The sequence below is a fragment of the Hirsutella rhossiliensis genome (genome assembly GCF_020360975.1).
Source record: "Hirsutella rhossiliensis strain HR02 chromosome Unknown scaffold00019, whole genome shotgun sequence".
NCBI classification, from domain to species: domain Eukaryota; kingdom Fungi; phylum Ascomycota; class Sordariomycetes; order Hypocreales; family Ophiocordycipitaceae; genus Hirsutella; species Hirsutella rhossiliensis.
The window spans coordinates 3,986-147,353 of NW_025408685.1; the positions used below are offsets into that span (position 1 = coordinate 3,986).

At 42.9% G+C, this 143,368-nt stretch overlaps 18 protein-coding genes across 18 annotated transcripts; 10 read left to right on the forward strand and 8 right to left on the reverse strand.

Annotated features, from left to right (window-relative positions):
* Positions 1–65,521: 65,521 nt before the first annotated feature.
* HRG_11129 (uncharacterized protein) lies at positions 65,522–66,041 on the forward strand (the record flags this gene model as incomplete). Its single annotated transcript, XM_044869599.1, has 3 exons — positions 65,522–65,681; positions 65,727–65,815; positions 65,979–66,041. The coding sequence occupies 3 exons, from the start codon at positions 65,522–65,524 to the stop codon at positions 66,039–66,041; spliced, it is 312 nt and encodes a 103-aa protein (XP_044715152.1).
* Positions 66,042–71,449: 5,408 nt separating this feature from the next.
* Positions 71,450–73,355, reverse strand: HRG_11130 (uncharacterized protein; the record flags this gene model as incomplete). The annotated part of the gene is made up of 4 exons (XM_044869600.1): positions 71,450–71,888; positions 71,921–72,360; positions 72,599–73,193; positions 73,219–73,355. The coding sequence occupies 4 exons, from the start codon at positions 73,353–73,355 to the stop codon at positions 71,450–71,452; spliced, it is 1,611 nt and encodes a 536-aa protein (XP_044715153.1).
* A 1,815-nt stretch (positions 73,356–75,170) lies between these two features.
* On the forward strand, positions 75,171–75,746 carry HRG_11131 (uncharacterized protein; the record flags this gene model as incomplete). Its single annotated transcript, XM_044869601.1, has 1 exon — positions 75,171–75,746. One exon carries the CDS (start codon positions 75,171–75,173, stop codon positions 75,744–75,746), a length of 576 nt encoding a protein of 191 aa, XP_044715154.1.
* Positions 75,747–76,751: 1,005 nt separating this feature from the next.
* On the reverse strand, positions 76,752–79,295 carry HRG_11132 (uncharacterized protein; the record flags this gene model as incomplete). Its single annotated transcript, XM_044869602.1, has 5 exons — positions 76,752–76,885; positions 77,570–78,306; positions 78,461–78,728; positions 78,925–79,035; positions 79,124–79,295. 5 exons carry the CDS (start codon positions 79,293–79,295, stop codon positions 76,752–76,754), a joined length of 1,422 nt encoding a protein of 473 aa, XP_044715155.1.
* Positions 79,296–84,004: 4,709 nt separating this feature from the next.
* On the forward strand, positions 84,005–84,385 carry HRG_11133 (uncharacterized protein; the record flags this gene model as incomplete). Its single annotated transcript, XM_044869603.1, has 1 exon — positions 84,005–84,385. One exon carries the CDS (start codon positions 84,005–84,007, stop codon positions 84,383–84,385), a length of 381 nt encoding a protein of 126 aa, XP_044715156.1.
* A 1,602-nt stretch (positions 84,386–85,987) lies between these two features.
* Positions 85,988–88,488, reverse strand: HRG_11134 (fungal zn(2)-Cys(6) binuclear cluster domain-containing protein; the record flags this gene model as incomplete). Its single annotated transcript, XM_044869604.1, has 6 exons — positions 85,988–86,585; positions 86,640–86,990; positions 87,043–87,368; positions 87,429–87,750; positions 87,839–88,278; positions 88,342–88,488. The coding sequence occupies 6 exons, from the start codon at positions 88,486–88,488 to the stop codon at positions 85,988–85,990; spliced, it is 2,184 nt and encodes a 727-aa protein (XP_044715157.1).
* Positions 88,489–90,867: 2,379 nt separating this feature from the next.
* Positions 90,868–93,001, forward strand: HRG_11135 (fungal zn(2)-Cys(6) binuclear cluster domain-containing protein; the record flags this gene model as incomplete). The annotated part of the gene is made up of 5 exons (XM_044869605.1): positions 90,868–91,005; positions 91,065–91,598; positions 91,654–91,853; positions 92,245–92,394; positions 92,449–93,001. 5 exons carry the CDS (start codon positions 90,868–90,870, stop codon positions 92,999–93,001), a joined length of 1,575 nt encoding a protein of 524 aa, XP_044715158.1.
* Positions 93,002–93,789: 788 nt separating this feature from the next.
* Positions 93,790–96,344, reverse strand: HRG_11136 (fungal zn(2)-Cys(6) binuclear cluster domain-containing protein; the record flags this gene model as incomplete). The annotated part of the gene is made up of 4 exons (XM_044869606.1): positions 93,790–94,384; positions 94,465–94,896; positions 94,944–96,097; positions 96,285–96,344. The coding sequence occupies 4 exons, from the start codon at positions 96,342–96,344 to the stop codon at positions 93,790–93,792; spliced, it is 2,241 nt and encodes a 746-aa protein (XP_044715159.1).
* A 567-nt stretch (positions 96,345–96,911) lies between these two features.
* On the forward strand, positions 96,912–98,650 carry HRG_11137 (centromere DNA-binding protein complex CBF3 subunit; the record flags this gene model as incomplete). Its single annotated transcript, XM_044869607.1, has 4 exons — positions 96,912–96,969; positions 97,044–98,139; positions 98,219–98,450; positions 98,609–98,650. 4 exons carry the CDS (start codon positions 96,912–96,914, stop codon positions 98,648–98,650), a joined length of 1,428 nt encoding a protein of 475 aa, XP_044715160.1.
* A 2,932-nt stretch (positions 98,651–101,582) lies between these two features.
* On the forward strand, positions 101,583–102,089 carry HRG_11138 (transposase-like protein; the record flags this gene model as incomplete). The annotated part of the gene is made up of 1 exon (XM_044869608.1): positions 101,583–102,089. One exon carries the CDS (start codon positions 101,583–101,585, stop codon positions 102,087–102,089), a length of 507 nt encoding a protein of 168 aa, XP_044715161.1.
* Positions 102,090–103,193: 1,104 nt separating this feature from the next.
* Positions 103,194–103,796, forward strand: HRG_11139 (uncharacterized protein; the record flags this gene model as incomplete). Its single annotated transcript, XM_044869609.1, has 1 exon — positions 103,194–103,796. The coding sequence occupies one exon, from the start codon at positions 103,194–103,196 to the stop codon at positions 103,794–103,796; it is 603 nt and encodes a 200-aa protein (XP_044715162.1).
* Positions 103,797–109,162: 5,366 nt separating this feature from the next.
* HRG_11140 (alpha/beta hydrolase fold domain-containing protein) lies at positions 109,163–110,055 on the forward strand (the record flags this gene model as incomplete). The annotated part of the gene is made up of 3 exons (XM_044869610.1): positions 109,163–109,287; positions 109,430–109,739; positions 109,828–110,055. The coding sequence occupies 3 exons, from the start codon at positions 109,163–109,165 to the stop codon at positions 110,053–110,055; spliced, it is 663 nt and encodes a 220-aa protein (XP_044715163.1).
* A 6,461-nt stretch (positions 110,056–116,516) lies between these two features.
* On the reverse strand, positions 116,517–116,984 carry HRG_11141 (uncharacterized protein; the record flags this gene model as incomplete). The annotated part of the gene is made up of 2 exons (XM_044869611.1): positions 116,517–116,889; positions 116,944–116,984. 2 exons carry the CDS (start codon positions 116,982–116,984, stop codon positions 116,517–116,519), a joined length of 414 nt encoding a protein of 137 aa, XP_044715164.1.
* A 2,373-nt stretch (positions 116,985–119,357) lies between these two features.
* On the forward strand, positions 119,358–121,038 carry HRG_11142 (transposase-like protein; the record flags this gene model as incomplete). The annotated part of the gene is made up of 2 exons (XM_044869612.1): positions 119,358–120,897; positions 120,980–121,038. 2 exons carry the CDS (start codon positions 119,358–119,360, stop codon positions 121,036–121,038), a joined length of 1,599 nt encoding a protein of 532 aa, XP_044715165.1.
* A 3,391-nt stretch (positions 121,039–124,429) lies between these two features.
* HRG_11143 (plasmid pRiA4b ORF-3-like protein) lies at positions 124,430–125,456 on the reverse strand (the record flags this gene model as incomplete). The annotated part of the gene is made up of 2 exons (XM_044869613.1): positions 124,430–124,830; positions 124,886–125,456. The coding sequence occupies 2 exons, from the start codon at positions 125,454–125,456 to the stop codon at positions 124,430–124,432; spliced, it is 972 nt and encodes a 323-aa protein (XP_044715166.1).
* Positions 125,457–133,849: 8,393 nt separating this feature from the next.
* On the forward strand, positions 133,850–134,455 carry HRG_11144 (uncharacterized protein; the record flags this gene model as incomplete). Its single annotated transcript, XM_044869614.1, has 1 exon — positions 133,850–134,455. One exon carries the CDS (start codon positions 133,850–133,852, stop codon positions 134,453–134,455), a length of 606 nt encoding a protein of 201 aa, XP_044715167.1.
* A 921-nt stretch (positions 134,456–135,376) lies between these two features.
* On the reverse strand, positions 135,377–135,879 carry HRG_11145 (DDE superfamily endonuclease domain-containing protein; the record flags this gene model as incomplete). The annotated part of the gene is made up of 4 exons (XM_044869615.1): positions 135,377–135,403; positions 135,453–135,699; positions 135,776–135,792; positions 135,847–135,879. 4 exons carry the CDS (start codon positions 135,877–135,879, stop codon positions 135,377–135,379), a joined length of 324 nt encoding a protein of 107 aa, XP_044715168.1.
* A 1,549-nt stretch (positions 135,880–137,428) lies between these two features.
* Positions 137,429–138,007, reverse strand: HRG_11146 (reverse transcriptase (RNA-dependent DNA polymerase) domain-containing protein; the record flags this gene model as incomplete). Its single annotated transcript, XM_044869616.1, has 1 exon — positions 137,429–138,007. The coding sequence occupies one exon, from the start codon at positions 138,005–138,007 to the stop codon at positions 137,429–137,431; it is 579 nt and encodes a 192-aa protein (XP_044715169.1).
* Between the last annotated feature and the right edge of the window lie 5,361 nt (positions 138,008–143,368).

The window sequence follows — 143,368 nt, forward strand, 5'->3', positions numbered from 1 at the left end:
ACTTATATGCCTCTTTATAATAAGTTATACGCTAAGATCTTATCTTTAGCTTCTTTATTAACTAGGTCTAGTTAGATAATTAAATAGAACTAGACTACTATATATAATTAAACGTATTATATAGACTAGCTACTATATATTATTACGTATTAAATATAGACTAGCTACTAGTCTTATAAGTTAAAGTAAAGTAGTAATAACTATTTATATTCTTCTCTACCGCTAAGATCTAGTAGGTTCTCTATCTTCTATATATACTATAGCAGCGTAGGACCTTACTTAGGGCTTTAACTAAGTAATATCTTAACCTTATAATTATATAACGGTAGTATAGCGTATTAGTAGTATTTCCTAGTATTTTCCTAGGTAAGTATAGGTATTTCTCTATAATTTCCTACTATATCCTTATAGTAACTTCTTAGAAAATATTAATATAATCCTAAGGAACTATTATTACAAGGTATAGTATATTTCTATATAATATATCCCTAAGGGAAATCTCTATAAAATATCTATATAATCCGCTCGGTTATCGTTTCTAGTTTCTAGGTAATTTCCTGGAGTTTACCTAGTAGCTAGGTTCCTTCTTCTATAAGGAGCCTTAGAAAGGGAGGCCGATATCGTTATAGGTACTTAGATTATCGACTATAGGGTATCCTATAATAAATACCTAGGGCGAAAGAATTAACTAACGTCCTTATTAGTCTCTTATAGTATTTAAGCGGGAGTCAGTTAATGGGAATATAATAAAGTTATATAGATTTCTAAGGTTAATATAGAGAATAACATCTTTTATTTAGAACGTAACCTAGTACGACTAATATTAAGGGCGCAGGCAGCTAAGCTAGGAGTAAAATACTAAAGACTAAGGGTACTAGGTAGCTAAACTAAGGCAATAAATAAGTAGGGCTAGGGTATAGTAGCTAAGCTAGGAAAACTAATTATAACTAAGAGCGCTCTATAGCTAAGCCGGTAATAAAATAAATAAGGCTAGGGATACTATAAGGCTAACTTAGTAACCGACCGTCTTATATTATAGGGGTAAAGGTAAGGTAGGGGATTTCCTTCTTAGCCTCCTCCTTTATTAGTTCCTTAAAGCCTACTAGTATATCGGCTAGGTATCCTATATATTAAAGGCTCTATAAATAGGCACGCTATAGGTATTATTTAAGGCTAGTTTTACTAAGAGTATTATAGCTAGTCTATAAGAGCTAGAATTTAGTTATAGATTACTACTACTAATACCTATATAGTTAGGCCTAGGTTAGAATCCGCTTAAGTATACGTTAGTAAACTTCTAGTTTAATAAGTTAAAATAAGCTATAATATTAGCTATATGGGCGGGCCGTAGCTAGCGTATATAAGGGCTAACGCGGGCGGCTCTTTAATAAGCCGTGCGAGCTTAGGCGAGTTATCTAGGAGGTAGGCGGCGAGCGAACTAATAGATAAAGCTAGCGGGTACTTTAGTAAGGGCGTACTAGCTAAGTAAGAGGTCGGTATCGGCCTCCTTATAAATAGCGGCGAATAGATTTACTTAGATTATAGCTATATCTAGGCTCTATAAACTAGCGCTTCCGACCTAGAGTAGATAATACCTATATAGCCGTCGGTATCGCTTAGGTTATTATAGTATACTATAAAAGGTATAATAGGGAATAGTCTAGGCTTTCCGCGGCTTAGAACCTAGAAGGGGTTAAGCTTCTATCGGACTAGTATCGGGGCCTATTCCTCGGCGAATAGGTTAGCCCGCTTAAAGGGAGTAAAGGGCAAGGCTATAGCGGCGGCGAGTAAGCGTCTAGTAAATAGGTTCCCTAATAGCTTATTAAATATAAGGTCTACTATACTAGATCCTCTAGCCTTAGCTAGGGTACGCTTAAGGGTCTCTTTAAAATTATAAGTTCTTAGTATACTAAAACTGCGCTCTCTATAATAGTGCCCTTAAATATCTTTAAATAGGTAGGGAGGCACTTTATACTAGTAATAGTAGCGACGATATTAGTATCTCGGCGTTTATAGAGGCTACCTATCTAAATAGGAGCTTATTAACGATATTAGCTAAGATAGTAGCGATCTACGCGGTTCTAAGGGCTTTAGTTATCCTCTTAGTTTTATTAAGAAAGATAGCTTTATTTAGGTCGCGTAGCGATAAGGGAAGAAGCTTATCCTTATTAAATAATAAGGTAAACTACCTATAGGCGTTTTAGGGGGTACTAAGGGTTTTCCTTATAATACCTAAAACTAAGGGTAGTAAGTTACTAAATAAATTACTAGAGCTTAATAGCGATAGGGTATAGTTATTAAAGTAAATATATAATAGAGTACTAAGAATAAGGCGATAAAAAGCGCTAACTTACTATAGTTAGATAGTTAACGTCGCGTTTACCTTAGTTTAGGTAGTTATAAGAGTTATAGTAATAATATAATAGGCGGCGATACTACGAAGTATAAAGAATAATAGTTACGTTTATATAGATCGCGGGCTTTAGCTAAGGGAAGAGATAAAAAGGTATAGTATATACCGTTTTCTATTAAGCTTACGTTAAGATTATACCCTTCTCCTATAAAAAGGTCGCGGTAGTTAGTATATATACTATAATTATCTTATTTTTACTTAATAAATATAGCTATATTAAACTTAAGGTTATAAAGGAGCTCTACCTTATTCTATATAATTAGATTACTTAGCGGAATCCCTAAGGCTTAAGCGCGGTAGTCGGCGGTAGATTTAGTTAGAGAAATACTAGTAAAATACTAAGTCCTTACTACGATACTTATAGCCTTAGATAGCGAGACCTTAAATATAAGTATAAGAGGGGCGCGGTTTAATATAGAAAAGGGAGTATAAAAGGATAGGGAAATTAAGTTCTTAAAATAAAAATAAATATAGGTAAATATAGAATTAAGTTACTATTTACTATAAGCGGCCTATTAATACTTATTAGCTAGTTAACCTATCCTTAGACTTTTAAGAGAATAAATAGTAATAGCGTACTATATACTATTATTTCTCCTGCTATAGCGGCTTATACTATTATATAGCGCTGCATGAGCTTCTAAGTATAGGTAATATAACCTTATAATACTCCTTACTATATAGTAAATTCTTCGATAAGGTCTTTAGTAATAATATCCTTAGCGGCTACCTAGGAATTATAGCTACTTAGCTAGCCTTTCTAGCTAACGAGGTATTTTATATAAGCGGTCCCTTAGCTATATCTATAAGTTCTAAAGTTAAGGATTCTTTTAACTTCTTAGTAGTTAGTATTAAGTTCTAGGCTAGGTTAAGCGTTTAGTCGTTTAGCTAGCTATAGCTATATAATAAAAACAATATTATAGATATTTAAGGATCTAGCTAGGTCGAGGTAGTAAGCTAGATAGCTAATCTACTTAAGGACTTTAAACGGTCTTATATAGCGTTCCTTCTTTACTACCTATCTATTAGCTATACTATATCCTTTCCTAGCTAAAGCTATACTTAGTCTCTAGGTTTAAACTCTAGTACTTAGTACTTTATATTATACCGCTTTTTTATTCCTACCTAAGCTAGAGCGATTAAGATCTTAGCTTAGTCCTAAAGTATCTTCCTATCTATCTATAAGGGGCCTTCTTTAAGGTATCGCCTACTATCGTTTATTTATATCTTAGTTAGTAGCTTGCTTAAAGAAGTACCGATTACAAATGAAAGAGTTATTAAAGTAAATTAAAGTAATAGTAATACGTTAACTTATCGATAGGATAAGAAGTTAGTTATAAAAACTAAAGCGCGGTTTTAACTACCTAGTTATATTATTTTAATAAGCTATTAGTCTAGGGATACTAAGCTATAAATACTAGTAACTTAGACCATATACTATCTAGTCCTTTCTAGAATGCTAAAAGGAACTTAGGGTCTTAGTTAAAGATAATCTAAGTAGGAATCCTAATTATAGCGTATTAACTTAGTAAATAGTACCTTAGCTTAGTCTTTTATAGTAAACTAGTTATAGCTTAAGATAAGGCCTTATTTTTAAGAACTTATCGGTTACTATTAATAGTATATTATAGTAGACCTTAATAGGTAGTATTTATAGAGTTCGGTTTATAAGGACGTCTAAGAGTCTTATAATAAAATCTATAGCGATCGTATAAAAAGGTAAGGCTAAGGACGTAATCGGAACTAACTCGCTAAGGGCCTTTAACTAGTCGGTTTAGTTCTTATAGTAAGTATTATACTTATCGATAAAGCCATTAATAAGTTTCTTAAGGCTAGTAATAGTAAATATAAAGGATAACTCCTCTTATATCCTTTACCGTTTAAGGTAAAATTTACGCGCGTAGTTATCGGCGATAATTTCCTTAGCGTAGATAATAGGGATATAAAGCTAATAATAACTTTTAAACTTAACTAAGTAAAGTAACCTATTTTACTAAATAAATAAAAGACTAACCTAGGACTTATTATTTCTAAGCTACTTTAGTATACTAGCCTACCTTAGTTCTTCTATATATACTCCTTAGATCTTTTAGTATAGGTTAAGTTAAATAAAGGATTCTATAACTATATATATATATTTAACTAGCGCTTTATCTTCCTAGACGCGGTCTAATTCCCTAGGTTTATATTTCCTAGGTATTATAAATAGTAGTTAAGATAGTATATTAATAAGGATATTAGTAGTTCTAGGAATATAGTAAACCTTTAAGGGAAACTAGCTAAGGTATTATAAAGCGAGTATAAGCTAATTATTAGTCTTTATACTAGTAGTAAATAGCGATATTTACTTTAGGATTACGTTAATAGTAGTATAGTTAGTTAGTATAACGACCTTTAGTAGTAAGGTAGAAATAATATATAACTAGAGCTTCCGATATACCTAGGAAGATAAGTAACTTTAAGTTTAGTAGGCTAATATCTAGGTTCACCGGTTAGCGTTTACTAAGGTAAAGGATTAGCTAGATACTTATTTAGGCGGGGTCTTTCTTGGTTCTAGTCTACCCTTAGTATAAGGTAGAAGGCTACTACTATAAAGCCTAGCTTATAACTAGCATTAATTTATAGAAATAATAGCTATTATAGGTCGAAATAGTATAGCTATATTAGTTCTATAAAAGTATTTATAATATCTTAGAAGGCTTATTCTTCTACTAAGGAAGGTTAGTATATTACTTTAAAGGTATATTTATTCCTTACTAATCCTTTAAGTAGCGCTTAACTATCCTATACTTTCTTAAGTATCGCTGTTTTTTAAACTTAGAGCGCCTCTACCCTTTAAGAGAAGTAAGCTACTAAGTACTATAGCTAGTTAACTAAGCTAAGCTACTTTTTTAGTACTTATAAGGTATTTAAAAACTCTATATCTTATAATACCTATACTTATTCTTTAGTATTTATTAGGCCGATACTATTAACTTAAAATCTTAATAGTTCTATAAATAAGTAGCTTAAGAATAATTTCGATTTAGCTAAGGCTAGGTTATAGTCATAAAGAGTTAAAGATAGCTTAAAGGTAATAAATATAGTTATCTTTTATATCTAAGTATATTATAATATTATCGATATACTTAAAGGAATATTCTATATATTCTTAAAGGATTTAGTCTATAAATCTTTAGACGTATATAAGTAAGTTCTTATATCTTATTAGGGCTACTATTAGTCGTTCTAAGCCTTTATAGCTAGTAACCGTAAACCTTTCCTAATACTTCTTATAGATAAGAAACTAATAAAAGAAAGACTAAGCGTCTATAGCGGAAATAAAGCGTTTTCCTTATAGCTTTTAAATTATATCTCCTTAGAGCAGTATTAAGTAGCGTCTAAGATAGCTATACTATTAAGAGTATATAGGTTTACTACTATTTAGCCTTTTCGTTACTATATATAGTTCTTTAGACTATAAATATAAGGTAAGCGAACAGGGGTTACCTCTATAGCTATTTTATATACCCCTTTTAGTATAGGTCTTTATAGGTTTAGTCGATTAATACCTTATCCTTCTAGCTAAGCGGGTAAGCCCTAGACGCTAGTTTACGTAGGTATTAATTTTCTATTAGTAGAATATATATATAGTAGTTTAGGTAGACCTTAATAGTACCCTAGTCTTTTTATAGGGTTAGGAAAGAGGCGACTATATATTAGATCTTTTTTATTCTTAAGGTATATAAGTAAAAGCGGAATTTTAGGAAATTAAGGAATTACGTAAAGCTATATAATAAAGGAGAAGAAGGAGTATAAGGTAGGATTTTCAACGGAATTTATTAGTAGTATATTAGTATATAGAAGAGGTATTAAAGTTAATAATTCTCTATCTATCTACTAGTAGATATACTATCTTATATAGATAATTATAGCTAAACGGAAGAACCTTTTAGGACTAGATTTAGGCTACTATATAGCCCTAAGACTAGGAATTCTATAATACCTCAGTAAATCTAAAAGTATCTTAGTTCTACTAATATTCGTGTTTAAAGGAGGTTAGTCGTGCTAGTATTCTTAAGAGGTCTTAGCTAGTATTCTAAGCTAGCTCTATTCCTTCGATTCCTAATTATACAATAACCGGCAACCCGTTTAATATATAATAATATATAAAATAACAGCGATTCTTACTCTATAGAATAAGATTTTGCCTATAATTAATATACTACTTATTAGCTTATATAATCGGAGAGTATATTATAGCTACTTTATCTATAGTAGGAACACCGTTCTTTATATCTATAAATATAGGGTCTTAATTATAGATTTTAACGTCCTTTAAAGTAGTTATTTCTAGGAAGCTATAGTCTTATATAATCTTAATCTTATAGTTCAGTCTATTTATATATCTATAAAGAAGTTCCCTTTTAGCGGACTTAGGGCTCCCTTCCTCTAAGGTTTCTATTAATAGGTTAGTAACTTAGTATAAGTCGCTATACTCTATAGTTTTCTATATAGCTAGCTCTTTAGTCGGAGTTACCCTAGCTAGGGTTTCCTTAGGTAGGTCGATCTATAAAAACTATATTTTATTACTAAGGTCTACTAGTATTCCTAAGTACTATCCTTTCTTAAATCTAACGTGAGTAGTAGTATTAACCGCTATAACTAGAGTTATACCTCGGATTAAGTTATAGGCTAATAATAGGTCTCTTAGAAAGAATACTAAGTTATAATCCCTTAGTATATCCTTAATCTACGCTAGTAGGCATTCTATCTTATATATAGGGACGTCGACGTTAGCTTAGTATATAACCTAACGATAGATCGCGTAGCTTTATTAGGTTAAGCGAGCTATAACTATTAGGTTACCGTATAAGCTAATAAATATTATTCCTAGAATTTAGGATATTAACTTTATTTAGTACTAAGAAATCTTATCTAAGTAATAATCCTATAGATAGGTCTAGACTACCTAGGCGCTAATAGTAAATTATCTAACCTTAAATCCTATTCCTTATTTCCCTAGGATATTTATTATTAAGGTCGCTTAACCCTTAGTTTAGCTTTTCCTTATACTAGATAATAGGACCTACTAGGTTATATTAAGGGTTATATTATTAAAGTAGTTAAGCTAGTCTTCCTTAATTATAAAGCGGGCTATACCGGAGTTTATATATACGTTTAATAGCTAGTCTAGGCCTTTAGTTTTAAAGATAGATATCTAAGCGTATATAAACTAAGATAGCTTTAATAGATCCGATATTTTAGTTTATAGCGCTGCTCTTATAGTTAGCTAGTTCCTTAGTATTCTAGGTAAACGGCTCGGTCTTATAGGTTCTACTTTTATTATATTAGGAATAAATAGGATCTTATCTTTTATTTCTTTAGTTTCTTCTCTTACGTTAATAGTAGTATTACTATCTTTTAGCCCTTTATCCTAGGTAAATAAGATCTAGTTTTATATTTCCTAGGAAAAATAAATCCTACTTTAGTCGTCGGTTAGTACTACTTAAAGCTAATAAGTAAGGTTAATAACGATTAGGTTTTCCTAAGAGCCCTCCTTTAGTTTTAAATCCTAAGGCTATAGTTTAGTTTAAGGATTAGTTAACTAGTTTAGTACTAAGCCTATATCTACCTAGTATAGATTATTCTATCCTAATATAGTTATTATATTTCCTTTCTATTAAAATTATCCTTATTCCTAGGGTTTTTAGCCGGTTAGTTTAGCTATAAATAGGGTAGAGTTTATTATAGTCTCGTTCTTAGTTTCGTAACCGCTTTATATATATTCTTTTACTACGTTACTTATCTTCCCTTATAACCTAACCGTTAGCTTAGTTTCTACCTATAAGATAAGTTACTTATAGTTATTAATCTAAGTATTAAATAATTCTAGACTAATAGGTTAGCGGAATAATTCTTATAGTAATATATTTAGTTATTAATAGACTAGTATTATAAGGTACTCTTTTAAGTATAGTACTACTTTTGCTTTTTAGTAGAGCTTTAATATCTATTTATAGAAGTCGGCTCCGTTTATAATATCTAAGGTAGTAAATCGTTCTATTTATAATAATTTTAAAGCTACTTTTAGCTAGATAGCGAAGCGTTTTTATAGTTTAGTATACTAAGCGGTATATCCCTAGTCTAGGGTATAAAGTATAGCTTAGTTAGATTCGCTAAGATCGCTAAAATACTATTCGATAGTAGTTCCGCGGAGTAAACTAAGGATAAGTATTATTAGTTTATTAGCGTATTTTAGTCCGCGGATAGCTACTTATTTTAGGAATCGATAAATCGATCGATGCTTCTATATATAATTATTTTCTTAGTTTCTTTACGGACGTCGAACGTTAGATTAAAGGGGCTAGTAAGTTAAACTTCCTTATATCTTTTAGTCTAATATATACTAAGGGTACTTAAGGAGGGTTTATAGTAGTATTATCCTTAGTATCTCTTACTATAGCTTTTATTAATAGTTTTATAAGAGCTTCTTTTATAATTAAACTTACTAGCTAGTTTACTAGGGTTATTATCGCGAACGTACTATTAAGGGTAGTATTATTTGAGTTCTTCCTTACTTTATTTATTATAGTTTAGCGAACTTCTAGTAAACTTCTAGGGCTTTATCCTTTTAATAAAGGTAGTTAGGGCGGGGTAGGAGAAGCTATATTATACTAATTTCTATATAGCTCTATTACTATACTTAGGTTCGGCGGTAATAGACGTTATAAGCTAAAGGGTCGATTAATTACCTATAGTTATATTAACTATCGTTAACGCGAAAAGTCTACTTTTAATAGGATCTCTTTATTATAAATACGATAATCTTAATAAGGTAGTTAAGCTTTTATAAGGAAGCTTTATAAAGGCCGCTACTTAATAAAGCTTATTAAAGGCTATAATTATAAATAAATATAATGTATATAAGTAAGACCTACCTATTAATCTTACGCTTATATAAGCTAGAGCTCTTAACGATAGCGCTATAACTATAATAGAAGCTTTAAAGGAAGTTATAGAGCTCGTTAAAGGAGTTAAAGGTTAGCGAAGGTAATAGAGGTAGAATTAGTAGCGACAGGCTCTTAGTAGGCTCTTTAGTAGGCTGTTCGGTAGGCTGTTTAGTAGGCTATTTAGTAGGCTATTTAGTAGGCTCTTTAGTAGGCTCTTTAGTAGGCTTTTAGTAGGCTCTTTAATAGGCTCGTTAAGGATAAATCGTAGGTCTATCGTAAATAGCTTTACTTTACGATATAGGTAGGAAGGGTAGATTTCTCCCTTAGCGGGGCTTTATACTACGCTTAGTATAGCTCCCTCTTTTACTACGTTAGTATAGCTAAATTAAGTAGCGGGGCCTAAGTAGGTAGGGTATATATAGAAAAAGTAAATTGTCTATATAAATAAAGACTTTTATCTATATAAATAGTAATACTCTTAGAATTCTACTTATTTTAGCTTTTATTTACAATTCGAAGCTTTATAGATAGATATAATAAATGCCTTTATATATACTAATATAGATAGTAAAGTATATATTAATCTTCTTATAAGCTATAAAGAATATACTCTTAAAGAATATTATTTAAAATATAGATTAGCTTATAGAGCTAAAGGAATTAAATTAACTAAATTCCTAGACCTATATAAAACCAGTTAAATTAAAGTAAAGCTAAAGAAAGTATTATATAGCCTAAAATAAAGTCCTAAGCTTTAGTATAATTATTTAATAATTATACTAAATAAACTTAGATTTCTTCCTCTTTTAATAGATAAAAAAGTATTTATAAATAAGGACTATAGTATAGCTTTAGTAATTTACGTCGATAACTTTCTTATAGTAAGGCCCTTTAAATCTATAATAAAAGAAAGATTATTTAAAGAATTATCTAAATTCTTAGATTTTACTATCTTAGGAGATATAAAAGACTTCTTAGGTCTAAATATTATAATAAACCGAGAAGATAAAGAGCTATATATATAAGAAAATTATACCTTAAATAAATTAAAGGAATTTAATAAAGAAGGTTTAGGAACTTCTGAATTTACCCGCTATAGTAGGCTTTAAGCTTAAAAGCAAAGGAATTACCTTTTAAGGAAGATATATTATAATTTTAGAAAGAAATAAGATCTTTATTATACTTAGCCTTATTTACTAAGCTAGATATCTTATATTCTATAATTTTCTATACTAGATTCGCGGCTAAGCCTAACTAGATATATTTTTATAGGAATATATAGTTATTAGTTATATATATTAATTATAGCGTACCTATTAAAGCGCGCGTTTTACTTTTACCTATATAGTATAATAGTCTTTATAAAAATTTTAAGGCTTTAAATATAATTTAGAAATATTTAAATAAATTCCCTAGCTTAAAGATTAAATATAATTATAATATCCCTTTTACCTATCTATATATAAAGAGTTTTACTAACTCTAGCTAAGCGTCGGATTTAATAGATAGAAAATCGTTTTCCGGTTATTATTTTTATATATATAATAATATAATAAGCTAGGCTTACTTTAAATAGAAAGCTATTACCTTTTCTACTTATAAAGTAAAGTATATTAGCCTTAAGGAGGTAATAAAAAGCTATTTATTTAAATATACTTTTTAAATATATTACTAAGGATCTATTTATTAAGATTCTTAATACTATACCTTTTATTTTAACGGATAATACTTTTACTATTAAATTAGTAGAAAATCCGGAATTTTATAAAAGGTCTAAGTATATAGGATTAGCCTATTACTATACTAAAACTAGTATAAGAAAATAGGAAATTAAAGTTTTTATATTAAATTAAAAGATAATATAGCTAATATTTTTATAAAGGAATTAAGACCTAGATTACTCTATAAATTTAAAACGGTCTATCTTTAGTATAAGTTCTAAGTAATAAAAGGGGTTTTTAGATATTTCTTATGCTTTCTATATCTTTCCTCTACTAAGGTTTTCCTTTTTAAGTTTCTTAGAGAAATATTTACTAGGTTTTTATCTATTAAGATTTTCCTAGTAATAATAGGTTTTACCTTATATAAGGTTATCCTATAAATAATTATTATAACTATAGATTTTTCCTACTATAGGATTTTCTATTAGTATATACTTAAAGAATTCTTTTTCCTAAGAAAGAATAGGTTTTTATTTATCCTATTAAGGTATAAGTATAGTTTTCCTAAATTAGGTTTTTACCCTATATATATACTACTATAAATAAATTAGTAAAGAGTATATAAATCTACTCTTTAAGGGAGACTATAAGGAACGGTGTTCTACTATAAATAAAGTAGCTATAATATACTCTCTTAATTATATAAGCTAATAAGTAGTATATTAATTATAAATAAAATCCTATATTATAGAGTAAGAATCGCTCGTTATTTTATATATTATTATATATTAAACAGGTTTGCTTATTATTGTATAATTAGGAATCGAAGAAATAAAGCTAGCTTAGAATACTAGCTAAGACCTATTAAGAATACTAGCACGACTAACTACCTTTAAATATAAATATTAGTAGAACTAAGATACTTTCTAATATACTCGAGGTATTATTAAATTCCTTAGTCTTAGGGCTATATAGTAGTATAAATCTAGTCTTAAAAGGTTCTTCTATTTAGCTATAATTATCTATATAAGATAGTATATCCGCTAGTAAATAAAGAGAGAATTATTAACTTTAATACCTCTTTTATATTAGTACTAATATACTACTAATAAATTCTATTATAAATCCTACCTTATACTCCTTCTTCCCCTTTATTATATAGTCTTATAAAATTCCTTAATTTCCTAAAATTCTACTTTTACTTATATACCTTAAGAATAAATAACTTTATACGCTTTAAAAAGATAAAGAAAGAGAAGAGAAGTAAATATATCTATTATAGAAGTTAATATAGTAAATCATGCCTTTTACTATATAGGATAAAGACTTACTAGTTAGAGTTATTATTACTATTATTACTATAGCTATTCTTATAAGTACTTATTAATAAGGTAGCCTATATAGCTAAGAATAAACTAACGCTTTAAGTAAAGTAGAACTTACTTATTACTACTACTACTATAGTTAAAGAAGGAAGAAAAGGAAGGGGAGAAGGGGATACCATTATATAATAAAGGAGGCTACTTAAGGCTAAGGGGATAGGCAACCTAAGGCTTATATAGGTCTAGGGCCGCCGGCCGCCCTAAGGGCATATATAATAAGTCGCGACCTTATTTATACGGCCTACTAGCTAATAAGTATAGAGCTAGGTACCGGCTACCTAAGTTAATAAGCGTAGGGATAATAGGGCTAGTAAGGCTAGTATAATTAACGGAAAAGGGCAAGGTAGAGCTAGCGGTATAAGGAGCCTAAAGCCTAATTATATAGAAGCTATTAATAAGGTAGTTTAACGGGTAAGATCGTACCCCTATAGATATTAGCCCGTTAAAGGGATAAGACCCCTAGCGCCCCCCCCCCCTTCTTACCTACTTCAAGTATACTTAAAGGCTTTATAAAGACCTTAATTATTTAATTAAGTATCTTCCTTAATTATAGTTAATTTAAATTTTTGTTTTTCCTTTTTAAAGTAAAGGCCGCTAGTTACGCGACTCTAGTAAAGATAAAGAGGCATAGAGTAAAGAAATCTCAAGACTTATATCTATAACCTAAGGCCCTTAGAGCTATATATAAGACCGATAATTAGATAATTACGTAGTTAATTACTTTACTAATCCTTAGCTATATATTATACGTACTTTAGGTATATGCCTCGTCCTTATTAAAACTAGTCTCTAAGGCGTAAACTCGTTATTCTATTTTATTTATACGGCGACGAGTAGCTTTATAAAGCCGAGAATACCTAGAGGATAATAGTACTATTTAGAAAAAATAAAATCTAGGGATTTAATAATTAAAGTAGTAACTACCTTAATAGCTAGAGTTAAGGACTTAATAAAGCGATAGACTTACCGGGAAATAAATAATTAGATAATATATTACTAGTAGTAAAGGAAAAGTAATAAGCTAATTATAAGGGAATATATATTACGGTACGATTAGTTAGGTAGTAGAGATAGCTAGAGGTACTACGCTATATATATTATATTCTCCTCGTCGTAAGACTAAAGCTTATAAGAAGAGGGATTTTTCCTCTTTAGTTTAAGTAGCGAGTAGTCTATAATATATAAGCGGGGTAGGCACGATTCCTTACCGATACCCTACTAATATATTAGTACTACGTACCTAAGTGCTTTATTAGCCCGTACCTCCTAGTAGCGCTCTTATAATTATCTCCTCTCTTATATAGACGTCTTAGCTATATCTTTAATATATATTACTTTTACTACGCTATATATATTCGGTTAGGAAGAGAGGTAGTTTCGGTTATATATCGCGCGTATACGCCTATATAAGTATACGTTAGTCTACGCTCTATAACGTTAATAGTTATTATACTAGCGGTTGCCGCCGAGTAACCGTTATAGTATCGCCTATATATTAGCCGCGTAACTATAATATAAAGAGCGTGCGTATATATCTCTTACTTCTTTTATTTTCTTTTTTTCTTTAACTCTTCCGCTTACGATTACTATAGAGTTTTACGCCTTTTTTTATTAATACCTTATATGCTAAAGAAGATAAAGAACTATAACGCCGATTTCCTACGCTATATACGAGTAGGTAGCGGCGGGTTTGCCTCGAAGTATAAGCGATCGGCCTAGAAGTCTTATAGCGATACTAGTTCCCAGCGAAGAAAGCTAAGAAAGGTATAGGGAATCCTAGTCCTAGGAGACTTTTAGTCTAGGACCTAACGATAGCGAGGTTATGCCCCGCCGAGTACCCTAACTCTAACTACTAATAAGCCTACCTCTATAAGCTAGGAAACTTATAAGTCTATTACCCCCGTTAGCGATACTAATACTAGCGAGGAGATCGTGCTTAGGCGCTCTTAAGTAAGTGCTAATAACCCGGCTACTCCGTCTTAATAGGGCGGCTCTAGCTAATAGGAGATTATCGCTGCCGCTTAGAATAAGTAGGCTAATATTAACGACGAGGCCTAGCTAAACGAGGGCTAAGACTATCTTAATATTAAGCTAAATAAGGGCTAAGATAATAATAACGGCAATAACGGAGACGGCGCGATCTAACTCCTTTACCGATAAACCTAAGAACGGCGGCGCCGAGGGGGGCGGCGGCGGCGGTCGCGCTCTATAAAGAAGTATACCCGATCTAAGGCTAAAGCCCGCCCGGTTAGGGCTTATAGGGTTATCCCTTATAAGCTTTAGTATATATATTGTTTTAGGACGGTCGTTAAGGAGTATAGTACGACTAAGCTTAAGCTTATCGAAGTACTCTTAATTAGCTATATTTTCTTAGGGTTTCCTCGACGCGCTATAAGTAGTACTATAAACGTGCGACCTATAACTAAGTAAGTTTCCTTTAACTTTAAATATTACGATTAATAAGCTAATCTTTCTTAAGGCCGCTACTCTTATATTTAGTAACTAGGCTAATATAGTCGCTATCGTTAAGTACTTTAACAGGTAAGATTATACCCTATAGATATTAGCCCGTTAAAGGGATAAGACTAGCACCCCCCTAACTTTCTTTTAAGTATACTTAAAGGCATTATAAAGACCTCGATTATTTAATTAGGCATTATCCTTAATAATAGTTAATTTAAATTTTTGTTTTTCCCCTTTAAAGTAAATGCCGCTAGTTACGCGACTCTAGTAGAAACAAAGAGGCATAGAGTAAAGAAATCTCTAAGACTCGTATTTATAACTTAAAGCCTATAGAGCTATATATAGACTAAGTAATTAGATAATTGCGTAGTTAATTGCTCTACTAATCCTTTACTATATACTATACGTGCTTTAAGTATATACCCTCGTCCCGTTAAAACTAGTCTCTAGGGCGTAAACTTATTATTCCGTTCTATTTATACGGCGACGAGTAGCTTTATAAAGCCGAGAATACCTAGAGGACGACGGTACTATTTAGAAAAAATAAAATCTAGGGATTTAATAATTAAAGCAATAACTACCTTAATAGCTAGAGTTAAGGACCTAATAAGGCGATAGGCTTACCGGAAATAAATAATTAGATAATGCCTTCGCTAGTAGTAAAGGAAAGTAATAAGCTAATACTAAAACCCCGAGCTCCTATTATTAGCCCTATAACCCCTAATACTAGCGACTCGGTTAAGAAACTACGATCCTTATATAATACTTTAAAGATACAAATAACGACGATAGCGTAATCTAGACCGTTCTAAACCCTACGAGACCTCTTACTTATATACGCACTAATAATACTAATATAGGTACTAACGAGGACACCTAATAACCTTAACCTTAGCTCTCTCTACGCGGTAGCTTATAGAACGTCTACCTCCCTCTAATAAATAAGAAAGTAAGTAATAAGATAGTTATAATAAGATATCCTCTAACTCCGAAAACTCTAACTTTAAATTTCGCAACCTCGTAATCTATAGGTATACTATATCTAGAAACACTAGCTATTAAGAAGGATTATCTAATCTTATTACTAGCGATATAAAGAAAATTAAGGTAGATATTAATAAGATTGCTAATAAACTTAAGGATATACTCGCTAAAGCTAAGATAACCTTATAGGAAGACTCCTAACTACGACTCCTACCTATCGGAAAATTTAATAGTAAAACGTAACTAAATTCCTTAAGAAGTTCGAACGGAGATACGCGTTAACCGTATCTACGATAAGGATAAAATAGACTAGCTCGAAGTCTATATCTCTCATATAAGCCCCTACTATTAAAATTCTTATAGACGGACTTACTTAGGAAGAAGCGAAGAAGAGACTCCTTTAATACTACTATATATATAATATTAAATAACTAAAAACTGCTAATAACCGCTTAGACTATTATAATACTAAAAAGCCTAAGACTATTACGGAAGTTATAGAATAGCTTAGTCTCTACTTATACCTATAGCGTAAAGCATAACCTAACGGCTAGGAAGAATCTATAGTCTAGTTATACTTTATCTACTATATAATACTAAAGGAGCTTATTATTAACGTTATAGAGAGAAACGGGAAGATATCTAAAGTTATCTCGAAACTCCTATATAAAAGCCTTGTCTATATAATTAATAATTATTTAGCACCTCGCTAAGACGTTAAGCGACGAGATATAGTATCTAAAGTCTATAATTAGAAGCTTAAGAACCTAAAGAAAGACTAGCTCTTCGGAAATTAACGAAGTAATAGAGGCCGAATCCGACGAGGGCGAAGAAAAACTTAAAGAGCTAAAGAAAATAGATAAGAAACCTAGATAGCCCGTAAAGGAGATCTTAGACCTAATAAAAGCCTTTAAAGATATAAAGATTAACCTTACTTACTAGTAAGAGTAGATATTTAACTAGCTTAATAGGGAATAAAGACGTATTAGTAGTAGAGGCTACTCTTTAAGTCGTAGACGAGGAGGTAGCGTAAATACTATCGGATTTTACTACCTATCTAATTAATATATATAGCTTTAGGTTAATACTTTTAACCGGCCTAGGAGATACTTTTATTATAGTAAAGAAGGATACTACCTTAATAAGTACAAGGTATACTCTTAGGACTATAAGATTAGATTTATAATATATAAAGTAGTAAACGGACTCTTTACCTTAAAAGAAAAGATAACGGAAGCGTAATTCCCCTAGTACTTATTAATAGGTTTTCTTAAATAGGTATATATATTCGAAGGCTTATCGTATACTAGATAGATACGTAGCTAGACTCCTTTATATTACTACTTATAAAATAGGTTAAAGCTACGGTTATACTATCTTACCAGAATTAGGCTACTAGTAAAAGAGAATCCGGTTTCCTAGACTAGTTCTAGAGATATAGAAGCCCGTATAAGCAGAAGCTAAGGAATCTAAAAGCAAGCGATATAAGAAAAGAAGTAAGAAGGACATTAGTTATTATAATTACGGATAATATATAATAAAGCGATATATATAATTAGATAATCTATACGACTACGATAGGGATTAATGCTTATAAGGGGAAAAGATAAAGAGTTAAAGAAGATATAGAGGAAATCGAGATAACGAGAATAGTAAAAACTAGCCTAAAGATTATCCTACTATAGATATAGAGTAGATCTAGATAAAGTTCGATAGACTTACGGATAAAATCGTCGGAGAAATTATATGAAAGAATCCGATCCCTTTAAATTACCTAATCGACTTTATTCCTAATTAAGCGAGAGACTTAGTACGAGATATATAGATATAGCCTAAGGTATAGAAAATACTAAATTCTAGACCCTAGAAAAAGTAAAGAGTAATATAAGACCCTATAGAGCTACGATAATAGTTATAAAAGTAGCCGAAAATAATATAGAGAGTAGTTTACTCCTCCTCGAATATTTATAAGGAAAACTTACGGTAGCTTTAGTATAAGTCGAAGAATAGGACGAAGAATACTAGGTCGAACCGATTAAGCTTACTTACCCTACTTATAAAGAATCGGATTATAAGTGCCTTAAAGTCTAATAAGCACTAAAGGAAGTTAGGTTTATAACTAATACGATTAGCGTAACGTAACTAGCCTAAAGACTATTTAATTAATAAACTCTAGAGGTAATAAGACTAAAGAAAGACGAATTTATTATATAGGAAGCAGCACTCTTAATAAGATACTAGGAGATAACTCTAGAGGACCTTATAGCGATTCCTATAATATATATAAATATAGTCCTTATACCTTTCTACTCGCTTAAGTATATATAAGACCTACCCCGTATTTAAGTACGGCTTAGTAGCTAGAAAGCTAAAGTTCTAAGCGCCCTAATCGATACTAGGTCTAAAGGAAACCTTATTACTAAAAGATATATAAACGTATATAGGCTTAAAATCCTATCGATAAGAGTATTAATAACGGCGTATACCGGGTCCCTTATAGATATAGTTAGGGAGGTAAAGACTAATCTCTATCTAAGAACGGCCTAGATACTAATCTATTTTTATATTGCGCTAGACAGAGTCTTAGTCCCCTTTATCCTAGGCATACTATTTATTAGAGCCGCGCGTATATTATTTAATTATTCCCTAAGGAATAGGGATATATAGGTTAAATATTAGATCGGCACTATCTAGGTAGTTACGCTAGCGGTAGGAGCTATTAGATAGGAGCTTCCGGACGAGGTCGATATAGTAAAATCCTTTTAGGCTATAACCTTAATAGTTAATAAAGACGTATACGAAAGACTAAAGCTTAAGGAGGCTATATAGGAAATAGCTACCTAGCTCCTAAGAATTTTTTTTTAGGCTTCGGTAATAGAAGTTAAAGAAGATAACTTAGGAGCTACCTAATAATTACGGAGAGAAACCCTTACGGACACCTAGACGGCCGAGATTCTCTTACCGGGAGGTAAGATCCTTAGTTATAAAGGGGGTGCTAACTAAGTCCCTAACCTAGCCCACGCTAGCGTAAATAAGCCCTTAATAGCACTAGTACGATAGTAATTAATTATAGATAAAGGAGATAAGGCGATTCTAGCTATTAGATCTAAGATAGTAGAAGAGATTATTAAAGTTATAGTTATAAAGGCTATAGGAGAATTTAAGAAAAACATTATTAAAGCTAGAAAGAAGTTCTAAAAGATCTAGAAAGTTAAAGTTAAGATAGGAAGGAAACGACCTATTAGATTATATAATCTAAGAGTTAATACTCTCTTTAAAAGAAAAGTAAATAAGATTAACCCTATTAACGATGCTCTATTAGACGGCTCGACGCTAGAAGGGGACCCTAACTAAAAGAAGACTAAATAAAACACCGTTAAAGATAAGATATAGCTTAGACCCTACCTAGAACACTTAATAGGAAAATTCTTAAGTATATAGAAAGGAAAGCGGCTAACGTAAGAAAGACTTAAAGCAATCTACGAATAATTTAAGAGCTTTCTTATAGAGGTAGAAATCCGGATCTTCGATAGTATTCTATTTAATAGAGAAGCAGCGTTATCCTAGGACTTTATAGAAAGAGGTAGAGTCGACCTAGCTATAGCCCTACTATAGGTTATTAAGATAATAGAATATAAGGCATAGTAAGCAGCCTTAATCCCGATCTTAAAAGCGATAGAGTAGAAAGTTATCGATATCCTTAAAATTAGACTAGAAATAGGAGTCCTTAAAGAAGGGTATAGGCCCTATAAGAACCCCTTTTTCCTAGTAGTAAAGAAAGATAGAGGACTACGCCTAATTAATTCCGCTATATATATAAATGCCGTTACTATAAGAGATACGAACCTACTACCGAATATAGATAAGTTTAGTAACTACTTCTCGATATATAAGATCCTTTCCCTCCTAGACCTTTTTTTAGGCTATAATTAGATCCTCTTAATATTAAGCTATAACTTAACGATATTCATGATACCTATTAGCTCTTACGTATATATACTCCTTAAAGGGCTACGAACTTAGTTAGCTAATTTATAAGGATAATATAAAGAATCCTATAAGACCTTATACCGAATATCTATAGGAATTTCCTTAATAATATAGGTATTAAGGGGCCCGATATAATATATAATAATAAAGAGGTAGCGCTAAGAGTAAGGAGATTTATCTTCGAATACCTTATTAACCTCGATAAAGTCTTAGTTAACGTTTAGTTATCGGTTATATCTATAGAATAAATAGAAGGTGCCCTATAGAAGCTAAAGTTATTAAAATTAAGGAATAAATAAGATACCTTAATATAACGTATATTAGAGCTCTCCTTAGTATCGTAGGATACTATTAAATCTAGATTAGATAGTTCGCTATCTTAGTAAAACCCCTTATAGACCTACTAAAGAAAGAAGTCTATTAGGAATAGGGAGATAAATAAGTAAAGCGATAGCTGCCAGGAAGCTATTACTAATCTAGTCTTTCTAGTATCCCTCGACGTCGGCTTAGGAAGAGGAGATATTATTCTAATATATAATACTAGTCTGCTTAGCTAGGGGGCAGTCTTAATATAAATCGTCGATAGAAAGAGGCGCCTTATAAGGTTCGAAAGTAGAACGTAGTTACTAGTAGAAACTAAATACGATGCGATAAAGAGGGAGTATAGGGCTATATTAAGTGCGCTTAAGAGACTAAGAATATACTTATATAGCGTATATTTTATCTTAGAAACTAACGTATAGGTCCTAGTTAATTAACTAAAAGGTGCCCTTAAAGACGTCCCTAGAGCTATAGTAACTCGCTAGATAAGCTATATTTCCCTCTTCGACTTTACTATACGATACGTCGAAGGTAAGAAGAATAGCGTAGCCGACGGACTCTTAAAAAGCCAAAGGACCTTCTAACGTATTAGATAGGAAATAGAAGGCGATATTAAAGAATTTATAGACTTTACTTAAACGTAGTATAAGGACTAAGCTATAAAGGGACTACTTAAAGGAATTAAGGATAATTACGAACTTCCTTTAAACGTTAAAACGGCTAGAGGGCCTTTCTAAATAAGACTATAGGAAGCTACGTCTAAAGAGTCTAAGTTTCTACGTTAAAAATTAGAAGCTTTAGCGACTCCCTAGGAAGGAAGAAAAGGGACCTATACTAGTCGTAGACGACCTAAAAGAACGGAAAAGGATTATTATAAAGTACTACGCGTAAATAGGGTATAAAGGATAATAAGTTATATATACGTTCGTAAAAGATAGGTATTAGTAGGCTAGCCTTTAAAACGATATTTACGGCGTAATCTCTTCCTATAAAGAATGCTAATACTTTGCGACTAAGAGACCTTAGGAAGTTATAACCATGACCGCGCCTAGCTACCCTATAAGTAAGATTTACTTCGATAGCTAGTATATACTATTTAATTATAGGTATTTATACCTTATAAAAGCACGAGACGACCTTACTAGATAGGTAGAAGTAACCTTAGTTAAAGAAATTACTGCGGGAGCTATAACTAAATTTATACTCTTTATTATTTATAGGTACGGCGTAATACTATATACTATAATCGATAGAGGGCCCGAAATAAAGAAAGACTTTAAGTATATCCTAAAGGATATAGGCGTTAAAGTTATCTAAACTTTAGTATATAATCTAAAGGCGAACGCGGTAATAAAATAAGGGCACTAAAGGTTAATAATAGCGCTTATAAAAATAGTAGAGAAAAAGGGTAAGTAGATTAGATACCTTAACTAAGCAATCCTTATAGACCGAATAGTAGTTAGAGAGTCTTATAGAATATTAGCTTTCTACCTACTATATAGATAGGAACTAGTACTACCTCTTAAGGTAGAATACCCGACTTAGCGACTAATCGACTAAGACGAAGTAAAGATAAAAGAAGAATTATTTAAAGTATAAGTATAAGTTTTAGAAAGGAAAGAGAAAAACGTAGAAGAAGCTAAGAAAAGAGTAATAAGATATTAAAATCGATTAATAGAGAGGACGGATAAAGCTAATAAGTATACGATAAGGAAAGAAAGCTTATAACTTAGAGACCTTATCTTACTATTTAACGTAAGACGATTAAATAATCTAGGGAGGCAAGCTAAGTATTAGATAAGGTAGAACGGTCCCTTTTAAGTAGTATCGCGCTCGGAATAGTCTAGGGTATATAGGATTAAGACTTTAAATAGAATCGTGCTTAATAAGATAATCCTAGGAGAGTATCTAAAGAAGTTTAAAAAGGATAAAGAAGGTTAGTAGTGCTCTACTAAGGATAACTAGTTGCTCTAGGATAAGATTACTCTCGATAAGAGGAGGAAGGAAGAAATAATAGACGAAATAAATAATTTACTACTCCTACTAAGTAGAAGCCTTAGATTAGATAGTACTATAGTCGTAACGACTCCTAACGAACCTTAAAAGGATTAAAGCTAGGAAGAAGAAAAGAGCGACTACGGATACCTAAGAAAGGCCTAAGGTATATAATCGAGGTTTAGCTGCCGTAACTTAGTAAAGCAAAAAGGATCTCTACGCTAGAGCCTTAAAGACGCTAATTTAGAAAGGAGGAGGTAAAAAGGAGCTAGGAAGGAAAAGGCAGTAAAGATAGAAATCTACGACTATCGTAAGAAGCACGCTAGAACCTAACTAGTAACTAGGACACTGTCTAACTATCTAATTAAAGGACGACTATAGTAGCTAAGATATTTACGAGTGCCTTACCTACTACCTTATCGTTTTAAATTTTCTACCTAAGGCTCCTTAAGTAGATAAAGATAATACTTCCTACCCTTCCCTAATAATAGCCTACCCTCTACTACCTTAAAGAAGGCGAATAGAGATATAATTAAATAATAGAATAAGAAAATAAATATTCTTACTACCTACCTCCCTTAAGAATAGGAGTTTTTACTTTATAGATAGGGACGTCTATTCTTTATTATAGAGGGGGAGACCTACTATAGCGAAAATAGACGCGCCTATAAGATAAATTTTAATATATTTTCGACTTACTAAATTAAACGTATATTACCTTAAGAGAAAAACTTTTACCGCTAAAGATAGCGACTAAATAAGACTACCTACTCCTAGTAAACCTACATAGACTACTATAAAGCGAACTTAAAGACTATTTAATTATTACTTAAGAGAGCTCGTTAAACCTATATAATCTCTTTCTAGGTAAGACGGGCGTAAGGTTAATTTCCTCCCCTTCCTCTAAATCCTTAGTAGGACTAAAGGGATTAAGGATATTGCGAAGAAGATAAAGGGCGGTCTCGTTGCTAATATACTTATCGTAAAATTTATTAGTCTTAAGGTCGGTATAGAAATTATAACTATATATATAGTTAGCGAATCTATTAAGGTCGTAAGTAGCCCTATAGTATCTAAGGAAGTACCGCTATTCGTAAACGGGCGCCTTAGTCGAATCCTAGATATAGTTAGCGTAGAACCGGCAGTGCCTAGAAGAGATATACTTATAAAAAAATATAATATACTTATAAGCGGAAGTTATAGTTATCTAATAAGTTCGAATATACCTTAATAAAGGCAAGGATTATAAGTTCCGTATAAAGCAATTAAGACTACTTAAGAGTATTCTTACCGCCTTAAACTAAGCTAAGAAAAGAAGTATCCGCGCGGATAAGCGATTTCTATAGGGATATAGGTTACTAGCCGACGTCTATAATAAAGGGCATAGAAGACGATTTAATTATACCGACCTAGCGTGCTCTCGAGAAAGTAAGAGAGAGGGGAGCGACCGCGCGCTTTAACCTTAATAATATCGGGAGCTTTTAACGGAACCTATAACCGAAAGGCGATTTCTATATAAATTAGAAACCCTTAGTAACCGATATTATTTCTACTACGGACCTAGGTCTTAAAGTAACTATAGATCTATAAAAGAAGACGGTTAGAACGAGCTAAGTAAGATTAGATAAGTTAGATAGTTATTACTTAAAAGTACTTTATATAAGAGGAAAGACCTTAGTACGATAATTCTAAGTAAGAAGAGTAGTAGTAATAAGGAAGGTCGTAGAAGAGTAGTTAAAGAGAGGTTAACGATATTTAGTAGCTCTTTAGTTTTAAGTTTAGCGGTCTTACGAGATATAATAAGGAAGAAGAGCAATCGTAAAAGGAGAAGATAAAAGGTAGTAGTCGGAAAAATAAAGAAGATAGAGGAGAGAAGAGGAGAGAGGAATAAAGAGAGTAAGAGGAAAGAAAAGAGCGGGGATTAGATAGCTCTTTAATTAATAACTAGTAAAGAAGCTATTTAGGCGTAACCGCTAAATACGCCTAAGACTTTACATTATAGAGGCCGGCTAAAGCAATTAATAACCGCGCGCTTTAATAACTATTTATTCTTCTCGCTATACCCTCCTTCTTCCTTCCTTCTTCTTCCTTCTATACGTATATATATATATATACTCTCCGTATACTTCCCTACTTATAACGATCCCCTCTACTAATATAACTCCTATATATATATATAATACCCTCTTAGCCTCTTAGCGTTATAACTCGAAACTACTTACCCTAACTATCTAATCTTAACTTTTCCTCTCTCTTACTTTACCTTTTCCTAAGATATAGCGGCGAACCTAAATAGTATCCTAGGCCCGGCTATAGACCTCCCTAAGGATACCGCTATCTTCTTTAGCGTACTACTATTTAGGAGTAAGAGCTCTATTTTGCCTCCCGCTATCGGTTTATACCGACTACTAGGGGGAACCTATCGAAGATATAGAAGATAGATATAAGAAGTACTACGAATGCCTAAATAACGGGGAGTATTTAATTAAGTTTACCGCTCCTACCTTTAACCTTAGTTACTTTACGTATAAATAAAGGTATACGACTAGAGTTATTAACTTTTCGGTAGGCATAAACGAAGGGGGACTTTACTAGGGGGCGTTCCTCTAAGACCGTAGAGAAGGAAACCTAGTCGTTTTTAATGCTTAGAAAGAGGGACGATACGCTAGACTCTATACGTTCCTATAAGTATAGCGGCAGTTTCTTTATATCCTCTAAGTTCCTTATAACTTTACCTATACGCTAGTCCCTTATACCGCCTAGTAAGAAGGGTAGGAATATAGCTACTTAGCCTTAATAATAATCTAATACTAGGTTAGAGGCATAGTCGGGCTATACCTTTAAGATAATTAAATAGCGATGCTTAAAAGTTAAAGTAATTCTAGAGTAAAGGTATAAAGCAACGTAAGAAGCCCTATAAATAGACGAGATCTTATACCGAGACTAGTATTTCTTTAAGCTAAACGAGAGGATAAGTATAAAAGGCTACGTCGATAGGCTAATATATAGAATCTAAGCCGTCGCGGTAAATAAGCTTAATTATATATAAGCGATATTATAAGGCGGTAGAGTTTCCTAGCAGTTTAATAGCGGGGTTAGACGACTATAAAGGATACTATTTAATTAAGGTCTAACGACTTTTAGCGGAGTCTTTCTTATAAGGATTCCTAGGAGTAAGCGGATTTACCGATATAACCGTATTATCTTAGGAGACTAGGAAGAATAAGACCTCTAGGAAGTCCTAGAGGTAGTTAACCTCCTAGATAGGCCTACCGGATAGAAACTACCGCTTTAAAGAGATATAGAACTAGCTTATACGGCGAGGAAAGCGAGAAAGGAGCTATCTACGCTAGCTGCCTTTATAGAGCAACCTAACCCGATTACTTAAGCTACGCGCGGTTTCTTTACGAAACTTCTCCCTAAAAAGACCCCTAACTATCTAATTACGCTAACGGGAATCGAGAATAGACCTAGTCCTTCGTTACCTTAAGCGTTAACCGAATCGAGCTCCTTATCTAAACTAAGCAGCCTTTCCCTAAGTAACCTCGAGATAGGATCCCCGCCCTAGAGCCTATAAAGGAGAGAGCTAAGCGCCCTTACTAGTCCCTTTATCTACGTAGAAACGACGCCTTTATTCTCCCCCTTTAATATAGCTAATTAGGCCTACTCCTCGCCTACTACTAACGGCTCCTTTAAACGTACGAAGGAGCGAAAGACTTATAACCGCTCCCCCGCCGATAACCCGATAAGGAGCTAGTAAGGAAGAAAGGTAGATAGCCCGGCTGCTTACTCGCCCTAGGACCCCGAAATTACTAAGCGCTCGGTTAATTACATATTAACGACTATAATTCTATATATTTACGTAGGACTACTAGTAACGCGATAACGATTAGCCTACGAGACTCTATAGCTTATTTAATCTAGCTATACCTAAAGCTATAGACTAGTAAAGACGCTAACTACTTTATTTCCTTAACGCCCCTAAGAATAATAAGCGCGAATACTTAGGAGCGTATACGGGGGGTAGTAGATAATTATTTAAAGAAAGAAGTACGCGAGTAAAGATAGGAAAGAGCTAAACGAGTAGCTTATAGGTAAAGGGAGGAATAAAAGACGCGAAGGGAAAGGATTATAGTAAAGGAGAAAAGTTCCGTCGATAGTTTATTTACTTACTTACGTGCTTAGGAAGAGAACCTTACTTATTATTATCGCGCCCTTTCCGTTAGCATCCTAGGTCGGAAAGTCGCTAGGGAGGAGTTTAACGGGTAAGATCGTACCCCTATAGATATTAGCCTGTTAGGGATAAGACCCTTAGTACTCCCCTTCTAACTTTCTTCTAAGTATACTTAAAGGCGTTATAAAGACCTTAATTATCTAATTAGGCATTATCCTTAATAATAGTTAATTTAAATTTTTATTTTTCCCCTTTAAAGTAGATACCGTTAGTTACGCGACTCTAGTAGAAACGAAGAGGCATAGAGTAAAGAAATCTCTAAGACTCGTATTTATAATCTAAAGCTTATAGAGCTATATATAGACTAAGTAATTAGATAATTACGTAGTTAATTACTTTGCTAATCCTTTGCTACGTGCTACGCGTGCTTTAGGTATATGCCCTCGTCCCCGTTAAAGTACCTACGTAAGCTTAATAAGCTAAAGACCGGTAACGAGGATACTAAGAATAATAGCTTAGACGTAAGCGTGCTTATTTTTAAGGAGGCTAATTAGCGCCGTCTCGCTATTATAGTATAGTATTTAGCTAAGGCTTTCGACGCCGCCGAGACGGCCTATCGTAAGTCCTTTAAGACTATAGGTATATAGAAGTCTACTATCGTAAGTTTTATCCGACCCTTTTATTAGCGACCGCCTAATAATATACTAAGTTAAGTATACCGACTACTATATACTAATTAATAAGTACCGCGAGCTTATTATTCGCCTTAACCCCGCGCCCTTATTTAATATCGCCTATATAAGCCTAGAGTACTAGGCCTAGGAATCCTAGTTAAAACTCCGCCTTATCGATAGCGATATAGGCTATACTTTATAGTAATACGCCTTACTATTTACTAAGGCTAAGGTAAGTGCTATGCTAATAGAGATAGGTCTTAACGCGAAGGATAAAGAAGGAGTAGAGGATAGGGTAGTTCCGGTATTTCTAGAGGTATTCGGTATAGCGGAAGGGGCGCCTCGGTTAGTTCCTACTATACCGGCGAAGAAGAAAGGTAGTCGGAAGTAATAGATAGGTCTTATTTTTCTTTTATTTAGCTATAACTATCCTTCTCTCCTTTATCGTTAGGGCCTTAGTAGAGTTACGGTTTAGTTTTATTTTCCTTAATAATATTTAATAGGTAGTATAGATAGTTTTCCTTATTCTCTTATTTTACTATTTTATATATAGTTATAGGACGTTTAAGCGTACTAATACGTTAATAAGTCGGTAGCGATTTAGTAGGGATTCGTTACCGATTTAGTAGCGTCTCCTTACGCTAATAGGTTTCCCTACCTTACTTAGTCTTACGCCTCTTTTTCCTAGTTAGGTAAGTAGTATATTCTTTAATAAGGTCTTAGCTATTTACTATATCTTTAGCCTCGACCTATTAGTTATACTTAGCTAGCTATCCTTTCTATTTAATAAGGAAAAAGGTATTGCCTTTAGATCTCTTTTAGTCTTTAATCTCTTAGACTTCTTATTTACCTTCGTCGTCCTTTAAGTTTAGTATTAATAGGGTTTCGCTATCTTTACGGGTGCCTTTACGCTCCTTCTATAGCTTTAAGAGACTAATATAGAAAACGTTATAAAGGCGTAAGTACTTTTTAGGGAGTATAAGATAATATACTTACTTTCTAATAGCTTATAGGACCTAAAACGGTCTAATATACTTAGGTAAGAGTTTTCTTTTTTCGTCCTTAAGGCGTAAGTTCTTTATCGATAATACTATAAGGTCTCTTACTTTTAGTATAAGTAGTTAGTGCCTTAAATCGTAGTATTTTACTTACGATTTAATAGCCTTTCCTTAGTATTCCTTAAGCCTCTTTCGTAGCTCCTATAGCCTAATAACTCTTACTCTTACTTTAGGTACCCCCCTCTAAATAATATTATCCTTAGTATTAATATAGAAGTTTAATTAATAACCTATTAATACTTCGTTAAGTAATAACCTAGTTATCGCGTTCTTTATATTATTATATATAAATTAAGTAATATATAGGAGTAACGCTTAGTTAGTTTATTCTAAGTTAGTAAAGTATCTTAAGTAGTGCTATATAGCTTAGTTTATTTATTTTATTTACTTATCGGTTTATAGGTAAAATACTATCGATAGCTTACGTTTTACTTATAAGATAAAATAGAGATTTAACTAGAACTTACTTATAAATAGGGACCCTCTATCTAAGATAATGCCTTTTAGAGGTCTATATACTAATTTAACTTAGTAATAGAATAATTTTATTAGCTTTAGGGCTATTATTATCTTAAAGATAGGAAAGAAGAGGTAATACTTAATATATCGGTCTATAATTACTAAGATCGTATTAACGTCTTATCTATTATACTATACTTTAAGTAGACCTATAGTAAAGTCTATTAATAATTCTTCCTATAGTTATATAGGATATAGTAATAATTATATAGTACTATAGGGGCGATGCCTCTTAGATACTATACCTTAATATACTAGGTATAACTAGACGTATTTATTTATATCTTTTATTATTTTATCTTAATAGAAGTTCCTTACTAGTAGTTCGCTAGTATATTAAGAGCTAAAGTATCCTACTAACGGATCGTTATAAAAGAGCTATATTAGCTCTTACTATAAGGCTGCCTTTAGAGGCACTACGATATAACCCTTCTATAGTAGTAGTCTATCTAGGCGTACTAACTAGAAACCCTTCCCTTTTAAGAAGTCTTTAGTCTCCTTTAGCCTACTAATCGCTACGTTAACCGACTAAGTATATTTTAGTAACTTTAGTAATAGTTCTAGAACTTCTACTATATAAACCTTTATATAGTAGGCTACTTTTTTAGCGGTCTTCCTTAAGAGTAACTATTTATAACTAGCTCTCTCTTTAGCTTAATCGGCTAATCGTTTAGGTCTCGCGCCTAAAGTATTATAGTTTCGCTATAAATAAGCTTATATATTTTCCTTATATAAAGGCACTTTACTATACTTATATTAACTCGAGGTTAAGTATCTCTTTACTTATAAAAACGCCTTATTATTTCTCTATATAAATACGGTATTAATAGTAGCTAGCTTTACTTATAGCTCCGGTAATAGTTTTATAGATAGGGGCTTCTCGCCCTTATATCTAAGCATTCTCGATAGCGCGTCTACTAAGTTAGATTTACCTATATAATACTTAATCGTAAAGTTAAATAGTACTAAATATATATACTATCTTACTTACTTCCTATTTAGGGAGGTCTAGTATATAAATATCTAGAGGTTATAGTAGTCCGATAATACCTCTACTTTATACGTTACCCCTTCGACGTAATATCGCTAGTATTTAAATAACTTAACGATAGCGAAGAGTTCTTAGTCTAAAATACTATAATTAAGTTTAGCTTTAGTAAACTTCCTTAACTAGAATGCGATTAGATAGTAACGCCCTTTATTATTAGGTTAAGAGATAATCCCTACTATCGCGAATTATAATATATTTATTTCGATATAAATACGTCTTTTTAGATTATAATATTAGAGGAGTAAGGCTCCTTAAAAGGCATCCTTAAGAGCTTAAAACGCTGCCCTTTTAGTAAGGTTTAGCTCTATACTCCCTAGCTTCTTCCTATTCTTACTCCCTTTTAGTAATATAGTTAAGGGCGCTATAACTCCTAAGTACCTATATATAAATTATTAGTAAAAATTATAGAACTTAAGGAAAACCTAAATATTATAGTAGGTTATAGGTTTAGGCTATTAAGCTATTACCTCTACCCGTTAAGGGTCTATCGATACCTTATCGATAAATAATATAAACTTAAGGAACTTAACTAACTATTAATAGAAGATATACTTCGATAGTTTTATATAAAGCTCTATAGCCCTTAGCCTTTCTATTACTTATCCTTAGTATTTAGTATATTCTTCTCTCGTTTTAGAGTATATAAGGATATCGTCGAGGTAGACTATATAGATTATATCTATAAGCCCCTTAAGCGCTTAATAAATATAGCTCTAAAATATAGCTAGTACGTTAGTAAGTTTAAAGGGTATTACTAGGTATTTAAAATATTTATAATATATTTAGAAAGCGGTCTTCTATTTATCTTCTTCTTAAATTCGAATATATTAATATATATTCTATATATTAATCTTAGAAAAATACTTAGCTCCTTAATAGCGGTTAATAATCTCTAAAATAAAGGGTAAAGGGTACCGATTCTTTTACGTAACCTAGTTAAGTCCTTAGTAGTCTATATATAGCCGTAAGGTGCTATCCTTTTTTAGAATAAAAAGGATAGGCGCCTTAGCTAAGCTCTTTAACTCTTAGATTATTTTCCTTTTTATCGCGTCTTAGATCTAGTCGCGTAATACTTAGAGTTCCCTTTACGATAAAGGGTAAATCGGTCTATAAGGAGGTTCTATATTAAGGATTAAATTAATTAAGTAATCCGTTCCTTTTCTAGCTAGTAATAAATCGGATTTATTAGCCGAGAAGGTATCTTTAAACCGGTAAAGAGTTAGTAGGATTTTAGCCTATTCTTCTTATAAAATCCCTTTATCTTTATCTTTATTTAGTAGCGGGATTAGCTTAGGATTAAGCGCTATTATATAGACCCTTACTTTATTCCTATATTCTTAAAGGAATCTACGGGGATTCTATAGGGTTTCGCTACCTAGTTAATACTTAAACTACTACTATCGTTTCTATAGGATAATATAGATACGTTTATCCTTTAAGGTAGTAACTAATAAAAGGATTAATACCTAATTATTTAGCGTTAACTTATTAGTACTAATATAGAAATAAGTAATTATCTTTTTAGTACCCTTTATATCTATTATTCGGAGCGGTACTAACTATACTCTATACTCCCTTACCTTACTATTATTAAGCCCTAATAACTTAAGGTATAATAGCGCTACTTATAGCAATCCCTATTATTAAGTAAAGTATACGTTTATAAGGTTAACGGCACTATAAGTATCTAAGTATATAAGGACTTTAATAAGGTTTTGCCCTAATATCGTTATAGGAGTTTTAAGTAACTATCCTATAAGTATTAAGTTTACTAAGAGAGAGGCGTTTACCTTAATATCTTACCTTTTCCTTATTTTACGGTATTAAGTCTAAGAGTCTTCGCTAAGGTTTCTACCTTTAGAGAATTAGTATATTTTATAGATAGGTGTCCTAGCTTATTATATTAGAAATATATAATTCCTAATTAAGTAAAAGATCCTCTTCCTCGATAACGTCCCTTAGTTCGGCCCCTAGTAAGTATATCGCTAGCTTACTAGTTATTAGTCGAATCGGTAGTATTTCCTTAACGATTCGGCCTAGCAGCTTATTAGCCTCTTTAATTCCTTCCCCTATATATACCGCCTTAGGGTATAGTACTACTTCTATTCCTAGTTCCTCTAAGGGTAGAAGTAGTATTAGTACGTTGCCTCTTATTAGTAGTAGTATCTTAATATCGTTAGGCGACTTATATAAGCTCTTCCTATTAGTAGGTATAGATAGGTATTAAATAAAGGTTAATTTAGTCCTAAAGTTATAGCTCTAGCTTAGTAAAAAATATAAAAGCACGCGCTTTTTCTAATAAGCGTTTAAAATACCTTTTTAAGGAGTTAAGGTATAAGCTAAACTCTAAGGGGGACTAGCTTTTTTATTAGCGAGCCTCCTTTAATTACGTCGCTAATAGTATCTCCTTATTTATAGTATCCTTAATTAAGATAAGTATCTATTCCTTAAAGTATACTTAATCTATACTATATTTAGTTTAGTTAATCGGCGTCTATTCTTTAAGGTATCGGCGCTATCTCGCTTTATAGTCGCTATATATATAATCTACCGCGTAAAGGATCTTTATTTCGTCGCGACGAAAGCGTTTAAGCGCTGCCCTAAAAGCGTCTTTTAGATCGTAAGTTTAGTTTAAACGTTTCTATATATTAGTAGGTTAGGATAATTAAGCGATGTTTTTAATCTTAACCTTACTACCGCGACTACTATTTAATTTAAGGGAGTAAGACCGTCGACGCTTCCCTAAATAAATAGCGATAGTACTAGCGCGTTTAGCAATTTCCTCCTTTAATTATATAACGCGATCTTATAGGCGTTTCGTCTCCTCTAGCTCTTTAACGCGCGCTTATAGGGCTATAAGCTTTTCCTTATAAGACGGTTATCTTATGCCTATAGGTAGCGATATCTTTAATATAGTTATAACGCCGTCTATAATAGGGGTCTATTCTAAGGATATATCTTCTTATTCTTTATCTCTTAAGTAGATACTCGATATATATAATAAAGAGGCCTCGACTAGTTAACTACTACGTCGCGCTATAAGAGCGTTATATAGTCTTCTTTAAGTAGCTATCTCTACTAGGTAACTAAAAAGGGAAGCTTTAAAAATTATAAGGGAATATATATTACGGTATAATTAGTTAGGTAGTAGAGATAGCTAGAGGTACTACGCTATATATATTATATTCTCCTCGTTATAAGACTAAAGCTTACGAGAAGAGGGATTTTTCCTCTTTAGTTCGAGTAGCGAGTAGTCTATAATATACGAGCGGGGTAGGCACGATTCCCTACCGATACCCTACTAATATATTAGTACTATATACCTAAGTGCTTTATTAGCCTATACCTCCTAGTAGCGCTCTTATACTAATACTAAAAAACCCTAAGCTCTTATTATCGGCCCTATAACCCTTAATACTAGCGACTTAGTTAAGAAACTACGATCCTTATATAATACTTTAAAAGATATAAATAATAACGATAGTATAATTTAGACCGTTCTAGAACCCTACTAAGACCTCTTACTTATATACGTATTAATAATACTAATATAAGTACTAATAAGGGATACCTTAATAACCTTAACCTTAGCTCTCCTTTATATAGTAGCTTATAAAGAACGCCTACCTCCCGTTAATAGATAAGAAAGTAAGTAATAAGATAGTTATAATAAGATATCCTTTAACTCCGAAAACTCTAACTTTAAATTTCGTAACCTTATAATCTATAGGCATACTATATCTAGAAACGCTAGCCGTTAAGAGGGATTATCTAATCCTACTACTAGCGATATAAAGAAAATTAAGGTAGATATTAATAAGATTGCTAATAGACTTAAAGATATACTTACTAGAAGCTAAGATAACCTTATAGGAAGACTCCGCTAATTATAACTCCTACCTATTAGTAAATTTAATAGTAAAAACGTAACTAAATTCCTTAAGAAGTTTTAACTATATTTACGATAAAGATAAAATAGACTAGCTCGAAGTCTATATCTCCTCTATATAAGCCCCTACTATTAAAATTCTTATAGACGGACTTACTTAAGAAGAAGTAAAGAAGAGACTCCTTTAATACTACTATATATATAATATTAAATAACTAGAAACTACTAACGACCGCTTAGACTATTATAATACTAAAAAGCTTAAGACTATTATAAAAGTTATAGAATAGCTTAGTCTTTACTTATACCTATAGCGTAAGGTATAACCCGATAGCTAGGAAGAATCTATAGTCTAGTTATACTTTATCTACTATATAATACTAAAGGAGCTTATTATTAACGTTATAGAGAGAAATAGGAAGATATCTAAAGTTATCTCGAAACTCCTATATAAAAGCCTTATTTATATAATTAATAACTACTTAGCACCTTACTAGGACGTTAAGCGATAAGATATAGTATCTAAAGTCTATAATTAAAAGCTTAAGAACTTAAAGAAAGACTAGCTCTTTAGGGAAATTAATAAAGTAATAAAGGAAGCCGAATCTAATAAAGGTAAAGAAAAACTTCTTAAAGAGTTAAAGAAAATAAATAAGAAACCTAGATAGCCTATAAAGGAGATCTTAGACTTAATAAAAGCCTTTAAAGATATAAAGATTAACCTTACTCGCTAATAAGAGTAGATATTTAACTAGCTTAATAGGGAATAAAGACGTATTAATAGTAGAGGCTACTCTTTAAGTTATAAATAAGGAGGTAGCGTAAATACTATTAGATTTTACTACCTATCTAATTAATATATATAGTTTTAGGTTAATACTTTTAACCGGCCTAAGAGATACTTCTATTATAGTAAAAAAGGATACTACCTTAATAAGTATAAGGTATACTCTTAAGACTATAAGATTAGATTTATAATATATAAAGTAGTAAATAGGACTCTTTACCTTAAAAGAAAAGATAATAAAAGCGTAATTCCCTTAGTACTTATTAATAGGTTTTCTTAAATAGGTATATATATTTAAAGGCTTATTATATACTAAGTAGATATATAGCTAGACTCCTTTATATTACTACTTATAAAATAGGTTAAAGCTATAGTTATACTATCTTACTTAAATTAAGCTACTAGTAAAAGAGAATCTAGTTTCCTAGACTAGTTTTAAAGATATAGAAGCTTATATAAGTAAAAGCTAAGGAATCTAAAAGTAAGCGATATAAGAAAAGAAGTAAGAAGGATATTAGTTATTATAATTATAAATAATATATAATAAAGCGATATATATAATTAGATAATCTATATAACTATAATAAGGATTAATGCCTATAAAGGGAAAAGATAAAAAGTTAAAAAGGATATAAAAGAAATTAAGATAATAAGAATAGTAAAAACTAGCCTAAAGATTATCCCTATATACTATAGATATAGAGTAGATCTAGATAAGAAGTTCGATAGACTTATAGATAAAATCGTCGGAGAAATTATATATAAAAGAATCCCGATCCCTTTAAATTACCTAATCGACTTTATTCCCTAACTAAGTAAGAGACTTAGTACGAGATATATAGGTATAGCCTAAGGTATAGAAAATACTAAATTCTAGACCCTAGAAAAAGCAGAGAGTAATATAAGACCTTATAGAGCTATAATAATAGTTATAAAAGTAGCCGAAGATAATATAAAGAGTAGTTTACTCTTCCTTAAATATTTATAAGGAAAACTTACGGTAGCTTTAATATAAGTCGAAGAATAAAATAAAGAATACTAGGTCGAACTAATTAAGCTTACTTACCTTACTTATAAAGAATCGGATTATAAGTACCTTAAAGTCTAATAAGTATTAAAAGAAGTTAGGTTTATAACTAATACGATTAGTATAACGTAACTAGCTTAAGGACTATCTAATTAATAAACTTTAAAGGTAATAAGACTAAAGAAAGACGAATTTATTATATAGGAAGTAGTACTCTTAATAAGATACTAAGAGATAACTTTAAAGGACCTTATAGCGATTCCTATAATATATATAAACACGGTCCTTATACCTTTTCGCTTACTTAAGTATATATAAGACCTACCCTATATTTAAGTATAGCTTAGTAGCTAGAAAGCTAAAGTTCTGAGCGCCTTAATCGATATTAAGTCTAAAGGAAACCTTATTACTAAAAGATATATAAACGTATATAGGCTTAAAATCCTATTAATAAGAGTATTAATAACGGCGTATACTAGGTCCCTTATAGATATAGTTAGGGAGGTAGAGACTAATCTCTATCTAGGCACGGCCTAAATACTAATCTATTTTTATATTACGCTAAACGGAGTCTTAGTCCCCTTTATCTTAAGTATACTATTTATTAGAGCCGCGTATATATTATTTAATTATTCCCTAAGGAACGGCGATATATAGTTTAAATATTAGATCGGTACTATTTAGGTAATTATACTAGCGGTAGGAGCTATTAAATAGGAGCTTCTAGATAAGGTTAATATAGTAAAATCCTTTTAAACTATAACCTTAATAGTTAATAAAAACGTATATAAAAGACTAAAGCTTAAGAAGACTATATAGAAAACAGCTACCTAGCTCCTAAGAATTTTTTTTAAGCTTTAGTAATAAAAGTTAAAGAAGATAACCTAGGAGCTACCTAATAATTATAGAGAGAACCCCTTATAGATACCCTAATAGCCGAGATTCTCTTACTAAGAGGTAAGATCCTTAGTTATAGAGGGGGCGCTAACTAAGTCCTTAACCTAGCCTATACTAGCGTAAACGAGCCCTTAATAGTATTAGTATAATAGTAATTAATTATAGATAAAGGAGATAAGGCGATTCTAGCTATTAGATCTAAGATAGTAAAAGAGATTATTAAAGTTATAGTTATAGAGGCTATAGGAGAATTTAAGAAAAATATTATTAGAGCTAGAAAGAAGTTTAGAAAGATCTAGAAGGTTAAAGTTAAGATAGGGAGGAAATAACCTATTAGATTATATAATCTAAGAGTTAATACTCTCTTTAAAAGAAAAGTAGATAAGATTAACCTTATTAATAATACTTTATTAAATAGCTTAATACTAAAAAGGGACCTTAACTAAAAGAAGACTAAATAGAATACTATTAAAGATAAGATATAGCCTAGACCCTACCTAGAATACTTAATAGGAAAATTCTTAAGTATATAAAAAGGAAAGCGGCTAATATAAGAAAGACTTAAAGTAATTTACGAATAATTTAAGGGCTTTCTTATAAAGGTAGAAATCTAGATCTTCGATAGTATTCTATTTAATAAGGAAGTAGCGTTATCCTAGGACTTTATAAAAAGAGGTAAAGTCGACCTAGCTATAGCCCTTCTATAGGTTATTAGGATAATAGAATATAAAGCGTAGTAAGTAGCCTTAATCTTAATCCTAAAAGCGATAAAGTAGAAAGTTATCGATATCCTTAAAATTAAACTAGAAATAGGAGTCTTTAAAGAAAGGTATAGGCCTTATAAGAACCCTTTTTTTCTAGTAGTAAAGAAAGATAGAGGACTATACTTAATTAATTCCGCTATATATATAAATACCGTTATAATAAGAGATATAAACCTACTACCGAATATAGACGAGTTTAGCGACTACTTCTCGATATATAAGATCCTTTCCCTCTTAGACCTTTTTTTAGGCTATAATTAGATCCCTCTTAATATTAAAAGCTATAACTTAACGATATTCGCGATACTTATTAGCCTTTTATATATATATATACTCCCTTAAGGGGCTATAAACTTAGTTAGCTAATGTATAAGGATAATATAAAGAATCCTATAAGACCTTATACTAAATATCTATAGGAATTTCCTTAATAATATAAGATTTAAGGGGCCCGATATAACGTATAATAATAAAGAGGTAGCGCTAAGAGTAAGGAGATTTATCTTTAAATACCTTATTAACCTTAATAAAGTCTTAGTTAACGTTAAACTCTTTAGTTATACGATTATAAGGGCTAAATCGAAATTCTACTAGTAAGTAACTAAAGTTATTAGTTATATCTAAAGAATAAATAAAAGGTACCTTATAAAAGCTAAAGTTATTAAAATTAAGGAATAGATAAGATACCTTAATATAATATATATTAAAGCTTTCCTTAGTATTATAAGATATTATTAAATCTAGATTAGATAGTTCGCTATCTTAGTAAAACCCCTTATAAACCTACTAAAGAAAGAAGTTTATTAAGAATAAGGAGATAAATAAGTAAAAGCGATAGCTACCCTTAAGGAAGCTATTATTAATCTAGTCTTTTTAGTATCCCTTAACGTCGGCCTAGGAAGAGGAGATATTATTTTAATATATAATGCTAGTCTACTTAGCTAGGGGGCAGTCTTAATATAAATCGTCGATAGAAAGAGGCGCCCTATAAGGTTTAAAAGTAAAACGTAGTTACTAGTAAAAGCTAAATATAATACGATAAAGAGGGAGTATAGGGCTATATTAAGTATGCTTAGGAGACTAAGAATATACCTATATAGCGTATATTTTATCCTAGAAACTAACGTATAGGTCCTAGTCGATTAACTAAAAGATGCCCTTAAAAACGTCCTTAGAGCTATAGTAACTTACTAGATAAGCTATATTTTCTTCTTTAACTTTACTATACGATATATTAAAGGTAAGAAGAATAGTATAGCTAATAGACTCTTAAGAAAGCCTAAAGGACCTTTTAACGTATTAAATAGGGAAATAAAAGGTAATATTAAAGAATTTATAGACTTTTACTTAAATATAGTATAAAGGACTAAGCTATAAGGGGACTACTTAAAGGAATTAAGGATAATTACGGACTTCCTTTAAACGTTAAAACGGCCGGAGGGCCTTTCTAAATAAGACTATAGGAAGCTATATCTAAAGAGTCTAAATTTCTACGTTAAAGATTAAAAGCTTTTAGCAACTCCTTAAGAAGGAAGAAAGGGGACCTATACTAGTTATAAACGACCTAAAAGAATAGAAAAGGATTATTATAAAGTACTACGTATAAATAGGATATAAAGGATAATAAGTTATATATACGTTTATAAAGAATAGGTATTAGTAGGCTAGCCTTTAAAATAATATTTATAGCGTAATCTCTTCCTATAAAGAATACTAATACTTTACGACTAAGAGACCCTAGGAAGTTATAACATGACCGCGCCTAGCTAGCCGATAAGTAAGATTTACTTTAATAGCTAGTATATACTATCTAATTATAGGTATTTATACCTTATAGAAGTATAAGACGACCTTACTAGATAGGTAGAAGTAACCTTAGTTAAGGAAATTACTATAAGAGCTATAACTAAATTTATACTCTTTATTATTTATAGGTATAGCGTAATACTATATACTATAATCGATAAAGGGCCTAAAATAAAGAAAGACTTTAAGTATATCCTAGAGGATATAGGCGTTAAAGTTATTTAAACTTCGGTATATAATCTAAAAGTAAACGCGGTAGTAAAATAAGGGTATTAAAGGTTAATAATAGTACTTATAAAAATAGTAGAGAAAAAGGGTAAGTAGATTAAATACCTTAACTAAGTAATCCTTATAGACTAAATAGTAGTGAAAGAGTCTTATAGAATATTAGCTTTCTACTTACTATATAGATAAGAACCGGTACTACCTCTTAAGGTAAAATACCCGACTTAGCGATTAATTAACTAAGACGAAGTAAAGATAAAAGAAGAATTATTTAAAGTATAAGTATAAGTTTTAAAAAGGAAAGAAAAAGATATAAAAGAAGCTAAGAAAAGAGTAATAAGATATCGGAATTAATTAATAAAGAGGATAAATAAAGCTAATAAGTATATAATAAGGAAAGAAAGCCTATAACCTAGAAACCTTATCTTACTATTTAATATAAGACGATTAAATAATTTAAGGAGGTAAGCTAAGTATTAGATAAGGTAGAACGGCCCCTTTTAAGTAGTATTACGCTTAGAGTAGTTTAGGGCATATAAGATTAAGACTCTAAATAGAATTATACTTAATAAGATAATCCTAGGAGAGTATTTAAAGAAGTTTAAAAAGGATAAGGAAGGTTAGTAGTACTCTACTAAGGACGACTAGTTACTCTAAGATAAGATTACTCTTAATAAGAGGAGGAAGGAAGAAATAACGAACGAAGTAGATAATTTACTACTCTTACTAAGTAAAGAAGCCTTAGATTAAATAGTACTATAGTTATAACGACTCCTTAATAAACCTTAGAAGGATTAAAGCTAGGAAGAGGAAGAAGAGCGACTATAGATACTTAAGAAAGGCCTAAGGTATATAATCGAGGTTTAGCTACTATAACTTAGTAAAGTAAAAAAAGATCTCTATATAAGAGCCCTAAGAACGCTAATTTAATAAGAAAAGGAGGAGGTAAAAAAGAGCTAGGGAGGAAAAGGTAGTAAAGATAAAAATCTATAACTATTATAAGAAGCACGCTAAAACCTAACTAGTAACCTAGGCACTATCTAACTATTTAATTAAAGGACGACTATAGTAGCTAAGATATTTATAAGCGCCCTACTTACTACCTTACTATTTTAAATTTTCTACTTAAAGCTCCCTAAGTAAATAAAGATAATATTTCCTACCTTTCCTTAATAATAACCTACCCTTTACTACCTTAAAAAAGATAAATAAAGATATAATTAAATAATAAAGTAAGAAAATAAATATTCTTACTACCTACCTCCCTTAAGAATAGGATTTTTTACTTTATAAATAGGGACGTCTATTCTTTATTATAAAGGGGGAGACCCGCTATAACGAAAATAGACGCGCTTATAAGATAAATTTTAATATATTTTCGACTTACTAAATTAAACGCGTATAACCTTAAGAGAAAAACTTTTACCGCTAAAGATAGCGACTAAATAAAGCTACCTACTCCTAGTAAACTTATTATAGACTACTATAAAGCGAACTTAAAGACTATCTAATTATTACTTAAGAGAGAGCTTATTAAACCTATATAATCTCTTTTTAGGTAAAATAAGTATAAGGTTAATTTCCTCCCCTTCCTTTAAATCCTTAGTAAGACTAAAGGGATTAAGGATATTATAAAGAAGATAAAGGGCAGTCTCGTTATTAATATACTTATTATAAAATTTATTAGTCTTAAGGTTAGTATAGAAATTATAACTATATATATAGTTAGTAAATCTATTAAGGTCGTAAGTAGCCCTATAGTATCTAAGGAAGTACCGCTATTTATAAATAAGCGCCTTAGTTAAATCCTAAATATAGTTAGCGTAAGAACCGCTAGTAGTACTTAGAAGAGAGATATACTTATAAAAAGGAAATATAATATACTTATAAGTAAAAGTTATAGTTATTTAATAAGTTCGAATATACCTTTAATAAAGGTAAGGATTATAAGTTCTATATAAAGTAATTAAAACTACTTAAGAGTATTCTTACTACCTTAAACTAAGCTAAGAAAAGAAGTATCTACGCGGATAAGCGATTTCTATAGGGATATAGGTTACTAGCCGACGTCTATAATAAAGGGCATAGAAGACGATTTAATTATACCGACCTAGCGTGCTCTCGAGAAAGTAAAAGAGAGGAGAGCGACCGCGCGCTTTAATCCTAATAATATTAAGAGCTTTTAATAGAACTTATAACTAAAAAGCAATTTCTATATAAATTAAAAACCCTTAGTAACTAATATTATTTCTACTATAGACCTAGGTCTCGAAGTAACTATAGATCTATAGAAAAAGATAGTTAGAACGAGCTAAGTAAGATTAGATAAGTTAGATAGTTATTACTTAAAAGTACTCTATATAAAGAAGAAAGACCTTAGTATAATAATTCTAAGTAAGAAAAGTAGTAGTAATAAGAGAAGGTCGTAGAAGAGTAGTTAAAGAGAGGTTAACGATATTTAGTAGCTCTTTAGTTTCGAGCTTAGCGGTCTTATAAGATATAATAAGGAAGAAGAAGTAGTCGTAAAAGGAGAAGATAAAAGGTAGCGGTCTAAAGAAATAAAGAAGATAAAAGAGAAGAGAAAGAAGAGGAATAAAAAGAGTAAAGAAGAAAAGAAAAGGGCGGAGATTAAATAGCTTACTAATTAATAACTAGTAAAAGAAGCTATTTAAGCGTAACCCTTAAATACGCCTAAGACCTTACCGCTATAAAGGCTAGCTAAAGTAACTAATAACCGCGCGCTTTAATAACTATTTATTCCTCTTACTATACCTTCTTTCTTCCTTCCTTCTTCTTCCTTTTATATATATATATATATATATACTCTATACGCTTCCCTACTTATAATAATCCCCTTTATTAATATAACTCTTATATATATATATAATACCCTCTTAGCCTCTTAGCGTTATAACTTAAAACTACTTACCTTAACTATCTAATCTTATCTTCTCCCTTTCTTTCGCTTACTTTACCCTTTCCTAAGATATAGCGGCGAACCTAAATAGTATCCTAGGCCTAGTTATAGACCTTCCTAAGAATACTACTATCTTTTTTAGCGTATTACTATTTAGGAGTAGGAGCTTTATTTTACCTACTTACTATAGCGAAGTTAAAGTAAAAGGTAGCAAAGGGCGCTTTTATATTAAAGATAAGGAAAAGTTTATAAACTAAGACTAATAAGACGTTTATAGGTAGAAGTAACCTCCTTAATACGTTTATAGAGATCGTTAGCACTTAATACTAACGGGCCCTATTAAATAGCGGGATATTACCCTTAAAGACGCTCGGATAATATATAAAGGCGTTAAAAAGATAAATGGATTTACTAGGAATAGGGCCTACTAAGAAGAGTATATCGTTAACGTATATAACTTTCTTTATAGAGCTATCGATAAACGATAGGCTATAAGCTTTAGCCTTAGCGCGATAATTAAGATCTTAATAAGAGGTATTAAGAACGTAGTATACCCCTTACCTTACCTACTATTAGTTTATACCGACTACTAAGGGGAACTTATCGAAGATATAGAAGATAAATATATAAAGTACTACGAATACCTAAATAATAGGGAGCATTTAATTAAGTTTACCGCTCCTACCTTTAACCTTAGTCGCTTTATATATAAATAAAGGTATACGACTAGAGTTATTAACTTTTTAGTAGGACTAAACGAAGGGGGACTCTATTAGGGAGCGTTCTTTTAGGACTATAAGGAAGGAAACTTAGTCGTTTTCGATACTTAGAAAAAGGGACGGTACGCTAAACTCTATACGTTCCTATAAGTATAGCGGTAGTTTCTTTATATCTATAACGACCGGTATTATTTCTAAGGGATAAACCTATTAAGGGGTTTATATTAGTAGATATAATAGGGCGTAGTCTAAGTAATAAGAAGTATATTACGTTAGTAATAAGTCGGAGGTCGTAGACCGTAGACTATAACTAGGTAATTAGAATTAGAGATAGAATTATAATAAAGATCTATATTAAAAGCTATCGAGCTATCTATCTAAAGGAGTATTCCGTTCCTTCCTTATATATCTTAAGAGCTTCCCTAGATCGCCGAGAGTACTTAGTGATCCCGTCGCCTAGGAGCGCTAAGGCGCTAGAGCGATCCTATAATCTAGCCGTAGAGCGTTAAAGCGCTAAAGTAACCCGTTGCTTTAAACTTAATTAGCCCGTCGGTCTATTTAATATTCCTTGCTCTTTATATTACGTATCCTCGTAATATATACTAGTCCCCGCGGTTTACTAGACCGTAGTCGTAATAAGATGCCTCCTTTCTTTTTAGTCTTACCCTTAAGACCTACTGCCTTAGCCGCTATATATAAATATACCCTTATCGCGTCGTACGTAAGTATATTATTCCTTATTCCTTTATCCTTTTAGGATATACTACTAATAGTATGTTTAGTCGTATTTAAAAATCCCGTTCTCGTAATTCCGATAAATCGCGTTAACGATCGGAGCTAGTATCCTAGACCGAGATCTACGGTATTAAAATTATACCTTGCTCCTATTATTTTCGGTTAGGCCTAACTTATAAAGTCGGCGAGCGTTTTAATCGGTATTCTAAATATACCTCTATAGGCCGTTCTTATAATAGGTGCAATATAGCGTCCGCCTATTTATTTTATCCCTTTCCTTCCCTATCGTTCTTTTTTGCTAATATTCCTTCTTTTTCTAGTTCGTTATATTATAAATTAATAGTAAAAGATTAATTTAGACGAACGGAAGGTAAAAGAAGCGTTAGAGGAAGCGATAGCTCGCCTAGCTCGGATTAGGAAATAAAAGCGTTTCTTAAAGGACCGAGGTAGTAAGTTATTTTAGCGGGGTATATAAGCTATTAATAAGGAAGATAGTATAACGTATTCTTCTCGAGATAAATTAGTTTATTTATTAAATAAGGAAACTATTACTATTAGCAAGGTTTAATTGTTTAGTGCCTTAGACGTATTAGACTAGGATGCTATTCTTAGTAACCCTATATTTCTAAGTAAGGGTTCGCTTAGTAGAACTATTAAAGTAAAGAACCGTAGTAGGTTAAGTACTTAAGTAGTTCCTAGGTATTTTCCTTTAGTCTATATCCCTTCTACTTAATAAGGTATTCTTATTACTAACCTTATTTTCTTATATTTAGTATTTATTCTACTTTATATTCTTAATTATTATTAACTTTGATTTTTTCCTATAGTTTAGCGTTTCGTAGTACTAGTTTTAATAGTAAGATATAAAATATTAGGTATATCCGTATTATCGTTAGTAACGAAAGTTTATAGTTAACTTTTAAAATAGTTTTCTTAACCTTAAACGGTCTAAGTTTCTTAAAATTTAATTTATTACTTAGTCGTTTTATTTTAATATTTTATTATATAAGGTAGACTATATCTCCCTCTTAAAAGATTAGTCCTTATAATCTTTTCCGATTATAGTAAGTAGATATTCGTTCTCTAATAAATTAAAGTTCTTATTATATTCCTTTATATAATTTTCGTAGCTAATCTACTTATAGTATCGCTCGTTCCGCTTATAGTCCTTATTAAGTAACCTTAAATACTTTTAGGTTATATCTATAATTAACGTATACTAGTAAGAGCTTAGTTATTTCTATAATTAAGCTATTATAAGCTAGTTATGCTATTAGTAGCTATTTAACTTAATCGTTTTATTCGTTGCTAATATAGTATCGTAAATATTATTTAAGCGTTTAGTTAAGTCGTTCTATTTATCTATCTATTTATAGGTAATAAGCTATACTAAGCTTATATTTCGTCCTTAATTATACTATAAGAGCTTACTAAAACTTAGCTATAAATATACTTCCTTTATTAGAGATAATCTTATTTAGTAGTCTATAATTACTAATAATTATTTATAGGAATATATATACTAGCTCTTCTATATTACTTACTTCTTTATATAGTAAAAAATACCTATACTTCGTTAGTCTATTAGTAATAACGAATATACTATTATACTTAATATTAGTTATAGGTTCTTTTAATAGTAGTAGCTTTATAATATAGTCGAAAGCTATCGAATCCTATAGTTTCTTTAGTACTAGTAGCGGTTATAATTCTCTATATAGCTTATATCGTTTAGCTTTACTTTATATATAAAGTTTATATTCTTTAATAACTTATTATACTGCTTCTTTAAGCTATAAGAAGTTATATTATCGTTTAATCCGTTTTATTATTCTTTAGATTCCTTAGTATCTATATATTAAATGTTTATATATATCTTATATAACTTTATCTTATAATTCTAATAGTATCTAGATTTTATTTTTATATATTAAGACTTCTAAATATCCTATATCGTATCTATTTAGTACTTTATATTCTTTTATCTATTTTAGGATCTTTTAGTAAGTTAAGTCGTTAGGTTATACTTTAAATATTATATTTAGCTATTATTGCTAGTAGTTCCCGTTTTCGTTGATTTCTAGGAGCTATCCTTTTGCTATAGGTGCCCCTATATCGTAGTTACTTTATCGACTAAGGGTATTAGCTCGACCGTTTTCTATTCCTTTTCTATAGATTATTTTATAGTCGAATTCTAATAAGTATTTAGCCTATTAGATCTATCGTCCGTTTAACTATTATATCGTTATAAAATATAAGATATTCTTATAGTATATATAGACCTTAACTTTATATTTACTTTTAAGAAGGTAGTATTAAAATTCCTTAAAAGCTTAAATAATTATAAGGAATTCTTTATTATAAATAGGGTAATTAAGTTCTATGCTATATAGCTTCTTTAAGTAGAATATAATTAGTTATAGTCTTCCTTTATTATCTTTTTATCCGATTTATACTCTTAAAGTAAAGTCTAATATATCGGTTTTAAGTTCGATTTATTATTCTAGATTAAAGGTAGTTAAGACTAGTTCTTACGTAATTATAGTCTTAATATATTCGAAAGCTTCGTTAGCTTTATCGTCCTATATAAATCCTTTTTCCTTTTTCGTTAAGTTATATAGTACTACTATAATCTTTCTAAAATCTTTAATAAATCGTCGGTAGTAATTTATAAATCCTAGGAAACTTTATATATCCTTAACGTTCTTTAGCGTTAGCTATTCTTTAACTAAGTTAATCTTATCTTATTATATTTATATCTCTCTTAGTAAGATCGTATATCTAAGGAAGTCTACTTCCTATATATAAAACTTACTTTTCTTTAGTTTAACTAGTAACTTTATATTCTAAAGTACGCGGAGTACCTTATAAACGTATTCTTTATATTCTTCTAGGGTATCTAAGAAGATTAAGATATTATCTAGGTATACTACTATAAAGATATCTAAGTATTTATATAGGATATTATTAATTATCTATTAGAAGGTAGCTAGTATATTTATAAGTCTAAATAGTATTACTAGATATTTAAATAGTCTAAATTTCGTTCTAAAGGCTATTATCTATTTATATCCCCTTTTTATACGTATTAAGTTATAGGCGCCTTTAAGATTAAGGGCTATAAACTATTTTTTACTATATAGTTAATCTTATAGTTCTAATATAAGCGGTAATAGTATTCGGTCCTTTATTATAATATCGTTTAAGCGTCTATAGTCGATAACTAGTCGTAGCTTACTATTTTTCTTTAAAATAAATATAACTAGATAGCCTACTTTAAATATTAATATTTATATATATCCCTTTTATAGATTCTCGTTAAGGTAGTCGCGTAGCGTTTATAGTTACTTTTCGTTTAGGTTATAGATTTTATAGAACGTCGGCGTTATTCTATCCTTAAGATAAATTTCATAGTCCTATTAGCTATATTTAAGTAACCCTATCTTAAGTTCTTCCTTAAAGAGTTTATTATATTTCCGGTATTCCTAGGGGATATTCTTTATTCTATCTTATAGGCTTTATTCTTTCTCTTAAAAGCTAGTTTCTCTTAACTTAAGCTCTTTATTAATTTATTTGAGGTCTTTCCTTAAAGTAGTAATAACTCTTTAGATCTTTATATTATATTATTTATTCTATTTATATCGGATGCTAGGTTATATAGCCGTGTTAGTTAGTATATAGGTCTTATTAGTTAATTTTATTATATCCGCCGGTTTAGTTACTATTTTTATTTATATCGCTAAAGCCTATAATAATTTACTTAAATAGTTATCTCTTTTATCCTATTTAATAGCTAAATTATCGTAAAATTTTACTTTCTTTTAAATTTATTAGTCCTAGAAACTTATATTTTCGTTCTAATATAGCTAGCTAGTTTTCTAGTTAATTAGTAGGTTGCTTTCCTATAGCTATAGAAGCCCTAATATAAGGTCGTATTCTTTAATATCTATAATATTAAAGTTAACTTATTTATTATAGCCCTAGATATTAATATCGAGGTAATTAATCTCTATATTAATAATTCTATTATTATAGTTAAAGGCCTCTCCTTTAATATTCGTAAGTTTATATAGATCTATCTTATATCTCTATATAGGTTAGTAATAATTAACGACTTTAGGTAAAACGTAATTACCTATCGCGCTATAATCTAAAAGTATATATATATAATATCCCGCGATTTAGATATCTAATACTATTTAGTCGCTATAGCTTACTATTACTATATATAAGGTCCTTAGATCTTATTATATTATGCTAGTCTATAGCCCTTTTATAGATAGCGTACCTTATTTTTTGCTTAGTCCTTATTTATTTTATTTAGGTATTCTTCTTTAATTTATTATTAATATCGTTTCTTTATATTTTTATCGCGTAGTATTATATTAGGGCTTAAGAGACTAATTTCTTATAGCTAATCGAAGATTTCTTATTTCTTAACGCTATATCGTTTATATTATACTACTTTATAGTTAATTACATACTATACTTTATAATTCTATTTATTTTTATACTAAAGGTTAAGTTTTCGTTTAGCGTCTTTTTATTTTTTATATAGTATTTCTATATCGATTCTTCTTTAGTCGAATATAGCTTATAGCTTTTATACGTATTATTAGTAATCTTTTAGTATACCGTTATATCGTTTATACTATACTTATACTTTTTCGTATTTATAAATTTTATAGTTTAGGTATATATATTCGTTATAATCTTCTTTATTATATTTAACTTATTATATAAGTCTTTAAAAGATTAAGGGTTTAGATATCTTAAAGCAAGTAGCGTTATACTATTCTTTTATTTTAGCGTATTTATAGATTTTATATATCTCTAAAAGATATCTCGTTAATAAACCGTAATTATCGCGGTATTTAAGTAGCGTACCGTAATTAGGTTTTAATAATATAACTTAGTCGTTTAGGTAGCGTTAATCGATTTTCTAGTAGTCTAGTTCTATACTTAAGTAGGGTTTTAAAAGTACTTATCCTTCGAACCTAACTAAGAAGGCGTCGTATCGTGCCTTTATTTAAAAGTATATTATATAATCTAAGTAAACGTATAATATCTATAAAATATACTTATAGTACTTATAAGTAAGTAGTATTTATAGATCGTCTTTAAATTCTCTTTATAGTTACTATTCTCGTTATAGAGCTATAAAGGTATCGACTACGGCGATAGCTATAGCGTAGTCTCCTCCGTATAGTGCTAGTTAATATCGAATTAATATAGCTTATTAGTTTTCTATAAGAATTTAAAGCGTTTATTAGGTTCTAATTTTAAGTATTTCTTTAAATTCTTCGAAGTATAGAGCGTGTTCTCTAGTTATAGCATTCTCCTTTAGTAGCGAGGGTAGTAGTACGAGTTTATTCTTATCTTCTATTTCTCTAGGTATTTCTTATTCTTTAGAGCTTATATCGTCGACACTTCGTTATTCCTCCTTAGGTTATTATCTAAGTTTTATAAGTATAAGGGTTACGTCTATATCTTCTTTATTATATTATTTATAGACTACCTATCGTTATTATTAATTTTTATTTTATATATCTTCCTAAAATCGTTTGCTATTCTTCTTAATCTAGTCTTAGGAGACTCCTTTAAGATAAGGGTATTCTAGTTCTATAAATTTAACTTATTTCTATATTTTAGGATCCCTTTATTATATTATTATAAGGGTTTTCTTTAATAGCTATAGGAACTATTTAGTACTATTCTTATCGCTTAAGTATACTATATATTTATCGTCGTAGTATATAGTCTAACTAAGGAGTTTATACTTTAGTTCTTATCTATTAATAGCGTTTAGGTATTTCTTACTTTCTAGGGCTAGTACTTAGTAGGTTTTCTTCTCCTTACGAGGTTATCTATATTCTTTAGAGTAATATCTAAGTTTCCTATAGTTAAAATACTTTCCTTTACTTTTCTATATTATATCTAGATCTATCCTACCTAGGTTAGTTATATAGGCGTAGGCAATAGGAGTTTCGCGCTTCTTCTTATAATTAGCGCGTTAGTTAAAGTTATTTCTATAAGAAGGGTTCTAGTTTCCTCTTCATTATTTCTTTTCTTAGTATCGCGTATACTATCTATCGTCGATTTATACTACTATAGTAATATAGTCCGAGAGGTTATTAGGTCGATTTTCCTTATAAAGCTTATCCTTAACTTCTTTTTTAAGCCTATTATAGAATCGTAATATAAGGGGTTCGTCGTCTTAATTAAGCTTTAAGGTAACTTAATAGAACTTCGTAGTATAATCTAATACTAAGATCCTTTATCGGAGTTCTCGAAGTTTTTATTTAGCTTCTTATTCCTCGTTAGTTATTCTAAATACCTTTATAATAGCTTCTTCGAATCCTTAGAAACTAGTAAAGACTTTATCTATTTTATTATCGTATCGCGCTAGTTAGTTATCGAGAAAGTCCCTTATAATAAGTCTAAATTAGGTAAGTACTATTCTAGATAAATAATTTCCTACGTAGAGTACCTTTTCGACTAGGTCTAAGAGTTTAGTAGGGTAAAACTAGTAGTAGGCTTTAAGTTAGGTAATAAAGTCTTAAAGCGTGCTATAAGTACTATCGAATAGTCCTAGCTATTTTAGTTTAACTACTTCTCTAAGGTCCTTAACTTATCTATTACCTCCTTCGTTCTTAAGTAACTATACCTTATATCGAAGGGTAATAATCTCGCGTATTATATCCTAAGGCGATATAGTAGCTCTAGAGTTAGTTAATCTAGCTTACTATATAGGTATATTAATAGTTACGATATTACTTAAAGTAACGCGGTATTATACTAAATAAGAGCTTTTAACGTATAACGACCGGTATTATTCCTAAGGGATAAACCTATCGAGGGGTTTATATTAGTAAATATAATAGGGCGTGATCTAAGTAATAAGAAGTATATTACGTTAGTAATAAGTTAGAGGTTATAGACCGTAGACTATAACTAGGTAATTAGAATTAAAGATAGAATTATAATAAAGATCTATATTAAAAGCTATCGAGCTATCTATTTAAAGGAGTATTCCGTTCCTTCCTTATATATCTCGAGAGCTTCCCTAGATCGCTAAGAGTACTTAGTAATCCCGTTACCTAGGAGCGCTAGGGCGCTAGAGCGATCCTACGATCTAGCCGTAGAGTATTAAAGCGCTAGAGTAACCCGTCGCTCTAAACTTAATTAGCCCGTTAGTCCGTTTAATATTCCTTGCTCCTTATATTATATATCCTCGTAATATATACTAGTCCCCGCGGTTCGCTAGACCGTGGTCGTAATAATATCCTCTAAGTCCCTTATAACTTTACCTATATACTAGTCCCTTATACCGCTTAGTAGGAAGGGTAGGAATATAGCTACTTAGCCTTAATAATAATTTAATACTAGGTTAAAGGTATAGTCGGGCTATGCCTTAAGATAATTAAGTAGTAATACTTAAAGGTTAAAGTAATTCTAAAGTAAAGGTATAAGGTAATATAAGAAGCCCTATAAATAGATAAAATCTTATACTAAGACTAGTATTTCTTTAAGCTAGATAAGAGGATAAGTATAAAAGGCTATATTAATAGGCTAATATATAGAATCTAAGCTATCGCGGTAAATAAACTTAATTATATATAAGCGATATTATAGGGTAGCGGAGTTTCCTAGTAGTTTAATAGTAAGGTTAAACGACTATAAAGGATACTATTTAATTAGGGTTTAATAACTTTTAGCGGAGTCTTTCCTATAAGGATTCCTAGGTATAAACGGATTTACTAATATAACTATATTATTCTAAGAGATTAAGAAGAATAAGACCTCTAAAAGGTCCTAGAGGTAGTTAACCTTTAAGTTAGGCCTAGCGGATAGAAACTACCGCTTTAAAAAGACATAGAACTAGCTTATATAGTAAGGAGGGCGAGAAAAGAGCTAACTATGCTAGCTACCCTTATAAAGTAACCTAACCTAATTACTTAAGCTATACGCGGTTTCTTTATAAGACTCCTCCCTAAAAAGACCCCTAACTATCTAATCGCGCTAATAGGGATTAAGAATAAGCCTAGACCTTCGTTACCTTAAGCGTTAACTAAATTAAGCTCCTTATCTAAACTAAGTAGCCTTTCCTTAAGTAACCTTAAGATAGGATCCCTACCTTAGAATCTATAAAGGAGAGAGCTAAGCGCCCTTACTAGTCCCTTTATCTATATAGAAACAACGCCTTTATTTTCCCCCTTAGATATATAGCTAATTAGGCCTACTCCTCGCCCGCTACTAACGATCCTTTTAAATATATAAAGGAGTAAAAGACTTATAACCGTACCCCCGCCGATAGCCCGATAAGAAGCTAGTAGGGAAGAAAGGTAGATAGCGCGGCTACTAACTCGCCCTAGGACTCCGAAATTACTAAGCGCTTAGTTAATTACCTTAAGGCCGAAGACTCTAGTAACGCCTACGGCGCGCCCTATTACTCCCTAGAAATAAAGTATAGTAATAGCCTCTCTAGCTATAGTCCCTATAAGGTTTATACTAGGCTTTAAACCCTCCTAGGTTAAAGGAGTTAAAAACCTAGGAATATATTAAAACTACCGCTAAGATATTAACGACTATAATTCTATATATTTATATAGGACTACTAGTAACGCGATAACGACTAGTCTACGAGACTCTATAGCTTATTTAATCTAGCTATACTTAAAGCTATAGACTAGTAAATATACTAATTACTTTATTTCCTTAACGCCCTTAGGAATAATAAGCGCGAATACTTAAGAGCGTATATAAGGGGTAGTAGATAATTATCTAAAAAAGGAAGTACGCGAGTAAAAATAGGAAAGAGTTAAATAAGTAGCTTATAAGTAAAAGGAGGAATAAATAACGTAAAGGGAAGGGATTATAGTAAAGGAGAAAAGTTCCGTGTATAGTTTATTTACTTACTTACGTACTTAGGAAGAGAGCCTTACCTATTATTATCGCGCTTTTTCCGTTAGTATCTTAGGTCGGAAAGTCGCTAGGGAGGAGTTTAATAGGTAAGATCGTACCCCTATAGATATTAGCCCGTTAAAGGGATAAGACCCTTAGCGCCCCCCCCCCCTTCTTACCTACTTCGAAGTATACTTAAAGGCTTTATAAAGACCTTAATTATTTAATTAGGTATCTTCCTTAATTATAGTTAATTTAAATTTTTATTTTTCCCCTTTAAAGTAAAGGCCGCTAGTTACGCGACTTTAGTAGAGATAAAGAAGCATAGAGTAAAGAAATCTCTAAGACTTATATCTATAACCTAAGGCCCTTAGAGCTATATATAGGACCGATAATTAGATAATTGCATAGTTAATTACTTTGCTAATCCTTAGCTATATACTACGCGTGCTTTAGGTATATACCCTCGTCCCTATTAAAGTAGCACCGTGCTATACTAAAGGAAGGGTATTATATAATAGTCTTTAACTATTATAGGTTATAGGCTTAGGCTATAGCCTAAGCTATATAGTTATATATAAAGGGCTAGATCCTATATATATATATATAAGCTAGCTATATATAAAAGAGCTTTATATAGCTTATTAATACTATTTTATAGATAGTACCTATTATAAGAGCGCTATTAAGAGGTATAAGCTAATAAAGTACTTAGGTATATAGTACTAATATATTAGTAGGGTATTAGTAAGGAATTATACCTACCCTACTTATATATTATAAACTACTTACTATTTTAATAAAAGAAGAAAAACCCCTCTTCTTATAAGCTTTAGTCTTATAATAAGGAGAATATAATATATATAGCGTAGTACCTCTAGCTATCTCTACTACCTAACTAATTATACTATAATATATATTCCTTTATAATTTCTAAAGCTTCCCTTTTTAGTTACTTAGTAAAGATAATATAAGAATATACCCTTATATTCCTATTTTACTATTATAAAGAAATAATAGGTATAAGGAGGCTCTATAAAATAAGCTAGTAAAAGGAGGCTCTATAATATAGTCTAAGGGAATAACCCTTAAAGATAAAGACCTTTACTAGATATCTATACCTTCCTTTAGGAAAGGCGGGTTAAGATAAGCCTATCCTAATAATATAAAATATATATAAAATGCATAAGTTAATTACGAGTAGACCGGATACCCTATTACCTATTTTAGCCTAGCGGTTCTAAAGATATCCGCGATATAAGAATAGGTAGGGCAAAGAATATTCTAGTTAAATCTACTACTTATACTAAAACCTATAGTCTTACGTTAACTATTACGTTATAATTAAATTACCTACTAAGTTAGGAAGATATACTATAGATAGAGCTTTTTAAGCACTATAGAATATACTAGAAAGCTAACTAATTAGTCTACTAGTAAGCGAGTAATAGTCTATAAAAGATAAAGGATTTCCCTAGGAATAGTAAATAGAATAAGTAAGTTTATAAGTATCCTTTATAACGCTATTCTTTTAATATATTATTTAGCTTTTTATATTCTCGTTATAAATTCTAAACGAAATCCTACCTTATACTCCTTTAATAGATCTTTCCGCTTACGTTATCGATTACTTAATTCTATACTTATTACTTATACCTTCTTATAGATAGCTACTTAGAGAAGACTATATAATACTCCTATAGCGTAATATAGTAGTTAACTAGTTAAGGCCTCTTTATTATATATATTAAGTATCTACTTAAGAGATAAAGAATAAAAAGATATATCCTTAAAATAGACCCTTACTATAGATAGCGTTATAACTATATTAAAGATATTGCTACCTATAAGCGTAAGATAACCGTTTTATAAGGAAAAGCTTATAGCTCTATAAGCGTAGGTTAAGGAGCTAGAAGAGACGAAACGCCTATAAGATCGCGTTATATAATTAAAGGAGGAAATTGCTAAATGCGCTAGTACTATTACTATTTATTTAAGAAAGCATTAATAGTCCTACTCCCTTAAATTAAACGGTAGTTATATAGGTAAGGTTAAGATTAAAAATATCGCTTAATTATCTTAACCTATTAATATATAGAAACGTTTAAACTAAACTTACGATTTAAAGGACGCTTTTAAGGTAGCGCTTAAATATTTTTATCGCGATAAAATAAAGATCCTTTATATAGTAGATTATATATATAGCGACTATAAAGCGAGATAGCGCTAATACCTTAAAGAATAAACGCTAATTAACTAAACTAAATATAGTATAGATTAAGTATACTTTAAAGAATAAATACTTATCTTAATTAAGGATACTATAAATAAGGAGATATTATTAGTAATATAATTAAAGGAGGCTTACTAATAAGAAGGCTAGTCCTCCTTAAAGTTTAGCTTATACCTTAACTCCTTAAAGAGGTATTTTAAACGCTTATTAAAAAAAGCGCGTACTCTTATATTTTTTACTAAGTTAGAGCTATAACTTTAAAACTAAATTAACCTCTACTTAATACTTATTTATACCTATTAATAAGAAGAGCTTATATAAGTCGCTTAAAGATATTAAGATACTACTACTAATAAAAGGCGATATACTAATACTACTTTTACCTTTAAAGGAACTAAGAATAGAAATAGTACTATACCTTAAGGTAGTATATATAAGGAAAGAAATTAAAGAGGCCGATAAGCTAGGCTAAATTATTAAGGAAATACTATTAATTTAACTAATAACTAATAAGCTAGTAATATACTTACTAAGGGCTAAACTAAGGGACGTTATTAAGAAAGAGGATCTTTTACTTAATTAGGAATTATATATTTCTAATATAATAAGCTAGGATACCTATCTATAAAATATACTAACTCTTTAAAGGTAGAAACCTTAGTAAAAACTCTTAAACTTAATACTATAAAATAAGGAAAAGGTAAGATATTAAGGTAAACGCCTTTTTTTTAGTAAACTTAATACTTATAAGATAGTTACTTAAAACTCCTATAATAATATTAAGGCGAAACCCTATTAAAGTCCCTATATACTTAGATACTTATAGTACTATTAACCTTATAGATATATATTTTACTTAATAGTAAGGATTACTATAAGTAGCGCTATTATACCTTAAGTTATTAAGGCTTAATAATAATAAGGTAAAGGAGTATTAAGTATAGTTAGTACCGCTTTAAATAATAGATATAAGAGGTACTAAAAAGATAATTACTTATTTCTATATTAGTACTAATAAGTTAACGCTAAACGATTAAGTATTAATCTTTTTATTAGTTACTACTTTAAAGGATAAACGTATTTATATTATCTTATAAAAATAATAGTAATAGTTTAAGTATTAACTAAGTAGTAAAACCTTATAGAACCTTTATAGATTCCTTTAAAAATATAAGAATAAAGTAAAGGTATATATAATAGCGCTTAACCTTAAGCTAATCTTACTACTAAATAAAGATAAAGATAAAGGGTTTCTATAAGAAAAATAAGCTAAAATCCTATTAACTTTTTACTAGTTTAAAGATACTTTCTTAGCTAATAAATCTAACTTACTATTAGCTAAAAAAGAAATAGATTACTTAATTAATTTAATCCTTAATATAGAACCCCCTTATAGACCGATTTACCCTTTATTATAAAGGGAACTCTAAGTATTACGTAACTAGATTTAAAATACGATAAAAAGGAAAATAATCTAGGAGTTAAAGAGCTTAGCTAAGGCGCTTATCCTTTTTATTTTAAAAAAGGATAGTACCTTATAGCTATATATAGACTACTAAAGACTTAACTAAGTTATATAAAAGAATCGGTACCCTTTACCCTTTATTTTAGAGATTATTAACCGCTATTAAGGAGCTAAGTATTTTTCTAAGATTAATATATAGAATATATATTAACGTATTTAAATTTAAAAAGGAGATAAATAAAAGACCGCTTTCTAAACGTATTATAAATATTTTAAATACTTAGTAATACCCTTTAAACTTACTAACGTATTAACTATATTTTAAAGCTATATTTATTAAGCGCTTAAGGAGCTTATAAATATAATCTATATAGTCTACCTTAATAATATCCTTATATACTTTAAGATAAAAGAAGAATATACTAAATACTTAAGATAAGTAATAAAAAAGCTAAGGGCTATATAGCTTTATATAAAACTATTAAAGTATACTTTTTATTAATAGTTAATTAAGTTCCTTAAGTTTATTTTATCTATTAATAAGGTATTAATAGACCCTTAATAAGTAGAGGTAATAACTTAATAGTCTAAACCTATAACTTACTATAATATTTAGGTTTTCCTTAAGTTTTATAATTTTTACTAACGATTTATATATAGGTATTCTAGAGTTATAGCGCTTTTAATTATACTATTAAAGGGGAGTAAGAATAAGAAGAAGCTAAGGAGTATAGAGCTAAACCTTATTAAATAAGTAGCGTTTTAAGCTCTTAAGGATGCTTTTTAAGGAGCCTTACTCCTTTAATATTATAATTTAAAAAGAGATATTTATATCGAAATAAATATATTATAATTTATAATAATAAGAATTATCTCTTAACTTAATAATAAAGGGCGTTACTATCTAATTATATTTCAGTTAAGGAAGTTTACTAGAGCCGAACTTAATTATAGTATTTTAGACTAAGAACTATTTACTATTATTAATTTATTTAAATACTAATAATATTATATTAAAAGGGTAGTATATAAAGTAAAGGTATTATTAAACTACTATAACCTTTAAACGTTTATATACTAAACCTTCTTAAATATAAGGTAAGTAAGATAGTATATATATTTAATACTATTTAGCTTTATAATTAAGTATTATATAAGTAAATTAAACCTAGTAAACGCGCTATTAAAAATACTTAAATATAAAGGTAAGAAGCCCTTATTTATAAAACTATTACTAAAGCTATAAATAAAGCTAGCTACTATTAATACTATATCTATATAGAGGAATAATAAGGCGTTTTTATAGGTAAAGAGATATTTAACCTTAAGTTAATATAAGTATAGTAAAGCGCCTTTATATAAGGAAAATATATAAGCTTATTTATAATAAAACTATAATAATTTAAGCGTAAGACTTAAACGATTAGCTAATTAAGCTAAAGAGAGAGCTAGTTATAAATAGTTACTCTTAAGGAAAACCGCTAAAGAAGTAGCTTACTATATAAAGGTTTATATAGTAAAAGTTCTAGAACCGTTACTAGAGTTACTAAAATATACTTAGTTAGTTAATATAGCGATTAATAAGCTAAAAGAAACTAAAGACTTTTTAAAAGGAAAGGGTTTTTAGTTAGTATACTTAGATAAACTACTACTATAAAAGGGTTATATTATAGTACTTTTAAAGGTAGCTTTATAGTAAGAGCTAATATAGCTCTTTTATAATAATTTATTAGTAAGATACTTTAGCTCTTAATATACTAGTAAACTATTAGTAAGGAACTTTTATTAAGATAAAATAATAAAAGATATAAATAAATATATTTAGTTATACTTAATATATTAAAGTATAGTATTTAAGAGGTATCGCCCTTATTATATTATATAATCGTTACTATATCTTATATAACTATAGGAAGAATTATTAATAGACTTTATTATAGGTCTACTTAAAGTATAGTATAATAAATAAGACGCTAATATAATCTTAGTAATCGTAGACTAATATACTAAGTATTGCCTTTTCTTTCCTATCTCTAAGATAATAATAGCTCTAAAGCTAGTAGAATTATTCTATTACTAAATTAAATTAATATATAAATCTTTAAAAGGTATTATCTTAGATAAAGGGTCCTTATTTATAAGTAAGTTTTAGTTAAATCTTTATTTTATCTTATAAGTAAAATATAGGCTATTAATAGTATTTTACCTATAAACTAATAAGTAAATAAAATAAATAAACTAAGCTATATAATACTACTTAAGATACTTTACTAACTTAAAATAAACTAACTAAGTATTACTCTTATATATTACTTAATTTATATATAATAATATAAAGAATATAATAACTAGGTTATTACTTAATAAAGCGTTAATAGGTTATTAACTAAACTTTTATATTAATACTAAGGATAATATTATTTAAAGGGGGGTACTTAAAGTAAGAGTAAGAGTTACTAAGCTATAAGAGCTATAAAAGAGGCTTAAGGAATACTAAGGAAAAGCTATTAAATCGTAAGTAAAATACTATAATTTAAGGTACTAACCGCTTATACTAAAAGTAAGAGACCTTATAGTACTATCGATAAAGAACTTATACTTTAAGGATAAAAAATAAAAACTCTTACTTAAGTATATTAAACTATTTTAAGTCTTATAAGCTATTAGAAAGTAAGTATATTATCTTATACTCCTTAAAAAGTACTTACGCTTCTATAACGTTTTCTATATTAATCTCTTAGAGCTATAGAAGGAGAGAAAAGGCACCTATAAAGATAGCGAAATCCTATTAATACTAAACTTAAAGGATAATAAAGGTAAATAAAAAGTCTAAGAGATTAAAGACTAAAAAAGATCTAAGGGCGATACCTTTTTCCTTATTAAATAAAAAAGATAGCTAGCTAAGTATAATTAATAAGTTAATACTAAAGATATAGTAAATAGCTAAGACCTTATTAAAGAATATACTACTTACTTAACTAAGAAAAAGAGGTATAAAACTAAGTAAGGTAAGGAAACTTATTAGTATAGGGAGACGCTACTAAATTAATAATAAATCCCTATTAAATCGCTATTAACTTATTAATATATTAATATATTAATATACCTAAATATTTTATAACTATATATAAAATAATAAAATAATAAAATAAAGAAAAACTATTTATACTACTTATTAAATATTATTAAGGAAAATAAAACTAAACTATAACTTTATTAAGACGTTAATAATAAAGGAAAGAAAGATAGTTATAACTAAATTAAAAAAAGATAAGACCTATCTATTACTTTTAACTACCCTTTTTTTTTACTAGTATAGTAAGAACTAATTAAGGCGCCCCCTCCGCTATACTAAATACTTTTAGAAATACTAGAACTACCTTATCCTTTACTTCTTTCTTATCCTTTATATCGAAACCTATCTTTATTAATATAGTACTTACCTTAGCCTTAGTAAATAGTAAGGCGTATTATTATAAAGTATAGCTTATATCGCCGTTAATAAAGTAGAGTTTTAACTAAGATTCCTAGGCTTAGTACTCTAAGCTTATATAAGCGATATTAAATAAAGGCGCGGGGTTAAAGTAAATAATAAGCTTATAGCGCTTATTAATTAATATACGGTAGTTAGTATACTTAACTTAGTATATTATTAAGCGGTCGCTAATAAAAAGGTTAGATAAAACTTATAATAATAGACTTTTATATACCTATAGTCTTAAAAGACTTATAATAAGCTATCTTAGCGGTATTAAAAGCCTTAGTTAAATACTATACTATAATAGTAAGATAGCGCTAATTAGCCTCTTCGAAAATAAGCACGCTTACGTTTAAGCTATCGTCCTTAGTATCCTTATTATTAGTCTTTAGCTTATTAAGCTTATATAGGTACTTAATAATAGCGACTATATCGGCCTAGTTATTAAATATAAAAGTAGCGGCCTTAAGAAAGATTAGCTTATTAATTATAATATTTAAAGTTAAAGGGAAACTTACTTAGTTATAGGTCGCGGTATATCTATAGTATTATTTATAGCGCGTTAAGGAAACCCCTAAGAAAATATAGCTAATTAAGAGCACCTTAATAAGCTTAGGCTTAGTTATACTATACTCTTTAACGACTATCTTAAAATAATATATACTAAAGCTTATAAAGGATAACCCCTTAGGCCTTAACTAAGTAAGCTTTAGCTTTAGATTAAGTACGCTTCTTTATAAGAGCGTGACTACTTTATACCGCTACCTAGGTACCTTTATTTTTAGCGCCGCCGTTCTTAGGCTTATCGGTAAAAGGAGTTAGATCGCGGCTGTCTCTATTATTACTATTATCGTTATCTTAGCTCTCGTTTAGCTAAGTATTAAGATAGTCTTAGCCCTTATTTAGCTAGGCCTTATTATTAATATTAGCTTATTTATTTTAAGGAGTAGCTTAAGTAATAATCTCTTATTAACTAAAGCCGCCTTATTAAGATAAAGTAGCTAGGTTATTAGTACTTACCTAAAAGCGCCTAAGTATAATCTCTTTACTTATATTAGTATCGCTAATAGGGGTAATAAACTTATAAGTTTCTTAGCCTATAGAGGTAAGCTTATTAATAGTTAAAGTTAAGGTATTTAGCGGGGTAATAAGGGTATAACCCTCGCTAATATTAGGTCTTAGACTAAAAGTCTCTTAAGACTAGGATTCCCTTATACCTTTCTTAGCTTTCTTCGCTAAGGGGGAACTAGCGTCGCTATAAGACTTTTAGGCCGATCGCTTACGCTTTAAGGGCGAACCTACTATTACTTACTCCTATATATAGTATAGGAAATTAACGTTATAGTTCTTTATCTTTTTTAGCGTAAAAGGTATTATTATTAATAAATTATTAATAAAAAGTAATAAAAAAGGTATATAAGATTAATAAAAAAAGGTATAAAACTCTATAGTAATTATAAGTAGAAGAGTTAAAGAAAAAAAGAAAATAAAAGAAGTAAGAAATATATATATATACTTTTTATATTATAGTTACGCGGCTAATATATAAGCGATACTATAATAGTTACTTAGTAGTAACCGCTAGTATAATAACTATTAACGTTATAGAGTATAAACTAATATATACTTATATAGGCGTATATATATAATATATAACTAAAACTACCTCTCTTTTTAACTAAATATATATAGTATAGCGAAAGTAATATATATTTAAGATATAGCTAAGATATTTATATAAGAAGGGAGATAATTATAAAAGCGCTACTAAGAAGTATAGGCTAATAAAGTACTTAGGTATATAGTACTAATATATTAGTAGGGTATTAGTAGGGAATCGTACTTACCTTACTTATATATTATAAACTACTTATTATTTTAATAAAAGAGGAAAAATCCTTTTTCTTATAAGCTTTAATCTTATAATAAGGAGAATATAATATATATAATATAGTACCTTTAGCTATCTCTACTACCTAACTAATCGTACTATAATATATATTCCCTTATACCTATATATATACCTTTACTTACTTTATAATACTAAGCCTTTATTAGCCTTACTATAGCTTTAAAAGCTATATAAAAGTAATAAAATAAAATAAAATAACTATTTATAATTAAGCTTATACCTATATATATTAATAAGTATACCTTTTATCCTTAAAAGTAAGAATAATACTATTATTATATTTAAAGGTATTAAATATAATAATTAACTTAAGGGATATTAAGGACGTTACTTAATAGATTTAAGTAATTATAAGCTATTAAATTAATAAGGAAACCTATTCCCTTTTATACTTTATATATATATATATATATAGTTATACTTATAAACTCTATTTTTTAAAGTTAAATAGTGTAATTATACCTTTTTTTTTAATATAAAAACTTAATAACTAATAATAATTAGTTTATAGCTTACTAAGACCTTTATTAAGTTATAGTAGTTTTAATATAAAACCTCTTCTTAAGCTTATAACTATTATATTATTATATTAAATACTACTTAGCTAAAATAAAGGCACCCTTAAGTAAAAGTAATATTAATACTTATTATATCTCTTATTAGTCTTATAATATACTTCTTAAGTTTCTTACTATTATAGCGGAAAGCTATATTTATATATTATAAGTAATACCTTTAATAAAAAAATACTAACTTAGTTATTATAGGGTTTTAAATAAGAGATTATATATATATATATATATTATAGGAATTATAGTAACCTATTATACTTATTTAGCTAGCTTATATAGGCTATTACGTATATAGCTAAGGATAGCTAAGGCTATATAGCTAGCTTTATAGCTTCTTCCTTTCTTAGAAGATTATAAACGATTATAATATACTAGTTACCTTTATTATCTATATATATATATATTAAGACCTACTAATACTAATTAGTAATTAATTAAGTTAATTATAAATAAGTAAGGTAAAAGAAGTAAATTACGATCGTCGAAAGTATTACTAGATCTTTATATCCTATAGGCTTTATTTTATTCTAAATACCTAGAGAGGATTATCTATACTAAGAATAAGGAATCTCTACGTTTAGGCTACTAAGAGATTTCTTTTAAACTATTAACTAATATAGCCCTCGCTTTTAAAGACTAAAGAAGTAGCGTTAATTAATAGTACGTCTATAATATATTACTTAATAAGAATATATATAAAGCTAATTACGATATTAAATATAAGACCGACTACCGATTCTATTACCGCGGAAGATATAGACGACTAGCTTAATTAGCTTAAAGACCTAATAAGGGATATAGCTATCCCTAAGACCCTATATAGATAAATTAACGTTAATATTTAAGAATAAGATATTATGCTAAACGACGATAAGGAGGCTATTATAATATATATTATAAGGTTTCTATTAAAAGGAGAATTTAATATATATCTTTAAGGATATAAGATCCTAAGTTACTTCTAAGAATATTTTAATAGGTAAATAGAAGAAATATAAGAGAATGCTAATAAGACTTATAGGAGAATACTACGATAGCTCTTAAAGCGACGAGGGATATATACTAAAAGGAGTAACGGCTCGATTATAAAGTAGTTTATTTCCTTATAGACTATTAAAGACCTACTTAACTAGCCTACTAAAGATTTTAAAGAGATAATATTCGATAAGGGTACTAGCGTATATAAAAGGTAAAAGATATTAGTATAAAGATCTCCTACCCTATATAGAACTACTACTACTACTATTATATTAATAGCCTTACTATAACCTTTTATAGCTACTTCGATTACCGCTATAGTACTTAAACCGAAGGATATAAAAGACCCCCTTTTAATATAAGCTCCCCTTTTAACTTTACTCCTAATAGTTAACCTTGACCCCTAGGCGCGCTTAATAGCTTACCTAATAATCTACTAGTTTAACTACCTAGAGATCGTCTAAGTAGTTACTATACCCGCGTAGCCTACTAAACTAAGGTTGTTAATAGCCCTAACGAACCCTATAACGACCCCCTTAAAGGCGTATATAAGAATCCCGCTAGATAAAGTTATAAATAGGATCGTTAATGCCGAGCTATAATAGAAATTTACTAAGCTTTAAGTTAGAGATAAGAACTATATAGGAGAACTATACGACCTTCTTAATAATAAAGTCCGGATCTTTATAAGTATATACTATACTCTTTAAGCTACGCCTAATAAATTCTATGCTTTCTTTCCTAGGATCCTTATAAGAAGAGCCTAAATATACTATATTAAGTAGATTAAATAGACCTTAACGTTTCGAAAGGCATATAATAGTATTAAATAATACTTTAATATAAAAGTTAACTATATTTACTCTAATAAACTATGAGACGGCGGATTTACCACCCGTTTGGACGGTCTCTGCCACCAAAGGTGGCGGCCAATTTGCCAGGAATCCAGAGCGAGAACGGACAAATGTATCGCCGGGCTCATCCCTCCAAGTATCTCCGATGTACTTGGCATGTCACCCATCATGCTCAGCCCGCAGAGCCACGTCGGGACGCCTCCGCGGCCCGTTTAAGCTGTGTGCCTTTCCGACACCTCTTTCTAGCCTCAAAAGAAGGAGCCACAAAGCGCTCAGAACGGTGGCGTCGCATAGGTCATACTTAAGAAGCTCTTACTCCGCCTCAAATTTTGGTAGCATCGTAATTACCTATTACACAACCAAGCATTACTGTGGAAACTCTTTCCTCTTGCCAGCTCACGGAAAGCCGCATCCCGCTGACTTATACGATCCATTGTCAACCATGACGCGCCGAGCACGCCATTCCGCCATCTCTTACGACTCGGACGCGTCTTACTCCCCCCAGAACGAATTTGACGATGGTGGTCTCTTTGACAAAGTTGAGCCCTTCACTCGGATACGTGTGCGGAGGCAACGGATGTAGAGGACTTGAACTTCAATGACGCAGACGGATTCGTCGACGCTGACGTTGAAGACCAAGTCCAGCTCTTCGGTGGCAACGTTCATCCACCTGAGTACTACCGGGAAGCCGTTGAGAAATTCAACGAGACCGCCTACGAAGCTCAAGACTATAGCGACGGTAGTCTACTGCTCCTCGATGCCTGCGACGCACAATGGCGCCAGTACGTCACCAACGACATCATGTCCCTTATGACTCCCAGCCTCTAACATATAATGTTCCTATCCTCAGGTACTGCGAGGTGCTGGGTTGTGACCCCCAAAAATGTTTGGAGTCTGTCTCCGAGTCCAGCTCCCTGCGGCTTTTGTATAACTTTTTTGACTGGTCCCTCAACCAGAAGGTCGGTAAGGATGGCAGGAAAAGGCGAGGAACGAGGAAGAGCAGCTCTTTGAGCACATACTGGAAAGTCTTCCGACTCGTCTTCGAGAGAGCCACTGGAGACAAACTCGACCCGAAACTAAATCGGCGTATGCACAAGGTACAGCCCGATCCTCCGAATAATAGGTCAAAGGTAACCCTGCAGGTTCTCCGAGACCTCTCAAAAACATGACTTGAGCGACCAGAGGCGAGCGAATCGATGCATGACGATCGAAGATCTCAAGGAGCAAATCGAAACGACAATTAGCACGACAAAAAAATCGTTCAGGCTTGGGGAACTTCGGATCCTTGCTGTTCTCTTTCTCCTTCTTCTTGCACCCGCTGGAGCTCGCCCCACATCCATCCTGCGTCTCCGGTTTGGAGACATCCGGCTCGCACTGGTGAAAGACCCAGAAGGTGGACCGCATAATATTTTGATTCGCTTCACCTTAGCCTTCACGAAAACGTACCTCGGTGTCAAAGATGCGTAAGGACGCCAGAAACGCCGTGCTTCATCTGCTCGTAGGATATGGCGCTGACGCGAATCTAGGAAAACATTTCCTCTTCCAGAGACCTTGGCCGACCCTTCCTTGCTACTCAATCCTCACATCTTCCTGCTAGGCATTCTTTTCCGCCATCGCGCGTTCCGAGCAACAAGTCTCAATTCACCCGCACAGCTTGCCAATCTTGATATCCACCCTGAGGAGCGGAGCTACCTCTGCCGCTCAAGGACGATCTAAAAGACACATATATATTCCGACGGGCTATGAAAACCTTTACCGGCTATGAGCTATCCCAGGACAAGCCTCTTTCTTACCAGATGATTGCACAATGGATCAGAAGGGTTGGCGAAATATTGGGGTTGGAATACCCCACCATCCCCTACAACTTGCGTTATAATGCGGCCAATGAGTTCGATCGAAGTGGTTCGTCAAGTCCTCCAATCACGATAGCCTTGTTGCTTACTCCAGCTTCAGCCGATATCAGCGAGTCGCTGCGAAATCTTGCTCTAGATCACGCCAATTCGAATCCCTTTCAGAAGCACTACCTGGGACGGGAGGTTTGCGCGGATACTTGGGGTATTCTCCGGCGACAAAAACCACAGCAGGCGCTCATAAGGCAGGCCTGCAGCGTCGGCCACTCTATCAGCAAGCGGAGACCCACGGATCTCACAGCTGAACAAATAGCATCCGTGTCTACTGATCCTATCATCAAGCGACTAGAGCAAGACCTTCGGCATCATCGCCCAGGTTCAAAGAAGCACATGGAACTCCGCCGTCGACTGAGGAACGAGAAGCAAAGATTGAAGAGGGTGCTTAAGCAGAAGATTCGAGATGAATGGACTGTCAGACAGGCGGTGGACGACATTCAGGGGCAATTGCAAGGTATTGGGTTTGTCAAACAAGCGACTGTGAACACTCCCATTTGTCCTCAGCGACCGGCTCAAAAGCGATTGGTTGAGGCCCTCGCCGCTCCACTTGGCAACACGCTCGAAGGTCAATATCGACGGAGAGACAATGCTATCGCCGCCATCGTAGCTTATTGTATGGTCGAGGAAGGGCAGACGATCCGCGGCGCTCGAGCGTCGGTCGACTCAACTAGGCCTACTCTCATGAACGAACCGCCTATCAACAGCCCTCAACACACGGCTCTGATGTCCACCTTCATTAAGACAGTCACGGACAGGCCTCGAAGATGCTTCATCTGTGTCGGCAAGGCCCTTGATTTGACATCAGATGATGGGGCCGTGGAGGTTCTCATTCGCGAGTTTTACACTCCTGGAGACCTGTCCAAGCACTTCCGACGCAAGCACTTGTCGAATTTACGCGAGGGCGATGAGATTAGATGTTCGATCTGCGATTTGCCACTGGACCATATGGAGCATCTGCGGAACCATGCTCTACGAATACACGGAACAGTGTCCTAAGCTATGCCTTTGACCAATCGAAGTTGTTGGTCTGCAAGGTAGCAAATCGAATGTATCGCTTGGTATCTCCACGGTCAACCTGCATCGCGCGAAATCTATGTGTGTGGCTAAAGCAGTCACCTTGTTCTCAACCAGACTTCCCTAATCAGGAGAATATCCTTTCTTTTAGTATGAGACAAGGAGAACTTACGTTCCTCGAGCTTCAGCCTTCTAGTTGACGTCCATTTTCGCGCGGTGGTGATAGAGGAACTTTTGCGGTGGAAGTGTTCCAATCGTTCTTACGAGGAATGTCGGAGTGTTAGGCTATTAGGTGTTATCAAGGACCACCTGAAAGATCATTATAAGGCCATGTATCAGGACCTATAGTGACCTCACGTGTATGGCTAATTTGGTGCCCATGGAAGTTACCCAACGGCATAAATAGGACCGTTGGGCCGCACCTTTCTAGATCTTCATAACAACTTGTGTACTTGGCTCCTACCTCTTCCAATGTGTATTGGCGTAATCGTCGTTAAACATTAATTCTGTCTTTCGCTTGAACGGCCGTCGGGCCACCTAAAAATCCACACCTAGATAAAAGGCGTGCATGATCGAGCGTCCAGCGTCCTTTGCAACAAACCAATTGTCAAGGACAACCACGTGGGCGGCATCGTATCGGCTCTCAGTCGCGGGAAGTGCATCGATCGTCAATGTGACTAGAACACAACGTAACTAAGGAACGAGCATTCTTGAAAAACGTCAATTTGCTCCTCGAATGTTTGCCTGCTCATTACTTCTTACGGCATGATGGAGGTCAATTGGGCTATCGTGGTGCCTTTAACAGTTACCTAGGGAGGCACGCAGCTATCTTACTTTTCCCAGTAAGCTAGCGAGCAACCAGTCTGCCATGAAGGGCTGGCCGCGAGAATCCTCCCGAAGCTTCAGGATACACGCTCCTCAGATCTATTCCAGCCGCGCGACAAAGCAATCATGGTCTACCCTTGAAAGTTCACACTCTATTGTATTTCCATTAGCACCACCTGATCCACCTTGAGTAAGTACGTGCCGAACCTGAGCAGGGACTGAGCTACCCTGAGCAGGGGCTGAGCTACCCTGATCTGCCCTGAGCTGCCTGAGCCGCCTGAGCCTGTCCTGAGCTGCCCTGAGCTGCCCTGGGTTGCCCGCTCCGGCGTGTGGAGCATCGAATAAGCCACTGCCAAGCGGTTGAACGAACATTGTACAGCCGCTGCATTTTTCGCTGCCGCAATACTTGTGATATCCTGGCTTACACGCGTCGCCAAGTTGTAGCGTATTTAGGAATCTGGTGTACCAGTCTACGCTTCACAGTCTTCGATGCTGCGCGAAATACATATCGTGTAATTTTTCCGGCCCTTCCATAATCTGCAGATACTCCTCTCATGCTCTTTGAACTCTTCAAATAACAAAAATTCGAGATGCGAAATTACAGTATCACGCATCGAGGAGAAAATTAACTTACCAGTTGGCAGTTGCTTGCCGTAGGTACATCTCAAGGCTTTGACCGTACCGTAATTGCGTTCTGGCGAAAGGTTTCTACCGCCCTGTCAAGATCAAGACGCTCATTCACGGTGCTGCCTAAAAGGCAGCAAGCAGTTCGTAATGCCATATTAGTGATGGATTCGAACCTTCTAGGTGACATCGTCATCTATGCTGTGTGATGGGTTCTAATAGTGTAAATTACAGCTATGTTGATGCATTTTGCATATGAATGAGATGAAGTGGGATGGTTGTCTCTCCAACTAAGCTATGACTGCTTCATCCTTATGTAGGAGGCAGCCAGGTCGGACTATCTAGGTGATCCGGCCGGTTTACAAGGCAGCCACATACCGATGCCTGCTCACACGGCTGCCTGTTTCACACGGCTGCCTGTTCACACGGCTGCCTGTTCACATGGCTGCGCGTGCGGCAGCCGGTGTCCTTGATGCTTGGTGCCGTGCCCAACGCCCCAGTGTGCGTAGGGACACGCAAAAACGCATCATATGTAGTCCTCGTGCGTTTTACATTCGAGCTGAGGAAAGAAGAAGGAAAGGAAAATAGAAGGACAGAAATCCTCCAACAAAATAGACTAAGCCGTTACTGGAGCAACAGTGCTTAGACCGACAAGGCACTGCCTTGTCCAGCAGGGCCTAGCCCGTTACATGCTGCCTAGGTGGCGACATCGCCACTCAGCCCAAAATTCCAAGTATAAAAGCCAACTTTTCACCATCACTTAGATAGAGAATCAAGAGTCTTTCGTTGCCCGATACACAGGGGATCTTCTTCCCGATCGTTGTTCAGTCATCCACACCAACCGTGCCCCTTGTTGTGTGACCCCTGTCTCTTACGATCTGTGACTGACTGACTCACTCTGTTCCGTCCCGCAGGTCCTAGGTAACGGCCATCAGGTGCACAGCCTCTGATGCAGCTTGGCGTCACTTGACCAATCATACGCGCAGCCCAGAGTTATTGATGTTCTAAGCTCCAGTTCTCATTGGTCAAAATCGCTTCTACTAAGAGGACAAGATGACGCCACGCCATCCAGACGTGCGCCGTCTCTCGAAACATGCATGAAGTTTGTGCAAAAGCCCCTCCCTGCCCGGCTGAATTCTGCCTCCTCCTGGTAAAATACCAGCTCAAACGGAAATAATACTGTAGTGTACACTATGTTACATAGTAAGCCAGTCAGGACAATAAAGGAGCACTTCGGCGCTCATTAGCTCCACAGGAGTATGAACTACTCGCGCATGTCCACGACCGTTGCCCACCAGACTTACCTGAGCCTGCTTTTGCCCAATCTAGACGCTATATTCTTGGCTCGGCGGGCGGAGAGCCGGAAAAGCCTATGTCGCAGAAGAATCGAAAAATGTCTTAACCTTCTTCTGGGCGTAGTTCACAAGCACGTTTCAGATCAACAGACAGTGTTGGAGCCGCCAAAAGCGGCAATTCTGGAGGTTGGGGTAGGTAACAGCCCTTGCCGCACCTCGAACGTCATCATCGCGGTTTGTGTCCATGTACCTGGAAGTAGTGTCGCTGAAATGCGCCCAAAAAGGACGCGGTTTGGTGACGCAAGTTGTGGCCCCTGACCATTCTCTCGCATACGTCTCCGAGACCCCACATCTCCCACCTCGCCTTCACTCTTCTCTCTAGCTCTACTTTAAAGTACTTCTGCACTATCCCGCTTCATCGCGCTCCAACCGAGCTGCTGCCACGAGACCCTCCACTACGCCCACCTTCGGGTTTCTCCATATGCCTCTAAACGCAGCCATCTCAAGAAGAGGGCGTAGTGCCTGGTACAACGCAAAAATCTGGCAGAAAAAGTGCTAAGAGGTGGAAGCACACTGTGGCTGCGGCATAGCAGCTCGTAGAACGAAGACGTCAGGTCATTGCTGTGTACATATTGCAACCATCTCGAGAATGTCGGGTGAAGCAGAAGCGCGATTCGGCCGGCAGTGCAATTTCATGGTTAACTAATCCTTTCTGGGCGTGGCGGCAGCCATCCGAGAACAGGTGGTAGGATTGATGACCTGCAGCAAAAGATGCAGGACGCTGCTGACCAACGATCTCCATGTGCAGGGCACCCTTCTTGAACGAATCATCACCTATGCATGGCCCTAAACCAGGACCCCCTTAATCGTTCTATGCGTGATATTTATCTTCCATGTGTCTAGCCGTATTAGGCAAGGGCGCCTCACACCTAGCGGTAACTTAGCTATGCGCGTTTCCCCTGGAAATGGCGCTGTCGTAAGTCACGATTGGTGAGGCGCACTTACACTATCGACAAACATGTCTGACATAACATAGAGGTGTCGCGAAGCCAGATACTTAGTGTCATCTGAATCATTAGACAGTAGCTCCAACTTTTCGTAACATAAGGCAAAGGCAATTGGCATCCAGAAAGTGAGGTTATCGCGAGATTTAATTACTATAACTAGTAACTTAGTAGTATTGATTACCGTTTGGGACATCTCCAAAAAAGCAAAAAGACGTGCTAGGCTAGAGAAGACTAGATACATAAAGTAGGGGGTGATTATCGATCCACCACTTTCTACTAAAAAGGGGGTGATTATCGATCCACCACTTTCTACTAAAAATCCACCATAGTGGGTCAATCTGTGGCTGGTTCGCGCCAGAGCCCGGGCCCTGCCAATTGTGCGCGATCCCGACCACCAACTTGGAGGCGCGAGCAACGCAATTGATGCCGTAATTGATGCCGCAATTGATGCCGCAAAGTGATGCCGGCCGTGGTGCATCAATACGTGTGTAGGAAGGAAGGTCATTTTTAGAGTCATAGGAGGCGCAATTCTGCCAATTCAAAGGCAAAGGCGAAGGCAGTAGTAACTACAGCTCGTCATCGGCCAATTCTGCTGCAAACGCTCCTCTGCATCTATCTCCTTTTCCATTATATTAAAATCGGCCAAACGGTCATCTTCGTCCTCGGTATCTTCCCTCTTCCTCTTGACGGCAAGGGAACCCCCTGCAAGGTCCACTGTGTGGCCGGCTGCGTGGCCTGATAACAGAGGATTGTGTCCTGGGTCTCGCCAGCAAGCTCATATTGAGAGTCGTCAGCGGCAGCAGCGGCGCGCTGATACGCCCGTGGCATCTCTGTACCCGGCTCGTAGGAATCCCCGTGTGTTTGAAGGTATTCCAACCCCTGCTTCGTCATATTAGCAGCGGCAGCAGTGGCCGCCTTCGGCGCCTTGGCCCTCCCCTTGGCTCTTCTCTCAACCTTGCCGTCAGCCTTGCGCTTTCTTGTGCCTGTGCCAGTGAGTGCTACCGGCGCTGTTGACGGCGGTGGCCTGGTGGCCTCGTCACGCTCGGCTCTCTCAGTGATCTCGAATGCCGAGGAATTGCGGCGTGTGCTTTCTCGAGGTTCAATGAGCCCTTGGGTCGGCCTTTGCCGCGCACAGGCAGTGGCTCGAGGGGAACGTCGTTAGAGTTCGTGGCCTGAGGGTTTTCGCGATGCCAGAATTCGTCCACGTGACTCATTTCGAAGGGAACAGCGCCGGCGGCGCCAACGCCGGCGACAGCGGCATCTTTAAGTCGATTGAAGATATCGTGCCGGCAGGGAAGGCCGAGTGTGGCCTTAATGCTGCAGTGGTGCTGAAGATCACAGCGGCCGGGCGGTGGCTTTGACTTGTCAGTGACTTCCCTAGGCACAGCGCGGAATTCCTTTCCTATCGTCTTGAGCGCCCAAGACGAGAGATTTGGCCTGATTTGACGAAAATCGGGCTAATAGTAGACGTAGATGTCTTATGTATGCCAATCTGCTGCGAATTGAGTATCTCGTCCGACTGGTGCCTCCAGAAGGCCTTAAAACGCTGGAAAACAGAGGTCAAATCGCCCGTCGAGGTCCACAGGAACCGCTTCATCGAGGCATGCATGCCCTCAACGATAGAGGTTGTTGTATGGCCTAGGTGCCGCACCCGGTTAACGAAGCACAGCACGATCTTCTCCTTCCAGCGGTCTAGCCACGTATTCACAGCGTATGCTATAGCGGCCTCTGGGTGACGGCCGGGTTCCTTGAACGTCTGTAGCCGTTGCTCGTAAGCGGCTTCATCAGGGGCGTTGACGAGAGAATGCCATTCTTTCAGGAAGGTGGTGAACTTAGGGTCGCGAATAACCCGATTTTTATCGTCCCTCTTCGCCTTAGGGAAGTACGCCTTGCAATTCGCAAGAACGTTCTTGTTGACGTGCCAGCGGCAGAGCAGGCAGATTACTAGCCGAAGCGCTGGGAAGGAAACGATGGCTTTCATTAAGGCAAGCTCGATCCGTGACGATGACCCGTGGCATCGGAATCCCCTCTTCTTCGGCTAGCTCTAGCAGGCACTGTAGTGACCACCTGTAATGTGGCTCTGCCTCGCCGCTTAGGAAGACAGCGGCTATAGAGAAGGTCATCTTCTCTGCCGTAGAGCCACACACGTTCAAAAGAGGCATCCTGACCCGGTTGGTCTTGTACGTACAGTCCAAAAGGAGGACATTCGGATAACGCTTCCAAAGCTCGATGCCGGTGCGCGGTGCGATGAAAAGGCCGGTCAGCCGGCCTTCCTGGTCACGTGTATCCCGGAAGAAGAAGCCGAGAGACGGGTCTTTGAGCTGATCATAAAGAAACTGCAGAGGCGTGCGGCCCGCGAGTTCTTGGGTGCGATATAGGGCGATGGCGTTGCGAATGTGCTGTGCAAGGAGGAATTTGAGATCCGGGTCATGCTCTGGGTTCTGGCAGAGCCCACGGAGCTGGCAGGTTATCAGGGCCGGCTTAAGGCCACCGTTGTACAAGTGGATGATGTGATCGAGGTTATCCGCAATAAGCTGGGCGCGATATTTGCTGTGGGTGATGGCCGGCGTCATGGGGTGGTGATGTGGCTTGGAAGATTGGGTTGGAGACGCCTCCAGCTTTCGCCGCCGTAGGAAGGCTGGAGGCGAATCTTGAAGTGGCAGTCGGTCTTTGCGTGCTCGTATTAGGCCGAGCCCTCGATTCGTGGGCGGAAGGATCGTGCTTATCGCGATACTCGCCAGCCTTCGAGCATATCAGCATCTGATACGTGATGACGCCGGCTTTCCCACCTCTCCGCGTGGTCTTCTTGATCGCAAGGGAGAAACCTTCGTCTTCGGCAGCAGCATCACAGGCGGCTTTGATAGCCTCGTGAGAGTCGAATTGGCTTGCGAAAACGGCATCCATTGCGGTGGCGGTGTTGTAGAGATATCACGAGAAGCTTCACTTTGGTACTACTGTGTTATGCGGTGTGTTGCGCAGTGTGTTGTGCGTTGTGTTGTGCAGTCAAGCTTGCGAAAATCCGATTGTACGATGTGTACTTCGTAGTAGGATTTATTTCGCCCGGAGGGAGGTCCCTATAAGGCCTTTACACTGTCTAGAGTACAGTTCAACACGTTTGTTCCTTGACTCCCCAAGCCCCACAGATCATCTTACGCTGCGCCAACCGTACCACTGTTTTCGCTTCATGACAGACCTGCTTGAAGGTCAATTTCTCCAAGTGTTCAGCATCCTATTCCCAGCAACTGAAGCGCGATGTGTCGAAGTTGAAGCGTGGTTGTGTTAGTCATTGATGGTGGTTGGTACGCCGATTGTGTTTTCTCATGACGCTGTTCCCTGTTGACGGGCGGGAACCCGGGTGTGCCCTGTTCGCCCAGGGGTGCCTCCAGCCGGCTTCGAACCGACCCCTCTGCGACGCAGAGGCTCCAGACGTGTCACCACTACGCCATGGAGGCTGTGTACTTCGTAGGGAAGGTACGGAGTACACATAAATAAATTTTGCGGGGGCCGGTCCTCGCCACAGCCGTAGCCACAGATTGACCCACTATGGTGGATTTTTAGTAGAAAGTGGTCAACTCTCCCCTGTAAAAATTCTTCTCTTCTGCGGGCTGTTAGCAGCCTGTTAGTGGATAATTATTTTCAGGTCACCCGACCATGCTTCTGCCTCTCTAGCCCTAACGGGGCTCTAGCAAGCACCAAAAGGCAGACTTTGGAGAGTTCGTCTCCTCTTGGGAAGCTGGTCTCAAATAACAGCATGCCTTGCGCTGCCTCGCCTTCTGCCGCCTTGCGGCATCGCCTTCTTCTGCCGCCTTTGCTGGCTGGCCTCGACTTCTGCCGCCTCGCGGCCCCGACCTTTTCTGCCGCCTCGCGGCCCGACTTCTTCTCGCCCTTCCTGGCACGCCTCGCGCTGCCTCGCACCCTCTGCCGCCTTTACCGGCTGGCCTCGCCTTCTGCCGCCTTGCGGCCCTGACTCCTTCTGCCGTCTCGCGGCCCCGACCTTTGCTGCCTTGCGGCCCTGCTGCCGCCCAGCGGCCACGACTTCCTCTGGACTGGTGGGCCGCGGGGCCCTGAGGAGCTACAAGAGCCCAGAGCTCAAGGCCTCACCCGGTGCCCCCGGAGCTGCACACCAATCGACAACACCTCCACCACCTGCTTGCTACGAGGAGTAGGCACGGGGACTTCGCCGACTGTCATGACCACGAAGTGGCCCGGATCGAACGCTCCTGCGGGAGAAGACATCGCCATCGGGGCGAACCCCGACTAACATTGCTACACTCTCTGCTCCTTTTTCTTTTCTTTTCTTTCTGCCCCGTAGGCCCTCCTCGAGGGGCTTGCGGCCGGCCCATGACTTCGTGGGCTTTCTCAGTCACCCGGCCTCGGCCAAAGACTGACTACTATTACGGCTTCACTGCCGTGCCTGGAACCCGCTGACGGGGAAGGGCCCTGAATTTCCGACCGGCCTCAGAGCCTCAGAATTGCTAGATGGAGTGGTTAGGTGCTACACACGGTCCTTAGTCCAGGTACTCGGGATATTCTATGTATCTAGTCTTCTCTAGCCTAGCACGTCTTTTGCCCTTATAGGGATGTCCCAGACGGTAATCAATACTACTACTACTACTTAGTAGAAAGTGGTGGATCGATAATCACCCCCAAAACGAAACAAGGGCCGTGTATGAGGCCAAGACCCGAGCCAGAACCCCCATTAAACAGACCAGTGTCGCTATGCCGACTTTCAGCATCACCCGTCCTGCCAACGTGGACATGGATCGGACCAGCCCGAGAACAAGCTATGGCGGCGGTGAGCCTGGCCAGTCGCGGCGAATCGATCCGCGAGCGGACAGACGGGCGCCGCGTCAATTGCTCAACGAGAACAAGCTGAGCTCGGCTCAGCTTCGTCAGAGGCTCCACGTCATAGAACGCACCAGCGCCTTAGCGCGTCGCGAGCTAGCCAGAGCTGAGGCGGCCCAGGATCGCGCCGACCGCCTTGCTCTAACCCGAGAACGTGCTTTCTTCGCCGCGGCTAACAATGCTGCTGCGATAGCGGCTCCCGCTTCAGCCATCAACGGACGGACGCTTCTTCACGAGTCAGAGGATACGCAGCACGTCAACAAGGTCTGGGCTCGCAAGGAGTCGTTTCGCATGAAAGCCTATGCCGAGGACGCCAAGATGCACGACGGCGTCAAGTATGGGCGGAAGTCGACCGGGCCATTTACGGGAAAGTTCGTGTCGGCGGGCACTATCGTTCATATTGACGGCGAGGACTATGTTGAGTATCGTGTTCTGACCAAGCCATTCTGACGGTGTGGCTAACAGACAGACCGACCGGCCGGAGCAGTCGGTCGGTTTGAGTGGTCTGAGATTATCTGACTGGACTGGTGTTCCTGTGATGCCATTGGTCCGTTCCACCTTTAAGGTAGTACCTAAGTCCTGCCTACGCTGGCCCCGAAAGCTCGCTACGACTTGACCAGAGTCAAGGCAGGGTCTGCGGACCTCATGAGAGTGCCGTGCCGGCCGAGATTGACGATGAGAAACACCCCTGGCTCTTTCACATCCGGACGGCGAACCGCTTAGAACCGTCGAGCAGGAGATCACAGGCGAGACGATTCCTGCCAAAGACCTAGCGAAGATGTGCATCCATTGGCCTAGAGCCGATGATGATGCGGAGGAGATCCCGGCAGACAAACTGTGGCGAAGGCGTGCAGTCCCTATGCGTGTCGGCGTTGTCGGCCATCGATTCATGGTACGGGTCAGTCCCGAAGCTTATGGCCTCGCTGTCGACAATAAAATCGCCACCCTCCTTGTATCTTAAATGGCGACGCTTGTTTGAGGTGATTTGGAAGATGCAATCGACGCCGGGCGCCATCCTAGAATACGTTATCGGTGATGAGAAGAAGGGGGGAGAAGGGGGGCCAAGGCGAAGGGCAATAATGGCTCCGCGACAGAGCGTAAAGGCAAGTAACCTCGCAGCTCTCCCTATCAGCCCTAGAGCTTGAAAAGCTTTGAGAGATCGCCTGTCCGGACCCACGTTATTTCCGGGTTTATGGGAGGCAGCCCCGCATGCGTCTGGGGTAGAACGGTAAGGGACGAGTGGGTGGAAGGGTGCTTCTAACTGTCCCTAGCCGGCACTAAGGACAAAAGTAGCGATGTCACGTGATTGCGCGCGTGACACCCTCTACCTCAGCGAGCTCAGACCAGATTACCAACTGACTGTAGTAGAGACGAGTTGTGGGGAACGGGTTGGGCGAGGAAACACGGGGTGTCGCTTCTAGACCCTTCCGCTGCTGCCTGGTGGGGACAGCAATGCTACTCGGCGCGCAGTGAAGATAGCTCCTTGGCAAGGTCCAGATCGATCAGCATGCCCATGTGGCCAGTCGTTTTGCGGTCGGTTATGATGATGTTGTTCTCGGAAATGTCCCGGTGCAGGATGTTGCCTTTGACTGACGCCACGCAGCACCAACAGCGCCATACCTCGACTTGCAGGGCTAGCATCGCGAGGGCAATCACAGCGACACCATCGAGGGGACTCGTGCGGCGAGATGCAGGACGTCGTCTTGGGTCAGATCTATTGCGTGAGCGAGGAGCACGGCCACCGATTACAATTGCTCGGCCAGGTAAGCCAGACCCTCTCCTGCCTTGAGATCGGGAGACAGAATATATATATATATATAGTATATATATGCATCTAAATATATATGAGCATGGGTATGGGAAATGGATGACGATGATGAAGGGGGAAAGGGATGTGCGATCGAGCCTCCGTGGAATGGGGCAATCATGTTAAAGTCTTGGGCGGAGATCGTAGCCGACGCACAGACTACCCGCCAACCCCCGGCCCCGACGGAGAAACCGGTCCCTGCTCCATTCGACGGGGAATTGGTAGTCCGCGGCAGCGGCAGCACCCAAGATCTCAAGACAACGTCGCCCCCCGGAGATAGTTCAGGCTGTCAATCGCGCTTTCGGCGCTACGGTTGCGATCGCTGGCGAAGTGAGATAACTTTTTTGTGGAAGTTGCTACAATTTGACTACGATACACTTCTCTACTGAGTCGGTGGTCGAGTTCAAGCCCTGGTGTTTCTTACTGTCCGTATCAGCCGATGCCTCCAGTAACTGTATCAACATACGGATTCTTTCGGCAGAGCCAGCCAGGACATCTCGGGCCACGATAGCGCGGGCATGTGCGCGGCGCTTGCCCATTCCCCTCTTCTTCGCCTTTGCCTCTCGCGCCTCGACGCCTCTCAAGGCTGCTTTGGCAAAACTGTCCGTGTATTCCGCCATTTCGCAATTCCATAACAGCTGCATCGCGTGTTCAACCACCAGAGACAGCTTCGCGTTGTCCTCCAACCCGACCGTATTGGCAGGCAACGAAATGTAGCAGTGCTCCAGCATGGGTATGCTCAAGCTGCCCATGGCATGGCCTTCTGGATCCACATTTGCAGGATTCTTGTGCCGGGAAGGCAGCAGCAAATGGAACAGCTCCTTGATGATGGTGACATATGATTCGGGCAGCAGTGGATTCTCCCGTTGTGATAGAAACAGAGCGAACATCTGCAAAGGGAGCAGCTTGATGCCTGCCGCAAAGTCTTCGTGGAGCCGGTTAAGGTCCAACCGCCAGGGAAGCACCGAGGTGGCAGCAGAGAGAAGCCTGAAGAACCTCAGTCGGAGACGTATTGATTCGATTAGACCGGGATTCGAACAGCCAAACGAGACGACGCTGCTCGCGCCGCGGCGCTTTTCCGGCGTTGGCGGCTCAGAAATACTGGATGATATCGAATCAGAGTCAAAGTAGTCGCCGAGCTTGTCGCTTTCCAGGTCGAGGGCTTGCTCCCATTTCCGTTTTCTCGACGCCTTCTTAGGCCCCCTTGGCTCCTTTCGAAGACCTCCAAGAAGGCAGATGAGGATTGGCCTCCCCGTCGGCAAAGAGCGCTTTCATAATTCGCTTGTGTCCCGTCTGACGACCGTCCTCCTGATTCATATACATGTAAATCATGGATTCACTGCGCCACGTAACGGACTCGTGTCCGCGCCTGCCACTGGTTTCGTGGGCCTCCTGATCAAGTCTCTCCCTCTCGGCCCAGTCGGCATCGAGGACGTCGAGCATGAGCCCGAGCCACACTTTCCAGTAGCGCCACCGGTGAGGATGCACTGTCGCCGTGTTGAACGCCCAGCCCACCGTGGACCACAAGTCCTGGCCTCGACTCCAAACACTCGCCTCATTTGCCATTCTACCCCGCAAGTGATCCAGGTCGCCGTTCCGAGTCGCCGTCAGACATGTCGCTATCGCTGGCAGAGCCAGCACGATCGGATTGGCGGGCCCATCTCGGTGTAGAGTGGAACTGGAAGGCGACGCGGAATTCGGCGTTGATGGGTCCAGCGATGGTCAGGACGTTGCGCAAGTAATTAAGCGCGAGGGAGGAAACGATCAGGTGGTCCGGCTTGTCTGCACGAGTCGTATGCAACGGATGAACAACCAGCGTACCCAAAAGCGCGAGATGGCTCGGGGGCGGCACCGGCACGCTCTTGCGCGTTGGCATTTGCCGGGACATGCCGGAGCCCAGCGTGCTATTGAGCAAATTGATGGCACAAGTATCTAAAGCCTCAATCAGTCCCATCTCCCTCGAAAATAAAAGAACGCGCGAATAGAAAGACGGATAAAATCGAGGAAAGGGGGCCTGTACAAATCTGTTCTTCGAGAAAAATCTGGCAATGGTCCTTAAGCTCGCGAGGCAGCTGTCGCGCCTCGATGTACGGACAGGGAGTGTCAGGACTGCTGGCTGTCGCCGACCGTTGCGTCTCCGAGTCGGCGTAAAAGGAAGCCGGCGACGAGCTCCGGGTGGACTTGGTCACCATGGCCAAGCAGAGAGGGGCTAGGGCTGAAGGGGGGCTCCAAGGTCGTGAACCTTTCGACATCGCGATGGCTTTAAAGCACAGTGGATGTAAATGGATGCAAGTCCAGCAATGTCGAGAAAAAAATGCGGGACCCGGAGGAAAATGCGTACTTGGCTCCCCCGCTCCGGCCAATCGCGCGACCCTGGGTGAGCCGGGTGAGCCCCGCTGGCGTGCAGGTGAGCCAGGCATCTCTGCAGCGAAGGAAGGAGGGGGCGGTGGAAATTCTGTTGATGTTCCTGTTCTCATTGGCCAGGTCGTGTTATCGTGCCTGTCCAATGAGCAACGGCATCACCCAACCATATTTCAGCCGTAGGCTGACTTTACATTAATCGAATAAGTTTTCCCAAATATGAGGGTTTGGTGCAGCAGGGATCAGTTATTCAGCCGTAGGCTGACTTTACATTATTCAGCCGTAGGCTGACTTTACATTAATCGAATAAGTTTTCCCAAATATGAGGGTTTGGTGCAGCAGGGATCAGTTAAGTTTTCTGATATCTGATTGGTTGTATGGTTTCTAAAACGTAACTCAACTGGATGATGGCCTTCTAAAAGTGGGTCCAATTTGCACTTGCCCTGAATGTCACAGAGCTACTCTGAGCATCGCGGGTCGCCAACAAACCCATCGTACGCAGCTGCTTTCAACCGCAGTGAACCCTATGCCTCATCGAGGGTCTCAAGGTGGCGTGGTTTCCATCGTATGCATTCGCTGTGGCGAGGAGAAACCAGCGCAAGACTTCCTCGGCAGAAGAAAGTCGGCTGGGCACACCAAGAGCTGCCTGGGCTGCCGCAATAAGCGCGCCTATCATGTTGGCTTTATCTCGCGCTCCACAAGATGTTCAATGCTGATCAATTGAAGTACTCCAGGTCCAGACGCATAACCCAGACTTTGAGGGAGGTCGCGGTCCGTCCTTCCTCCGCTGACGGGCCTGCTGCGAAAAGAACAGACCGAGATGCTCGCTTACAACCCGAGCAAAAGATACCTGAAGCCCAGCCTACATCATCTGAAAGTTTCCAGGAACGTCATACAGTGAGGTTTTCTTCCGAGGACTCGATGAGCCAACCGCGTGTAGTGCTGGGGACACCACTGCCGCCGACCCAACAAAGTTCAGGGAAAGGTTTAGGAGTTGGCAGGTTCTCACCAGAATCCGTATAAGAACGGTTAGGGCTACGTAACTCCACTTGATGCTACCAAGACGTAGATGACGCAATGAATGCATGACTGTAGATTCTTGAATTTTCAGGCCTGCCTTACCGTTGACAGCAGACTTGCAGCCTTCGGCTGATTGTACGCCTTGCACCACTGCTCTAAAGTGCAAGGCGTGACGAAGTATTTTATTAAGCTACGTGCGGGCAGGAAATCGAAGCCTGCCACACTGCGGTTTCCCATGGAGTTTGGCAGGCAAATTGCTGCAGATGCGGGACAATGAAGCCGTCGAAGATGGCGGACGCTCGTGTGACACAAAGGATGGACCAGTAAAAAAACAAGAATTTTGATGATGTAGCAGAGGGCAAATGGAAGGTCATGGAATTCCGTGGAAATCCAGGGAACCGAGCTGTCTGACTCACTGGCGGACGTAATCTACCCCCACTCGGACAGAAATTCTCCACCGACCGCACCGTACTGCATGCAACAACTCTCGCGAAGAGAGCAGGGCAAGGGGCATTGTTGGATCCACCTGTGCACTAGGCACCGATCGCGCACGTATAACTAATCGACCGCGCTAGTCACGTGCGAGTAAGAGGTGAGACACAGGGAGGAAGGTCTTTGCACACAGTTTGTATGGGACACGTTTCCCTAGTTACACAAGATATAACCAATTGAACCAGTTCGAATAACCTCACTGCAGTGAAGAGCCTGTCCACAGGCATAATGTTTTTAGGGTGCATGTGTTCTCCGCCTTTCTTCTCCCTGTCTGCTGTACCATTCTCCCATTTATGCCTCTTGCTCTCCCTTCTTCAGTCTTCCATCTCCTTCCTTGCTGACTTACTAATGCATAGGCACCCTCTCTCCGCGTCAGCTTGCCACGTCATCCCACTTTCATCCTGTCTCGTCCCTACACCTTCAGCTAGCTATCAGGCTTCAGGACCAAGTCTTAGACCCTTCTTCTCGACAACAACACAATGTTTGCGTCACAACAACGCAAAGAACGGCTCCTCCGCGTCGTCAGGGCTTATCAACAGACTCAATTCGAAACTATCCGAAAGGACGCAATCGCGCATTTTACGACGTCCTTCCATCAACAATATATGATCGACTGCGCGGTGTATTACCCTGGCACGACATGCAGATGAATAGCGAAGGCATCGAAGGAGACGTCTCTTGTACAGTAGATCTTGTCATGGGTGAGTGAGGGATGCTGCCGACGGTAGCTTACACTCGCCGGACGACCAATCTATCCTTTTAGAGCGAGGTAAGATCCTGTCGGCGAGAACTGGGTGCGAATTTCGTTGGCCATCACGACTAAATCAAGGCGCAGCACTCTCGCCGACGACCACCAACGTGCCAAATGCGAGGACCCGCAAAAGATCCAACAATGGTACGATCGACTCGCGGCGATGAAACAAAAGTGGGGGATTCTTGACGAGGATGTCTATAACTTGGAAGAGACCCGTGTTCAAATGGTTGCCATTGCAACGGCAACAGCCCCTTCCAGGTCTGACTGGCAAGGTTTATCTCAACCCACGCATTCTGGAAATTGCGAATGGGTTACTATACTCGAGTCTGCTAGTTGCTAAGACGGAACGGGCTTTACCAGCTGTCACACATAGGATACAGCCTCCAACAGTCTGACCCCCTATTCGCACAGTCCGTTTCCACATTTCCCCACAGAAACTTCTAGGAGGCATCATCAACGCATCAGTGGCTTCCAGATGATCTGATCAGATGCTTCCATTCACTACCATTCCCTTCCATTCTCATATTCAGGCAGTCTATAAAGATCTCGCCTCTTTCCCACCTTAGATAGCAGAATCAAGAGTCTTCCAGTCCCTGATCTTTATGCCCACTTGCTCATCCTCCGTGCGATAGACTTCCCGCCTACGGCCGCGGCCGATTCTCTTCCACCTAGCGCATAGTATTTCCTCTACTACTTGGTGGGCCTCCCCGTCTACTTGGATGGATGGGGGTTAAGCGTCTGTGCGCTGCTGACCAGGCATTGGGTCCGTGATTCGCGGCACGCTTCGTGTCACACAACAAGGGGCACGGTTGGTGTGGATGACTGAACAACGATCGGGAAGAAGATCCCCTGTGTATCGGGCAACGAAAGACTCTTGATTCTCTATCTAAGTGATGGTGAAAAGTTGGCTTCTTATACTTGGGATTTTGGGCTGAGTGGCGATGTCGCCACCTAGGCAGCATAGATGACGATGTCACCTAGAAGGTTCGAATCCATCACCAATATGGCATTACGAACTGCTTGCTGCCTTTTAGGCAGCACCGTGAATGAGCGTCTTGATCTTGACACTTCGACCTCGAGCTGATTCAATACGACGCGGTCAACGCGTTCGCCAATGCTAAACTCGATGACCAGGTGTTCATGAAAATGCCACCGGGACATAAGAAGCGCGGCATCGTCCTGCAGCTACAGAAAGCTCTCTATGGGTTAAGAAAGTCTCCTCTGCTGTGGCACCGCGAGTTAACAAGCACACTCACGAAACTTGGCTTCAAGCGGGTCCCACACGACTTCGTTCAATGTGTCACGAACGTAGGAGGGTGTCGCCCCACTAGCCACAAGTGATGCACTGGATCAACCCTTTTAAATTGCAATCTCCTTCGGTAATTGCCCTCTTATGCTACCTGACCCTCGGCAATGCCGGACTTCGTAGAAGGTCCCCGTTCGAATAGGAGATCCTCCGGACCCCTGAGTGGTCTAGGAAGAAGAAATAACAGTCTGCAGACTTCCCTTCTTATCCGTACCTGGTTTCAAGCTGTATTACCTATCCCCCACAATGTGATAAGGCGGCAGGCGGTCACTCGCCCCACACTGACTTCGGTAAGAGAGTACACGCCAAAATGCGTGTATAGTGGGAATCTTCGGTACTTCTATCCTAGCGTTATTTCTCAGACCGCTAATGTATCGCCAGAATTAGGGCTTCTAATTGGCTATGATCCTTGCGAGTGACCGTATTGCCGCCTTATCACATTGGGGGGGATAGAGACCTAGAGACCTCAACTCGTTCGGACCTTCTGCTCAACAGAAATATGATCAGAACTTAAGAATAAAAACATGAAATTTCTCTGCCCCGTTGCCCTTTGTCCCCTCAGTTCCGCCAGCAGGAATCTAAAATACGTTCCTCCTCGGCTTCTTCTCGGCATCATCAGGACAAATTTCTTCCTTGCGTTAGCCACAACTTTGCCAAGACCAGCCATCCTTCCAAAACGAAGCTTGGCCTCAATTATCGCATTAACGCCTATATTATCAGCTAACAAGTTTTCGTCAGGCTTTTACTTCATTTCCGTGAAAAATTACTGATAAAAGGCGATTTCCCGGCGAATGATCAATCAGTCCTAACACTACTTCCGTTTGCTGACCGCCACGCCCTCTGTAAAACAGAAAGCAAGAAAACTTCACCTACTACTCCCAAAGCAACATCTGTTCGTTCAAGTTTTTATCTTCAGCTTATCTTCCTTCTTACCACTTACCCAATCTTATTCTCCCAGAACCAACACCATGAAGTTCACGCAGATAACGGCTCTCACCGCGCTTCTCGCCCCTGTCATTTCTGCTTTACCGGCAGACGGCGTTGCAAAGTGGCAGGTCGAGATGAAGAGTACGCCCTGCCACTGGACGGTCGGCGGCGCCAGCGAGGAGCAGGATCTGTACTTGGACAAGTGCCGTGAACACTGCAAGACGCCCGATGCTGAAGGTGGCCCGTTCGATGGTGGACATTGCACGAATGTCAGAATCTACCAGCAGTACGACAAGACAGTCAAGAAGTTTTCTGGCGACTGCAAATGCTTTAACGGCAGGGCCCCTGCGCCCGGAGCTCCCCAGTTTTACAACTGGGAGACCGGGGCTTATGTCCGAACATCTACCGTCCCTCTGTCCTAGAGTTATCGCACGGAGTGGGCATAATGATCAGGGACTGGAAGACTCTTGATTCTGCTATTTAGTGTCGGAAGAAGGCGAGGTATTTATTCAGCTGATCTCGCGAAGGAGAGATCAAAAGTGGGCATAAGAGTGAATAGAGGGACTTTTCGTGGGTAGATTCTCAGATGATCTGATAGTCTGTAATTCATGTGTTGATTGCTCTGGCCCCGGTTCCTGTGACGGTACAAGTGTACGAACAAGGTCGGGTGCGACTTGGGTAAACTTAGCAACGGAGTTGCAGGATATCTTAAGGGCACCATCGACTATGTGCTAGTCTTAGAGGGACCACTGCAGCCGATCCAAGGCTACACTGACGCAGACTTCGCGGCGGACCTGCACACCCGATGTCGCATTCAGGATACGTATGTTGGGTGAAATGCGCGATTGTTAAGCGGTGTCATCGAACCTTCTAGATAACGTCACCTAAGCAGCCTAGGTGGCGACATCGCCACCTCAAGGCAGCCACACGACTATAAGAAGACAGAACTTCTCACATTCATTTTAGATAGACGACAATGAACAAGATTGACTCTTACCTTCTTTTTTTAACCTTTGCGAGACCCGACGATCGACGTCAGGCTTCTTCTACAGCCTCGGCTCCGCAGCCATCAGCTGGACCTCCAAGAGGCAGCCCTGTGTCACGCTCTCATCCACAGAGGCCGAATACGTGGCTCTGACCCAGTCAGCCCAGGAGGCCATCTGGCTGCGTTCCATAACGAAGGACCTAAGCCACCCACAGGCTGGGCCAACAGCCATACACGAGGACAACAAGGGCGCTATAGATCTGGCCAACAACCCTCAGCACCACTCTCGCACTAAGCATATCTCTCTTAAGTGGCACTTCGTCCGAGAGAAGGTTGCAGAAGGGACCGTCAGCCTTATCAAGATCGAAGGCACCAAGCAGCCTGCTGATGGGCTCACCAAGGCCCTGCCACGAGATGCCTTCCTCCGTTTTGTTACGGTATCCACCTCCACATACCTTACGGTATCCACTTCCACATACCGTTACGTATATAGACCGCTTCCTCCTTTTCTTCAGTTCCTCTTCCTCTTCCCTTCTTCCTTAAGAAGTCGATAATTAACTATTCTTCCAAGTCCCTTCTGGTTATCCATATCGGCCTTGATCGTAACACGTTTCCGGGACTCTCTAGGCGTCAAGTCCGATTAGAAGCACCACACTGCTCAGCCTCTAATCGAGTGGGAGTGTCACAGGCTTCTTCGGCCCTCCTTAGGCACTCAAGCCTCTACACACTGACGGAGCTCTGAGGCCACTCCGCGAGATCAATCTGGCCCTCCCTTGGCGAAGAACCTTCTGCAACTTGTCAATACTGGAGTATCATGCACGAAGCCAGATTAGTTTATTGCAGCGAGAGCAACCGCCCTTTGGTCCTTCGATACCCTTCATTTGCACAGCCCAGGTAAGTAACAATTGCTTGTCAACTTCTTCGTCGAACAAGCTTGAATTTGCCATGCCGGAGCCGCAGAATGTATCCGTCGCTGAAAGGTTGACTGGGACTGTCGCCATTGCTCCTCAGTCTCGGCGGCCATGGCATGCTCAGTCCCTCAGTGTTGAGGGTTCCTATCGGCTCCTGTGTTGGGTTCGAGCTGCGTAAACTCCTGAAACATGACCAAATCATCAAAGCTGTTGTTCAAGTTTGCCAGCTCTGCGGCTGCGCGGTCGGTGACAGCAAGGTCGAGGTCAACGACGAAACTTGCGCTAATTTGTTCAGTAGAGGGATGATGAGCTCCTTTCTCATATATCCCGGCCATGAGGACTCTTGCTTCGGAGGATGTGACGACGCTCAGTCGAAGCGCCATGGACAGAAGACTCTTGGCTATGGCGCCTGCAACGGGGAAGGCGCCGAACAGGTCACCATATCCATCTAAGCAGAGCATCAAGTAGCCCCGCCACTGCGGGTCTTCTGTGTCTTGTATAACGGCGTTGGCAATGTACATCAGGGCAACATGCCAGAACGCGGCGTACATTGCACAGGCAAACGTGTAGCGGAACACAAGTGCGAGATGCTTCAGCTGATTCAGAGATGCCGCAAATACAGTAGTCGGAAAAGCGTCAGGCGCTGTGTGGGGGGGCTTGACGAGCGGTTTGAGTTGTTGCATGAACGGCCGGAACAGCTGGAGTATGGAAGTATGGAACCAGATGCTATCGCGAATGTCAGCTTCGTACCCGGCGATGCAGTGTCCTGTATGTACGTACTGGAGGATGATGCAATGGTGAGAGCTTTTGTCACCTCGAGCTAGCATCGTGTCGATCCCAGCAGACCATGCAAGGAGTTTACGGAACGTCTCGTGTGCGTATCCCAAGGAGACACGGCCGAGAATGGGAGCATTTCCCGAAACGTAGTAAACTGTCGTCCACTCGCTGGTGAGCCGCCAGAAGTCGCACATGTTGGGGAACGTCTGTCCCATATAGGAAGGCAATGGCGCTGACTCAGTGGTACTCGCAGTGAAGTGAGCGAGGCGAAATGGCGTGGGCTCACCGGGTGGATGGGCACTCGGTGGATATTTCGCCGCTGGCTCTTCCACTTGAAATAAGAGGGACCGCATACTAAATGCATGTTACTAGGTGGGCGTTGAATACTTGGGCCTCGAAGCATTACATCACCCAGTTGAAGACGCCCCATGCCGTGTGTGACCTCGCCCTTGCTAAAGTATCCGACTCTTTCCCGTGGATAGGGGAGCGCGCGAAGAGGGCGGAGTCTGGGAGACCAAAAAGGCCCATTCGTTTGGCCATCTGGGTTCCCAGGCTATAATAAGGGTTACCAGCATCGCGGCCTTTATAAATAGCCACAAGGCCGAGAAGCTGCGCGGCGGCAACAGTGGGTAGCGAATCAGAAGCTTGATCGAGTTGCCACAAGTCGTCTGCCTCTGCAAAGAATGCTTCGCCCAACTGAGCTGCCTCAGGGTTAAACGTGCAGTAGGCGAGCTGATCATGTGCCGTTAGAGATCCGCAGCCACGCTACGATGGAGGTCTGTCCGAACTTACACAAGCCCATGAGAGGACAGCAGAAACAAGAAGTGGGGAGCAGTAGCGGATTCGGATGCTGACCAAGTCGGCCAAGAACAAGTCCGCATCAAAAAAACCGAGCGTCGGATGGTCTGTCTCTAGGTAGAGCGAGATCACTGCGGCGGCTCGCTCGCTCGTGACTACAACCTGGCTCCAGGAGCTGATATCCAATAGCTCCAACCGGGTATCGCAAAGTATCGTGCGTGATGCTGGAGCAGATCGCTGGCCCTGGCCCTGCCCGCGTGCCGAGCGTTGGTGAGGGCCGGAAGTCGACAAGGACGCGGTAGCCGCTAGGTCCGAACTGCGTAAAAGCATCAACGTCACGAGCTTCGAGCAAGCAAGACAGATACAGTACGTCTGTCTGCCTAGATGGGCCTCAATACTCGTACCTGAGCTCATCGGCGAGGGTGCTGGCGACGGCACACGTGAGCAAGGATGTGGCACCTACGCCAGCGGCATCCAAGGGTGCCAGCGTGGGGTAGGCGACGGGGTGGCGGATCATCAACTCGAACTCCAGGCCGCCTTGTGTCGGGAGACGGGCCAGCACTTGACGCGGCAGGGCCTCGACAAAGGGTCTGTTCCTGTCAGAGGGCAACAGGGCTGCGAGATCCGCCGTGGTGCGACGCAGCTTTCTGAGGATATCCAAGGCCCAGCCCTCGGGCACTGTTCTCAGGACGTTAATTAGCCCGGACAACCTGGTATGGTCTTCCCGCAGGGCCTCAAGCTCGCGCTTCTTGAGCATCGAAGGCGTCTCCGGGATTGCGGACATATAGGTGCAAGTCTTGCCTCGCGCAGCGCACGCCGCGCAGGCAGGGCGGACGCCGTCACACTGCAAGCAAAAAGTCAGCATCCACCGGATCCCCAATGATACGACGGTGGCGATATGACATACGGCCGACTTTTTGGCCCGACAACTGTTGCAGGCCATGACCGTCGAAGAGCGCTTGCGCTTGGTCGGCTCGGCCTGGGCCGAACCCCCGGCGGCCGCTGTCCCCGGGGAGTTGGGCACAGGCAGGATGTGTCGATACCTTTTTTGCATGGCCGCATGCCTCTGTTATCGATGCGCCTCGCCAGGTGAGGTAAGAGGTGACCAGCTTGGTAACACAAGATTGCGTCTATTGGTTTGCAGTGGCAGACCCGGGCCGTCCAGGCGTACAGCGCGCAGCCACAACCTTGAAAACACACCCACCATCCAGGCTGCAGCTTTGGCCGCCAAAGCCTTGAAAGGGTGCGTGCCTTGTCGGTCTGGTTGGATTGCGTAACCGAGCGTGGCGCTTGAGTTTCTTCTGGTACCGACTTTTGTCACCTCGATGATGGAGAGAGCCTAGAGTGTCGTCAGTGATCGTGGCTGCCCTGCTCATCAAAGGCGGCCAATCAGAGTGAGCGGATCTAACGGAAGCCAACTCCGCCTCGTCCAGCCAATCAACGCGCACCCTACCACACAGTGCCTTAAGGACCACCGGCTCGCCGTACTCCCCGTCTCGCGACTCTGGTTTACCTCTCCAGCCCACGGAGAACCCAACTGACCAAGTCTCTCGGTGCGGGTACCGCGTGTCCAGAGTGCCGTGTCGTCGGCCTTGCAGAGCTGCTTGTTCCTTGCTCGCTAACCTCCTGCAAGCAAGGCTAGTTCCCATCGTTAGCCAAAGTTCCCCCAGTCGAGGATACGGGCAGTAGTACCCAACTGCAACATTTGCCCGCATTTGCGTCGCTGATCCTTGCTCACTTTTGGATGGCAAGCCGCCTCCTTTTTGGCACAGAAGCCTCGACATTGCAAACCATAGGTTGTTATACCGCTGCCTCATAGTGAGCATGCTCTCAGATCCGCGCCGTCATTTGGCCAGCTTCATCTTCAGCCAGTACCTGATCGCTAACGTTGCACTAGGGCAGATGCGACTGTCGCCTGCCATGGCTTTCCGCGACAGAACAATCGAGCTTTTTGCTCCAATCGCCAGTGGAAAACGAGAGCAGCCTGAACAAACCTTTCTAGGATGTCTGCGACGGGTTCACGGTCGAATCCAACTAGTTGGAAGCACTCGCCGTCAACATAAACGGGCCTTGTCGTCCGTCATAGTTAGCAAATGCTTGCTGTAGAGATTATTCGACCTTACGACTCTCCGAGCACGACGGTCGACGGACGACGGGGTTGCGCGGCCTGTTCGACTCACTGCACAAACCGGCAACGATAGACCAAGCGGCCAGCAGCGACGGTCGACACTGTGACACCTCGCAATTAGCTCATGGTCAACGCTGGGCAAACTGATGAGAGCTGACGCCTGCCCAGGCCAGAGCTGATATGTCCTGGACCTAGGAAAGCATCACTACTGAGCATGGCTTAGTCCGCGGTTGTCCCGGTGTCCGTCCGAAATATAGGGGGGAAAACATGGGCAGAGACGGATGTGCGTACTTGCGACGATTCCAGCAACATGTTGCTACGAGGCAAGCCAGCTCATATTGCCGGACTGCGAGCTGACGTGCCCATCTGCTCTGGTAGCCTTTTCTTTGAGCGCGGCACTCGGCTATCGTGGCCAGAGGCTCATGGCCGTGGCATTTTCGAGCTGGCGACGTCCTCAACTTGCATCCCACTCCGACAGCTGGGTATGCATATCATATTTCGACCCGCGAGCTGCCGCAGCGTGAGGTTCGTCCGGTATCGACAACTAAGAGCCAGCGAAAGCTCCGCACACGCCGTTGTTGTCCTTTGCTTGGTGTCACGCACCAGCAACCGGGAGAGTCGGCGCAAGGACGGGACTATAACAGACATCTACCAGCCAGCAGGCTGTGTTGCAAAACCTCCCCGAAGTTATGTTCAGGGAGAGCGCGAGTTTGGCAACATGGCGACGATCCAAGTGGTGGTTCTGCGGAACGGACCAATACGCGTCCGGCAGCGCACCTCTCGTGCCCCACCGAGCAAATGAAAGCCCGCAGTGCTTCAAGTTCACAACGAAGTACCGGATGAAACGCTCCGGCCATCGCGAGGGCGGCGGGCAGACCCAAGCTGGTGTTTAGCCACTGGAACGCCTGTGGCGTCAGGGTGGTCTGAGGCTTGGGCCTCGCGCCAAGCTGTCGCGACCTCGCCGCACATTGTCAGCCTCGCTAGCTGTGGCCAGTTGTCTTTGCGCGATGCGAAATCCGGCGAGCCGGAGCGCACGGCAGGTCGGCGACAAGGTTGACAGTCTTGGAGGTGTTCCGCTTCTTAGAGCATAGGGCACGAAACTGCAAGGCTACCGCTGATGGCCGGCACAGAGCTGCTGTGAACTGCTGCAGCGCAAACCACCGACAACCAGCTTCGGCTGATGGGGCATATTTTTTCCGCCATTTGCCAGCCCCGCGCGTCCAGGCCGCTGGTGGTGTTCTCCGAGACGTCATCTGGAGATAGTGCAGTGCACCTTGTGGGCGGCAGAGCCACGATGCGACGGCCATGACGTCTCGGTTCCGCCCCTTGTTGCCAGCGCCATCCTATCGGGAACCTAGAAATCCTGCGGTTTCTACAGAGCCGCCGAAACGCCGCTCCGCGGTTCCGGTCGCATGCTCGGCGTGCCAGAAAGCCAAGTCAAAGGTTGAATGCCACTCCAGCCCTTTCCCGGCCGCAAGTTATGTTAAGACGTACAATGCTAGTGCAACGGTGATCGACCCGTCTGCTCCCGGTGCGACAGCAAAGGTCTAGTTTGCGAGTACGATATCGAGCCCAACCAAACCCGTGCGGCGTCCAGGAGAGAGGGCGAGGAGCAGATCCGCGAGCTCTATGGCCATCTGCAGTCGAGGCCGTGGGAGGAGGCGATCGAGATACTAAGGCGCATAAGAGAAACATCTGATCCGCTGGAAGTTGCCCGCTTGGTCCGGGCCGGCGATTTACTCCTCAGCAGGCCCGTGCGTGGGGACGGTAGTGCTGCCGTCGCTGGGCCACACGAAGTCACTGCTCCGTATCCCGGGAGTGCAGTGCCTTGCGTAGCCAGCTCCTGGACGGCTATTGCCGACAGAGACACCGTACGGAGTCTCGTTGATATCTTCTTTGAGAGGGACCAGTGGTTCCTCATGCCCTTTATCGATCGGGATGTTTTTCTGAGGGACATGCAGGAACCGCCTGAGCGACCACAACACAGACCCTTCTGCTCTGCGCTACTCGTCAACGCCATATGTGCCCTTGCTGCGGTAACTTGTGCTGCCTGTCACCATGTTAGAGGGCATGCTAACAACTGCCAATCAGGGCCATGGCGCAATGTCCACGGAAAGAGACCGTTCTTCTGGGAGTGGCCTTGGCGACTCGTTCTTCACCGAGGCAAAACGACTTGTCAACTTTGAGAACGGGCGGCCTTCGATCCCTGCGGTGCAAGCCCTCCTCATCATGTTTTCGTACTCGTGTCGCATGGGACGAGATCGCGTCGGTAACATATTTCGCGCCTCAGGGTACGAGATGATGGAGCGAATGATGCCTAGAATAAAAGCTGTGCTGTCAAACAGCGACTATCCGGCTCGGTCCCGCCGAGCCATTTCGCGAGCCATTTGGGGTGTTTTCTGCTTTGACAGGTCTGCTTGAAACCCACTACCTGCTCGCTTGTCGCGTCGCATTCTAGAGCTGACTGTGGCGAAGTATTTGTTCAACCGCCTATCTACGTCCGTCGCTGTTTTCAACCCCTGACTTGCCTCTGACGATCGCTGCTTCTGAGCAACTGCAACATGTCGAAATAGGAGATGTTGCGAGTGGGCCATCCTCTACACCCTTCGCTCATGGGCGCAAAGATTTCCTGCCGATGAAACACGCCTGTGACTTATCGGATGTGCTCAACAAGGTTTTCAGTCAAGCGAGGCTACTTAGCGGTAACGAGAAAGTCGACACCTCAATCTCGCGACTTGCTCAACTCTACCAAGGCCTGCAGGAGCTAACATCCAGCTACCCTGAGGAGGACGGATACGAGGGAATGCATGAGCGCGAGCACTGCCACCTATGGTAAGTGGGTTCCGTGTTTTAGCTGGTTGCGTATAGCGAGTTGAGACGATCCAGGGCCTATCACCATTTAGTCGCGGCTCACATAACCCGACTGATTCGACGCGTGAAGGCGCATCCGCTTCCGTGGGAAAGCCCTACAGACATTTGCATACGCCACTGTCAGGGCATCATCAAGCATGTTCAACGACATTTTGCGCGGTACCCTTCCGATCGTCAAGGCTCCCTGGCCGCTCTTTACTTCGCTTACACGTGTACCATCATGCTGATCGACCTCCTGGATGGCAACTCCCCTGCAGTGGTAGAGACATTTTCTCGTAGCTGCCAAATAATACACGAGGCGACGGACTTTCCGCTCTCGGGCCTCCTGCTCGAGGGACTCGCTGCCGTGGCAAACCACATGGGCGTGCAGCTACCCCCTGATGTTGCGCCGTTCTTGGACGACATCGAGGTCGTACGACCGAAGCTGGAAGGCGCGCCACTCGGATTTGTCGTGCCCTTCCGTGGACGGACACTGGTGGACGACGAGATGTGGTTTTGGGATACTGAAACGGCAGGAATTGAGCTGGGCGACTTGCTGGGACTCCATAGAAGAAGCGGCACTGCGTGACTCTTAATGCCTCCAAGCCTTTGTCAAGGAGCCGATGAGAGGCTTGCTGAGCGCACGATGCGATGATCGATGGAATGAGCTGATCGCTTGGTCGGCGGAAACGGATCGATGGCAGTCAAGGGCATCCGTCGATCCCACTGCAGTGTCCGCGTTATGGACTGATGAATGTATGCACTCCATATACGCAGCGACCTGGTGTCGGCTCAAGACGCTTGAATTAACAGCCTTGGGCCTCGACTAAACCTTACAATGCCCAACGAGACGCCACGCAATGTCATCAAGGGATTGAATAATACAGTGACCTTCCAGAAACCATGTTGCCCGTCTTCATGTTGGCTAGGTAACCCTGTGCCCAGGCGTACGACATGCATTCGTAGGCAGAGCAAAGAACTGATGTCAAATACGAACGCGGCTTCTGAACCAAACAAACTATGACAACGTTCTCAATGTTCGCACGTACGATGATGGCTTTGTGACTAAATTGCGGGGCTCACACCTCGCACCGCGACAGTCGCCCGTACTGGCAGTGACAAATCCCACTGCAGCCCTCTCCAACCACCATTTGACTAGCCAAATTTTCCGGCTTTGCTCATTAATCGCCCCGTTCCCCAACCAAAGTATATTTTAGGGAACTGCATAGCGCTGCAAAGGGCGCCGAGGCCCATGCATGTAGCGGAGGCAGAACGGATGGTCTTTCGGATCGCAGATCCTCGATCTGTTCTGGGACCTCAATAACTTCAAATGCTACCGTCGGCCGTGGTCTGTCCAGTCTAGTTTTGAACGGCTGACTACGGCTCGATGCGTGCATGCGGCAAGTCATCAGGTATGCCCGATGCCCGACGGAGCATGTCCGCGGCAGCAGTGGCAACGGGATACAGCGCGCCCATCTCTTCCAGCAGAAGTCGTGCGTGCAAGACGGCAGGCATGTTCATGTGCGTCGGCGCCCGCATCTCTTGTTGTTTCTGGTGCCGTTGCCGCTCTAGCAATAAGGCGGATAAGGAGGATGCGAGCCGGTGGCCGTTATCGACGTCCATGTTGTCGCCATCTGATTCTATCTTGACCACAGCTTCCTGGAACTCAACCGCCAAGGGCGAGGCATCCGAGAGGACGCCGTTACTGTCAAGGTTCGCCACAGGCACGGTCACTGTGATACTGTGGCCGGCCTCTTCGATGGCGACGCTCAGCAGGCCCGAAGCGTAGACAAAGTACGGCACCAGCGGGGACGCGCGCCACAAGCCGTAAAGGTTGGCGTACGACTGCGTCAGCGCGAGAATGGACTGCGCGGCCTGCAGGCAGATCTCACGGGGATAGACGTTGATGGCCTCGAGGCCAAAGCTATTGAAGCGCCGGAACAGGGAGAGTAGACAGAACTGATAGTAAATACTGCGGAACGTCAGATTCCGACCTAAAGCCTAAAGCGAGAGAGCGGACAGAGAAAATAGTAGTTCGCCCTAAAGACTTACTGGATAAAGAGTATGAAGGGCGAATTGCTCGCGTCCGGCTTGAGTAGCGCGAAAAAGTTCTCATACCAATTTAAACACTGGCGATAGACAGACACGACCTGCTCGCCACTAGCACTATCCTGTAAGGCGAGCAGCTTATACACCCACTCGGTGAGTTGGAAGATCCTGGCTGGGATAATCTGCAGACTGCTGAGCTGCAATCTATGTCCGTCGGCGACTGACTCGGCGTTCTGAGGTGGGCTCGTACGCCACCATGCCTCATGTTCCAATGCGGTGCCGAACTCACAGTTCAACCGAAGCGCCTTGCTCTTTGAGGGAGCTTCAATGTCGTCTGGCCCTGCGGTGCGTGGCGGCTGGTCGAGGGTGACGCCATCGTCTTGCAGCATCGCGGCGTGCGGACTAGGGCGTTGCGCCGTCGTGATCTTCAGTATCCTACGATCTAATTAGTCTAGAGCTAGCCACGAGGCGGAAGGTCATACCTAACGAGCGATATGGCACCGCAATACGTCGTTGCGCGCACTTTTTCATACTCTCCATGGTCGTCCGCAACAACGGGCGCTTGTAAGCACAAGTCTGTCGCGGCGGCGGCAAATGCCTCGGCCAGCTCCCGTGACTCGGACTCCCGCCCGGAGCTGACCTGATAGAGGGCCATTATGCCCAGGGCCTGCACGTCCGGGAGGCTAGTTTGTTTTTGCTCATTACTCCTGAGGAGAGTCTCGGCCTCGTTCCAAAAGGCCTGGCTATCTGTCCAATCCTGCGCCGTTACTGATGGCGGTGAAGAAGGCGACGCGACGCTTGAACCCGCCGCTAGACGTGAGTCCCGCCGGTGATAGTGGAGGTGATGCTGATGCTGCTGCTCGTTCACGATGCGCGTCGCCAACGCAAGCAGCGCGTTGACGAGTGCCGAGGAGCAATACCGGCCGGTACCTGCTGCAAAGTCCCGCAGGAAGGGATCCTTGCAGAGAAGGCAGAGCGGCAGGTAGTCCCATGTAAGGAGCAACCCCAGGCTCTTGAGCACGAGCGCGGCCGTCCACCCGGTGCGCGTCCAGACGTCTATGCGCTGCGCCAATGACCTTGGCTCGCGGGTGGCGGCAGCGGCAGCGACGCCAGACGAAGCAAGCGAGGGTACCGAAGAGGGCGAGCTGGGTATGGAAAGGAGTGTCGTAACGGCGTCACCATCAGATTGCGCGTCGGCTGAGGAGTTCCAGTCGCTGTTCAGCCGGGCAGATGCGCCGATGTTTCCAAGTAAAGAGTTTGCGACATGGAGTGGGCCGTGGCAATGGGGACAGGTCATGGGGAAACGCTCGGCGCCAGAAACCCCAGGTGAGGGGGCTGACTCTGAGTAGCGACGCGGCGACGAGGTGACGCTAGCAGTATTGGACTTGTCGGTTAGTTTTTGGAAGATGTCCTGACGGGTGATCGTGCCGTCCTTCAGCCCCTCGGCCACCATGTGGTAAGTGTCGGCATCATCTCTGGAGGACATGGCGTCCAGCAGTGCGCCTTTCTGCTCAATTGCGCGCCGCAGCCGCTCGATTTCGGCGTACAGCGCACCCTTGGACACCCGACCGGACTTGTGATAAAAACAGTCATGGCCGGCCCTTTGGCATCGTTCGCACGGATCCTCGCCATCACACTACGTTGGACACCGGTCAGCACAAAAGCACACCGCGGGAAATTACCTACGCAGCGTGAAGGAGTTAGGGACTGGAGCCTGCCTGCCGCAGGGTTCCTCAAGATACTGGGATCCTGCAGTGCGTCAGGCGAACATGGGCACAGACTCTGTTCTGCTTGCCACCAAATCCAAACGCATCAGCACTCACCTTGGCCCGCTTCCTCCGGCAGCGCTGGCAGGCCATGCGCACCTGGTGCCGTCGCGGCATGACACTCTGCAGTTGTCTCTCTGTCGTGTGCCTGGGATGGTATCCGAGGGTTTGCTGAGCGCCGCTGATCTGGTCGGGTGGGGCAATCCGAGAATCAGCGACCAGGCGGGCCAATCGTATCTGCGGATATCCACCCCACCCGAACGGCGCGCGCCGTGGATATACGCAGATATCGGTGCCCCCCGCTGATTGCGTCGCTGATTCGATGGAGAAGCCGCTATTCACGTTCGCTACGGCGCCCTGTCCACTGGAATTTTAGCGGGCGACCCGACCAGGCGGTGCGCATCGTGATCGCTAGATAGGCATCTCTCGTCGCCGCGCGCCACCCCGCTCCAACCCGGACTGGTGGTCACTCGCAGGCTTGCCTTGGTCTTCCCCGTCACGATATATCCCATGGCCCGGACGCCAAATCGACGGAAGGCGAAGACAAAGCGGGGCCCAAGCCGAAGCTCGCAGGAGCAGCGGCCGGGGCAGGGGCAGGGGCAGGGAGTCGCGCAAAGCCGTCGAGCGTACGAGTGGACCAACGCATCCGGCAGAACGCGATAAACGACGCGGAGCTACGCGCCAATGCGCAGACGATCCTCTCTGCGATCCACGAGTCTCGGCCAAGGAATACGACCTCGGCGTACGCACCGAAGCAAGAGGAATTCGAGCAATTCTGCCGCCACAAACAGTACTGTGACGGCGCTACGGTCACAGAGGAGAAGCTCCTCCTCTTCCTCGTCGAGGAGGTGGCCGGTCGGCCCTTGAAGGTCAGGAGCCGCAAGGCCGCCACTGATACTCCGCAGGACGAGACCCGCCTGGCCTGGCGGTCGGTCCGAACTTATGTCACCGCAATCACGGATCTTTACCGGACGCAGAAGGCCCTCGGAATGAATACGCACCCGTCGCCGCGCGAGGACAACGTACGAGAGTACCTCAAGTCCCTACAGCGCCGGGACGCCCAACGAGACAGGGAGAACTATGCCGATAAAGGCCGCGATACTCTGCTCGATGGTTACTCGGAGTCCGAGTTCGAACGAGTATGCCACGAGCTGTGGGCCCACAGCGGCACATCGCCCGAGTGTCATTTTCGGACCCTCGTGGATCTCCTCTTTGGCCATTATCTTCTCACCCGTGGCAGCGATCGTCGGGCTGCAGAGATCTCAGACCTATTCACCTTTGAGTTTGCCGGGGAGGGCTCGACCCGGTGCATGCCGCTCATCTTTACGACACGAGCCGGCAAGCAGAACCAGCACGGCCGCCTCGAGACCGCCGGCGCGTATCGGAATAGGAACCCGCTAATCTGCATCTTGGGTGGCCTCTCGTTCTACCTCTTGTATCGTTGGGATCTCGGTAGTGAGCCGTTTCCCGATTTCAGCAGGCGGTCCTCGTGGTACGGCATCCGGCTAATCAAGGGTAACGGCACCGGCCGGACGGCGGCTTTCTCGTACAACTCACAGCGCGAGTGGGTTGTCAAGGCCTTCGCCTACGCCGGCGTCACGTCGCAGAAGAAGACGCATGTCGGCCGCAGCTCGGGGGCGAGGACGGCTGAACTAAAGGGGATTAGCGAAGACCAGATCCGTCGCGCGGGTCGTTGGAACCAGGAGCAGATGGTCGGCTGTTACCTGAACTCGTTGCCTCGCAAGTTCATGCGTACGATGGCCGGGCACCCGCCGCAGGCCGGATGCTTCGAGATACGCCGTGCCGGCGTGACGCCGCCGGAGGTCCTGCTCGATGATCTGGCCCGAGCTGGACCGTTGGCGAGGCCGGTTCGGTCCCGGTACCGAGCAGGAGAACGACCTGGCAGCGATGGGTTCGACGAACCTCATCTTCTATTTACGGGAGGTTGTCTTGCAGGATTCCGTTGTCCTGATGAAGAAATACCCCGGCAGCCCCGTTTGGAACCACCCGGTCTTCCGGCATCCGGCCTACGCCCCGTTCGCGCACCAGCTATCGGACTTCATCCTTGAAGAGGAGCGTCCAAGCCAGCTTGCAGTCCTAGTCCAGGCGATGCCGGTCCTCGCGGACTATCTTAAATCCATCGACGCGCGGAACGAAGCAAGGACGATCCAGCTTAAAACAGAGCTAAGCGAGCAGCTTCGAGCCACCGAAGAACGTCTTGCGGTAGCCCAGTCGTCCCTTTTTAGAATGGTTTCAACTTCCGTTACGGCCGCGACGACCACCACTGCCACCACGGCCCCGGCCGTGGTTGATGTCGTTGGGCAGGGAGGACGAGGAGATGGAAGCCGATTCGTCTCGGCTCAGTCGAGCATTGTTGATAGCCGTGCCACGAGCCCGACGGCGACAGATACGATCACGGTTAAGACAGAGCCACCGCCACGGTATCAGATGTGCCGAGCAGTAAAAATGGTCGAGGCGCTCTGGAGCGAGTGGACGGTTGGCCTTCGAGGCGGGCAAGCCATTGCCGACCTCGACGGTAGATGGGGAAGCCGGTGGCGCGCCGGGCGACAAAATGAATTGCAGTGGTATTCGTTACGGCTCGAGGTTATAAGGGAGATTCGCAAGGTGGCGAAGGCCCACAGGTGTAGCGAGGAGGCCGCGATGCACATTGTCAACTTACAACAGCAGCAAACCGGCTGCTCGCTGGACTTATTTTGCAAACAGCCCGAGCCAACAGAAAGGCAAAAGTTGTACAACTAAAGAGGTAGAAATACACTATTTTTGTTTCCCCTTCCCCTCGTAATTTGACGAGCTCGTCGAGCCTTGAGAGCCCTTCAAGACGCGGCGTTCCGGGCGGCGGTCGGCCGTCCGGCCGACCGTGGACAAGGGTGGATATTGGAAGCCGCTGAGGGCACGGACGCTAAACTGCGGTGTTGTGGCGCTCAGCCGCTGAATCAGCCACCAAAACCCCGCTGTGGATATCCTACTGATATTGTCGAAATAGTTACCAAGACGGTCCGTATCAGCCAAAGAAAGCAAGAAAGGGGTAGGGGTCTGAAGGATGTGGAACGTCATCCTTCTGACGGGTGTTTTGGGGGCGATTGAGCCGATTGAGTGAATGGCTTCGCCGTTGCCGAATTTGATGGTAGCCTGGCCGGATGTGGGGCTGTCTAGGGCTACAGGGGGGTCTTCTCGTTGTAAAGCAATGTACTGAGAGTGACCGGCTGTAGAGACTTTTGTTGCACCTGTGTCAATCATGATGCCTTAAAATTTGTCCTTGGAGTAGCGATCTTCAATGAAAAATTGGTAGGCGGGAACAGTGTTCTGATCTGTACGACGAACGTCTTCTCCAGTGATCAAATGGTTAAACGCTTGCTGACAGAGCATTTGGCTTGCTTGCCACTGTTTGGCAGCGCTCCTAATAGTGTGGACCATTAAGAGGACTATTAGTGCACACTGTGGTTTACACTATTAGTGCCGCACTATTAGTGTAGTGTGCGTTTCTCACACCACACTGGTGGTTCAGTGTAGCTTGCCCAAACTGAACGGGTAGTTCAGTGCAAGGGTCCAGACTAATAGTTGCACTATTAGTGCGCCCCATGATTACCAGCAACCCGGATTTTACTACCTTGAAATAGGGTTTCGGATTGATTTCAACGAAAAACATGTATAACCTGTAAGACGAAGTGCGTATTATCCAAGTGGCGGAACCCCGGTCGGGAGTTATGATATACCCGTTATGTCACCGTATAAAGGCGGGTGCCAGGTAGCCTCTAACCTATCTGTCATCTCTAGGGTAGGAGGCAGGCTGGCTCGTCAATATTTATGCGAAGCAGTTGAGATGCCAATACATTCGCTTCTTTCCGTTGTAATTAAGCATACTGGTAAGCGTCTAAACACAAGCTTTGCTAAGAGCTTCCGCCTGTTATTGACTTTATTATGCTATCAAAACATGTTGCTAAGTTATCGTTTCTGGTCGAGAAAACCCATTATACCGGATGTTGCCCTGCCAATTTGTTCAAGTTTGTCAGTCGGGTTACAGTCCAAAGCGCAGATTGAGCCTCGGCCACACTTCTACGGCCCCAGCTACACCAATCATTAGCTTCATAGGTCGATGCACCGCAAGCCTTCTGATGCTCTTCTCGTCGAGGCTCAACTGAGGATCTCCACCGCCGTTGCGTACGCAAATTGGATGCCGACGTTAGGAACACTGGGGCGTGTCGCTTGGCTGGCACGAGATGAGCGCGAGACGAGCGCGAAGCGAGCACGTACGGAACAATTCGCGACGATGTAAAGTTTCGTCGTGCGCCGACGCTAAAGGGATATGACCGATCATTGGCCGGCAAACTCAAATTAATTGGATTCTGTGGTCCAAACCAAATCACTAGGACTTCCTAGGGTGGTCAAAAGAGGAAGTTGTCCACCACAGAATGATCTGACCGGAGCTGCCACAAACAATCCGGTTTATCCCACCAATCCTGCTCTCCGCCAGATTCCCATGATCGCCACTCTTATGGTCTAGTGCATTCCCTAGAGGATCATGTCCTCCATCGTGGATCACCCGAGGCTGGCACCTATATAGATGATTTTGACCTTTTTAGTGGGACAGCGGCGTTCCCGTCACCGGCACCATCCTCTTCGCCTGTCCTTAGCGTCTACCGCCGAAAGACGTCTCCTATTTGGCAGTATTGTCGAAGAGAAGAAGGTAGGAGTATTCCGGCAGCTTGGGTTGATTCCAATGGAACGAAATGGTGGCATTGCCAGCCCTGCTTCGACAAGAAAAGAGCGAAGAAATACAATTACTGTGGTGGGTCGTCCGCCATCGTCAATCATTTGCGAAAGGAGCACAATATCATTATTTCTGGGCGGCAGGAGACCAGGCGGGAAGTGACGCAAAGTCGCCTCGGAGACATCACCGCATTCCTGGCCAATGGAACTTTGGTCTCCACCAAGAAACGCAAGGCGACCGCAGAGGTAGATGCCCTAGACCAAGCGACTCTCCGCGAACTGTACTGCCGTTATACAGTAGCCTGCAGCCTCTCATTTGCTCATGTTGAGCAGCCGGCCTTTCGCGACTTTATCCGGTATATCCGTCCGGCCGCCGATGATCTCCTCCCGAGGTCCGGCGACACGGTTAAAAATGACTTACAATGGGGCTACGACAACAAAAAGGAGTTTGTAAAGCGAGCTCTGCAGAATGCTCTCTCGTCAATCCACATTGTTCCAGACAATTGGACATCGCCGAATTGTTTGGGCGTAATAGGGTTTACAGTTCAATTCGTTACCGAAGATCATGGTCTGCAGTCCCTGGTGGTGAGGATAAAAGAATTGGAAGGACAGCACAGCGGCGAGAACATGGCAGAAGCCATCATGGAGTTCATACGAGAATATGGAATAGCGACAAAAGTTGGATACTTTATGATGGATAATGCCACCAACATGAATACCATGATCGACAAAGTCTCCGACGACTTGGAGCACGAGTTCGAAGTTTTCTACGATCCTCTTCCTCACCGACTTCGCTGTTTCGGCCACATCATTAACCTGGCCGTGATGGAGTTCCTCATAGGAAAGCGACCACCCACAGCAGATTCCTACCACGGACCGTCCGACGACGAAGTTAAGCAATGGAGAAAGCGAGGGGCGATAGGCAAATTGCATAATATCGTGGTCTACATCACCTGGACTCCCAGCGACTTCAGACATTCACTGGTCTCACTGACGGTCTACGGCTACGGCGCGACAATGACACTCGTTGGAATTCGTGGCATAGCATGGTTGAGTGGGCCCTTAGAACAAAAGTCCGTCAAGGCATCACCATATTTTGTGCTCAAGAGCCTGCCCTGCAAGACGATGCTCTGACTTCCTCTGACTGGTTACTCTGGCTGAAATTCACAAATTTCTCGAACCTTTTCACGACGCTACAATGGCCAACGAAGGCACCGGCAATTCCATCTCTGACGTTCTGCCAACCATGGACTATCTCTTGCATCACATTGAAGCGGCCAAGGAGGCCACTACCATCCCCCACTTGGCTACAATGATGGAGACGACATGGGCCAAATTAGCCGACTACTACGAATTGACGGAAGATTCGCCAGTCTATTCAGCAGCGACGGTATTAAATCCTTCCCTCAAGTGGGCATATATGGAGAAGACTTGGGACGACAAGAATGAATGGATTGAGAGAGCTAAAGCTCGGGTAGGGAGCTCTGGAGGAGGCATACAAATCTACCACTCCTGCCCTGTTCTTCGACCAGCTTCCGCACAAGAGCCAAGTGCAAGACGACCAAATGGGTACAAAATGTGGATGAAAGAGCAAAGGCTACGATTTTCAACATGGATGACGACGAGTACGAAGTGTATTGCCGCGAGCCTGTGGTGATGGTATCGGATCCGTTGAAATGGTGGTTAGAGTCAGCGCAGCGGCGACGGTTCCCTAACTTATCTTTGATGGCCATTGACCTTCTATCGATTGCGCCTATGTCTACTGAGACAGAGCGGCTCTTCTCCAAAGCCAAACTTTCGGTAACCGACCAGCGAGGATCTATGAACATTGAAACTTTAAATCTCTTGGAATGCCTACGATCCTGGGACCGGAGCGCTCTGATACTCCCATCCGAGGTAAGATTTCTGTTTCGTCAGATGAAGATTGTCTAATTATGGATTCCAGTGTCGCTATATCGATCCGGAAGCCACCGGTACCGGGTCTGAGCCTCTGATTCAGGAAAGGGGCGAGGAAAGCTGCAGGTAAGGCAGGCAATTCGGTGAGGGCGCTGGAAAACTTGAAGGCAACCTTGCAGGTGCGACGGGTGCAATGCCAAATGTCAGACTATATGTTCACACTAATAGTGTAGACCACAGTTTGCACTGTAGTTCAGTTTGGCCGTGACGAACAGACTAATAGTTCAGTTTGAACATCTCAGGCACACTGGTAGTGTAGTGCGGCCAAGTCACACGCACTGAATGAGCAGTTTGAGGGGTCCAAACGCACTGGCCACACTATTAGGAGCATTGTCCAAGGCCAGGAGGGGAGAACGACTCTTCGTTCGGATTCGCCACGGGCCCGGCGCGCACTTGGTTAACGATCATAAGCCCCTGATTGCCTTCACCACCGGCTCCGGCATCGCACCCTTGCGGGGTCTTTTGCAGGCCAGGTCCGCCATTGCGGCCGATCGGCCAGCCGCGAGCAAAATGATGGAGTTAAAGATGGGAAAGACGAGCCGAGAGGATTCGATATCCTTGTTCCTTGGCTTCAGGCCCGGCGACGCCGACATCGTTGCCGAGTCCACCCACGAAGCCTTGGCACTGGAGCTGGTGGATATGCTACACTTGACGCCGAGCAACCCGGAAAAGAACCGAGCTCAGGATAAGATATTCAAAGAGGGGGTTGCGAACCAGATACGGAATAAGATTCGAGACGAGGGAGCAAGCGTCTTTGTTTGTGCGTCGAAAGAGGCGGCGGATGACTTTGCGCGGAATCTTGAAGCAATTGTGGGAGTCAAGTCCATCAGAGAGGTTCTGGGCGAGAGATGGGTCGAGGAGGTCTACGTATTCACTGAGGCCTGATAAAAGTCGTGGAACTATAACAGAAACGCAATGTCGTTTACAGCACGAGAACGAGTCCCTTGCTTTAACCTACTCTGTATAAACGTCGTCTCTTCGTCTGCATCTCCGTACTTCCCCGAAGGTGCTACGTATGAATAAAGCTTCTTGCGATGGAGCGCCGGGGACCGATATCAGATGTCAAAGGCAAATTAGACCTTGTGTATGGAGAGGGGAGTTCACGACAAGGACAAGGTCGACTTTAAAGTCATGAAAAGTAGGAAAAGTCTTACTTTGATTGTTCTTAGACAAATTTTGTCCAACACAGCCACTCGCGAAGAAGTCGAGCCTCGGGCTATCCATCTACCCGCCGCCCGAGGAGCCCGGAACATCTGGATACCGTTATCGCTCAGCTCACGATCTGCAGAAGTCCCCTTTGACGTAGGGCAAAGATATTCGCCATCTTTAGTGGTTTATTCACCATCGACTTTATGTACTGCTCCACACCGAAGTCGGTTAAGTTGGTCATTGCTTAGCTTTTCTCGCGTCTCCAGTCAAACCCGGATTCCTGTCTGTTCGGGCGAACACAGTGCGACACCAAGCCTTACTCGACACCAATTGACGCGAGTTGCCTCTTGTGCGTCCCGTGTAGTTATGTCTCCATGCAAGCAAGGGGGGTAATTACGTAAAAGATGGGACGACGCCTTTGCGAGAAGCCGTATGGGGAAACTTCTTGGAGGCTGCTGGCCCACAGCATTGCAAAACCGTGGAACCTATGGAGAGCGCAGCCGTAATTAGAGATCCCGTTTGAACGGCAAGGCTACCTCAGCGGATTTTGACATCGGCCCGACCGATTATCAGCAGAATGGGGAGCAATGAGACTGTATAAGTTTATTCAAAATCTTAAAGCTTTCGATGGCCCACTTCAGCCAATGCTCCTAATAGTGTGGCCAGTGCGTTTGGACCCCTCAAACTGCTCATTCAGTGCGTGTGACTTGGCCGCACTACACTACCAGTGTGCCTGAGATGTTCAAACTGAACTATTAGTCTGTTCGTCACGGCCAAACTGAACTACAGTGCAAACTGTGGTCTACACTATTAGTGTGAACATATAGTCTGACATTTGGCATTGCACCCGTCGCACCTGCAAGGTTGCCTTCAAGTTTTCCAGCGCCCTCACCGAATTGCCTGCCTTACCTGCAGCCTCGCCCCTTTCCTGAATCAGAGGCTCAGACCCGGTACCGGTGGCTTCCGGATCGATATAGCGACACTGGAATCCATAATTAGACAATCTTCATCTGACGAAACAGAAATCTTACCTCGGATGGGAGTATCAGAGCGCTCCGGTCCCAGGATCGTAGGCATTCCAAGAGATTTAAAGTTTCAATGTTCATAGATCCTCGCTGGTCGGTTACCGAAAGTTTGGCTTTGGAGAAGAGCCGCTCTGTCTCAGTAGACATAGGCGCAATCGATAGAAGGTCAATGGCCATCAAAGATAAGTTGGGAACCGTCGCCGCTGCGCTGACTCTAACCACCATTTCAACGGATCCGATACCATCACCACAGGCTCGCGGCAATACACTTCGTACTCGTCGTCATCCATGTTGAAAATCGTAGCCTTTGCTCTTTCATCCACATTTTGTACCCATTTGGTCGTCTTGCACTTGGCTCTTGTGCGGAAGCTGGTCGAAGAACAGGGCAGGGAGTGGTAGATTTGTATGCCTCCCTCCAGAGCTCCCCTACCCGAGCTTTAGCTCTCTCAATCCATTCATTCTTGTCGTCCCAAGTCTTCTCCATATATGCCCACTTGAGGGAAGGATTTAATACCGTCGCTGCTGAATAGACTGGCGAATCTTCCGTCAATTCGTAGTAGTCGGCTAATTTGGCCCATGTCGTCTCCATCATTGTAGCCAAGTGGGGGATGGTAGTGGCCTCCTTGGCCGCTTCAATGTGATGCAAGAGATAGTCCATGGTTGGCAGAACGTCAGAGATGGAATTGCCGGTGCCTTCGTTGGCCATTGTAGCGTCGTGAAAAGGTTCGAGAAATTTGTGAATTTCAGCCAGAGTAACCCAGTCAGAGGAAGTCAGAGCATCGTCTTGCAGGGCAGGCTCTTGAGCACAAAATATGGTGATGCCTTGACGGACTTTTGTTCTAAGGGCCCACTCAACCATGCTATGCCACGAATTCCAACGAGTGTCATTGTCGCGCCGTAGCCGTAGACCGTCAGTGAGACCAGTGAATGTCTGAAGTCGCTGGGAGTCCAGGTGATGTAGACCACGATATTATGCAATTTGCCTATCGCCCCTCGCTTTCTCCATTGCTTAACTTCGTCGTCGGACGGTCCGTGGTAGGAATCTGCTGTGGGTGGTCGCTTTCCTATGAGGAACTCCATCACGGCCAGGTTAATGATGTGGCCGAAACAGCGAAGTCGGTGAGGAAGAGGATCGTAGAAAACTTCGAACTCGTGCTCCAAGTCGTCGGAGACTTTGTCGATCATGGTATTCATGTTGGTGGCATTATCCATCATAAAGTATCCAACTTTTGTCGCTATTCCATATTCTCGTATGAACTCCATGATGGCTTCTGCCATGTTCTCGCCGCTGTGCTGTCCTTCCAATTCTTTTATCCTCACCACCAGGGACTGCAGACCATGATCTTCGGTAACGAATTGAACTGTAAACCCTATTACGCCCAAACAATTCGGCGATGTCCAATTGTCTGGAACAATGTGGATTGACGAGAGAGCATTCTGCAGAGCTCGCTTTACAAACTCCTTTTTGTTGTCGTAGCCCCATTGTAAGTCATTTTTAACCGTGTCGCCGGACCTCGGAGGAGATCATCGGCGGCCGGACGGATATACCGGATAAAGTCGCGAAAGGCCGGCTGCTCAACATGAGCAAATGAGAGGCTGCAGGCTACTGTATAACGGCAGTACAGTTCGCGGAGAGTCGCTTGGTCTAGGCATCTACCTCTGCGGTCGCCTTGCGTTTCTTGGTGGAGACCAAAGTTCCATTGGCCAGGAATGCGGTGATGTCTCCGAGGCGACTTTGCGTCACTTCCCGCCTGGTCTCCTGCCGCCCAGAAATAATGATATTGTGCTCCTTTCGCAAATGATTGACGATGGCGGACGACCCACCACAGTAATTGTATTTCTTCGCTCTTTTCTTGTCGAAGCAGGGCTGGCAATGCCACCATTTCGTTCCATTGGAATCAACCCAAGCTGCCGGAATACTCCTACCTTCTTCTCTTCGACAATACTGCCAAATAGGAGACGTCTTTCGGCGGTAGACGCTAAGGACAGGCGAAGAGGATGGTGCCGGTGACGGGGAAGCCGCTGTCCCACTAATAAGGTCAGAATCATCTATATAGGTGCCAGCCTCGGAGTGATCCACGATGGAGGACATGATCCTCTAGGGAATGCACTAGACCATAAGAGTGGCGATCATGGGAATCTGGCGGAGAGCAGGATTGGTGGGATAAACCGGATTGTTTGTGGCAGCTCCGGTCAGATCATTCTGTGGTGGACAACTTCCTCTTTTTGACCACCCTAGGAAGTCCTAGTGATTTGGTTTGGACCACAGAATCCAATTAATTTGAGTTTGCCGGCCAATGATCGGTCATATCCCTTTAGCGTCGGCGCACGACGAAACTTTACATCGTCGCGAATTGTTCCGTACGTGCTCGCTTCGCGCTCGTCTCGCGCTCATCTCGTGCCAGCCAAGCGACACGCCCCAGTGTTCCTAACGTCGGCATCCAATTTGCGTACGCAACGGCGGTGGAGATCCTCAGTTGAGCCTCGACGAGAAGAGCATCAGAAGGCTTGCGGTGCATCGACCTATGAAGCTAATGATTGGTGTAGCTGGGGCCGTAGAAGTGTGGCCGAGGCTCAATCTGCGCTTTGGACTGTAACCCGACTGACAAACTTGAACAAATTGGCAGGGCAACATCCGGTATAATGGGTTTTCTCGACCAGAAACGATAACTTAGCAACATGTTTTGATAGCATAATAAAGTCAATAACAGGCGGAAGCTCTTAGCAAAGCTTGTGTTTAGACGCTTACCAGTATGCTTAATTACAACGGAAAGAAGCGAATGTATTGGCATCTCAACTGCTTCGCATAAATATTGACGAGCCAGCCTGCCTCCTACCCTAGAGATGACAGATAGGTTAGAGGCTACCTGGCACCCCGCCTTTATACGGTGACATAACGGGTATATCATAACTCCCGACCGGGGTTCCGCCACTTGGATAATACGCACTTCGTCTTACAGGTTATACATGTTTTTCGTTGAAATCAATCCGAAACCCTATTTCAAGGTAGTAAAATCCGGGTTGCTGGTAATCATGGGGCGCACTAATAGTGCAACTATTAGTCTGGACCCTTGCACTGAACTACCCGTTCAGTTTGGGCAAGCTACACTGAACCACCAGTGTGGTGTGAGAAACGCACACTACACTAATAGTGCGGCACTAATAGTGTAAACCACAGTGTGCACTAATAGTCCTCTTAATGGTCCACACTATTAGGAGCGCTGACTTCAGCCAGGCTGCTTATATGTTAAACATGAAGTGGGCAGAACTCAGTGATCGTACGTGGTGATGAACCTCATGAGATGAAATGTAAGTATATAGGAGATAGGTTCTTAAGGCTTAAAGTCATTATCAATAAGTCTTACTATTTGCATAGATAAAATTCTCTATTTATATAGAATTTCTTAAAATCCTCTCTTTTAATTAGTAGCTAGATCCGCTTAGTAATTAATACTTAACTTCGTATATCTTTTAAGTCCCTTAAAAGTCGCGATCTTACACGTCGCACTCACCTCGTGCGGGAGATAAACCCCCACAGTAGGGCCCCTCTCCAAGGGGGACCCGTCCCCTACTAGCTCGGGTGCTCGAGTGCGCTTGTTCGTAATCTAGGCCTTCTTAGTAGGTGAGGGAGGTAGGCAAAGTATATGCAGTACCTTGAAGTAATATTAAGGTACTTTAAGTTTAGGTGTTCTATATAATTATATATAAGTAGAGAATTTTATCTATGTAAATAGTAAGGTCTTATTAATAGCTAAAGTCAGTATGCCCTCTAGAACGCCGTATAAAGAGACTGATTGGTCTTCAATAGCACAGGGCTGAAGTAGGGCTTTACCATCATCGACACTTGAATTTTCACCTCCTATTATCTTAAAGCATATCGCGTACAAGCCAGGAACCATGAAGACTACTATCCTACTCGCGGCTCTTATTGCTTCTGTTGGAGCTTTGGCTCCGTTTTCAATGCGGGAATCACATGAACCTGTAGGTTCCATCATATCGCATCTTGATTTTGTACGCCGAGTCCCTGACGAGCAGTCCAAGCCACTAGCAGGATCTGCCTCGCTGCCACCGCGCCGAATGGAGGATAATGATTGCGACCACCTCAAAGGAGCCGGCAAGCTTATTCCCAACGACCCTCGAGTCCGATACGCCTCGGCCGAGATCCACGGCAACACCTACCACTACATAATCGGCGAACCCGGGTCCATGCCCCTATTAGCACTGTCTTTTTGATCCACGGCTTCCCGATTTGGGGTTTGGCTGGCGTTATCAGGTGCCATACCTCATGTGTCTAGGCTATCGAGTCGTAGCTCCGGACATGCTTGGTTATGCTGGCAGCTCTAGGCCGGACGACCTACACCAGTTGTCACTGCAAAGCATGTCGGCGGATCTCGAAGAATTGGCCAACCGAATTGCGAAGGGCGAGCAGATCATTCTCGGCGGTCACGACTGGGGCAGTCACCTTGCTTGGCGGGTTGCCATGTGGCACCCCGGCTTGGTCAAGGCCATCTTCAGCGTCTGTACGCCCTTCTTGCTACCCATGAAGCCTTACATGGCCATTGAGGATCTGGTGGCCGGACCGTATAAGCATCTCACCTATATGCTTCAGTTCATAGGGCCCGAGATTGAAGTCGCCATTCGGGAACGAGAAGATGTGCGTCAGTTTCTGAACGCCATGTACGACGGTCTTGACCCACAGGGTGAGCCAGCTTGGCATGCAACCAACGGCGTTTCCCCTCAAGAAGCTGCCTACCCTCTCGCGAAGTGTCTGGCTTTCGGAGGACGAATTGAGCTACTATGCGGACCAGTTCATGCTTCAAGAAGCTCCGCGGATGCGGGGGCCTCTCAACTGGTACAGAACTCGCAAGATTGATTGGGAGGAAGAGCAGATGCTGGCAAACAAGCCCATTACGCTTGAGACGCCGACGCTCTTTATAGGGCCCAATTATCTATACACCTCCTTTTATTAACTGTACACCAAAAAGTGGATCAACTGTGGCTGGGTCAGGCGCAGTGCCGATGCCGCTAATTTTGGTGCGCCCATTCCCGGCCGGCCAGCTGGCCAGTTCGTGATGCTTGCGTAACAACATCCTGTAACCGTAACTATCAGCAATACCATCAAAACTGAAGCTATTCGCACCGCGTTTTCTGCCCTTACGAGCCCGAATCATGGAGTCGCTTACGAAGACACTATTCCCGACCTTCCAGGCCGCGATGGAAGCCGCCGATACCGTTGCTGAGGCTGAGGGCTACGCCCTACACATTCGAACATCGAAGCGGGATAACGCTGGCCAACGCAAGTCTGCACTTGTTCGTTGTATCAAGGCCGGCCCCTACGAAAATCGGAAGGATAAAGCTGCTCATATCTCTCGTCGTCGCCTCAATACAGCAACCCAGAAAACAGACTGTGAATTTCGCCTCTCGTTGAAGGAAAAACGCGGTTACTGGACTATCTCTTATCTTCACGATGTTCACAATCATCGCCTTGTTGATGACCCGATGGTCTTTCCGAAGTACCGGGCGCTTGTTATCCAGAAGTATCGCGACGACATTATCCGGAAGTTTAATAACAATACCCGGCCGACCGATATTGCTGGCGAGCTTCGTGACCTGGTTCACGACGATCCTCGTTTAGCCGGTATCACGGCTCAAGACGTGAGTAACGCCTTGGCTAGGCACCGTCAGGAAGAACTAGCTGGCCGTACGCCTCTTCAGTTTCTCTACGACCGGCTAGATAAGTCCGACTTCTTTCATCGAGATAGTCGTGATCCCCAGGGCCGGCTAACTGGGCTATTTCTCGCGCCTCGTGCTACCTTCCATCGATGGCGTCAGCATCACGATGTCCTCGTCCTCGACTGTACCTACAAGACGAACCGATTCAATATGCCGTTATTGAATATCTGCGCGGCCACTCGAGATAACAAAACGTTCTCTATTGCCTCTATCTTCTTGAACGGCGAGACCGAGTCCCATTACTATTGGGCTATCTCGTTGCTGCTAGTCCTTTGCGAGAAGGAGTCGATCCCATTTCAAGGGTCACTGTCACGGACCGAGATACTGCGTTGCTTAAGGCGTTAGATAGCTTTCGCGAGCTTCAAAACAGTACTAACCTTCTCTGCACGTGGCATATTAACCAGAATGTCGTTGCGAAATGCAAGCAATTTTTCCCTAAGGCATCAAAAATCGGCAATCGAGTCGTACGGGCCCCGGCATTCCAAGCGTTTCTACAAGAGTGGAACGAGATCGTCAAGTCACAAGATGTGAATAGCTTCAACGAACGTTTACGCCAATTTGAGACACCAGGCCGCCACCCGCTTGCAGCTATACAATACTGTTGCAATACGTGGCTAACGCCTTGGAAGGAGAAGTTTGTATCTTGTTTCGTTAATCAATATCGCCACTTCGGGCGTACAACGACCTCGATCGTCGAGGGACTTCACTCATATGAAGAAGTTCCTTTGGTCCTGTACGGGCGATTTGACGACCGTTTTCCAACGATTCGAACGCTTCTGGGGCCATCAGGCTGCTCAGATCACAGCGATAGAGAATCGAAACCTCCACAAGATATCAACGTTCTCCCTACAGGCGCCGTATATGCCGATCCGCGAGCGAGTATCGTCATATGCGTTAAAGCTACTAATAGATGAGCATCGCAAGATCCTCTAGACCCCGAAGTCAACGGGCCAAACCGCCGCCAGGTCAATGTCCTTGTAATTGGGCTACTAGTCGAGGGCTACCGTGCTGCCATCGAATCTTCGAGTCTATCAACACCAATACCTCCCTTACACTCGACGACTTCGACCCATTTTGGTATATTCCGATCGATACAAGCGCTCAGGGCACAAGCCCTACTCGGGCACCATACGAGCCACAAGTTATCAGGGCTAAGGGCCGCCCCAAGGGCTCACTCAACCTCGAAGAGTCACGGCGGTCAAGATCAACGCGGCGGGATCCGTCACATCACGAGATCGCTGAACGGCATGAGCGGGCTGAGGCTATACGACTGCCTCCTCCTCAACGGCACCAGCGGCGATGACGGGTACGGTAACGGCCGCGATGACTTCAACGGAACGAGGGCTGCGGCACATCGAGGAAAACGGCGATACGTACGAGGCAGGCACACGGATGCAACGGGCGTATCAACAAGCCGGGCGTCAAACGCCAGTCTCTGATGATGACGATCAGCCGGTACGGCGGGAGACCCAAGACTGCATCTTCGTCGCTGGCCTCACGGACGATGCCGCCCTTGAGGATGTATGGGATCAATTGGAATCACAGTTAGATGAAGCGGATCAGGCACGTAGTGCACTCGAAGAAGGAGGCCTGTTGTAAACACCAAAGAATAGTCTCATCAGCATAGAAAGCGCAGTACGAATAGCTTCAATTTTGGGTGCCTTATCGTTGAAGGAGAACTGTTACTACCTGGCTCTACTTATCGTAGAGAATGTGTGCATACAAATTGGCGGTATCGGCCCTCTTCGGCCGTCAGCCACAGTTAATCCACTTTTTGGGTGTACAGTTAATGAAAGTGAGTGGATAGATAACTTGGGCCTTTGTTGATCCTAGGTCCTACCCGGATGGGGTAGCCGGGTGGTGGGGCCACTGCCCAATCCCGCCCACCCGAGAAAATCATGAATCGTTTCTTGCCTTTTCCCTTCCCTCTTCATCACATCCTTATCCACTTGTGACCATGCCTCAGAGAGCAATCCAACGCCGGCAAGAGCTGGTCAGAGTCCCTCATGACGAGATCCTCCGCACGTTGCAGCGTCTGGACCGCGAGGAAGCCGAAGACCGGGCCCGTCGAAGGGCTTTATCGTTAAAACGCCGTAGAGAACAGGAAGCGCTTCCAACCCAGTCGCCGAGGCCGCGGCCGATGCCGGAAACAGTCCCACTCCAACGAGGGTCTATCAACTCTATTGTACATCATCACGAAGCTTGCTTTCACGACAAGGAGCAGGCATCAGCAACAAGATCCTGGTGCAAAGAGGTTCCACTTGCGCTCCAGGTAGAGGCTTCCAAGTCGTTCTACCAGGTGTTTACAGATGAACAGACATTACCAATTTCACATTGCGCCTTTTGCTATACTAAGTGCCCACCATGTGAACTCGCTGCTCTTCAGTGGAGAAGGTATTTCACACCCTCGTTGATGCAGGCCACGAAGCCTCTTCAGGACTGCAGGACGTGCCTCCCACTAAGTAGCAACGCTGGGGTTAATGTTTGCCACGAGTGCCGCTCCTGCTTCGGAAATGGAAAACTGCCCAAGGCATGTTCTGTCAATAACATGTACATCGGGTGCGAGCATCGGTACCCCGTAGAGCTCGACGGCCTCTCCCCCCTGGAAGAAAGGCTGATCGCTCTCCAGGCCCCTTTCGGCCTCATCACAAAGTTCAATGTCGACAGCAAGACCCCTTCGGGTATCAATTACCGCAAACACGTAAAGGGTCATATTGTCGTGTTTCCAAATAAGGTGGAGGACCTCGTGGCTACGGTTCTACCTCATCCCCTGCTGCAGACCATCGAAAACATTCACATCTCCTGGAGCGGCTCCAGCAAACCTGGCACCGCAGATGTTGGACATCTCCTTCAAGTGCGTAAATCTCGGGTGAAGGCCGCCCTATCATGGCTCCAGAGGAATAATCCCCTCTACGAGCACGTCATAATCGACCACGGGGAGATAGACGACTGGCGATATGCCGACGGCTCTAATTTCCCAACCCTCATCATACGCGAGCCGGACCATAATATACAGCATGACCCTGACCCTGTTAAGCACCATTCAAATCACTCGCTGAATTACTGGGCCAGATACTTACTGCAACGGCATGGGGGTCGATTTGCCACACATCCCGTCTTCTGTTTCTTGGTCTTCAACATCCTCCTCCGATCCTCCAACCGCCGTATCAGCATGGTTCGCGTGGCAAAGGGCTCTTTTGAGAGACTTGAACGGGTTTACAGAAGCCTGACGACCGACCGCCTGACAACGGCCGAAGATAAATTTACCTCTTGGCTGGGCCCTCGGCGGGCCGCCTTAGGGAGTAACTTAGGCGGCCAACTTAGTGGTAACCCTAGACATGCCTTCTCCCCTGCAACCCCCGCCCAACTCCAGTTCCGTTCCTCAAGGCATTGGCGGGCCCTGGAAGGGGCCGGTCTCCTGTGTGCCAAGGAGGTTTTGGCGTTACGCCACCTTTACCTCAAAGGTGCGCCACATTGACCCACTTTGGGGTGGCAGATTAGTGGGAGGAGGTGGTTATTTAACTACCCCCTTCTTTTATGCTTATCTTGTAGCCTTTTCCCTCGCTTACCCCGCACCTATCATCGCTGCTTTGCTTGCTTTGTTGCCTTTTCTGCCTATTCCCGCTGCAGGGACAACGTCCCAGGCTAGGTATAAATCGCCGCTTACTACTGCCTGGACATGCCTTCCTGCATGCTTTAGTCCCTGACGCTACCGCCTGCCTTCTTTCTTTCTCACCCTCTGCTCTCACCCTCTGACTTCTTCAATCTCTCACATCTAACCCAGTCTTCCGTCTTCGTTCCGAAAGGCCTATTGCGCAACCCGTGCGGGGTTGCCTTACCTGTCCAATCAGCAGGCAAGAAAGGTTCTCCAATCAGGAGCCAAGATTTTCGAGGGTGAAGTAGTTTTGGGTTTTTTTCCCGTCCAGAAGAGCCTTTCGTTCCTCAAGGCATTACCACAGTCGGGCAGTCGATTTTGCTATTCGCAGTGGTGCGAGTAAAATCACCAAGCTGGAGTTCCTCGCTATGATCCAATCAATCCGCGTCAAAGCCTTCAAGGAGTCTACAATCCTCTCGGCATTCAAAAACAGGAATCCACCCATTCAATCCAAAGCCAATCCTCGAGAGACTCAAAGAGAGGGTACGGGACCAGACGCCGCCGACAGAGCTACCTGCAGAGCCGTATTCATCCCCTTTGGTACCCCCATACCGTACGGAAGTTTGAATCAGTTGGCCAACGTCTCCTTGAGTTTGACCCAATTGATGATATTGAGAAGGAGGTCTTCGTACATAACCTTCAACGCTACGTTAAAGGTGCAATCTCCCAAGGCCACGAGTTAAAGCAAACGATGGTCGATCTGTACAATACCAAGCTTGCCGAGCAGCAACGCCAAGGCCGAAAGAAATACAAGAACCGCCACTTGAGATTACAGACCCAAAAGAGAAGGCCCTTCTGAAAGGACCACAGCCCTGCTCCCAGGCCTTATTTATCGAAGCCATCACCGTGAACGACCGTGCCCTTACTCCTGGCATCACTTTCGAGGGCAAAGAACTCCAGAAACATTGTTTCGTGACGGAATTCGGCAAAATAGCCGACTGGTATTGCATTACCTCGCCCAACTAATGGACGGATAACCTATCGCTATTGAGTAGCTTGAGAGAGTCTATTTCCTGAGATGCGGCCTGCTGATCAGTCAGATGGTAGGTTGATCATATTTGATGGATATGAAAGCCATAAAATGGTGCGTTTCCGTATTTATCTGCCTAGAAATCACTATTGACCGGGACCAGGATACATAGATGGCCACGTGCGTTTTGAACAATGCCTACTGCTGTTACCTTCCTTCCCACTGCTCTCATGACCTCAAGCCGTTGGATAAATATACTCTTAACACTATCAAGACGGCGTAGAGGAAAGAACCTAAGAAATTAACCTGTCTGACGGATTCTGCGCCTATTGATAAGGTCAATTTTATACGGGCATATGCCAAAGCACGTGAAGTCAGAATGACTGCAAAGAACTTTTTTTTCCGGCTAGACGGTCACTGGTAATTGGCGAATTTCACGATCTAAGGCATTGCGGCATGCAGAAATTCATGCAGATACGGTAGAGACATCTACAAATTCTGCGCCACTTTTGGCTCCTGATGATACACCCAAGATCCAGCCACCAGATTCGCGATTTCGGAAAGGACAAGACTCCTAACACTCGGAGGCATTACGCTGTGATAGCAAGAAGGCTTTGAAGCCCAATAACAAACGGTTGCTGAGCACAGCAACAGAATGGCGAAGCTGGAGGCAGAAGTGGCCCGGCTGCAGAGAAGCAAGAAGAGGAGAGCAATTCCGAACCCGAGCAGACGGTTCATGACTCTCAGTAAAGCTTTGGTGGCTCAGGAAGCCATTCCACAAAGTAGAAGTCAAAAAATGCCCGTTGTGCTGAATTCTGAGACCGAGAAGGAGGAGGTCTCAGAGGTGGAGTCAGCTTCAGTGACGGAAGTCAAGGCGACACCTTAGGCCCTTTCTGTCACCACTAGATGCGCGAGAGTGGTAAAATAGCGCCGGAATAGATAGGGGCGTTCATTTCTCTATAGAATGATATAATCTTCGTGTTTTTATTCTTAAGTTCTGGTGATATTTTATGTAGTTCAAATGGTAGACTTTTGGTGGGGACTTTTTCATTTGTACTACCGAAAGGGGGGTGTTACCGAAAGGGGGGTGGGGTATGGTACGCATGAGCGTTATCCCAGTATCGCTTCCGCGCGGTAACGGCCACCCTGTCCCCCGTGAACCGGTGCTGGAAGAAGTTGAAGACGGCAAACTCATCCCTCGTCATGACGTACGACTCAGGCTGAGCCTGGACCTTGCCCCACGCGTGGGCGAGCGCACGCTCGAGGATCTTGCTAACCGTCCGGTCCGAGGCGCCGTCGGGGCCCTCCCGTGCAATCTCGAGAGCCTGCGCGACTGCCGCATCCTGGGGGCTCTTGGATGGCCGCGGACTCGAGCTGCCCAGCACGGGGCGGCTGAGGACGGGAGAGACGGACACCCGGTGAGGCATCGTGTGCGTGGGTGTGTTACTGTGGATGAAAGGGGAAGCAGCAGAGAAGGGGGACGGTATGGCCTGGCGGTACTGGTGGTGGTGCTGGATCTCTTGAGGGCGAATAGACAACATCCTCGGAGGAGAGGCGGCGAGAAGCTGGTTATATATATGTGTTCTAGATGTTCAGGGCAGACGACGGCCCTTGCGGGACGGAACGGATAACCGGTGTGTCGGGGAGGGGTGGTTGGCCAGGGGGGGTTGGTGGACTGGGGTTAGGGGAATAGTCAAAGCGTTCTCTCCGTTACAAAGCAAGGTGATGTCGTCTGTCTATGTGTAAATGTGTGTATGGATAGACAGATGGCCCCAGGAGGGTGGTTGATGGGATGTCCCCAGGCGTGGGCAAGGGGGGGGGGGTAGCGGCGGGTGACAATGCGGGAGACTTTTGACGTAGCAACGCAGAATGTAGGGCCAATTGCAGATCAACGTCTCGACAAGCCGTCTCGCTTTTCCGTCTTCCCGCCTTGATCCACTTTGCAGGGCAGCCTTGGCCGTTTGGCCGGACGGATGGTGTTTTATGCGAGCGCGCGGGTGGTCTGAGTGCGTGTATGAAGAAGTGACCAGTAAGATTTTGATGTAGATATGTTCGCCTATGTACGTCGTCCAAGAGGCCGCGTCGTTGACAAGACGCAAGGCTGGCTGGACAAGAGGGTGTGCAGCTTTGACCGACGCGGGATATGTTATGTATGTACGGCAGGATGTATGAGTGTACGAATAAGTATGTATGCTCTCTGTACGAATGATACACAGGCGACAAGCGTAGTATGAGACGGATTCAGGAGGGCAGCGAGGGTCGGATATCGATGATGGAGATGGGGGAACAGGAGCGCAAAGGGATGCGAGCACTCTACATTTATAACATTACATCGCATCACACAAGCGCGCCGCGGCGGACCAAGTCTATTGTTCAAGGGCTGCAAGTCCAAGAAGCCTCGGCGATCCTCTGACAGAGTTCGAGTAGCGATGATTAGGCGAGGGAGACGAAGGGGGGGAGCGTGCTCACGCATACTTCCTCAGTCGCATCCGCACTGCGCTCACGCCTCTCCTTCTCTCCACCTTTCTCAAGATCTCTCGTTGTCTTCCTTATGACCGCCACGATCAGGCGAGCTCTCTGTTGTTACCTTCATAGAACAGACTTTTACACACTCTCAATTCAAGCCAATCGAGCCCGGTGCTGCGGGCCCTCAAAGGTGGATGCGACAGGGTACTTCTCGACAGAAATAGTGACACGCCTGAAGACAAAATTTGAAACACGTGGAGTGGAGGCGGCGAAGAGATATTCTAGAAGACAGGGAGGTGGAGGTGTGCCTCCGTTCAGCTGGGCAGGGCTTGATTCCGGTGGGGCCGCAGCTCATGGTCGGCTGCTCTGGCCACGGATCTCATTTTCAAATTCCACCACGGCGACGCCGCGACGGCCTTTTCCACCCGTTCCTCGACACGTTTCAGGAGGGCTTCTATCGCACTACTCGTGCCCGCCCCCACTTTAAGGGGATTCGCTTTGTCTCACCCACTACGTCGCCAATGCAGAAGCTCGCCTCGGCGATGGGAAGAATAGATACCAAGCGCCTGGAAGTCATCCACGAGTTCGCACTGGCGCCGTGGGACGAACGAGTGCAGGCAACGTACGAGGCAGACCGAGTGGAGGTGCTGAAGTCGGATGACCCGGACAGTGTGTCCAATAACCAAGTTACTTGACTTGGTTGGTTGGGATTGGTTGATTACGTAACAGCCAAGTAATGTAAAGGGAAGCGTCAACCAAGCAAAGCAAGACCATTTCGCTTACTCGGGGTTACTTGAGGTTGCTCGATGACATTTCCGATTTAGGCAAGTCACCGCCAATCCCCCCTTTTCCTGTTGACCTCCCGAGAGACGGACGCGCCCTGATCACTTTGTCCAATGTTCTTCGTTGCCAGGCAGTCTTGCACAGCCTAAATGGCAGTAAGCAGTTAATGATGGCTTTCAAATCCAATGTTTCCGCCTCGGGAAGACTTGGAAAGGTCACACCGCCTAGGACTCCCTCTGAACCGATCGATTCAACCCCAAGCTCCGCTTCAACCGCAGCCGGTGTGCCATTCCATAGCGCTCCTCACGCAACCCTCCCACAGGAAAGAGAGGCGGCGAAGGCTTCTCAATGCAATTTCCCCGTCGAGTGGGACAAGATCCGTTATGATGGGAAGTCGGTTCCATCCATCCGATATCGACAGCCTCATAAGCGAGCCATCAACGCCAAATCCCAACCCTCAGCAGTCTACAGACACGGCGCACAGCTCACAACGGACGGAGACAACAAATACTGGCTCTGCAAATACTGTCACGTTAGTGGCCATCACAACGCTGCGCTCTTTGCGGGCGAGAGTACGACCAGCATTATATTATATATACCATCTAAAACATCAGCACAGGCTGCAAGAATTCGGCTACAAACCGGCGGAATGCAATCCCTTCAGCATGGCCAAGGGCGCAACAAATCTCACGTCATACCTCGGGGGTCGTCGCTTGGTTTTCAACGACCTGCAGTTCAAGAACGACTTCACCGACTGGGCTGTCGAGCTTGACCTGACGTTTCGTCAGGCGACCCACCAACGCACCCACAATATTTTTACGAAGTATCTGGAAGACAGTGACAAAGTTCTACCCAAGAGCCCGACAACACTCGGCAGCTGGGTTAGAGAGAAGTGGTTTGGTGACGCCGGAAGGCGTGCTTGGCTGAGGGACCAGCTCCACGTTAGCAAGAGCAGGGTGCACCTCTCGATGGATGCGTGGACATCCGAGGAAGGCACTAACTATCTTGCGGTCGTTTCTCACTTCTTGGATGACAAACATAAGCTTCAAACTGCTCTGCTGGACCTGCCCCCTCTGAAAGGTCCTCACTCTGGCGAGAATATTGCAAAAGTGCTATCAACGGTCATAGACTGTTACGGCCTCGCCCCAAACATTGGCTTCTTCATGATGGACAACGCGAGCAGCAATGATACATGCATTCACGAGTTATCAAGGCGGTACTCGACAGTAAATCGCCAGAGTCGGCTTCGATGTGTTGGCCACATACTCAATCTCATTGTCAAGGCTCTCCTCTTTGGCAAGGGTGTTAGCGGGCTAGAAAGACAGCTTCGTGGTGCGTCTGATGACGAGCGATTCGAAATATGGAGGAAGCACAGCTTTATCGGCAAGCTTCATAACTTCTCTGTGTGGATTAACCGAAGCGACCAGCGACGGGAGCAACTGAAACGGTACATTCTGCAGGCGTACGATGAGGGCAGCATCGAGCGCCTCTACACAAGAGTCCTGGTCGACGGAGGCATCCGCTGGAACTCTGCCTATGCTATGATTGAAAGGGCTCTCAAACTTCGTCACGCCATTAATCTATTCTTCCTCAACTACAGCTACAACGGCGACGGATACAATATCACTCAAGATATCCTCACTCCTCAGGACTGGATCGACCTGGGCCATTTCCTCAGCATTCTGAAGCCTTTCAAGGACCTGACTAAGCGCGTGGAAGGCCGGGCAAACAAGGCTGGCCGAGAAGGGTCCCATGGTTCCCTCCACGAGACAATTGAATCGCTTGATGTCCTGTTCAAGAAGCTGCAGGAGGCGGGCAAGTTTGCTGATGACCACCCTGACGCGGTTTCGACATACTACTCCCATGCCATTGATGCTGCCCGTCTCAAGCTTGAAGAATATTTTGGACTCACGGATGCCACGCCCGCATACCGGTGCGCAGTTGCGCTGCATCCGGCAAACAAGTTCGCTTACTTCGAACTTGAGTGGAGCCACAACAAGCAATGGGTCAGCGAAGCAAAGAGAGTGGTACAGGAGGCCTATGCGAAATACGAGGAGGCGGCTATGGAAGCGGAAGCAACAGAGAGATCACCGCGGACACGAGAGGAGGAAAATGAGGAGAGCGCTTCAGACGATGCAGTAGGCCTAGACCTGCTCCAGCAAGCCCGGAAACGTCGTCAGAGGCTTGCTGCCGTCGCAGCATCAGGCACGCGCAGAAAGAAACGGGCAAGACTGACCTTCTGAGCTTGACGAGTTTATGGCTAGGACCACTAAGGCTGATCTAAAAGTCGAGGATCCTCTGGAATGCCTTGAGGAACGAAGTGCCTTTCGGAACGAAAGGACTTAAGGGTTCCTCCCCGGGGAAAAAAAAAATCGCCATGCCTTTCGGAACGAAAGGACTTAAGGGTTCCTTACGGTCGCACATTAGGCAAGGTTGGCAAAAACCGCACCAAAAAAATACCGGCCACCGCATGCGTCACATCAGGCTAGTATACCTGCATCGCCTTTTGCAGCAATTGCGCATCGCACATTTATCATACCTCTCGCATCAATATATGAGGCTTGAAGCAGATGCATTAGTCTTATGGAGCCTGCTGCTATTATATGCTGCTGCCTCTAGCAACGTAAATGATATCTTTTCCCAATTCTGGGGCGGACTGTAAGCTGCAACTTTAGTATTAAAATCTTAAAACCATCATGTCCTCAAGCCCCGTACCGGTACACAACACCCAAAAGAGATAATTCTTCGGTGACTCGATCCTGCAACTTCTTGCGCCTTTTTTGGGCTATAATCTAATCTGACGATGTGATACTACTCTTGCCTGGTTTGTGCAAATTGTGTCGAGAAGAAGGTCCGAACGAGTTGAGGTCTCTAGGTCTCTCTAGGATATAAAAGGGGAGGGTTAGACGGATAAAGAACACATGGAAATCACAGACTATCAGATCATCTGGGAATCTACCTATGAAAAGTCCCTTTATTCACTTCTATGCCCACTTTTGATCTCTCCTTCGCGAGAAATTGTGCTTCCGAGTCAAGGCATACAGCTATTATTACCGGTAGCACCTTGGCGCAGATGGTTGCATTACGAGATTCCAAGCGGCTCGGGTATACCCTGAATGTCTTCCTCTTCAAATAGTCGGAACTGGTGTTGAGCGCTTGGTGGAATAGCGTCGCCCTGAAGCCGTGTTTGAGCTCGTAAAAGAGTATGGTTCCGTTCGAGTATTTGTTCCAGTTGCTCCTATAATATTTTAATTAGCATGTATATTTAAATCAAGATTGAAGTCACTTGCGTGTCTTGCCAGCCCGCCTCTTGGAGGCTCTGCTACCGCAAGGATAGGTTGGTGACCACTTTCCTGATGTTGCCGGATTCGATTGCGAAGTTGTATATATACCCCTGTTGGTGGAACGTTATGCCAATACACATCGGAATAAGAAGGGGGTCACACACGAAGGTTCAAGATGCATGTTCTATATCTAAAGGGGCAGTCTGAAGGGGCTATTTATACAGGAGGTCTTAGGGACTTCTGGGGCTCCTGAGTAATGGGCTCTACCCACGCATACGTGGCTGTGCCCACGCATAAAAGGGGTTGCCTTCCTTACTCAGGAAGTCCTCATGCGTTCCTGCTACATAGGCCAGGAATCCCTTCTCCGGGTCCCTCCTAACAGGGCTACCCTGGTCCACCGACAGTACCGTAGCGCGCGTCGTGTTGTAACCAGCGACAAGATCGCTGAGGGGAGCACCAAATTAGGCTTAGCCGTTGCTTCATCGGGTTAGACCATTGGAGCTCCAGGGCTGCCAATCGATCCAATCCAATCCAACTCTTCGAGAACTCGTAATCCTGTCGCGAAGCACGTCTGAGATCTTGAGCTCGGGGTGACCATAAGGGGTATACAGCTAAGGGCCCCGACAGGCTAGACAGAAAGGCAGCCTGCAGAGAGTTCTGAGGCTGCAGAAGGCTATTAGGAGACCGCATTAGGCAGCCACATAGGCTGTAGAGAGACTGCATATACGGGGGAAGCTGAAAGAGCCCTCGGCGACTAGGGAAAGTCAGTATGCAAAGGGGGGGGGCTGGGGAAAGGAGCCCAGCTCTCGCGAAGGAGAGATAAAAAGTGGGCATAAAAGTGAATAAAGGGACTTCTCGTAGGTAGATTCCCAGATGATCTGATATTCTGTGGTGTCACAGGCCCCGGGGCCGGCTGACCGGTCATCCGGTAATCGGATTACCGCCCCGCCCCACGCAAAACCATGTCGTTTTCGAAGGCCCGACTGCGGGGCTGGCGTTTTCTTAGTCGGATTACCGCCATCGGACGACAAAATCGAAGGTCCGAGCCCGCGGGGCCCTGCGCGAGACCTTCGATTTCGGTCTCGTTCACGCGCGTTGCGCTCCACCTCCCACCTCCAACCTCCCTCCTCCACCTCCTCCACCTCCTCCATTGCCACCGTCGCGACGGCGACCGCCTGCACCATGTCGAACGCGATAGAGGATCCCCGGGTCAGGGCGGCCATTGAGCACTACCTGTTAGATCTGGAGAACACCCAGCCGAAGAATACGAAGCGAAATTATCGTCCCAAGCAGGAAGAATGGAAGGCAAGCCCGCATGCGCGCCCTGCAATCTTCATGTAGATCCATGCATTGACTGCCTCACAGGAGTGGTGTCAAGCCAACTGGCCTGCGATCCCGGACGTTTGGCCGGCCTCAGTACCACAGGGCCAACAGCTACCGGGAGACCTGGTCGACGAAGGAAAGCTCTTGCTTTTCATGAAGGAGGTAGTGGCATCACGCCCTCCAAAGAAAGGAAAGAGGGTCGCCGATGAAAGAAACGACACGTCGAGGCTCAGGAAGCCAAGAGGGCCGTGAAAAACCGTAGAGCACCATCAGGTAACAGGTGTTGATCACGGGATGTGGCCGTCGGACTGAGCCAGCCCATCATACTAACACCCAGCTTCCCCCAGCAGATACCATCGTTGTAGGTGGCGGAGGTAGCGAATACGAGTCAGACTCCGACTTGGAGTTGTATGAGTCCACGCTCAAACTACAGTATAATACTGTACGGGGCTACGTCTCGGCCATACAGATGCTTTACGACGAGCAGAAGAGCCGGGGTCAATCCTGCGGCCCGGCCACAGGAGTGGCGCTGAAGGCGCTCAAGCGCAGCATTCTTGCAACGACTTGGAGCCGGAAGAGGAAGGAGTACATGGACAGGGGAGTTGGAATTCTGAGAGATATGTATGCGCCGGCGCAGATACCCGACCACACCAACGTGGCATGGTCCGAGAGGAAAGAGATCGCCTGCGCCCTGAGGACGCAGGTGGACTTCTGCTCGGGAACCACATGCTACTGCGGTCTGGCAACCGCCTGCCGATGGAGTTGGCAGACTGCTTTCCCCTGGACTTACCCAACGAGGGCTTCAAGGCCCAGGGGTATACCACAAAGGCGCTGGTTGTCGTGATGAACTGTGGGAGGACCAACCAGCACGGCCGCATGGAGTACGGATCTCCTTTTCGGCATCGATATCCCAGGTCTTGTCTCATCGGCGCCCTCGCGTTCTGGCTTTTCTGGCGCTGGCAGGTAGAAAAGGCGGAAAGGTTTCCCGTCTTCCAAAGAAGCGAAGACTGGTATGAAACGAAGGTGCTCCGCCGATCGGCGAAAGAGCCTCAAGGTAAGCATGATGGCATTCACCAGGATCCGATAACTCAGAGGGTCCATCGACCCTTTCATTATAGCATGCGACAATTCTATCTTCCAGATTGAAAAGCTGCAGAAGCACGATCTTGGTAGGCTGCAGCAGCGTCTCCCATCATCTGGAAGCGTTCAAACATCGTGTCCGTCCTGAGGTCCCGGTTGATCTTGTCTCGGTTCCATGAATTCACACGATCCCCCGCCAGCCCTCTCGGGTCAGGGTTGCTGGCTCGTCTCTCGAGCCACTGCCGACGCTCCCTCTGCTCCTTAGTTGGGCTTTGGTTTCGGTAGGCCGCTTTGACATCTTCCCATCCCCTTGCACTGCCTGAGTCTTCTGCTACGTAGTGGCCAGACCCATCCAAGCAGATAAAGTCGGGGGTGGGATCGGCACGTCCCAATACTGTTAAATAGTGTTCCCAGTTATCACCAAAGTCGTAGGTATAAACAATCTGACGACCTGGCTCAAGTGTTAGGAAAGGGGCGGTAAGGAGACTCGGCTGATGCACACATACTTTGGAACCGTACATCGTCAAATAACTCGAACAGCTTGTACTTGTCGGCTTTCCTCTCTGGTGTGTTGGGATGACGCCTCATCGGCTCGTGCATGCGATCGATGCCGGAGAACATGGTCTGCTTAGCCGGGTCGACAACACGAAAGAGATACTGCCTCGGCGCGGAAGCCGGAGGAAGTTGATCACCCGTCGGACCCATGGCGTTGCGTCTGATGATGATCTCCATGATGTCATCGGGCTCGCGGTAATCTGGGTCCACGACAGCGAAGTCGAACGAATGCGTGGTGGCCCAGCCAAACGCTGTTTGCAGTGCCAGATGAAGCATGTAGAAGACGGTGTGCGCGGGGCACGACAAGGTGCGCGTCACGGGCGGGTTCGTAATGTGCTCCGGGGCCAGGTGGAACTTGATTATGTAGTTGGGCCGGACGCAGACCCCTTTGTGAGACGACCAGGCCGCGGACTGACACTCAGGCGAGCAGTATGCTGTCCGGCGGCATCTGGAGCACAGCCGGAGGGAGTTGGAGTCTGAGGGCGACGACGTTGTGCAGGCGGCATTGCCGCACTTGTCCATAGATGTCATCTGTCAGAGGGGCCACCCTTGATCGGAAGCCGCGAGGATACAGGTAGCTGGCCCGTGATCAAGAGCGCAGTGGAAGAAAGGACCGAAGTTGACTGGAGTTGTGTGGCGGTTTCTCGTGCACCCTGTCCTTAGGGCATGACATGGATCTTAGCCCCGCACGGGGTGGCTCCAGACATCTACCCGCGCCACGTCCCACTTTATTGGCACTCGTACCGGAGACCGGCCCCTTCCAGGGCCCGCCAATGCCTTGAGGAACGGAACTGGAGTTGGGCGGGGTTGCAGGGGAGCAGGCATCAACGCGCTCGCTGGGCCGGAAATGCTGTGTCTAAGGTTACCACTGAAAAGAGGCTCTCTATCTTTGCACGCAGATAACGCCGCCAGGAGAATTTTCGAAATAACGTGCTAAAATACGTCATTTCTATATCGTTTAAACCGTCTTCTACCGCCTATTATAAAGCACCCATCTCAGCCTCACGCATCCCGTTGCGCGCCGTGCGAGGCGTAGTAAAGATGCAGCCGGAAGGTGTCAGAACAACGGGAGCAGGGGTCACGTGCGATAGGGAGATAAGCAGATGACTCATTGGAATAGAGCCCGAGAGACCCCAAAAAGGGGCCCCGGGCGCGCTCCGGAGAAGAACACACACAATACACACATGTCTGCAAGCCTAATCGGCCTGCACTCCCACATACGATTGTTCCACTGCATCACAACTGTGCATTTCCTATTCAGGATCACCTATAACCTTCGGTTCTGACAGAAGGCGGCCAAGCCGCCCTCTTTAGAGGCGCGGAAGAGTCTTCCCTGCTTACTCAGACCAACCCGATGCCCCAGCAAACCGGCCCCATCGCCGACGCTACAGTAGCACCGACCCTTAACGCCGAAGAACTCATCGAGGACCAACTACTCGTCCCACAGACCCACGTAAAGTGGGTCCTCACCACCTGTCTGTGTCAACCACCTGGCTGTGTCACTTTACGGCTTCAACGCCAACTTAATTTAATAATAAAACGGCAAAAAAAGTTAAAAATTGATGCATACGATAATTGAATACTGGCCGCAATAGTCTACCTATTTTTGACTTTTGTAGCTTATAAAGCTGATCGTTGGGCTTCTTTTTCGGCTTTCTTAGCCGCCCGGGCAGCACACTGGAAAGGCACTACCCGTCCTCCTTTAACCACGTGCAATTATATCACCAACTAGAGAACCCGGTTCAATGCTGCTCGCCATCCACCACGGTAGCCATCTTGCCCTCAAATTTCTCCTGCTTGAAACGACCAAAACAAAGCTTGAGGCTCGTCGGCCACTAGCTGCGTGCCTTCCCTGGAACAACCTTTGGTGACCAGGCTGTATATGGATTCAATGACTGCTGAGCAGAACAGACATCCTGACTAGCCTCTGGGAGCTAGCTTGACTCTGCGTGGCCGCTTCCCCACAAACCTGAACCTGGACATCCTTGGAATCGACCTATGAGGATCGCCGCTACTGTGGGCGGAACGACACACCTCAATTGCACAGCCGAGCGAGTCCCTGGCTGGGTACCTGTTTCAATATCATCAGCAGACGCCTAAGCTTGTCCTCGGCTCGAAACTGAGTCGAGCCCATGTTCCCGACTCGTTTTGCGCCCGACTCGACGAGCGGAGCGGGAGCCGAAATCAGGTTTGAAGAAACAGATCTTCAAAACAGCGCACATCACTATATACTGACTCGTCGAGCTCGGAGCAGGGTGGTTTTCCATATCTAAATATGGAAATACCCTTTCCATGAATGGCATGGAATAGGTATGGATATGGATCCATGTATTTCCATACTATTGGCTGAACCACGCCACTAACAAGGGTTCCTACAGGGGGCTACCTACAGGGGCTGTGGGCCTGGAACCCCCGCTACAAATCCGCACATCCACAAAATCAGCCTCACCACCAACCCATTATCACCTGGCGACAATGGATTCTGAGCCTGTGTTAGTTATGTTTCTTCGATTCTGAATCCATTGCTTCGGATTCATTCGCGTCTATATCTCCCAAGACAAGAGAAAAACCTGCTTTTGGATCATGAAAACATGCTCATCTGGCAGTAATGTACTGGTAGTAAAAGGGTTAGGGGAAGCGGAGTTCAAAGGCAGGAACCGCCTCATATATTATCTTTATTGTCCCCAGAATGATCCCTACAGTACTTCTGTCACCGCCAGCTTTCTAAAACACCCTGAGGGCAAGAAAGTATGTCATCAACGTCGCAGAGAATTTATCTCCTCTTCAACCGTCCATCATCGAAGGATTTGATCAACTCTACGGGCAAGCGTGGGATCTGGGGCCTGGGCCGTGTCTTCAAAGGCTACCTTGACCAAGAAATTATCAATAAAGAGAATTCGCCCTATTACGCCGCTTCTTTGGTCCTTCATCCAAGCTATCGCACGACGTACATCCACTCAAATTAGAAGAAGTGGCATAAAACTGCTTTCAAACGGGTCAAAGACCTTTGCTACTCTTACCGAAATACAAACGACGGTACAATTTCGTATCATGTACTGGACGAAGAAGAAGACAATGGCCTTGATGCATTTGATCGTATTTCAAGAAATCTGCAGAATTGTGCTCGACCTACAAGTCAAGACGAGTATGAAGATTACATCTCAGGCAGCGCTCCTAATAGTGCAGACCGTTTAGCGCACTATTAGTGCACACTGCAGTTTGCACTGCTTAGTCAGCACACTGCCAGTGCAGTGTAACCGTTTGGCAACGCACTGCTGGTCCAGTGAGGCCTCCTCCACACTGCTGGTTCAGTGAGGCTTCCCGCCACACTGCTGGTTCAGTGCGGCTCCCGTCAAACTGCCCCATAGTTCAGTGCGAGCGTCGCGCACTATCAGTGTCACCATCAGTGTGACGAGTGTGACTTGTGTGATAGAGCTAAACTTGGACGTTTGACCATTAACGTAATTCCTGGCCTACTTACAACGAGTCAATCGCTGATTAAACGGCGGGATGCGTTCTTGCTCAATTTTACAAACCATCTAGCTCTTACGAGATATCAAAGTGTTGCCAGGGCAGAACGAGCCTCTGCGTAGCTTTCATCTCATGTCTTTAGGGTAGCATCTGGTCACACTTCCCATACTCTGCTAGGCAGAACTTGACGTTGAAGCCTTTCCTCAGTTCACCTTGCCCCCGCCGACAAACACGAAACAGACGCGACAGGGTAAAAGCAGATCAGATGTGCAATATTTATTGCGCTCTCCAATCGCCAGACCGCTTCACGATCACTGAACTTTACCGCTCGACTAGTCTTGATGAAGCAAGCCACCGGCTTCCAATCATCCAACCTTGAGGGATGTGATTGGACGTCAAGCTCATTCTGGGACGCCCGATTTTGGCCTTAATCTGACCAACTTGACCAATAGCGAGCCGGAACAAAGAGCTGCAGTCTCTTGAGCGCTTTACTGAACCGAATTCACGCTTGCATGCGTATGAATCGCGCCGTGACGCGCCAGACTATTTTATCAGGGCCTCGTCGCGCTTTGCAGTGTCCCAATTTCTACGGCAATGACTCCCTGTTCCGTAGTTGCGGTCGTTCCCGTACCAAGATTGCCGACTTCGACACGCCCAAGACGTTTCTTCAGTATCTGATCGCCTCCAAGTTCGCGACATCATGGACAACTTCACTCAGGCGGATGCGGCCGACTGCGCAAGTGACACTGCCGCCTCATCATCGCCAACACCGTCCACTTTGTCCCCACTGAACAGTTGCCGCCAGCATATTTCGCCCGTTTGGCAAATTTGCCGAAGAGAGGAAGGGAAAAATTATGCGGCAGCTTGGACCGACGCAAACGGGACGAAATGGTGGCACTGTCAACCCTGCTGGAATAAGAAAGAGCCAAAAAGTACAATTACTCTGGCGGTTCATCCGCCATTGTCAACCACTTGCGCAAGGAGCACCGAATCATGCTTCCCGGAAGACAAGAAAACAGGCGAGAAGTGACGCAAACTCGACTTGGTGACATCACCGCATTTTCGGCCGATGAGGCCCAGGTTTCAAGAAACGCAAGGCGACAGTGGCTGAAAATGCCCTTGACCGGCCCATGTTTCGCGAGCTTTACTGTCGCTACGTTGTAGCCTGCAGTCTGCCATTCACTCATGTTGAGCAGCCAGCTTTTCGCGACTTGATACAATACATTTGTCCGGCTGCGAATGATCTTCTTCCGACATCTGGGGATACCATTAGAAGCGATTTGCAAAGAGGCTACGATGGCAAACGGGAGTTTGTCAGACGTGCACTACAAAATGCTCTCTCGTCGATACACATTGTTCCAGACAACTGGACATCGCCGAATCATTTGGGCGTGATAGGATTCACGGTTCAGTTCGTCACCGAGGATCATGGTCTGCTGTCCTTGGTGGTCAGGATCAAAGAACTTCAAGGACAGCACAGTGGTGAGAATATGGCGGAAGCCATCATGGAGTTTGTGCGAGAGTATGGAATATCCTCCAAGATTGGTTACTTCATGATGGATAACGCATCCAATATGAACACAATGATCGACAAAGTCAGCGACGACCTGGAACGTGAGTTCGACGTTTTCTACGACCCCCTCCAGCATCGACTTCGCTGTTTCGGCCACATCATCAATCTGGCGGTGATGGAATTCCTCATAGGTAAGCGTCCGCGCACGATCGAGTCCTATCACGGCCCATCCGAAGATGAGATCGAACAGTGGCGGACACGAGGGGCGATAGGGAAAGTACATAACATCGTTGTCTTCATCACATGGACTCCTCAACGGCTCCAAAAGTTCACAGGTCTCAGTGATGGTCTGCGGCTTCGGCGGGATAACGACACCCGTTGGAACTCGTGGTACAACATGGTCGAATGGGTTCTCAGACCAAAAATTCGTCAAGCCATTACTGTGTTCTGCTCCGAGGAGCCTGCGCTGCAAGAAGATGCCTTGCACCCGTGCGATTGGATTGTTTTGGCTGAGATCCATAAATTCCTCGAGCCCTTTCACGACGCTACTATTGCCAACGAAAGCTGGAAAAAGTCCATTTCCGATGTCCTACCTACCATGGACTACCTTTTGCACCATATCGAAGCAGCCAGAAATACGAGCGATATACCTCACCTAGCCACGATGATGGAGACAGCATGGGCAAAATTAGCCGACTACTACGAGCTCACAGAAGATTCACCTGTCTATTCGGCCGCGACAGTCTTGAATCCTTCTCTCAAGTGGACATACATGGAAAAGACCTGGGAAGACAGGCAAGAGTGGATTGAAAGAGCGAAGGCTCGCGTTGGGCAGTTGTGGAGAGATGAATACAAACCGGCCTCGCAGTGCTGCATTACCAGACCAATTCCTGAACAAAGACCAGATGCAAAACGGCCAAACGGATACAAAATATGGATGAAAGAGCAGAAGGCTACGATTTTCAGCATGGATGATGACGAGTATGATGTGTACTGTCGCGAACCTGTAATCATGGTATCGGACCCGCTCAAATGGTGGCTGGATCCAGCGCAGCGGCGACGATTTCCCGGCCTATCCTTGATGGCTATAGACATTCTGTCAATCGCGCCGATGTCGGCGGAAACGGAGCGACTCTTCTCTAAGGCTAAGTTATCAGTGACCGATCAGCGAGGTTCTATCAACGTCGAAACACTCAATCTTCTGGAATGCCTCAGGTCTTGGGATAATAGCGCACTGATACTTCCGACAGAGGTAAGTTCCCAACCAACGAAATGGAGACCAGCTTCTTACGAGTGCATTTCAAGTGTCAATACATGGACGGCAGCCACGACACCATCGAACGCGTCAGCTCTGAAGCCTAAGATTCAGGTCTCGAGGACGAAAGTCAGCATCGGCTTGGTAGAACGTGATGCATTTGAAGCAATGAGGGATTCATGGGCACATGGGCGGCCTAAGGCGGAAATAACGTCTTGACTTCAATCGTGTGCGCCAAGCCTGTATTTTATATATCGCACTGATAGTGTAAACTGCAGTTCGCAGTGCAGTGCAGTTTGTCGCTGACGAACGGACGGACAGTTTGGTTTGGCCATCTGGTCTGCACTGCCAGTTTGGTTTGACCATGTGGGCTTGCACTGCCAGTTCAGTGCGCCCTGGCCGAGTGCACTGGCAGTTTGGTCCAGTGGCGTCACACGCACAGAAGGGGCCGTTTGGGGTGTTCACACGCACTACTTGCACTATTAGGAGCCCTGAATTCTCAGGTGATCCATATGAGATTGCGCCAACAACTGCTTTATCATGGTGGCTTCAAGAGCGACATAGGAACCGACGGCCGAAGTTATCACGAATGGCAATAGACATCCTATCAATGCCAGCGATGAGCGACGAGCCGGAACGGTTGTTTTCAGGGCTCGTCGTACGATCTCCTGGGAAAGGGCACAATTGGATGCGGACCAAATTGAAAAGGAGAATTGGTTGAAGCATTGGGTGAAGAACAATGTCTTGAAGAGGGAAGGGCGGTGGCGTGACCGTGGCGTGAGAATTCGTGCAAATTCCCGTCTGATTTCCTCCTCGTTTTGGAACAAAACACGTAAGATTTGCCTACCCTCTCTTTTGGACATTATCATTGAGCTCAATCAATTACTTCGTATTTTTAATTCACCATATGGTGTGAATTTGTCCATCTTGTCGAAGGTGTCTTCAGTGACATTTTGTCGTCGTGCACGGACCAAGTATGGAAAGGTGTATTGCAATACTTGCAATAAATGTGGGGCCGATACCGATTATCGATTGCAGGCCTTTCCATGTATGGAAAACCACCCTGGCTCGGAGATTAAGGGCCGAAACGAAACACCTACACGAGGAGTTGGCAAACAGGCATTAGTCGGCGCCGTTGAACAGAAGAGACGGGACAGCTGGAGCCATGGGTTCTTCGTCCCAGTCATGATTAATCCTAGGGCGTTACTGATGATTGCGCCAACCCAAGGAAATATGGGTAACGCGAGATGAACTGGCCCTTGAATTAAAGTGCCCGAGAATGAGGTCATGGTGAGCAATCCCCCCAGACTCGCGGCGGCTAAATGAGTTGAAGTTCAAAGACCGACGAGGGTTCTAATATTAAACCAGTGCGTGTTCTCGTGTCATGACTCAAAAGAACGTCGCAAGCTACTAAAAGACGGACTCAAATGGATCGGGTTCGACGTCTTTCATCGGCCGGCTGAATCAGCTGGACTATCAACTGGATCCAAATATAAATCTTTCACCTGAAATTTCAGTCTTTGCGAACCGATTTCTTTCTATTCCAGTCCGTACTTGCGGGACCGCCCGAGCTGAGAACAGATGCTCCATGACTCCGAAGATCAAACATGGAAAGAAGGACGTCGTGCGCAGCCCGTGGCTATCGCGGGCTATGTCGTCCTGCTGAATCCATCTTCAAGGCCCCGAACGGTCTCGAACGCGCCAGGTGACCATAATCTCGTAGCATCTACCCTGGAAGCACAAATGAGTCGTACTGGAGCTCTCAATTCGGAGTCAAGAGTGTCAACTTTTCTGCCAAGTATGTGTGTCTCGGCGAAATTGAGCTCGGATCCAAACAGCTGAGATTAGCCCAGATTCAAACTTCCCCGTGTAGAAAATTTCACGTTATTTACCCTTCTCCTGAGTCATCGTATCTGAGTAGTGTCCTGACGAATTGAACGAACATTGTTGGAGTAGGCCTGAACAAGTGTTTCTCCACGACGCAATGAGCACAGCATGGAACGTTGGCACGCACCCTCTTTCTTGCATTGCGCACTCTTCCAGCGCATGGAGACACATTTGGTTATAGTTCCCCTTGAGGAAGAGAGAAAGGTGACTGTTATGGCGAGGCGCGGGGGGTTGATCAGGTTTGTAAGTTCGGTGAGTCCAGAGGCCACAACACCGACGATGGGACTGATGTCGCCCTCGACCAAGTTGACTAATATACTTCCAGATGCGAGTCTTTCCAGAGAAGAAAGTGCAGTGATGAGGCGAGATTTGCCTATAGCCAGGTGGGCTAAGTCGGAGACCTAACGCATTAGAGGGAGAACGACGGCAGCTCGACCTCAATGTCTCAGGCCGTCCAAGCAGACAATCCCGCATCTAGACTTACAGTCTTGCGAGAAGAGAAATAAAGGAATCGCGGGACTTTGTACAAAACTCAGTCAGCAAGCTGCGGATTGAAGGTCACACCGGACAGGGGTAATGAAATCCCGACAGCCCGTAAGCCCGTATTATTGGATCATCAACATGCCACTCCATTCCATGCTGAAGATGACGACACGTGAGCTTAAAAGCTCGAACGCAGCCGTCAGCGTCGGCTTCCTCCTCGGATTCCAACCGACTCCGTCAACCTCGAGCCCCTGATCTTTCTCTGCCTTTGAAACACCCCATTTTTGGGCACTCCGGAGACTGAACATGACACTGCCTTTCACTTCGTATCGCAAGCTCGCGCTTGGCTGCCTCGTCGCCTTCGCTGCCTTTACCCTCGGCGAATCGGCCCCCGCGTCGTCCAACGAGCCCCGCGATGCCGTCATCTCAAATGCAGCCACACAGGCCGGCAAACCGGGCCCGAACCCGCTCAACAAGCTAGCTGTCACGCTGCGGCAAACCGGCTCGTCGCCCCCGACCGTGCGCGCCACCGTCACCAACAAGAACTACTTCCCCGTTACAATCGTAGCCTACCAGTCGCCCCTGGATCAGCTGGCCCTGCAACTCGGTATGCTGTCCATCACACCCGCCGGCTCCAAGACGCCGCTCGAGCTGCGGGTCGTCAAGGTCAAGCGGGTGTGGCCTCCCCCCGAAGGGTCGCTCATCGTCATCCAGCCGGGAGCGAGCGCCACCAATGACATGGTAATTCAGGAACCAACGGTCCCGATGGATAAGCTCGACAGGAAAGCCACCGTCGTCTTCAGCGGCGACTGGATCGCAGTCTGGCCCCGACCGAGGAATCAAATCAGCAAATCCGAGATTGAGAACGCGAGCGAGAGCGCCTTTCAGGCCCCTCTCAACACGCGCCCTTGAGATTAGGGTTAAATAGTCACATGTACCATGCCCCACCCCCTTTCGGTAACACCCACCTTTCGGTAGCGCAATTGAAAAATTCTCCACCAAAAGTCTACCATTTGAACTACATGAAATATGATCAGAACTTAACATTATAAACACAAAAATATCATTCCGTAGAGAAATGGACGCTCTTATATGTACCGGCGCTTTTTACCATTCGCCCGGATCTGGTGGTGACTGGAAGGGCTTCGGTGCCACCTTGACTTCGATCACTGAAGCTGTCTCCACCTCTGAGACCGCCTCCTCCTCTGTGTCAGAATTCAGCACAACGGCTATCTCTTGGCTTTTAATTTGGGAATGGCTTCCTCAGCCACCAAAGCTTCACTGAGAGTCATGAACCGTCTGTTCGGGTTCGGAATTGCTCTCCTCTTCTTGCCTCTCTGCAGCCGGGCCACTTCTTCCTCTAGCTTCGCGATTCTGTTGCTGTGCTCGGCAAGCGTCTGTTCTTGGGCTTCAAAGCCTCTAGCTATCACGGCGTATCGTCTCCGGGTGCCAGGAGTCTTGTTCTTTCCGAAATCGCGAATCTGGCGGCTGTTTCTTGGCGTATCATCAGAACCCAAAATGGCGCGGACTTTGGAGACGTCTCTACAATGTCCGCGTGAATTTCTGGATGCCGCAATGCCTTGGATCGTGAGATCGGCCAATTCCCAGTGACCCTCCAGCCGGACAATATATTCTTTGCCGTCATTCCAACCTCGCGCGCTTTAGCATATGCCCGTATAAAATTGACCTTATGAACAGGCGCAGAATCGGTCAAACAGGTCAATTTCTGAAGTTCTTTCCGGTAAGCTGCCTTGGAGGCATTGAATACACCGTTATCTAACGGCTGGAGGCCATGAGAGCAGTGGGCAGGAAGGTAACAGCAATAAACGTTGTTCAAAAGCATGTGGCCATCCATGCATCCTGGTCCCGGTTAACGGTAATTCCTACAGAGGTGGATAAAGAAACGCACCGTTGCATGACTTCCATGTCCATCTAATATGATCAGTCTAGCATCTGAGGCATCGGCTGGTCGCGTCTGGGGCAAATAGATCCTCTCAAGCCACTCAATAGCGATATGGTTGTCCGTCCATCCGTTGGGCGACGTTATGTAATGCCAGTCGGCTATTTTGCCGAATTCCGTCAAGAACCACTGTTTCTGAAGTTCTTTGCCCTTAAAGATAATGCCAGGGTAAGGACACGGCCGTCCGCGGTGATAGCTTCAATAAATGAGGTCCAGTTGCGGGACTGTGGCCCTTTCAGAAGGGCCTTCCGTTTTGGGTCTGCACTCCCAACCACAAGACTATCCAAACCTGGCAAAAAGAGTCTGGTTAGTAAAAGTAATGAAAGACAAGCCAAATACTCACCAAAGCCAGACATAATACCGCCTTCGTCAACATTCACGGTATTTTCTGGTTTAATCCATCCATACTCCTTTTCCCTGATATCGAAGAACCAGTGAACCGCACGAGGCGTAAAAGCATTAAATCGGTTAGCTTCCTGACGTCTCCCACGCTTGTTCTTGATGTCCGGATGGCGATTGATGAATTTAGAGACCCAGTTGCGCCCCACTGTCCGCTCGTTGTTCAGTTGCTTCATAAGAGCCTCCACACATGCGCGGATCTGACTGTGGAGGGAGCATAGCCGAGAGACTCTTGGCGGAGGATCCAAGAAACCAAGCGAGCTTCCTGAGACTTACTCAAGAGTTGACGAGGCTGGATCTGATCAGCCAGGGCTACCTGGCCTTTGAGTCTGTCGGAAATAGACTGCTGAGGTATGTCATACTTTTGGGCGGCGCGGTACTGCGACAAGCCGTTTTTTGTGACATCAATTATCGCATTAGCCATAATATCCTCCGTATAAATACCCGAGGCCGCTTTAAGGTCATTTTGGTCATGTGGTGGAGGAATAACGAGAAGAATCATCGTCAGGAGGCGGAAGGAGATTAGGGGTTGGATGGTAATTTCACGTGCAAGGTACGCACAGGCCACAGACCCTGTACAAACATTCAACCATCGAAAAGTAGAATTCAATCAATCCTCTATCTACTCCAAGTGACGGCTTGTGAATATCTTCAAAGCTGGCTGGAATCGGTGTAAGTGAAATTGATGGGTTTTGGTGGGGATATTTCCTAATGCGCTACCGAAAGGTGGGTGTTACCGAAAGGGGGGTGGGGCATGGGTATGATGCATTTTGCATATGGATGAGATGAAGTCGGATGGTTGTCTCTCCAAATAAGCTAGGACTGCCTCATCCTTATGTAGGAGGCAGCCAGGTCGGACTATCTAGGTGATCCGGCCGGTTTACCAGGCAGCCACATACCGATGCCTGTTCACACGGCTGCCTGTTTCACACGGCTGCCTGTCTCACACGGCTGCCTGTTCACACGGCTGCCTGTCTCACACGGCTGCCTGTTCACACGGCTGTGCGTTCGGCAGCCGGTGTCCTTGATGCTTGGTGCCGTGCCCAACGCCCCAGTGTGCGTAGGGACACGCAAAAACGCATCAGGATAATATTGCCGTTGATCCTGAACTCTTTCTCTTTGTGGTCAGTCTCGTTAGCAAGGACAATAACGTATCCGAGTTGCGAGGATAGGTCCTTGTTGTTTGCAAACGATCCGTCGGTAAAGATCAAAAGCTTTGCGGTGGCGAGATCAATAGGTTTGTACATAAGGCCTCGTTCTTGGTGATATATTTGCCATTGCAAGCGCTTGTTCAAAGCTTTGCAGTCGTTGTCATCAGGGTCCGGGCTTGTGCTGCGATAGAAACGTCAAAGGAGGCTTCGGGTTGACAGATTGAGGCAATGTACGATCCGCGCGCTCGTTGCTCGACGTAGCGTTGGCTATGATCAAATGCTTTGGGGTCAATGGTGGCGATTTTGGTGGCTTGTCCTTTCTGCTGAAGCGATAGGGATCCTATGTCCAGCAGGGTAAGTTTTGCACCATTGAAGTCAACCGTTGTTCCTGGGGTCATCGATGTCTTTGGTTTGGCTCGAAATTGTGCTTCCTCGAGCTTCTTCTTCACGGGCGGAAAAGCTGTCTGTTCCAAGCATAAGGGTATCATCTGTCTGCATTCCAACAATGCCAAACGTGTTAGGGCCTGTGTTTGTGATCAAAAGGCAGGAATCATAGGTTGAAGTAGACATATCAAGGTTCTTGAGGTGATGTTGTTGATATGTACGATACCAATGGACTCCAGCTTCTGCAATTCCGTATAGGGGCTTGATAACACGAATGATCGTTCCATGGGGGTATTTTCCTTGCAATTCGGTGGGCAAATAGGTCAGAATTGTCCGGAATAGCTCGGTTTGGGATTGTGGGTATGCTTGAGTGATGTCGCGAAGGGAAAGGGTCATGCCGTTGCCTTGAAGAAGTCCGGGGGCAATAGCTAAAATGAGTCTTTGACTAACGCGTTGAATTGTCGGAGATTGCGTTAGTAGGGTGGTCTTCTCAAAGTCGCCATGTCCTTGAACAACAAGTCGTGATTTCTCGTACGGTTTGGTGTCTTTGCCTTTGACTTCACGAACCATTCGGGAGCGAAAGATGTGATGATTACCGTGAATCATTCGATCTATCGTTCAAAGCTGAATACACCTCGTCCTACGAGGTCAGTGATCTCGATGTTATCGGATTCTTCAAATGGGGCGCCGGGAGCAGTGATGATGCCTTCATTCCTGAGTTTGATGGATAAAGCGTATGCATCTTCTTCCTTCTGAGTCAGGAAACTTTGGCCTGGAGGAGCGGTCATCATGATCAAATCCTTTGGCTTGTTCTTGGATCCGGTGGGCGTCCTCTCTTGCGGGGTGCCGGGGTCAGGTCGGGCAGGGTTTCTTCTTCGTCCTGGGCAGGGGCAGGAACTTGAGGGATTGTGGAGTCATCACGCAGGTACGGCTGTACGTGCGTGGAACGAAAGACTTGGGGGCCATTGACTGTATCAATCGTGACGTTATGTCCGTCAATCGAAGCAATCTTGAAAGGTCCTTGCCAGCCGTCTTTTTCTCTCCAAACACGAACTTCACTTTGCAGTGGGAGGGATAAAACGTCGGCGGTGGACGGTCCGTTGCGCGTGCGAAGGGCATCTTTAACTTGTCTTTCCGCTGAGAGTTGGCGGAGCGTCTTCATCGCTTTCTGCATCGCGGCCGACCTTTTCAGGGTAGAAGCAGAAGGGGGCGATTCCGCAGTTAAACGAGGGTAGGCGCCAAAGACAAGCAAAGTTGGAACAATCCCGTCAGGTCCAGCTGTGTCGTTAATAGCTTTTACAGCCATTTGGAGCACTGCTTCGGCGGAGGTGACGTTGCTTAGTTCCGCGTTTAGGATGTCATACGCGCGTCGGAGGGGGGCGTGATATCTTTCAATTTTTCCGATGGACCAATGCGTCTCAACAGGCACTTGAGAGCATTTGATCCCCATGAGTTTTGCTTCTTGGCGGAACTCCATTGAAGCAAAGTTGGTCCCTGCGTCGTGTCGAATGGTGTCAGGGGGTCCAAGGTACGTGTCGATCCAGGCGGTCCGAAGGGTCTCCCATGTATCCTTAGCTGACATTGAGGGTAGGAATCTTGCTCCTGGAAAGCAGTGGCTGCGTCCACAACGTGCAAAACAGGGCGTTGTGGGCTTCCTAGGTACATCACATCAACGATGATTTCGTAATTGAACTCTTGGTCATCCTTGAGGTGAATTTGAAGCGTCTCGGGGCTTGCGAGTGCATTTGACAGTGATGGCAGAACTTAGAGACAGTCTCTAATGTGCCTATCGAGACGTCGCTGTGGCCGGCTTGCTTCAGAAGGTGATATAGCCTAGGGACTGCTGGGTGTCCAAATCGTCGGTGAAGTGTACGAATCTCAGCCTCTGTGAGAAACGTGATGGAGTCTTCGGCCTTAGAGAGAAAGAACCAGGGTGTCCCCATTTACGGGTGACAGGGATGCTCATTTGGCGATTAGTACAATGATTAGTACATTCGATGGTGTCTTTGATGTTGTTAAAATATATTCCAAGACGGTCCATATCGGCCAAAGAAAGCAGGAAAGGGTAGGAGTCTGAAGGATATGGAACGTGATCCGTCCGACTGGTGTTTTGAGGGCGATGGAGCCAACCGAGTGAATGGCTTCGCCATTCCCGAATTTGATGGTAGCCTGGCCGGACTTGGAGCTGTCTAGGGCTACAGAGGGATCTTCTCGTTGTAAAGCAATGTACTGAGAGTGACCGGCTGTAGAGACTTTGGCTGCACCTGTGTCAATCATGATGCCTTGGAATTTGTCTTTTGAATAGCGGTCTTCAATAACAAATTGTGAGGCGGGAACAGTGTTTTGATCTGTACGGTAAGCGTCTTCACCAGTGATCAAATGGTTGAACGCTTGCTGGCAGAGCATTTGACTTGCTTGCCACTGTTTCGGGTTAGCATCGTCATCCTGATTCTCATCCCAGTCGCCGTCATCGTCAGCGGGTCGTCTTCAATGCCTTCGTAGTCCGTCACATAGGCCGCGAGTTCCACGGGCGTGCCCGTGAAGTGACAGTGGGCTACATATTGACTCTTGGCCTTCTGACGTTCTTCGGCCGTGTGTTTGATGGACCAGCAGCCTTCTTTGTTGCACACGAAGCACTTCCTAGTCCAGGGGCGGTTGTTGTTGCCTTGAGGGCGTTGGTTGAATCTACCGCGGTTGTGGCTCTGGCATCTGAAGTCTCTGCTTCCTCTGTATCCACTACCTCTTTCGCGGTTGTTGTTGTATCGACGATCAAGGTAGTACTGCTGGTTATCATCCTGGGCGTATTGGGGGGTTGTGCCGCGTGCGAGATGTGTTTCAATGGAAGAACGAAGATCTGCAAACAACGCCTCTATCTTGTTTGATGGCTTGAAGAGGGCGTGCTCCAATTCTGGCACGCCGCGGCAGGCGTTGATAAGGGTTGTTCGAAGGTGAACTTCATCAGCAAATTCCCTGCCGAGGGCACGCTGACACCGTTGCAACTTGTCGAAGAGTAGCTGGAGCACTTCCTGGAGTGACTTCGTCGCGTTGGCATTATCCATACGAAGCTTAGTGAATGTAGTTGTAGTCCAAATCCATTTCCTGGATCATCTGCTGTTGCTTGGATATGATCTCGTTTTGCGCATCTATCGCTCGGCTGAGCTTTGCGTTTCTTGACGTGACTCGCTCAAGAGTTCGAGAACTTTCTGGAGCATGGCTCGGCCTTCGTTCGCGCCACCGCTGCTGCTGGCAACTTTGCGCCGCTCAGTCGCGTCACTGATGGCGACATCGTCCGAGGCAATGCGCGTTGCAAGCCTAGTTGCGCGTGTTGTCTTCTCCGCCAGATCGTCGGGCTGTCGCGCGGCTTCTCGAATTTTGGTGCTTGGCCTCACGACGCGTGTCGATCTTTTCGCGGGTGTCGACGCAGGCGACGCGCTTCGCCCCACCATATTCACGGCCTCAGCCGGCGTCTCCATGATGAGGCCCTCAATGCCTAGCTGGCGTTCGCTTCAGGCTTCTTGTCGAGTTCGTCGGATCCCCGGTTTCCGCCAACAAGGAGGTGTTCCCACTGTTTCTTGAGGAGGTAGTAGTAGTAGTAGTAGTAGTATTGATTACCGTCTGGGACATCCCTATAAGGGCAAAAGACGTGCTAGGCTAGAGAAGACTAGATACATAGAATATCCCGAGTACCTGGACTAAGGACCGTGTGTAGCACCTAACCACTCCATCTAGCAATTCTGAGGCTCTGAGGCCGGTCGGAAATTCGGGCCCTTCCCCGTCAGCGGGTTCCAGGCACGGCAGTGAAGCCGTAATAGTAGTCAGTCTTTGGCCGAGGCCGGGTGACTGAGAAAGCCCACGAAGTCATGGGCCGGCCGCAAGCCCTCGAGGAGGGCCTACGGGGCAGAAAGAAAAAGAAAAGAAAAAGGGAGCAGAGAGTGTAGCAATGTTAGTCGGGGGTTCGCCCCGATGGCGATTGTCTTCTCCCGCAGGAGCGTTCGATCCGGGACCACTTCGTGGTCATGACAGTCGGCGAAGTCCCCGTGCCTGCTCCTCGTAGCAAGCAGGTGGTGGAGGTGTTGTCGATTGGTGTGCAGCTCCGGGGGACACCCGGGTGAGGCCTTGAGCTCTAGGCTCTTGTAGCTCCTCGGGGCCCCCGCGGCCCACCAGTCCAGAGGAAGTCGTGGCCGCTAGGCGGCAGAGGTCGGGGCCGCGAGACGGCAGAAGGAGTCAGGGCCGCAAGGCGGCAGAAGGCGAGGCCAGCCAGTAAAGGCGGCAGAGGGTGCAAGGCAGCGCGAGGCGTGCCAGAGAGGGCGAGAAGAAGTCGGGCCGCGGGGCGGCAGAAGAGGTCGGGGCCGCGAGGTGGCAGCAGAAGTCAGGGCCGCGAGGCGGCAGAAGTCGAGGCCAGCCAGTAAAGGCGGCAGAAGAAGGCGATGCCGCGAGGCGGCAGAAGGCGAGGCAGCGCGAGGCGTGCCGTTATTCGAGACCAGCTTCCCAAGAGGAGACGAACTCTCCAAAGTCTGCCTTTGGTGCCTGCTAGAGCCCCGTTAGGGCTAGAGAGGCAGAAGCATGGTCGGGTGGCCTGAAAATTTCTTCATCACTAACAGGCTGCTAACAGCCCGCAGAAGAGAAGAATTTTTACAGGGGAGAGTTGCAGCTTTAGCTGGTAGTAGTAGTAGTAGTAGTATTGATTACCGTCTGGGACATCCCTATAAGGGCAAAAGACGTGCTAGGCTAGAGAAGACTAGATACATAGAATATCCCGAGTACCTGGACTAAGGACCGTGTGTAGCACCTAACCACTCCATCTAGCAATTCTGAGGCTCTGAGGCCGGTCGGAAATTCGGGGCCCTTCCCCCGTCAGCGGGTTCCAGGCACGGCAGTGAAGCCGTAATAGTAGTCAGTCTTTGGCCGAGGCCGGGTGACTGAGAAAGCCCACGAAGTCATGGGTCGGCCGCAAGCCCCTCGAGGAGGGCCTACGGGGCAGAAAGAAAAGAAAGAAAAAGGAAGCAGAGAGTGTAGCAATGTTAGTCGGGGATTCGCCCCGATGGCGATTGTCTTCTCCCGCAGGAGCGTTCGATCCGGGGCCACGTCGGAGCCGCGAGACGGCAGAAGGAGGCAGAGCCGCAAGGCGGCAGAAGGCGAGGCCAGCCAGTAAAGGCGGCAGAGGGTGCGAGGCAGCGCGAGGCGTGCCAGGAAGGGCGAGAAGAAGTCGGGCCGCGAGGCGGCAGAAGAGGTCGGGGCCGCGAGGCGGCAGAAGTCGAGGCCAGCCAGTAAAGGCGGCAGAAGAAGGCGATGCCGCGAGGCGGCAGAAGGCGAGGCAGCGCGAGGCATGCCGTTATTCGAGACCAGCTTCCCAAGAGGAGACGAACTCTCCAAAGTCTGCCTTTTGGTGCTTGCTAGAGCCCCGTTAGGGCTAGAGAGGCAGAAGCATGGTCGGGTGACCTGAAAATAATTATCCACTAACAGGCTGCTAACAGCCCGCAGAAGAGAAGAATTTTTACAGGGGAGAGTTGCAGCTTTAGCTGGTGCGAGTTTTTCGAGGGCCAATAAAGTGGGGCGTGGCACAGGTAAACTAAACTAAACTAAAAGACTGAAAAATGGCACTTGTGCCCGTTCAGGTTGTAGTCAAGGCGCGATGGCTTTTGACCCATGCTTAGCGCGATAATCCCTGCAATATGTCTGTCCGAACCTGTCTGTCCGGAGCCATCCCGGGTCTCAGATGGAGACAGCGTCAGTGATCGAAGTCAAGGTGGCACATGAGGCCCATTCTGTCACCACTAGGTCTGGAAGAATTATAAAACAGCGCCGGAATATGTAGGAATGGTCATTCCTCTACAGAATTATATAATTCTTATATTTTTAGTCTTAGGTTCTGGTCACATTTCATGTAGTTCAAATGGTAGACTTTTGGTGGGAATTTTTTTGTTGGCGCTA